Source organism: Lepidochelys kempii, chromosome 24, assembly GCF_965140265.1.
Source record: "Lepidochelys kempii isolate rLepKem1 chromosome 24, rLepKem1.hap2, whole genome shotgun sequence".
Taxonomy (NCBI): Eukaryota; Metazoa; Chordata; order Testudines; family Cheloniidae; genus Lepidochelys; species Lepidochelys kempii.
In genome coordinates this window covers 11047392-11191257 of record NC_133279.1, presented here as the reverse complement: position 1 = coordinate 11191257, position 143866 = coordinate 11047392, and the positions used below count along the sequence as shown (strand labels likewise).

Here is a 143866-nt window from a genome sequence, read left to right as displayed (position 1 = left end):
TTTTTAGAGTAATTTCTCAAGATGCTTGATCCAATGCCCATTGAAGTCAATAGGAGTCTCTGGTGAGGTCTACACTACACACACTGCGGTAACATGTTACTGAGGGGTGTGCCAAATTCATCCCCTGATCGATGTAGTTATAGCGAACCTAACCCCCCGGGTAGACAGAGCTATGTTGGTAGGAGGGCTTCTCTCTCCCATCGGCTTAAAGCATCCTCCCCAGACGTGCTACAGCAGTGCAGCCAGGGCTGGCCCTAGGGGTGGGTGGGCTAGGCCCCTGCCCAGGGTGGATAGCCAAGAGGGCACAGTGCTGGTAAATCCCACCCACTTGACCTGCCGATAGCAGGGCTTAGAGGCAGCCAGCCAGGCATGGCAGCGTCTGGAGAGGGTGGACGGACTGAGCTGCGGGGGGAGGGGGGAAGAAGGGGGGGCAGCTGGAGCAGCCAGGTAACTGCTCTGAAGTGGGGGTGCCCCTCCTCCCCGCTGCCCTGCTCCACTGAGTCTGCAGCAACCGCTGCTCCTGCCTCCCCCTCTGCCCCCACCCATGGAGCCGCCCTGGCCAAGCTCAGGACCTGGAGCGTGGCTCCTGTGTGCTGGAGAGGAGGCTTGCTGATGTCAGGCTGTCCCCCTCCCCCGAACCCGGGTACCCAGTCTCTGCTGAGCTGGGGTGGGGGTGAGGGGGAGCCTGTCTGTGCTGGTGCCTCCATATCTGGAGTGGGAGCTGGCGCTGCTGTTCAGGCTCCTAGTGGTCTTCTTAAACAGACAGCGCACTGACACACTCGGCACACACACACACTCCCCCAGCACACACACTGTCTCTCTCACACACACACTCCCCCAGCACACACACTGTCTCTCTCACACACACACTCCCCCAGCGCACACACTGTCTCTCTCTCACACACACTCCCCCAGCACACACACTGTCTCTCTCTCACACACACTCCCCCAGCACACACACTGTCTCTCTCACACACACACTCCCCCAGCGCACACACTGTCTCTCTCACACACACACTCCCCCAGTGCACACACTGTCTCTCTCACACACACACTCCCCCAGCGCGCACACTGTCTCTCTCACACACACACTCCCCCAGCACACACTGTCTCTCTCACACACACACTCCCCCAGCACACACACTGTCTCTCTCACACACACACTCCCCCAGCACACACACTGTCTCTCTCACACACACACTCCCCCAGCACACACTGTCTCTCTCTCACACACACTCCCCCAGCACACACACTGTCTCTCTCACACACACACTCCCCCAGCACACACACTGTCTCTCTCTCACACACACTCCCCCAGCACACACACTGTCTCTCTCACACACACACTCCCCCAGCGCACACACTGTCTCTCTCACACACACACTCCCCCAGCGCACACACTGTCTCTCTCACACACACACTCCCCCAGCGAGCACACTGTCTCTCTCACACACACAGACTCCCAACACACTAGGGTGACCACACATCCGAGCACCCCCGCCCACGTGTGGCTGGCCCGAGCCGCTCACCTGAGCCTCCGTCCCTGCGCCAGGTGCAGGCGGGATTCGGGTGAGCAGCAACACACATGGTGACCATATTTCCCAAAGGCTGGGAATGGCACTGCTGCTCACGCGAGTCCTGCCTCCCCCCTGCGCAGGGCTGGCATCGCCGCTCGCCCCCACTCACGCTCCTCTGCACCCCACCTTTTTTGACAAAAGGGGCATTTCTCCCGTTTGCTCTTTCCAACTGATCAAATTATCAAGAGCAAATGGGACAAATGACTTTTTCCAAAAAAGCACTGTCCTGGCCAAAATGAGACATATGGTCACCCTACAACATACAATACACCCCCCCCCCGCAACACTCCCCCGGCCCGCAAACGCTCAGAGAGGGATGCCTGGCCAGCACCAGCCGCCAGTGCTGAATTTGTGGGGGGGGGCTCAGCCCCAGCATCTCTTCCAATACAAATTAAGCACTGGGGGGAGGCAGTGGGGCCTGGAGGTGATGGGGGGGAACTGTGGGGATCAGGAGCGATGGGGGAGAGCTCTGAGGGTCAGGGACAATGGGGGGTGGTGTGCCTGCGGGGGTCAGGAGCGCCAAAATACAAGTGTGCCTTCGGCACCATTTTCATGAAGATCAGCCCTGGGCACAACTACATCAGTGCAGCTGCGCCGATGTAATTTTCAAGTGTGGACCTGCCCTTTGACGTCTAGCTTTTTCTAGGGGTGTTAGAAGAGGCCACAGAGCCCCACGATGTTGCTAAAGACACCTGTTGGTTCCACCTCTATTGATGCAGTTGAATTCAGCTTTCAGTTTGTTCCCCAAACTCCAGGCAAGCATGCGGGAGGGGAAGAAAAGGGAAAGCAACATCAACAAAACAAGATTTGTACAGCTCACTCCAAACTGAGATCTCCGTCTTGCACATAAGTTCCCCGTTTCTCACCCTTTGCATGAAGCAGATCTGCCTGCATTGCTTGCCACAGAGTTAATTGCATTTTTAATAAACACTTTGTATTTATTAACCATACTAAACTGAAATTAAATCCTCATATAGCGTGTCAAAATATGTCTTTCAGAAAGACTGGTAGCTCCGATTTTCTCTTTTCCTATGTCACCTTTTTAGAAAGAAATACGCTCTGTTCCCCCGAAATGGGAGGGCTAATGTCTTTTGCACACATCAAACAAACCCATTGCTAAAGGCTGTCCCCAGCCCCTCCACACCAGGTGCACCAAGATAGCAAGTGAGAGGGACAGAGTCTCACAGGAATGCAATCCAGGTGTGGGACAGGCAGTGTCCAAGCCTCAGCCTGGCAGTGTCCAAGGGTGGAGGGGATCAGTGTGGGGGAATGCAGGTGCGGGGTAAGAGGGTTCTGTGTGGGGCAATCTTGGTGTGAGTGGCTGTCACGGAGTGTGGAAGAGTCAGGACCCGGCACCCCCCACTTCCTAAGGTTCACTGAGACTCTCAGCCAGCCAGTAAAACAGAAGGTTTATTAGACAACAGGAACACACTCTAAAACAGAGCTTGTAGGTACAGAGAACAGGACCCCTTAGTCAGGTCCATCTTGGAGGGTAGGGAGCCCAGACCCCGGTTCTGGGCCTCTCTCCATTTCCCTGGCCAGCCAAACTGAAGCCCCCTCCAGTCCCTCCTCTGGCCTTTGTCTCTCCCCGGGCCAGGACACCACCTGATCTCTTTGTTCTCCAAAACCTTCAGTTGTTGGAGAACAAACAGGGGAGGGGCCCAGGCTATCAGTTGCTAGGAGACAGGGTGTCGGCCATTCTCTGTGCAGACAGCATCACACCTGCCTAGAGCTCTGCAACTATCACACATCCTTATCCCACCACCTTATACTTAAGATACTTAAGAAATGCATAGGAGAAACTGAGGCACCCACACAGTATTCAGAGAAAACATTAAGAACATTCCCACTTCGTCAAAGTGGCTCAGTGCGGGGTCCGGATGCAGGGGGAATTTGAATGCATAGAGGCTCATTGTGGGGTTCTGGGTGCAGAAGGAATGGGACTCTGCAGGGGGTGGGTCCAGGTGAAGGTGGGTGGGGCTCAGTGGGGGAGGGGTCTGGGTGCACAGGGGTTGGGCAGACGGGGCGGGGGGAGTGGGTCCCATACAGTGACCCCTCCCCACCGCAGCTGAGAAGTGATGGGGACAGGAAGTTGGGGAGAGGTGCAGAGCTTCCTGAAGCCGGGGGTGGTTCTGACTGGCCCCAGTGGCTCCCAGCAGGGGCAGTCCAGTCATCCTCTCCCCCACACCCCCAGCCGGGACTAACAACTGACAGCTCACCTGGGTTGGGAAGCAGCTTAGGCGCCTGGCTATCCTCGGTGAAAATAGCCACAGCCCAGTTGGGGAAAGTGACCAGCAGGCACAGAGCTTCCGGCATCACTGCTCCCCCCACCCGAAAGTTCCAGAGCTAAGGGAGAAAACTGGGCGCCCCTCCATGCATCACCTCTGCCTCCTATTCAATTTGGGGGGGCAAGGCCCTCCCATACCCCCCAATCTCCACCCATGCCCATAGGACTGAACCTCACTTTACTGCTTCCTTTGCCCCTCGTGCCTCCCACTGTCCTTGCCCCTCCCAGTAACACGGCCACTCCCTAGGCAGCCCAGCTCTCTGGCAGAGGCCAGTTCTCCTGGCGCCGTCTTGGGATTGAGTGACACGTGGGCTGGGCTGGTCAGACCTGGGCAAACCAGTTACAAAGCTGTCACTCACAAAGGGACTAAGCAGTGTTTAATTTGTGCTAGGGCTTGCCAAGGTTGAGCCCCGACACCTCTAAGCTTGACAGTTCACAGTCCCGGCACCTCTGGGCCTGGCAGTTCACAGCCCCGGCACCTCTGGGCTGGGCAGTTCACAGCCCCGGCACCTCTGGGCTTGGCAGTCCATAGCCCCAGCACCTCTGGGCCTGGCAGTTCACAGCCCCGGCACCTCTGGGCTTGCCACATCAGGCATGAAAGTAAAAATGTTGCTTGAGCCCTGGCACCTCTTTCCTTACACATTAAGCACTGAGACTGAGGCTCCTAAAGATGCAGACAGGCACCTAAGACTAGGTTCACAAAGGGGATTAGGCACCTACCTGCCACATTAAGTGCCTACGTCCAACGTTTAGGCACCTCTGACATCCTTAAGACCAGCACTCAGTAGCTACCTAACCCTGAAGGTGTCTAAGTCCCCCAGTGCCTAAGTTCCTGCTGGTTGGCATAGGCAAAGTTCTGATGCGGCCCCCTGTAAACAAGCAGTGCAGACCCCTTGCTCGTGCCTAAGACCCAGTGGGATTCTTAGGCCAGGCATTCCCCCGCCTAGCTCCCCTGCGCACAAGAGACAGCTGGGGTGACCAGGTCCAGCATTTTTCAGTCTTGGGTGTGCACGTGTGTGTCTCCAGAGAACCCAAAGGCCTGGGGGTTCGAGTGCTCATCAGAGTTGTGGCCGATACAGCTTCAAATCCCTGCACTACCTGAGTTGGAGCAGGGATTTAAACCTGGCTCTCCCACACCCCGGAGTGTCCTGACCTAGCAAGGAAAGTCCTTCTCTCTCTGGCCCAGTGAGCAGTGAACTGCGCACAAAGTGGAACTGCTCCAACAAGAGTGATGGAGAGTGTCAGTGACCAGGACCAGGGCAGTGGTTAGAGCAGGTGTCAGTAGCCAGGAGTCAGAGCCAAGGGTCAAAGCCAGAGTCTGAAGTCAGGAATCGGAGCCAAGGCTCAGAACCAGGCTACCTGGAGCGAGACAAGACAAGGGCAGGGTTGGGTCCAAGGCAGAAGCAGGGTTGGAACAAGGCTGGGAAACAAGCAGGCACAGAAGCTATCACAGCTGTGGGCAAGTGCTTTGAGCAGCCACTGAACTGCTGCTGCTGTTGGGCTTAGGAGCCAGTCTGCGGACCCTTCCAACCAATCAGACAGTATAGCCAGTTAGGTAGCTTGTTACAGGCCATCTGTGCTCAGTGGCCTGGCTCTGCTGCGGCCCTGATTCCTCCCCACCCCTTGAAGGTGCCTCTAGGGGCCTTGGGGCCTGATTTCTCAGGATACTTCCAATGGAACTTTTGCAATAGGTCTAGAGCGTGGATGTTGTCTACCAGTTCCCAAGACCACTCGTCTGTACTGTCGCCTTCCCAGTACATCAAGTATTGGAGCCTTCCCCTAACTTGCTGAAAGTCAAGAATTCAGTGGACTAAGTTCTCCTCCTCCAATAGAACCATAGAATATCAGGGTTGGAAGGGACCTCAGGAGGTCATCTAGTCCAACCCCCTGCTCAAAGCAGGACCAATCCCCAACTAAATCTTTGATCAACCCGCTGTTTGCAGGAAGAGCCAAGTCATCTCCTGTGCAGTAGGAACAGCATGGCACGAGACAAGTGCCCCTTCTTTGTTGGGAGGTCAACGACAACCAGGCTTGGCAAGTGTCCACAGGAGTATAGCTGTTCTACAATGAAGCCCTTTGAGATCATAGACCCAAGCTGTGGAGGTGTGGGCAGGGGCTGATTGTGAGTTCTTGGTACTGGTGCAGACGTCACAGGACCTTATAGAATCCTTGATGTAAACTAGTAGGCCTGGCCACCAGCAGCACCTGGAGATCAGATTCCTGTTCTTACAATGGCCCAGGAGTGGCCAATTGTGGGATGGTGTCAATACCTGAAGCCTACATTCTTCCTGCAGTAGCATCCCTATGGCTGCTCCACTTCAGGTGCATGCACCTCTCGAGCCCTTGATCAGAGACTTTCAGTTTGCAGCTTCCATTTGGCACATGCATGCATCCTCCTTGTGCTGGACACTCAGGCTATCTAGGGGTGCATGGGTGAATCGCCCTCAATTGTCTTGGCCTGAGATGGAGCCTTAGTGTGTCTGCCTTGAGCATGCCTCGGCTTTTAAACCGCTCTTAGAATACTTAGGGCTAGAGCACACATGGAAAAAAATTAGCTGGTGCTTAGCACCCACCAATAGTCAGCTCCCCTCACCCCCACAGCGCCTCTCATCTGCCTGCGGCCCCACTGATCAACCTCTCCCCCTCTCTCCCAGTGCCTCCCGCCTGTCGCAATCAGCTGTTCCGTGGCATGCAGGAGGCACTGGGAGGAGAGGCGGAAGGGAGGAGCAGGACAGGTCGTGCTCGGGGGGGGGGGGGCGGAACTGGGTGGGAAGAGACGGGGCAGAGGTGGGGGCTTGGGAGAATGGATGGGGTTGGGGTGGGGCCTGGGGCAGAGCTGGAATGGGAAGAGGTGGGGCAGGGGGGGCTTGGAGGAAGAGGGTGGGTGAGAGTGGGGCCTGAGACAGGGCAGGGGGTTGAGCACTCCTGGGGCCCAGAGGAAGTCAGGCCTGTGCAGAAGTTAGTTAGGTTGAGTGTTATTATGGTTAGTTAGTAGAGTGAAATAGGGAGAGGATAATTTTCTCTCCTCTTTCCCTTTTGGGGACTTGTTTTCTCCTGGCAGGGCATCCCTGGCTCTCCAAGCTTCAAACATTGCCTCACCTGCCAAAAGGCCATACTGGTGAGCAATGGCCACTCTAAGTGTGTCTGTTGCTTGCGGGGGGAGGGGGTCCCTCATCTCCCAGAAGCGCACGTCTCAGTTCAGGGCAAGGAAGACCATGGAGATTAAGCTCAGACCATTTAAGATGGAGTGCTCCATTTGACCAGTGTCTGAGCCGGATCAGGAGAGGCCATTGCCCCGCACACCACATCTATCCCTGGATAGATCCAGCGCCCCCTCTACTTTGGCGCAACCTTCCACTAAGAAAGGGGAGACTTTGGAAGCACCAAGGAAAGCTTTCAAAAAGAGGACTGTGGAGTCTCACCTTAAGGAGCCAGCTCTAAAAAAGACCGGGTCCCCAGAGAGATCTACAGTTTCCAAAGCTTTGTCTTCTCAGCTGGGTACTGTTGAGTCAAAGGACTCCTCTGTACTGGCAGGACCATGAAGTCCTGGGATGCCAAGGGGAAAGGACACGGCTCTGATAAGACCTTGGTACCATCTTCAAGCAAGGAGGGCAAACATAGACACTCAGGATGGGCACTGTCAAGTTTGGCCCTGCTGTCAGTACCTTTGCATTCTGCCCAGCTGTCAGTATCTATGCCTTGTGCTCAGCTGTCAGTATCTATGCCTTGTGCTCAGCTGTCAGTATCTATGCATTTGGCACTTTCATCATGGAGCAGGCAATGGCACCAGGCATCACTGGTGTTGTCTTTGGTATGCCCACCAACGGCACCATTGGTGGCAGCAACCATGGCCTCAGCTACCATGTCACGACCAATCCCTCACTTGTTCTCAAAGGTCCTGGCAGTAGTGGCTGCTTACCAGTAACAAGATGAGATCCTAGTCTTCCCTCAGTGACTGGCTACTCAAGGGCTGTTCTTATGAAGCAGCGCTATCTTCCCCCAGACGGCCCTTGCTCTATTCCAGACGTTGGGTCTGCAACTAAATGTAAAAAAAGTCCACATGAACCCCTGCGCAGAAGATTTAATTTATAGGGGCACATTTGGAATTGATGACAGCCAGAGCCTACCTTCTCTCAGACAGATTCATACCATTGTCCAGGCTGGTACGGGCAATTCAGGGAAGTCCTCAGACCATAATAAGAAACTGTCTTCAGCTCCTGGGGCATATGGCAGCTTGAAGCCTTGTGACTGATCATGCAAAGCTATGAATCCGCTGCTTCCAGGGTTGGCTCAGAATGACCTATTCTCTGGGCAGACAGGTGACGGTTCCTCTACAAGTAAGAAACTCCTTCAACTGGTTGAAGGCTCAGCCTAACATCTGTGCAGGTGTTCCTTCCTGTCACCCAGCTCCATTGGTGATGTTAAAAACAGATGCTTCACTATTGGGATGGTGAGCCCTCCCCAATGCCAGGACCCAAGGCAGATGGACAGCTCAAGAAACCAATCTCCACACAAAATTGTTGGAGATCAGGGCTGTCAAGAACACTTGCCTTCATTTCTTACCACTCATCGGGGGCAGATCAACCAGGGTCATGACAGACAATGTATCCTGCATGTTTTATATCAACAAGCAGGGAGGAGCAAGATCTCCCTTTTTGTGTGCCATAGCCATGAAGCTATGGAATTTGTGCATAGATCATCAGATCCAAATTTCAGCAGTCTACTCCCAGGTGTTCAGAACATCACAGATGATGTCCTCAGCAGACACGTCTCACAGAGTTAATCCCTTTCCCTTTCACGAATGAGAGCTAGATACCCAAGTTCTCCATAGCATATTCCAGGGAGGGGACTGCCAGTGGTGGATCTCTGTGCCACCTCCAGGAACAGAAAGTGCCTCTTTTCTGCTCAAGAGAGGGCCTGGGCCACCGCTCCTGGGAGATGCCTTTCTTCTATCTTGGAGGAGGGGTCTGTCCTATGCATTCCTTCCAACACAGCTGATAGTAAAGGTGATGAATAAGATCAGACAGGATAGAGCCAACCGGACCAAGACTAGCTTTATACCCTTACCAGCTTCACCTGCGTGTCCACTTGTGACATATTGGTGTGCAATCAAGACTAGTTGGGAGGCTGTGTCTCTGCAACCTTGCCCTGCAACCCTGGGTGCCTTACAATGCCTTTCTGAAGTAGCTCCCTCCTGGGCTGCTCACAAACAGCCTTCCAGCATGCGAGCCACACCCCGAGTGTTTGTGTGTAACTGCAGCCTGCCAGCCACACTTGGGTTACACTCTGGCTCTCACCAGCCTGGCTTACACTGCAGGGTGACCCCTCACACTCCCAGCCCCAGATTTTTCCCAGAAATGTATGTCCTGTATTGCCCAACCCTCTCCTGGACAGTATAAGTACATAACATCTGTTATTCCTTTAAGGGAATAATATACACCAGCTTACCACCTTAAATGGAGTTACCCAGACACTTTAACTTAAACACACTGGATTAAATAAAACAGTAAAACAAGTCAAGTTTATTAACTACAGAATGACAGCTTTTAAGTGAGTACAAGTAATGAGGCATAAAAGTCAGAAATGGTTACAAGAAAAATAAAGGTAAAAAACTTTCTATTGCCTAGCATAACAAACTATGTTAGATTCAAAGCAAAGTTTCTCACCACATGCTTCCAAGAGCATCACTGACCAAACTTTCAGGTCAGGACCCCTGCCCCAGAGGCCAATGGCTGTTTCTTTTGTCTTTTCAGGTGCAGAGAATAAGATGAGCAGGTGGAAGGTCTCTTGGGGTATTTGCCCCTCCTTTTTATAATTTCAGTCTCCCTTTGAAAAGCATTTCCAGCTGAGAACCAAGAGACTGGGGTCTGGTGGAGGAAGGAGACCGCATGCTGTTTGTTTGCTAAGGTGCAGGTCTCTTTGTTCCTGACCACATTTCTTGCCAAAGAATGGCCACTTTATAGGTGATGGCCCATCAGCTTTGTTGACACTTGGCTGAGGAATCATCTTGCCCTTTGTCTTTGAGAAACTGGTTTATTCAGTGCCCAGACTTATGTGGGAAACACACTTCAGTCATGATTTCAGCTTACGTTCATCATTTTACACATAATGTTGCAACATGCATTTTACCATGATATTACTGATGAGTAAGTTATGTTTTCAAGTGACACCTCAGAAGGCATGCCTTGTACGAAGATTAGTACAGAACTGTATAGGGTGTGTGAATACAGGGGTGCATAGCATCACACCAACCATCATTTAAACTCCTGACCATTACTCATCTCAGGTCACAGGATGCAGGTCATGTGCTTCATTCCAATCTAGCAGTTCTCTGCCTCAGGGCGTGGCTCCACAATGGTTCACAGGGTTAGAATCCCCCTGCTTTTTGGAAGTACAACAGGTGTTACTGAATGGTAGAAAGAGATCAACCCACACTAGTTACCTGCAGAAATGGAAGAGGCTCTTCCATAGGTGTTGTCATCGCTACCTCATGCCTGATTTTTGCCACTTTCAGTCTTCCTGGATTATCTGCTGGATCTAAAGCAGGGGTTCTCAAACTTCATTGCACCACGACCCCTTTCTGACAACAAAAATTGCTATACCACCTCAAGACAGGAACCTGAAGCCTGAGCCCTCCTGAGCCTTGTCGCCCCGGGCAGGGGGGCCAGGGCCAAAGCTAAAGCCAGAGCCCCACTGTTCTTGGCAGGGGGGCCAAATCCAAATCCCAAGGGCTTCAGCCTGTAACCTGAGTCCCCGCCAGCCCCCCACCTATGTTAGAGCAGGCAGTGGAGCTCGGGCTTTGGCCCTGGGCCCCAGCAAGGCTAATGCCAGCCTTTGGTGACCCCATTAAAATGGGGTCATGACCCACTTTGGAGTCCTGACCCACAGTTTGAAAACCACTGATCTAAAGAAATCAGAGTTATCAATTAGTTCAATTAAGGTCCATTTGGCCAAAATATCAGTCTTTCATCCTCTGGTGGAAGGATTTTCTATATTTGCCCATCAGCTGCCATCTAGGTTTATTAAAGGTTTGGGGAATCTCTATCCACAGATTAGGAACCCTACCCTGACCTGGGACCTCATCCTGGTACTCAATTAGTTTATGAGATCTTCAGTCAAACCTATGGCAACCTGTCCACTGTTGCATTTATCTATAAAATCAGCCTTTTTAGTAGCCGTCACATTGGCCTGTAGGGTTGAGGAGATTGGAACTTTGATGACAGACCTCCTGTTCATGGTGTTCTTTAAGGACAAGGTCTCTACACGTCCAAACCCTAAAATCTTACCTAAGGTTCTATCGGAGTTTCACCTCAGTCAATGCATTCATCTACCAGTATTTTTCCCAAAACCACATTGTTCCCTCTAGGAGTCCTGCTTACATACTCTGGCTGTTGGAAGGGTATTGGTCTTTCATTTAGATAGCAATTTAGAAGTCACCAAGACTCTTCATTTCCTTTGCGGATAGATCCAAGGGATCCTTCATCTCTACTCAAAGACTATCAAGGTGGATTTCTGGAGTGATAGCACATTCAACCAGATCACAGGCAACTTCTATGGCAAGCACATTCCTAAGAGATGGCAGAAGAACACATTGACCCCTCATAAGATAAGGAGTGAATGACAGGCTAATGGGTGACAATACTTTGTTCAAACTAGCAGGTACAAGAATAAGGATGGTAACTAACAACATCTGGAGTGTATACGTAACCTTGTTTGTAACAGTGTATAAAAGGAGAAGTCATAGGAGGGGTATCTTTATACTTGCTGAGGGGACAGCATTCTGGTGTGCTGACTGAGTTGGTACCATTGATATACAATGTTGTACCAATGTTGTTGTACCTGTAACCATTGAGCCAGCGGTCTAGTACTGTGCTTTGTTGACAATAAATCTGGCCGAGTACCTTTGCCACCAAACTGAGCCCGTGGTCTTTCTTTTACGAATAACTTGGACTCGAGGTCTGCTGAATTAACATGCTGCACTCTCTGCTCATGCAGCTGACATCAGAGTTCCAAGAACAGCAACAGTAACAGCAGTATAAATGCTGCAGCTTCAGCAACGGTCCACATTACTAACAACAACCAGTGTCCATTCAGCCTGTGGACACGCCCTATGCCTCCTTGCGAGAACACCAAGGCTATACAGGCGTGTGTGGCAAGCTGCCCTCAATTCCTTCTCCACCCAAACATCCGTTAAGGAGCAGTCTGAGCCCTGCTCTACACTAGGCTTTAGGTCGAATTTAGCAGCGTTAAATCGATGTAAACCTGCACCCGTCCACACGATGAAGCCCTTTTTTTCGACTTAAAGGGCTCTTAAAATCGATTTCCTTACTCCACCCCTGACAAGTGGATTAGCGCTTAAATCGGCCTTGCCGGGTCGAATTTGGGGTACTGTGGACACAATTCGACGGCACTGGCATCCCGGAGCTATCCCAGAGTGCTCCATTGTGACCGCTCGGGACAGCATTCTCAACGCAGATGCACTGGCCAGGTAGACAGGAAAAGGCCCGTGAACTTTTGAATCTCATTTCCTGTTTGGCCAGCGTGGCAAGCTGCAGGTGACCATGCAGAGCTCATCAGCAGAAGTGACCATGATGGAGTCCCAGAATCGCAAAAGAGCTCCAGCATGGACTGAACGGGAGGTACGGGATCTGATCGCTGTATGGGGAGAGGAATCCGTGCTATCAGAACTCCGTTCCAGTTTTTGAAATGCCAAAACCTTTGTCAAAATCTCCCAGGACATGAAGGACAGAGGCCATAACAGGGACCCGAAGCAGTGCCGCATGAAAGTTAAGGAGCGGAGGCAAGCCTACCAGAAAACCAGAGAGGCGAACGGCCGCTCTGGGTCAGAGCCCCAAACATGCAGCTTCTATGATGAGCTGCATGCCATTTTAGGGGGTTCAGTCACCACTACCCCAGCCATGTTGTTTGACTCCTTCAATGGAGATGGAGGCAACACGGAAGCAGGTTTTGGGGACGAAGAAGATGATGATGATGATGAGGTTGTAGATAGCTCACAGCAAGCAAGCGGAGAAACCAGTTTTCCCGACAGCCAGGAACTGTTTCTCACCCTGGACCTGGAGCCAGTACCCCCCAAACCCACCCAAGGCTGCCTCCTGGACCTGGCAGATGGAGAAGGGACCTCCAGTGAGTGTACCTTTTAAAATACTATACATGGTTTAAAAGCAAGCATGTGAAAGGATTAATTTGCCCTGGCATTCGCGGCTCTCCTGGATGTACTCCCAAAGCCTTTGCAAAAGGTTTCTGGGGAGGGCAGCCTTATTGCGTCCTCCATGGTAGGACACTTTACCACTCCAGGCCAGTAACACGTACTCGGGAATCATTGTACAACAAAGCATTGCAGTGTATGTTTGCTGGCGTTCAAACAACATCCGTTCTTTATCTCTCTGTGTTATCCTCAGGAGAGTGAGATATCATTCATGGTCACCTGGTTGAAATAGGGTTCTTTTCTTCAGGGGACACTCAGAGGAGCCCATTCCTGCTGGGCTGTTTGCATGTGGCTGAACAGAGATGTTCCCCACTGTTAGCCACGGGGAGGGGGGAGGGTTGAGGGGGTAGCTATGCGGTGGGGGAAGGCAAAATGCGACCTTGTAACGAAAGCACATGTGCTATGTATGTAATGTTAACAGCAAGGTTTACCCTGAAAGAGTGTAGCCACTGTTTTATAAAATGTGTCTTTTTAAATACCACTGTCCCTTTTTTTTCTCCACCAGCTGTATGTGTTTCAATGATCAGAGGATCTTCTCCTTCCCAGAGGCTAGTGAAGATTAGAAAGAAAAAAAAATGCACTCGTGATGAAATGTTCTCTGAGCTCATGCTGTCCTCCCACACTGACAGAGCACAGACGAATGCATGGAGGCAAATAATGTCAGAGTGCAGGAAAGCATAAAATGACCGGAAGGAGAGGTGGCGGGCTGAAGAGAGTTAGTGGCGGGCTGAAGAGAGTAAGTGGCGGGCTGAAGACAGGGCTGAAGCTCAAATGTGGCAGCAGCATGATGAGAAGTGGCAGGATTCAATGCTGAGGCTGCTGGAGGATCAAACCAGTATGCTCCAGTGTATGGTTGAGCTGCAGCAAAGGCAGCTGGAGCACAGACTGCCACTACAGCCCCTGTGTAACCAACCGCCCTCCTCCCCAAGCTCCATAGCCTCCACACCCAGATGCCCAAGAACGCGGTGGGGGGGCCTCTGGCCACCCATCCACTCCACCCCAGAGGATTGCCCAAAAAACAGAAGGCTGGCATTCAATAAATTTTAAAGTTGTAAACTTTTAAAATGCTGTGTGGCATTTTCCTTCCCTCCTCCACCACCCCTCCTGGGCTACCTTGGTAGTCATCCCCCTATTTGTGTGATGAATGAATAAAGAATGCATGAATGTGAAACAACAATGACTTTATTGCCTCTGGAAGCGGTGATTGAAGGGAGGAGGGGAGGGTGGATAGCTTACAGGGAAGTAGAGTGAACCAAGGGGCGGGGGGTTTCATCGAGGAGAAACAAAGAGAACTTTCACACCGTAGCCTGGCCAGTCATGAAACTGGTTTTCAAAGCTTCTCTGATGCGTACCGCGCCCTCCTGTGCTCTTCTAACCGCCCTGGTGTCTGGCTGCGCATAACCAGCAGCCAGGCGATTTGCCTCAACCTCCCACCCTGCCATAAATGTCTCCCCCTTACTCTCACAGATATTGTGGAGCGCACAGCAAGCAGTAATAACAGTGGGAATATTGGTTTCGCTGAGGTCTAAGCGAGTCAGTAAACTGCGCCAGCACGCCTTTAAACGTCCAAATGCACATTCTACCACCATTCTGCACTTGCTCAGCCTGTAGTTGAACAGCTCCTGACTACTGTCCAGGCTGACTGTGTACAGCTTCATGAGCCATGGCATTAAGGGGTAGGCTGGGTCCCCAAGGATAACTATAGGCATTTCAACATCCCCAACAGTTATTTTCTGGTCTGGGAATAAAGTCCCTTCCTGCAGCTTTTGAAACAGACCAGAGTTCCTGAAGATGCGAGCGTCATGTACCTTTCCCGGCCATCCCACATTGATGTTGGTGAAATGTCCCTTGTGATCTACCAGAGCTTGCAGCACCTTGCGGTTTATGTACTCGCCAGCTTGGTGCTCCGGTGCCAAGACAGGGAGCTGGGTTCCGTCTATGGCCCCACCACAGTTAGGGAATCCCATTGCAGCAAAGCCATCCACTATGACCTGCACATTTCCCAGGGTCACTACCCTTGATATCAGCAGATCTTTGATTGCGTGGGCTACTTGCATCACAGCAGCCCCCACAGTAGATTTGCCCACTCCAAATTGATTCCCAACTGACCGGTAGCTGTCTGGCGTTGCAAGCTTCCACAGGGCTATCGCCACTTGCTTCTCAACTCTGAGGGCTGCTCTCATCTTGGTATTCATGCGCTTCAGGACAGGGGAAAGCAAATCACAAAGTTCCATGAAAGTGCCCTTACGCATGCGAAAGTTTCACAGCCACTGGGAATCGTCCCAGACCTGCAACACTATGCGGTCCCACCAGTCTGTGCTTGTTTCCCGAGCCCAGAATTGGCGTTCCACAGCATGAACCTGCCCCATTAGCACCATGATGCATGCATTGGCAGGTCCCAGGCTTTGAGAGAAATCTGTGTCCATGTCCTGATCACTCACGTGACCGCGCTGACGTCGCCTCCTCGCCTGGTATCGTTTTGCCAGGTTCTGGTGCTGCATATACTGCTGGATAATGCGTGTGGTGTTTAATGTGCTCCTAATTGCCAAAGTGAGCTGAGCGGCCTCCATGCTTGCCTTGGTATGGTGTCCGCACAGAAAAAAGGCGCGGAACGATTGTCTGCCGTTGCTCTGACGGAGGGAGGGGCGACTGACGACATGGCTTACAGGGTTGGCTTACAGGGAATTAAAATCAACAAAGGAGGTGGCTTTACATCAATGAGTATTTCAGGCAGGACTTCACAGAGGGTTCCAATAAGAAATGGTGCACCTAAGTAATTGTTCTTATTGGAACAAGCAGGTTGGTCTGGCCTCTGATTGATACATGGCTAGATTTACCTCGCTGCACCTTCTCTGTGAGTGACTGCAGTGTGACCGAGAGGAATGAGTCCCCTAGATGGGGGAGGGGGGGAAGCAAATGAGTACAAAACAAATCTGGTCTATTTCTTGTTTTGATCCACTCCATCTATCTTTTACATCTTTGGCTGGCAGCAGATGGTGCAGAAGGACTGCAAGCCATCCACATCTCATGGCTGCTTGGCAGAAGATGGTGCAGTAGGACTGCTAGCCATCCTCATCTCTTGCCTGCCTGACAGAAGATGGTACAGTAGGACTGCTAGCAATCTGTATCGCCTGCCTGCTCACCATAAGACGGTTCAATAGGACTGACTGCAGGACTAAAGAGAATGACCTGGTCAAGTCACTTCTAATGTAGTCCCTGCACCCATGTCTGCCCAGGCGCTCCTGGCCGATGTGGCCAGGAGCACCTTGGACATGACGATGACGGCAACCAGTCCTACTGCACCGTCTGCTGCCACAAGGCAAGGGGTTGCTGCTGCTGTGTAGCAATGCAGTAGCGCGTCTGCCAGCACCCAGGAGACATACGGTGACGGTTACCTGAGCGGGCTCCATGCTTGCCGTGGTATGGCGTCTGCACAGGTAACTCAAGAAAAAAGGTGCGAAATGATTGTCTGCTGCTGCTTTCATGGAAGGAGGGAGGGAACGGGGGCCTGACGATATGTACCCAGAACCACCCGCGACAATGTTTTAGCCCCATCAGGCATTGGGATCTCAACCCAGAATTCCAATGGGCAGCGGAGACTGCGGGAACTGTGGGATAGCTACCCACAGTGCAACACTCTGGAAGTCGACGCTTGCCTCGGTACTGTGGAAGCGCTCCGCCGAGTTAATGCACTTAATGCACTTAGAGCATTTTCTGTGGGGACACACACACTCGAATATATAAAAACGATTTCTAAAAAAACGACTTCTATAAATTCGACCTAATTCCGTAGTGTGGACATACCCTGAGACAGAGAGGAAGGAGGGCAGGTAGTGGAGCACTCACAGGGACAAACGTCTTGAAGAACTGCAGTTACTGCACAAGGTGAGTCACCTCTTCTTCTTTGAGTAGTGTCCCTGTGGTTGCTTGAGAGATCTGTGTGTTTTTGTACTCTTGTCTCTGGTCAGGAATGTACTCACTTGGTTAGCTGAATCCTGGTGCGTTGCTATTTTGCCAAAGCCAGGCGTACTCTGGCTCACAGCCTACTGAAGAATGTACCAGTATCTGAAATATGTAGGGTGGCTACTTGGGCTTTAATGTGTATGTTTCTGAAATATTATGTCCTGATCCAAGCCATCAGATCTGATGCAGCCCGTGTTTCTGCAGTACTGACTTCAGTTCTGGACTCTATTCTGAAACTTCCTCCTCCATCTGGGGATACTGCTTGGAAGTCACTTGAAGTGAAACTTAGCTTAGGGCTCCAGCAAGGCCTACACCGCTAACTAAAAATCTCCGATGAAGGGCTTGAGAGGCGCATGTGCAACTGAGTTACCGCACAAAGTGAATAACCTTTTCTTGTCCCTGTGGAACATGAAGCCAATCCTTGTGATTCTGTACTTGGAACTCGAAGGCGAGTTGACTACCTGCATCATTCAGGATTTGGTGGATCTGGCTTGCAAACAGGTCATTGGGGAGCAAGGAACAGATGGAGGACATTGGACTGCTGTTGATCATCCCCTTCACACCCTTGAACATGAATCATAGAATCATAGAATATCAGGGTTGGAAGGGACCCCTGAAGGTCATCTAGTCCAACCCCCTGCTCGAAGCAGGACCAATTCCCAGTTAAATAATCCCAGCCAGGGCTTTGTCAAGCCTGACCTTAAAAACCTCTAAGGAAGGAGATTCTACCACCTCCCTAGGTAACGCACTCCAGTGTTTCACCACCCTCTTAGTGAAAAAGTTTTTCCTAATATCCAATCTAAACCTCCCCCACTGCAACTTGAGACCATTACTCCTCGTTCTGTCATCTGCTACCATTGAGAACAGTCTAGAGCCATCCTCTTTGGAACCCCCTTTCAGGTAGTTGAAAGCAGCTATCAAATCCCCCCTCATTCTTCTCTTCTGCACGCTAAACAATCCCAGCTCCCTCAGCCTCTCCTCATAAGTCATGTGTTCTAGACCCCTAATCATTTTTGTTGCCCTTCGCTGGACCCTCTCCAATTTATCCACATCCTTCTTGTAGTGTGGGGCCCAGAACTGGACACAGTACTCCAGATGAGGCCTCACCAATGTCGAATAGAGGGGGACGATCACGTCCCTCGATCTGCTCGCTATGCCCCTACTTATACATCCCAAAATGCCATTGGCCTTCTTGGCAACAAGGGCACACTGCTGACTCATATCCAGCTTCTCGTCCACTGTCACCCCTAGGTCCTTTTCCGCAGAACTGCTGCCTAGCCATTCGGTCCCTAGTCTGTAGCGGTGCATTGGATTCTTCCATCCTAAGTGCAGGACTCTGCACTTATCCTTATTGAACCTCATCAGATTTCTTTTGGCCCAATCCTCCAATTTGTCTAGGTCCTTCTGTATCCTATCCCTCCCCTCCAGCGTATCTACCACTCCTCCCAGTTTAGTATCATCCGCAAATTTGCTGAGAGTGCAATCCACACCATCCTCCAGATCATTTATGAAGATATTGAACAAAACCGGCCCCAGGACCGACCCTTGGGGCACTCCACTTGATACCGGCTGCCAACTAGACATGGAGCCATTGATCACTACCCGTTGAGCCCGACAATCTAGCCAGCTTTCTACCCACCTTATAGTGCATTCATCCAGCCCATACTTCCTTAACTTGCTGACAAGAATACTGTGGGAGACCGTGTCAAAAGCTTTGCTAAAGTCAAGAAACAATACATCCACTGCTTTCCCTTCATCCACAGAACCAGTAATCTCATCATAAAAGGCGATTAGATTAGTCAGGCATGACCTTCCCTTGGTGAATCCATGCTGGCTGTTCCTGATCACTTTCCTCTCATGCAAGTGCTTCAGGATTGATTCTTTGAGGACCTGCTCCATGATTTTTCCAGGGACTGAGGTGAGGCTGACTGGCCTGTAGTTCCCAGGATCTTCCTTCTTCCCTTTTTTAAAGATTGGCACTACATTAGCCTTTTTCCAGTCATCCGGGACTTCCCCGGTTCGCCACGAGTTTTCAAAGATAATGGCCAATGGCTCTGCAATCACAGCCGCCAATTCCTTCAGCACTCTCGGATGCAACTCGTCCAGCCCCATGGACTTGTGCACGTCCAGCTTTTCTAAATAGTCAGAGGGTGGCAGAGGGCCTTTCACCAGATTCAACATTTTGTTGGAGAGGGCTTCCACCTTCCAGTTTCCTGTCCCTGACTAATAGGTTACCAAAAATTCAAAGTGAGTGAAAAACTGATACCAGTGGATCTGACATTGGTTAAGGCCTCTAGCGATCTGTAGGTACTCCAGGTTCTTATGGTTTATTGGATTGGGAATTGGATTCCTTCTGCAAGATGGTTTCACCCCTCATAGTCCACCTTGATAACTGGTACCTCCTTGTTCTAAATATTGTAATTTTTCTCAGCAAGGGTTAGCTTCCAAGAAAGAAAGCACAGGAAAGGGGTGGGGTTGGTTGTGGAGGCCCACATGTTGCCATACTGCACCAATGGCAAAGTTCAAGGCACTGGCCTTGTTCCTAAATGGTTTAATGGGATCTGGGTCAATCAGGACAGGTGCCTAGGTGAATGCCCTCTATAGTCAATGAAAGGCCAAATGAACCTCCATAGACCAGGTGAACCAGGCCCCTTTTTGCAAGAATGCCACTATGGCTGCAACCATAGAGAATTCTTTAATAAACCACCTACAAAAATTGGCAAACCCCAGGAATTGCTAAACTATGCATACGTCCTTGGGTGATGCCCAGTTGATTATTGCTGCCACCTTACATAGGTCCATGGTAAATAACTTGGGAAAGACAATATATCCCAAGAATTCTACAGTAGCCTATCAAACTTGTATTTCTTGAGCTTTGCATAAATGTAATTTTGGCAGAATCTCTCCAAGACAGTGAGCACATGATAATTGTGGAGGGCCTGACTTTCAGGGAAAATGAGGATGTTTTTAAGAATAAATAATGAAAAATTGGTCTAGTATGTCCCTAAATATGTCATTTATGAAATACTGGAAAGTTGCTGGGGTGTTGCACAGCCCAAACAGCATGACCAAATGCTCAAAGCGACCATACCTGGTATGAAAGTCTCTCTTCCATTCGTCTCCTTTCTGGATCTTCACCAGGTTATAAGCTCCTTGGAGGTCCAACTTTATGAAGACCTTGGCAGAGCAGAGCTTTTGAACAGCTCATTAATCAGTGGTAAGGGGACGAGTTTCAGTTTGTAATCTTGTTCAGCACTCAGTAGTCCACAAAAGGCCAAAGCCTTCATCTCGATAAAGATTGTGGCCCCTCATGGGGATGTAGAGGGCAAATGAATCCCTTCTGCAAGTTTTTCTCTAGATAGGTCCAGAGTACTTGTAGTTTGGGTTCAGAGAAGGAGTAAATGCATCTGAAAGGAATCTCTGCTCCCAGATGGAGCTCATTGGGATGGGCATAGCCGTGATGAGGTGGTAAGGTGTTGGCTTTCTTTTTGTTGAACATGTCAGCATAAAGTTGATATTTAACTGGACTATCTCTGAATTCTTTGAAGGACCGAGTAAGCCATAAAGAGTTGCTGGTCCAAGGTCAGCTCTGGGAAACAGGATTGTCGGCAAGATGGGGAGTCAAAGCGTACTGTGCCTGACTGCCAGCAGACATGCGGGTCATGTGCAATGAGCCACAGGATGCCAGTGACAACATGCATGTGGTGCATGACTTAGCCCATACTGGAGGGTTTCTCAGTGGCCTCAAGGGGTAATTATCTCTAAGAAAGCTGTCTGGTGGTTGACCAATCCTATAGAAAGGCATGACCCATCTATGGACTTCACTAACTTGGAAGTCCTTGCACTGGGAGGAGATATTGTGTGCTTGGGCAAACTCCAGATCCATGAAATTGCCTGAGGCACCCAAGTCCACCAGCACCCTATAAGTTGGTGTTGGACATCACAGGGTGCTGGAGAGGGAGTTAAAGATGTGTTGGGTACTGACTGGCCATCACCAGGGCACTGGAGGATGAGTGTTGGTGTGGACTGTTGGGGAAAAGAGAAGGACACCAGCCCAGCTCAGACCTTCCTATTGCAGCTGGGGCTTGGTGTTTCCTGACCTGGGTGCAGATTGGACCTAGGCAGGGCAGCTTGACTTGGTGGCCTGCAGTATAGGCCCAATGTTCTGTGTCAATTCTTCTCCACATTGGAGAGGTGGGGCTGGACCTGATCGACTTGCATGTGTTTGGGAGATGGAGACAGGACGGGTGAGGGGGGTGGGGCAGAGCCATGAGGGCTGGCTGGAGCCAGGAGGACCATCTTTTTCCATGGCAGCATTTGGTCAGGTGGTCGTAAATCTTGATGCAAAGGTTGACTAAGGCATCCAGGCTGGATGCGGACTCCTCCTGTGCCAGTTCATCTTTAATACCATGGATGAGGCCGTGCCAGACATAATAATGCTGAGTGGCCTCATGCCACTCGATGTCCACTACCAAGTGCTTGGACTCTGGTGTCCCTGCCACAACCCCTGAAGAGTGACTTCCGCCATGTCCTCATGGCAGGGGTCATCAAAGATCGCTGCCTTAGCTCTGACAAAGTCCTCAAATTGTCCCAGACATGGGCTTGATTTTCCCAGGAGTGGAGGTGCCCAAGCCAGGGCCTCCATGGGAAGCAGGCTGACAATTAATCTCACCTGGGCTTGGTCAGTGGGATATGACTGTGGGCGTAGCAGAAACAGGAGCTGACACTGATTTAGATCATAGGGTTGCCAACCCTCCTGGTTTTCCCGGGAGTCTCCTGGAATTGGGCTCTATCGCCTGGAGGCTACTGAAGCCAAACCAGGAGAGTTTAGGCCGCTAAAAGTCTGTCGGCGCAACAGGACTAAAGTAGGCTCCCTGCCTGCCCTGGCCTCACACTGCTTCCAGAAGCAGCTGGAGTGTCCCTGCAGCCCCTAGGTGCAGGGGGGGCCTAGGGGTCTTCGTGCACTGCCCCCTCCCTGAGCGCCGACTCCACAGCTCCCATTGGCCAGGAACTGCAGCCAATGGGAGCTGCGGGGGCAGTACGTGCAGGCAGGGGCAGCACGCAGAGCTCCCTGTCCCCGCAGGGGCCGCAGAGATGTGCCAGCCACTTCCAGGAGCAGCACAGGGCCAGGGCAGACAGGGAGCTTGCCTTAGCCCCGCTGTGCCACCAACTGGGAGCCATCCGAGGTAAATACCTCCCAGCTGAAGCCTGCACCACTCACCCCCTCCCCCACCCCTACCCCCACCCCAGCCCTGAGCCCTCTCCCAGAGCCAGCACCCGAAACCCCCTCCAGCACCCCAACCCCCTGCCCAGCCCTGAGCTCCCTCCTGCACCCAAACTCCCTCCCAGAGCCTGTACCCTGCACCCACTCCCACACCCCAACCCCCTGCCCCAGCCTGCTGAAAGTGAGTGAGGGTGGGGTAGAGCGAGTGATGGAGGGGAGAGGGGATGGAGTGAGTGGGGCAGGACCTTGGGGAAGGGGCGGGGCAGGGGCGGGCAAGGGTGTTTGGGTTTATGTGATTAGATAGTTGGCAACCCTAACTTAGGAACCCACGAAATTTGTCACAATCACCATGAAGCTTGCCAGACAGAGGGAGCCGTTTGCAGGGGGCGGGGGAGGAGTTGATGGTGGCACAGCTGGAGCTTACAGGACATCATTCTGGGTCTGCAGGATGGCAGCTTGGGCCTGCAAAGTCTGTAGGGCTCCCACTCTGTCTGTCAGAGAGAGATTGGCCTTTGCAGGATCCATGCTCGCTGTTACAGCTCTAGTTCTCCTAGGGCTTGTGCTGGGGCTGAGCCAACTGTCAGTGACCAGGACATGGGCAGTCTGCCTAGTGCTCAGAGCAGGAGTCAGACCTAACAGCTGGAGCAGGCATCCGTAGCCAGGAATTGGAGCCCAGCTCAGAGCCAAAGTCAGAAATTGGAGCCGAGGGTCAGAACCAGGGCACCTGGAGTGAGACAGGGCAGGGGTAGGTCTGGGTCCAAGGCAGGGGCCTGCCTGGAACAACGCAGGAAACAAGCAGCTGCAGGAACTATCTCAGCTGTGGACAAATGCATTGAGCAGCCCATGAACCGCTACTGCTGCTGGGCAGAAGAGTCAGTCTGCCACTCTCCCCACCAATCAGGCAGGGTAGCCAACTAGGGAGCCCGCTACAGGCCAGCTGCGCTTGTTAGGTTGCCAGAGACTGGCTCTGCTGCAGGCCGTGTTTCCTGGCAGAGAGAGCCTCACCCTAGCATAGCCAATAGCCCAGTGGTTGGGGCCCTCAGCTGGGAGCAGGAGATGTGTTCATTCCTCACTCCAAATCAGGTAGAGCAGGTGTTTGAATGTGGCTCTCCCAGGTGAGTGTCCTAAATGCTAGGCTGTTGGCTACAACAGGCTGGGGTTTGTTTCCCTCTTTCATGAGAATGGGCGGACCTGGCTCAGGCACTTAACTCCTGCAGCGGGTTCACGGCTAAGACACCTGAGTAGAGAGAGGTGCCTCCATCCAGCCCATCAGCCAATGACCTAGGTCAATGGGAGTTAGGCGCCTACATCCCTTTGTGGATCTGGGCCCTAAATCCCATCCCTTCACACTTCGCTCCTGGCCAGCTTAGGGGGCTCCCTGCTCAGCTTGCGGGTGTCAGAGGATCCCCTCCTTTGGCGCCCAACTCTCCCCATGCATTGTACGGGCAGCCTGGGTGCACAGCTCAGCACTGAGGATCCCAATGTGCAGCAGGGTGCCGAGGAGTTCAGCATTGCAATGGCTAAGCCACTTTGTGGATCTAGTCCCTGGGGGGGGGGTCTTTACTCCTATGTGCCTAATTCCCATTGAAATCAATCAGGCTGAGGGGCCTAACTCACCCAGGTGCTTTTGCAAATGCCACTAGGTGCCTACCTGCATCATTAGGTGCCTAAATACTCCTGTGAATCTGGCCTGAGGACCGTGAGTTTCCTGGCACCCATCCTGTGGTGAGAATGTCCAGAGCTCCATTGCTATGTCCCTCCTTTCTGAGGGTTGTCTACACAGGGAAACTGACTGACAGCTATGGTGAAATCAGCTGCTCTGGAAGAGCTCCCTCTGTGGACTCTATTGTGTCCACAGGGGCAGCTATTCTGGTCCATTTCTCTGTGTAGACAAACATCAGGTGGTGTATGAGAATGAAACAGGTACCTGGAGACTGTCAGACTCGTCCAGGACATGCACAAGATGCTGTCACCACAGTCAGACGGCCATGTGGAGGAAGTGAACAGTTTGTAGTAAGAGTCGGAGCATATGTAGGCTTGGCACAAATCACCTTTGCGTTCGCGTCAGTGCTCCAGACACTAACAGAAAATGTCCTGAGAGTGGCACCCTGGAGCAGGAAAAATAGTGGGTGCTCAGCTCCCCGCTCCGTGCTTCCTGCCTGCCACTGATCAGCTGTTTGGCAGTGGATGAGAGGTGCTGGGGGGAGTGGGAGGAGCGAGGGAGGAAAGAGGTGGGGCAAGGGTGAGGCCTTGGGGGAAGGAACGGAGTGGGGGTAGGGCCTCAGGACTGAGCTGGGGTGGAGCACCCCCGGGGAAAACTAGCTGATCAGTCTGGGGGCCATTAGCTGAGGGCTGTAAAAGAAGACACAGGAAGGAAGGAAGGAAGGAAGGAAGGAAGGAAGGAAGGAAGGAGGGTGGGGAGTTTTGGGGACACTGGGGCATGGCCACTAGGTAACTTGAGGCGATGAAAGACCACGAGTGTCGATGAAGCCCCCTCGCACTAGGCCCAAGTGTCCTTGGCCCCCCACCCGCCTGGAGGCACTCACAGCAGTTATGCGCACTAGGCCCAAGTGTCCTTGGCCCCCCCGCCTGGAGGCACTCGCAGCAGTTATGCTGAGGATCTGCAACAATATCTTGCAGAGTCAGACTGTCTGAAACTAAACAAGGCCAAACAAGACAGATATGGAAGAACAATGCTGAATAAAGCAGCTTTATGTATGATTTAACAGCTGGTACAGAGAACAAGGGAACTAGCTGGTAACTGGATTGGCTGGCTATATGGATACTTAGGGCAGCTTGCTATTGGATAAGTATGCTGAAGAAAGGATGTATAAAAGCCTACGTAACTTCCTGCTCTATGTGCAGGATTTGAGATTCTATTCTCCCTGTACCTTCTTTGAAGCTTCAAATAAACTTTTCTGCTTCTCCACCCCATTGTGATTATTGGGTGATGCATTCCGGGCAGCGAACCCCCTGCTGTTGCTTGCCTCTGGCACTGGGTGCCGGCAACAGGAGGAAGAGGATTGGCTTAGCTAAGCCTAGTATGCTCTCAGATCCCACAGGAGGGAGAGCTCTGGTCCCCTCTGGTCCTGTGGGAAAGCACAAGAAACCACTGCTGCACAAGACTGTGTTGGGGTTGATGACGGGACTATAAAGAACTAAGGTGGAGGTGCCATCCACTGGAGCATCTGATTGGTTTCTGGGCAGCAGAGAGTGGGGATGGAGCAGGCCCCACTGCAGTGTCACCCAAAAGGACTGATTAGCTGTGGAGTTTCTGGGGAACTGCTCTGAGATCGACTGCAATGGAGAAGAAGGACTCAAAGAGCTGGCCCCACATAGATGGAACTACAGCTTGAAGAAGAAGACAAGCCCTGAGATGAAACAATCCTAGCCAAGGTCCCTCCTGCCTGCTTCCTTCAGTGTTCAAATCACACCTCAGCCTCTGAAACCAGCAGGCTCGGGGGGTGGGGGGAGGGGCTGCAGTCCTGCACCATCCCACATACAGGGATCGATGCGCCTGATAATGGGATATGGGCAGCCCTGGGGCATTTTCCCAATAACACTTCCCTCCCTCCTCATCCTCTCCAGTTGCTTCCCCGTGGTCTCAGTGCCCACCCCACAGGAGTCCCCCTTAATTCTAACATCAGCCCTACCAGCAAGGTGCCAGGTGCTGCCCAGGTGAGTCCTACCCACTTCCTGTCCATTAGTGGAGAGCTGGGCCTGTCCACACTGGTACCAGCAGGAATGGTTTGGATGGGATTGGGAAGGGAGACATGCAGCCTGGTTTGTATAGGCACCAGCAGAGCTGCTCAGCTGGGGCTCCCAGGGCCGCTCCAGCAGCCGGGGCTGAACAGACAAGATTCCCGGTCTCCTTTTGTTTCTCCAAGCGAAACTCCCCACAGTTCAGGAGGCCCAGCATGCGGCCAACACTGCTCATCCCACTGAAATCCAGATGGGCTCCGGCGTTTGTACTGGGGGGCATCCTCGGGGCAGGCTTCTCCCTAGAGGTAGCGAGTGGCTCTGCTTGAGTCCGGAGGTCAGGAGTGCGCCGGTCCCTATGGCCGGGCACAGAGGGACATGCAGCACTGTCAGCCCCAAATGGTACCAAATCAGGAGTCCAGGCCCAAAAGTTGTGAGATTGGTTTAAAATCATGAGATTATTTTAAAACTAGTGAATGTTGGGTTCTGTCTCTTTGTCCCCTGGTTTGGAGCTCAAGGGTCGCACTCAGTCCAAGTTTTTCTCTTCAGCCACAAGTGCTAGAAACTAACTTTCTATTCAAATAAAAGCCGAGGTCCTGCTGCTACATCACAATTCCAGAAGCCGAGGCATGAAGAACCTTGCAAATCTCAGGATGAAATCGCAAGAGCTGGCCGCATTGGCCACGGGCAGATTCTCACCTGGACAGAGCAGGCCGGAAAATTTCAAAAATAAGTTGGTGGGAAAAAGAGACAAATTCTTGTGCAAATGTCCCCATTTTCTGACCTGCTGGAAAATCCTGGGCCTTCACCAGCCCTGGGGGCCTCATGGGGGGCCTCAGGCAGATTTAATGACATAACTCCTCCATGGGGGGTTGCTCAGATCTCTTCAGCGGGAAAGACCATCAGCCAGCACCCTTCTCCCCAGGCATCCATACGCCTTCCTGTTCCTGATCGTCTCCCTCCACAGTGACAATAACAACAATGACAGGTTTCAGAGGAACAGCCGTGTTAGTCTGTATTCGCAAAAAGAAAAGGAGTACTTGTGGCACCTTAGAGACTAACCAATTTATTTGAGCATGAGCTTTCGTGAGCTACAGCTCACTTCATCAGATGTTTACCGTGGAAACTGCAGCAGACAACAATAACAATTGGCACCTGAATTCCATTGAAAGTGCTCTGGGAGGATGAGTTAGTTAATTACATGATAAGTGCACGCTGGGGAGATCCCCTCGGGCTGCTACTAGGCATATCTCCCTGGATTACCCCAGCTGGGCGGGTTCAGCTCCTGGCAGAGATTTTCAAGGAAGAGTAAGTGCAGGGAGTGAGGCAGGAGCACCACCCTCAGAGTCAGTGCTGACCCCAATGACCCTGTGCGGTGCTAGAGGATGCTGTATTGCAGGAAGCAGGGGGGGGGGCTCAGTAGGGGGTGCTCTCCCCTCGAAGTCAGTGGTGGCCCCAATGACAGTGTGGTCCTAAGGCGTGCCGTATTGCAGGGAGCGGGGTGGGGGCTCAGTAGGGGGCGCTCTCCTCTCCCAGTCAACACTGGCCCCAGTGCAGCACCTGCTGCTGAGGGGCGCTGTGCGGCAGGGAGCAGGGCAGGTGACTCCGTAGGGGTCGCTCCCCACTAGCAGTCAGTGCTAACTGGTGTGCCACACCCCAGCACATGTACATTGTGCCAGACATGCACACTATCCCTCTCACACCCGCACACAAACACTGTGGGTAAGATACAACCTGAGATGTGGTGCCCAGGCCCCCGGGGGGGACTCAGAGCACCTGGAGAAGCAACACGAGCATGAGAACATCTAGATTTGGGTTCACCCTGTCACACACTCAGTCACACATCCCATCACATGCTCACAGTCACACACACTGTCACACCCCATCTCACACACACTGTAACACACAGTCACACAAACCATCACACATGCAGTCACACACTGTCACATGCTCACAGTCACACACACACTGTCACACCTCATCTTACACACACTGTAACAGTCAACAAACCATCACACATGCGCAGTCACACACACACACTGTCACACCTCATCTCACACACACTGTCACACAAATCATCACATATGCACAGTCACACACTGTCACACGCTCACTTTCACACACATCTCATCACACCCCATCACATGCTCACAGTCACACGCACACCGTCACACCCCATCACACACTCAAAAGTCACATACAGTGTGTGTGAGATAGGGTGTGACAGTGTAACACACTCCCAGTTACACAAACCATCACACACAGTCACATCCTCACAGTCACATCCCATCACATGCTCAGTCACAAACCCTGTCACATCCCATCTCTCATACACACTGTAACACATAGTCCCACAAACCATCACATGCTCACATTCACACATACCCCATCACACCCTTTCACACCCCGTCACATGCCCACAGTCCCACACCCCGTGTCAAGGTTCCTTCCCCACTCTGAACTCTAGATGTGGGGACCTGCATGAAAACCTCCGAAGCTTACTTTTACCAGCTTAGGTTAAAACTTCCCCAAGGTACAAACTATTTTACCCTTGGACTTCCACTGCCACCACCAAACTTTATCTGGGTTCCTGAAAAAACGTAGTTTGGAAACGTCTTTCCCCCCAAAATCCTCCCAACCCTTGCACCCCACTTCCTGGGGAAGGTTTGGTAAAAATCCTCACCAATTTGCATAGGTGACCACAGACCCAAACCCTTGGATCTTAGAACAATGAAAAAGCATTCAGTTTTCTTACAAGAAGACTTTTAATAGAAGTAAAAAAGGAATCACCTCTGTAAAATCAGGATGGTAGATACCTTACAGGGTAATTAGATTCAAAACATAGAGAATCCCTCTAGCCAAAACCTTAAGTTACAAAAAAGACACCCAGACAGGAATATTCATTCTATTCAGCACAGCTATTTTCTCAGCCATTTAAAGAAATCATAATCTAACACATACCTAGCTAGATTACTTACTAAATTCTAAGCCTCCATTCCTGTTCTGTCTCCGGCAAAAGCATCACCCAGACAGACACAGACCCTTTGTTTTTCTCCCTCCTCCCAGCTTTTGAAAGTATCTTGTCTCCTCAGTGGTCATTTTGGTTAGGTGCCAGCGAGGTTACCTTTAGCTTCTTAACCCTTTACAGGTGAGAGGAATTTTCCTCTGGGCAGGAGGGATTTTAAAGGGGTTTACCCTTCCCTTTATATTTATGACACCCCGTCACATGCTCACAATTGCACATTCACACACAGTGTTACAGGCTCATTGTCACACACTGGTGCTCCCTATGTTGCACGCTCACATCCAAACTGGCCGCTCAGGTGGACTCATGTTTACTCTCCCTCCCTGGCTGTTTCTAATCCTCCTTTGGTTTTGCTCATTCTGCAGATGGTCCCTCTGCCCCCGGCACCAGAGACAGATGTGTTGCCGGCACAGGCAGCCTGCCCTGCCCCCTCCTCCACTGCCTGGCCAGACCTGGGATGTTCTCTCACTAGGGATGCCAATTTTGGTTGGACATATTTCTGAAGGTTTCATCACATGACATAATCTTTAATTAAAGATTAATCTTTAAATTTCTGGAGACTCCAGGGCAATCCTGGAGGGGTTGGCAACCCTATCTCTCCCTTGAGACTCTGTGTGACAAGCGGGCGCCTGGTATGGGCTTGCGGCTCTGTCCCACTGGCTATGGTGCAGGGGGAGGGGCCGGCAGCCTGGCAGCCACACACACCACACAGGGAGAATAGACATCTCCCTGCTACCAGGTCACTGGTGCCTGCCACTGCAGGTGGAAACTGTAGGTGTAAGCTCAGCGGATGGGTTGAGGCCCCATTAAAAGCTTTGAGGCCAGCTGTCGCTAACCTTCCTCCCAAGCCCTGAGCCTAGAGAGCCACCTGTCAGGCCTCCCTGTGCGAGAAGGATGCAGGGCAACAAGCCCGGCTAGCAGGAAAGCCCACGCCAGCCAAGCCAGTGTTAATTATCAGGTAGGCACAGGAGAGAGCGGGCGGCAGCTCACACTCACGGCTTGGAGCCGCTCACTCACCTCCTCACTCACCCCAAAGGCATTCTCCTTGGAGGGAGGAACACCCAGCCCCGGCAGATAAAAGCAGCCCCAAGACGCTCTGCTTCCCTGTCTCCGAGCTCCCCACTCAGGATCGTCTCTCTTCTCTGCTGCTCTGGATACGCTGGGAGAGGCTGCAGGACCATGGCTGGGCGAGGGACTGTCCAGCTCCTCCTCTTGTGTCTAACACCAGGTAGGCTTCTCCAAGGGACCCCTCAGGCCCTCCCCAGCCAGTGACAGGGAGCCGGAGAGGGTGGGAACGCTACTGAACTTGGCTCTAAACCCCCCTCCCTCCCCATGGCTCCCAGCCTGGCAATTTAGGGCTCATCTACATGGGGAAATTGCCCAGCATAGCTGTAGTGGAATAATGCCTGTGAGCTCCTTGGGGCAGGAACTGTCTCTTTGTTTTGCATTTGCACAGCCCCAAGCACCATGGGGCCTGGTCCCTGGCTGGGGCTGTTAGGTGCTACGATAATACACCTAATAAATAATGTACAGCTCCTAGCACCATGGGGCCTGGTCCCTGGCTGGGGCTGCTAGGAGCTACGGTAATACACCTAATAAATAATAACAATAATAGTTGTGCTGGAATAACTTCCTTGTGTGGACACTTGATTCGAGAATAACATGGAGTTCATTATGGAACAGGAGCAATTATACTGGAATACAGTCATTCTCGTTCCAGAGAAGCGTTCACACCGGGCAGTTTAGCAGGCAGAGCTAGAGCCGAATAGTTTCCCCTATAGCTGTCATTTTACACCTGTGTGTACTCAAGCCCTTAGTGCGCCACAAAACTGCTCCGGCTCCATAAATCTGGGCATTTCCCATATGGAGCAGCGCTGACAAAATGCAGCAAGAGAAAAACCTCTTACGGTACGTCTACACTGGAGCTGGCAGTGTAATTTCCAGCTCAGGTCGGTGTACACAGAGTAGTTTTGATTGAGCTAGTGCACTACATCTGTGGTTCTCAACCTTTCCAGGCCACTGTCCCTCTTTCAGGAGGCTGATTTGTCTTGTGTAACTCCAAGTTTCACCTCACTTAAAAACTACTTGCTTGTAAAATCAGACATAACAATACAAAAGTATCACAGCCACACTACTACTGAAAAACGGCTGACTTTCTCATTTTACGATGTATTTATAAAATAAATTGATTGACATATAAATATTGTACTTACAATATAAAAAGCAGTATAAACAAGTCATTGTATGGAATTTTAGTTTGTACTGATTTCGCTACATATAGCCTGTTGTAAAACTAGGCAAATATCTAGATGAGTTGATGTACCCCCTGAAAGATCTCTGTGTACCCGCAGCATTTCAGGGAGAACCACTGAGCTACACAGAACAGTGTAGCTGCCACGGCATGGGTGGTAGGACACTTGGGATAACTACCCCGAGTACAGTCCCGCCCAGGACTCCAGGTGCTTGCTCAGGTGGCTAGCCCATCCCACCGTCAGTGCTGCCAGAGCTGGACTGCTATTTTTACTGAGCTAGCAGCTCCATCAAAGCTAGAATATGTGTATCTACCTGAGCTGAAATCCCCTCAGCTGCTGCAGGAGTGACAATCAGCCAGCAGCACCCTTTTCCCAGGCATGTTACCTTCCTGTGCTGTCCTCCCATATAGTGACACTTTGCAAGCAAGAGTCCTTTGCACCTGGATTACACTGCACCTAGAAAGTGCTCTGCAAAGAGTCACCAATTAATTACACAACAATGAAACACTGGAGAGGTCCCCTCAGGCTGATAGCAGGCAGCTCTCCCAGAGTACCAAGGCTGGGTGTGTTCTGCAGACATACCTGGCTTAGACACATCAGCCCTGGCAGATCTAGCTCTGAGAACCTCCCCTGTGGACTCTTTTCCAGCTGCAGGCAGGGGGCATGGCTGGGCTTCCCGGGCCTGTGGATCCCTGGCTGCTGTTGGCAATTGGTGCAAGTTGGAGAAGCCTCTTAATGAAGCAGTGCAATAAATAACAACACCCCCGCCCCCTCATTCCCTGCAGGACCTTCGCTCACTTTCCCGAGGCTGAGTCAGGACCCAGCAGGTTGCTGAAACTGGCAACTTTAAAAATCAGTTGAGTGAAATTGTTCACTTCATCAGCGCGGGGGGGCTTTGTGCAGGATGCTGCCCTCTGCTGGCTGGAATGTGTTGGACTGGCACACTCGTGAGTGCATTATGTGCACACTTGTTCATTGCAGTGCCCCCTGCTGCACGGCATTTCAAATCGAGCCCCAGTATCAGCAGTGTGGCTCCCCCTAGGGGCTGTCTGAGCTCACTAGCCTGAGGTAAGTATTCACCAGAGATCACCCCAGGGGCACTGGCCTCAGATACAGGGCAAAACCCACCCTGCTTCGCTGTATTCTGACAGGGCCAAGTGGGATCCTTGCAGCAAGATGTCCACAGCTTGACAAATATTGGGCAATAGAGCCCAGCTCCGGGGAAGGGAGCCCATCTCTGCCCAGGGCACAGCCTGGTCCCTGCATGGATAATGCCCCCCTATGCAGCATCTTCTAAAAGTTGATGGGACATGCTTCCCCCAGAGCCCCTTCTCTGACAATCCCCTCACTCATTCCCACACTGGCAGGCCACAGGACTGGCTCCCTGCATAGCTGGCTCTGGGCACTGCAGGAAGGGCTCAGTCTCCGCAGAAGGTGCCCGGGGACTCCTCCCTCTCTTTGCAGCTGTTCTGCCCAGAACTAGCCTGTCTGTCCTGATGGGTGGCTCTGTCTGTCTGACCCTCAGCTCTGCTGGAGGCCGTGCGGATCAATGCAAAGAGCCAGCAGGTGCTGTACCTGGCTCAGGGGGACTCGGTGAGGCTGGGCTGCCCCTACATCCTGGAGCCTGAGGACAATGGACCCAACAACCTGGACATTATATGGACCATGGTGAACCCTGACCAGAGGCTGCCGGTGAGTCTGAGTCCTGCCCCTCATCCCACTTCCTTAGCAAGGCACATCAAACGCCTGGCTGGAATCTGTGCTGGGGTCTGTTTCCAGCTCTGCCCCTGGCTTGCTGGGACACCTTGGTCGAGTTCCTGCCCCTGCCTTTGCCTCATGGACTGCTACCCCCTGCCCAGCACTGGGTCCTTGCTCAGATTCCATCTCCCACGAATCCAGTCCAATTGCGGAGACCCCTGGGCACTGCCCCCTCTGCCAACCTGGCTGATGGCACCCGGCCACCCTTCCTCACCCTTGAGTGTGTGCATATTCTTGAGCCCCCTCATGGTGCCGGTCCCTCCCTCGGGCACAGCCCCAGCAGCAGGTCCGAGTCTCCCCCAGGGCCCATTGAATTGTCCTGTTCCAGCTGCCCCCTGCGACTTGCCCCAGCGAGAGGCCTCCCTCAAGAGGGGCTGTCACCCTCTGCTCCTGAGGCCTTAACCCCTTCCCCCTGGGCCCTGCGCTTCTGCCTTCCACAGAATCCCTTACATCCCCTTCCCCCCGCCACCCCATGCCTGGACTCTGAGCTCACCTGGCTTGGGCTCCACCAGCCTCTCCGCTCCCAGTTGGCCCCAGTCCCTGGGCAGGGCATTCCCTGCCCCACCACCCAGCACCATCAGTGTAGACTGGGGTTCTCGAACTTCATTGCACCGTAACCCCTTCTGACAACAAAAATTACTACACAACCCCAGCAGTGGGGACTGAAGCCTGAGCCTGCCCGAGCCCCTCCACCCTGGCCCTGGGGGCCAAAGCCAAAGCCCAAGCCCCACCATCCTGGGTGGGGAGTGGTTGGAGGGGGGCAAAACCCAAGCCCTACCGATCCAGGCTGGGGGAGGGGGCAAAGCCAAAGCCCGAGGGCTTCAGCCCCAGGTGCAGGGCCTGTAACCTGACCCGCAACACCCAGGGCAGAAGCCATGGGACTTTGGCCCTGGGCAGTGGGGCTCGGGTTTCAGTCCTCAGTGGTGGAGCTGGAGTTGGGGCTTGGACTTGGCCCCAGGCCCCAGAAACTCTAACACCAGCCCTGGTGACCCCATTAAAATCGGGTTGTGACCACTTTGGGGTCCCAACCCACAGTTTGAAAACCACTGGTGTAGAACATGCATCTCTAGCAGCTCCCTGTACAGGACGGTCCCCAAGGACCTGGATTCTCAGCCCCCAGTGCTGCTCCTGCCCTGGTTCTGCCCCTTGGCAGGTCTCCAGTCCCCCTTGCTCACCACTCACCATTGCTCACTGCTGCTCGGTTCCTCCCCATCAGTTCCTGATCTACCAGGACCAGAAGATCAGGTATGGCAGCGTCCCAGGCCTGCAGCGGAGGGTGGCATTTGTGGCCCAGGACCCAAGCCTGTATGATGCCTCCATCCACCTGGCAAACCTGCAGGTGTCGGACTCGGCCACCTACGAGTGCAGGGTGAAGAAAGCCACTGTCGACACCCACTTGATCACCATTACTGTGCTCGGTGAGTCCCGCCCCCAACTGCTGGCCCCTCACCCCCAGCAGTGGCAGATTAGCCACTGGGCCAACAGGGCCCATTCCCAGGGCCCCCAGCCAATTGGGGGTCCCCCAGAGAAATGGGTGCCCATGCCCCGACTTACTTGGCCACCCAGCTCTCCTTCTGGGGAGTGTGGGATTGCTCTGCAGGCAGAAGGGGCCTTCACTTGCTCTGACCCAGGGCCCCACAAACCTTTAATCTGCCTCTGACCCCGACCCATCCACTGCCCACTGACTCAACCCCATCCATTAACCCAACCCCACCCACTGACTCAGCCCCACTCACTGACCTAACACGAACCCTTGCCAACACCCTCCAGGTCACCCTCATCGTGCTAGGTGAGTCCCACCCCCCCGCTGATCCCCCCATGGTCCACTGACCCACATTCTACTCACTGACCCAACCCCACCCATTAACCCAACCCCACCTTCTGACCCAAATTCCACCCACTCACCCAACACCAACCCCTGCCAACACCGTCACTGTGCTAGGTGAGGCCCAGCAACCCTGCTGATCCCCCTGCACCTACTGACTCAACCCTCACCCATTAACCCACCCCCACCCACTGACCCACCCTCACCCACTGCCAACACCCACCAGGTCACCATCACTGTGCTAGGTGAGTTCCAATCCCCACCCACGGACCCAACCCACTAACCCAAACTCCCCCTACTGACCGAACCCCCACAACCTAAGCCCGGCCACAGATCTAAACTCCAACCGCTGACCCAACCATCACTGCCCCCGCCACCCCCAGACCTACCTCTGCCCACCACCCCCGCCTGCTATTCCCCGTGGACAGACACTGCCTACTGATCTGACCCTGCCTGCCAGTCCCCATATGCTGACTTCAGCCCACCGACCCTGCCCACCAATCTGCCTGTCCATCAGCAATCCCCATCCTCTGACTCCCCCTTTCAGGGGGCACTGCCACCCCATTCCTGCTGTACCCGAGCTCTGCCTGCCTGCCTGCCTGTCTCTGAGCATGGCCATGTCCACCTGTCCATCCCTGCTGCTCCTTACTAGCTCCCATTAACTGATGTGATTTGTGTCTCTCCCCAGAGAAGCCGGCCGCCCCTCGGTGCTGGATGGATGGGGAGCCGGCCAGGGGCAGGGACCTCATGCTCAGGTGCTGCTCTGATGGGGGTTCCCTTCCCCTCTCCTACCAGTGGTCCAAGATGGGAGGGGACTATGCCATGGGCTGGCTGCCCCCCAGGACAGTGCAGGGTAAGCAGTGGGGGCGGGGGATCCCTGGGAGGTGGGCTGCTCACTTTGCTGAGCTCATCATGGGGTGTGTGCCCCAGGATGGTGCAGGGGAGAGGTGGGGGCGCCCAGAGGGTGGGATGCTCTTGTGCTGAGCTGGGAGCATCCCCTTGGAAATGTCTGTGACATGAGTTTCCTGAGGTCTTGGCACTGGGGGGACCCTTTTCATGGATGGAGCAGCTGGGGTGTTTTTGGGGGTGGGCCCACACATGGCCCTGATGTGTTGCCAGGGGGCTCTGGCTGTCCTGCGCTGTCCCAGGGCCACCTAGGGGTGGAGGAGCTTCCGCCGCCCTGTCGGGGGTACTTTGTGGGGGCCCACTCAGGGCTGGGTCTCTCCTGAGCAGGGCAAGGCTCCGGAGACCTGATGATCCAGAGCCTGTCTCAGGAGCACGCCGGGACCTACTGCTGCCGCGTGACCAACAGGGTGGGTTACTCCCAGTGCATGGTGCACATCTCCATCCCTCGCACCGGCTACTCAGGTAGGATGGGGGGCACAAGGCCCGGACAGGGGGCAAGCACCCGAGTGCCCAGCGGGGCAGGACCCAAGCATCTGGCAGCAGCTTCTTGAAGCTGAGCCTGGACCCCAGGCTGGGCTGGGAGCGGGACCAGCCTGGCGTTGTGAGCACCCCGAGGAGAGGGGCATGTCCAAAAATATCAGTGTGAGGGGCAGCCTGAGGGGCCAGAGCCAGAACAGAGCTCAGCCCCCAGCAGCCCCCAGGGAGCACTGGAGACCCCCCCTTCCCTGTAGGTAACAATGGAGAGCCCCCTTCCCTATAGGGAACAATGGAGAACTTCCTTCTCCATAGGAAGAAAAGGAGGACTTGTGGCACCTTAGAGACTAACACTTTTATTTGAGCAGAAGCTTTCGTGATGCATCCGATGAAGTGAGCTGTAGCTCATGAAAGCTCATGCTCAAATAAATGTGTTAGTCTCTAAGGTGCCACAAGTCCTCCTTTTCTTTTTGCGGATACAGACCAACACGGCTGCGACTCTGAACTCTCCATAGGGTACAATGGAGACCCTCCTAGGGAACAATGGAGAACCCGCTTCCCCAAAGGGAACAATGGAGAACCCCCCCGCAATAGTGAACAATGGAGAACCCCCTTCCCCATAAGGAACAATGGAGAACCCCCCCAATAGAGAACAGTGGAGAACCCCCTTCCCCGTAGAGAACAATGGAGACTCGGCCCCTCCTGGGCTCTGTGGTTGGTGCCCCACAGCTAGGGCTCTGCTGGGCTGTGGTACTTTAGTGTAATCCCGGTTCTATGGGGTGCTGTGGGGGGAGGGCTGGTGAGCTGTGATGTGCAGGAGGGCAGACTGGATGATCTGATGGGTCCTGCTCGCCTTAAGCTCTCTGACTCTAATCCCCCTTGCCTCCTGCATTGGGAACAATGACCCATAGACAGCAAAGGCGACTCCCCCATCTCTGCCCCCATCGCTGGGGCTGACCAGGTGCCAGGGACGGCCAGGTTCTTGGGGCCAAGCTGCAGCTCCAGGCTAATGCACTGACCCCGCGTAGCAGGCACCTTCTCACAGGAGCTATTGCCCGTGCAGGGCCCCATGGATTACATGGGCCTGGCCAGGGCCTCATGGGCAGCCCAGCAGGGGACGCCCCTTGGGCCTGCAGAGCGAATATGGGAACAGTGCCCGGTGGGCAGGGGTGTCGATGGGGCTCAGCGGCCAGGGGTCCCTGTGGTGTTTTCTGGGTGTAGGTCCCAGCCCGGTACGGGGAGGGGAGAAGGTGACAGGTTTGCTCCCCTTCTGCAGGTACAAGGAACGTGGGGCTCATTGTGGGCTCTGTCCTGGGGGCCATTTTCCTCCTGGTCCTGCTGCTCTCGATCCTCTGGGCCCTGCTGTGGTACTGCCGACGGAGGCGCAGCCAGCCCGTGGCGCCTACTGAGATCAGGTGACGCCTCTGGGCTGGGGGGAGGGGGCGCCGTGGAAGGGAGGTGGGGAATAAGGGGGAAGGGGCAAGGAAAGAAAGGGGGTTAAGGAAAAAGAGGGGAAACAGGCAAAGCCTGGAAGAGGCTGGAACGATAGAGCGAGACCCGAGGCTCAGGGTGACAGTGTGACCCGAAGCGGCTGCGTTGGCACCCAGAGACCCTGCATGCGCCCCGAGGGCGAGCAGACTGTGGCAGGCCAGGTAGGCCTGGCACTGGCTCAAAATGAGCCAGCGGAGGGGGCTGGGTGCTAAAGGGGCAGGGAGGAGTGACCTGACGCTGCCTATCCCTGCCCACAGAGACTGTGCCCCTGCTGGCCCATACAGAGGTGGCCACCTGCACCCCAGCCACGGCTGCTCGCATCACATCAGCTACACGCCATGCCAGAAGTAACACCCCCAGGGGTGGGGAGGAGAGCACCCCCTGCAAGCAGCGGGACTCCCAGCTATGCTCCAGCTCCAAGCAACCCAAGAAGCAAGAACCTCCCCACTGTGTGCCCAGCCCCACGGCTCCATCCACCCTCTGCGCAGATCCAGGGAGCTCCGATGCTGCTCCTGCCCATGGGAAGCCCATGAACAATCCCAGCTGCTGCGGGGGCATCCCCATGATGGTGCTGACACTGGGCAGGGCTCTTGGGCTGAGACCCCAGGGCGGTAGCAACATTCAGGGACCTAGCGCTGACCTTTGTGCCTCTTTCACAGGGTTGCTGAGCCCCTGCCCCATGTCCACCAGTGGGGAGTGGGAGAACCCCCCACCCATGCCATACGCACCCCACGGTTAGGGAGACTCCTTACTGCACACAAACAAGACGTAGGGCTGGTAATACCCCCCGCACCCACCTTACACACACACACTTAGTGGGGTGAACTGTATCACGACATGTCAGGCCGTGTGTCGTGACATGATGCACCTGGCACTAGCCGGATACAAGTATGGAATGTGACGGGGGGAGGGCAGACAGCACCCAGCAGCCTGGGAACTGCCCCTCTACAGCTCAACACCTTGTTTCTCTAGGAGGCCCTGGGGTTTGCACAGCCTGTCTGGGCTCCAGCTGGAATGACAGACACACCTTACTCATGGGCCAGGGTGATGGGGACAGATGGGGAGGGGGCTCCCTGGGGCTGGGGTGATGGGGTAAAATGGGGAGGGGGCTCTCTGGGCCAGGGATGATGTGGGGGACTCCTTGGGGCTGGGGGTGATGGGGTCAGGGATGATGGGGGTCAGGTAGGGAGGGGGGCTCTCTGGGCCAGGGACAATGGGGTCAGATGGGGAGGGGGCTCTCTGGGCCAGGGATGAGGGGGGGACTCCTTGGGGCTGGGGGTGATGGGGTCAGGGATGATGGGGGTCAGGTAGGGAGGGGGGCTCTCTGGGCCAGGGACAATAGGGTCAGATGGGGAGGGGGCTCTCTGGGCCAATGGATGAGGGGGGGACTCCTTGGGACTGGGGATCATGGAGTCAGATGGGGAGGGTGCTCCCTGGGGTCAGGGATGATGGGGTCAGATGGGGAGGGGGTTCTCTAGGCCAGGAATGATGGGATCAAATGGGGAGGGAGCTGCCTGGGGCTGGGGTGATGGGGTCGGGGTGGAAGAGGTTCCTAGGGATGATGGGGACAGATATTGAGGGAGCTCTTTGGGACCAGGGGTGATGGGGTTGGGTGAGGAGGGGGGGTTCCTGGGACTGGGTTGATGGGGTCAGGGGGGGAAGAGGTTCCTAGGAATAATGGGGGCAGATATTGAGGGAGCAACTGGGGACCAGGGGTGATGGAATCAGGTGGGGGAAGGGCTTCCTAGGGGTGATGGGGACAGATGTTGAGGGGGGTCCCTGGGGTCAGGGTTGATGGGGTCTGATGGGGAGGGGGTTGGGGTGAGGTGGGGTAGAAGCTTCCACACCAACTTTGGTTATTGCATGGTTCAGTCATCATGCTCTAGTGTGGCAAGCAGGGAACCTGGACTCCTGGGTTCTGTTTCCATCTCTGCTACTGATGTGTCCCTGTGTGACCTGGGGCAGGTCCCTTTCCCAAGCTGTGCCTCAGTTTCTGCCTCCATAGACTGCGGCTGGTGATGCACACTTCGTCTGTGGAGAGTGGTGTAAGAGCCAAGTAGCGCTGCTCCCAAGGGAGAGGTATCAGCCTATAGATCGTGTGTGTCACACAGGGTCTACCAGGCTGGCCACAGGTAGTGGCATGTACAGAGCAGTTCCATTAAAGGAGTCAAACGGACTGAATCATTTATGGGACGTGTCCTCTAACACCATCAGAAGGCGAGACCCGCCCCTCCCCAAAGCAATGGATGGGGCTGAGACCTCTTCCCCTCCTGGCTACAGGGTGGGGAGAGCGTGAGGGCTGTGCCCCATTAGAGCCACTCATGGGTGCGTATACACACACACACGCAGCCCTCTCACTGCATGCTCACTCACATACACACACCCCCCTTTTCCGTGGCAGGCTCTGGGCCTGCATGGGCACATGGGTTCCTTTCAGACCCTGTCACCCCTTTGTTCCCATTCTCTTTCTCTTGGTCCCACATAGCCCCCAGGAGAGGGGAGCTCCCAGTCCCAGCTCCTCCTCTGAACTACTCTCCCTGCTGCCCGGGAGCCCTCACTGCCTGCCCAGCCTCCCTGGCCAGCTGGGACAGGGGCCGCGGGGCTCGGATTGACCCTTTGAATGACTGTAATTACCATTGGAGCAATTCACCAGGGGTTGTGATGGAATCTCCATCACTGACAGTTTTTAGCCCAAGCTGAGATGTTTCTCTAACAGCTCTGCTCTAGGAATCACCTGCGGTCAGCTCTCTGGCCTGGATTATCCAGGAGGTCAGACAAGATGAGCACAGTGGTCACTTCTGGCCTTGGAATCCATGAATCTTTTATACTCTTCTCTGGTTACTAAGGGCATCAGCCCCAGCCGCGTCCAATCAGGTGACAGAATGGAGGAAGGGGAGATGAAGGCAGCTGACTACTGGGCACAGCAGCCCCTAATGCTGGCCCATCCCCCACCCCCAAATGATCAATGCTCCAGCACACTATCCCCCCATAGCTCCAGTCTGCTCAGCCCAGCTCCCATCACCTCCCCCTGCCCTTGGCACATAGGCCTGGGCTAGTAGAGAGCATTCTGAACTGGGGTGCAGGAGCCCGAGTTCCTCTTCCCAGCTCTGCCACTGGCTTTGTGTCATAACCTTGAGCCAATCCCTTAGCCTCTCCTGTGCCTCAGCTCTCATCTGTACAATGGGGGTGGCCCTTCCCTGCCCATGGGGCCTGAGACTAAGGGTTTGTAGCACTTAGAGAAGACACTACCTATGCCAATGGGAGAAGCTCCCCTGTTGGCATTGATACTCACTTCCCCGCGAGGCGGTAGCTATGTTGATGGGAAAATCCCACCCACCGACACAGCGCTGTCTACACCAGAGGTTACACCTTTGAGCAATGCAGTGATACCGAGATAAGTTGGTAACGCAGATCAAGCCTAAAACCCATCGATGGCTGTGGCTCAGACGCCCTGCCGGCGAGGGGCAGAGTTGTCTCCATTCAGCATGGAGCATGGGAGCAGGAGCAGGGGAAGCGCCCTGAAAGTAGGGGGGGGCACAGAAGGGGGGGCCACAGGGCCCCTCCTGCACCACACCACACCCTCCGCCCCCCGAGATCCCACCCAGCATGGCCCCTTCTCCCCGAGGCCCCGATTCCCCCTGAGGCCCTGCCTTCACACCGCCCCTTCTCCCCGAGGCCCTGATTCCCTCCGATGCCCCACCCTCGCACTGCCTTTTCCCCCCAAGGCCCCGCCCCTCATTTGCTCCTCTTCACCCCCTCCTGCCATCACTTGCCCTTTCAGCTGGTAGAAAGTAGGGGGGCCATGGCCCCCTGGCTCCCTCCCCCCATTCCAGTGCCCCGATGGGCAGGGGTGATCTTCAGGAGCCCAGAGCACTCTGGGGCAGCTCAGAGCCATTAGAGATGCAGGCTGGGGACCCAGGAGGAATGGTGTCTCTGTTGCCACAGCAGGGAAAGAGCATCAGGGGAGAAGGTGAGACAAGCCCACCCCAGCTGGAAATACAGCCAAAGAAACAGGAGTGTAACCTGCCCCTGACTCAGTGCCTCTGGGAAACAGGCACCATGGCTGAATGCTCCAGCTGGGGAGCCAGAATAGGGGACGCCAGGGGCCCCATCACTTTTTCCCACCCGTAAGGGCAAGCGACAGGGGGAGTGGGCAGAGAAGAATGAGTTGGGGAGGGGCCTCAGGGGGAATGGGTGGCATGAGGGCGGGGCCTCAGGATGAAATAGGTGGCATGAGGGTGGGGCCTCCAGATGGAATGGGTGGCACGAGGGCAGGGCCTCAGGGGGAATGGGCAGTGTGAGGGCAGGGCCATGGTTTGGGCTCTGGTGGCCCCACAATTTTAGGGAGTTTTCCACTACTCCTGGCTCCAGCCCATGTACTTCATGCCCCTTTTACCTCTCCTGAGAGGATCTACTCCTTAGACCGCAACCACCCCTGTATCTTTGACTAACAGCCAGTCGCCTCCAGAAGATCGCCATAAAGACAGGTGTGGGCCAGGGGGAGAATACAGCAGAGAATGAAGTGACCCACAAGTGCATGGCATAAAATGCTCCCCATCTGAGACTCGGGCACCAGCCATACTCAATTCACACCATAAGCCACAGCGTTTCTCAGGCACAGTCAGGGAATCATCTGCCAGGCTTTGTAGCAATTCTCTGTGGTTGCTTGAAATTAAATACTAAGCACATAAACTACAGAGCGCTAAAGTCACAGTGTTGATGTGATATACTTCCACTTCTGTAAGGCGTTGGACTTGGTCCTGCACAATGTTTTGGTTAAAAAATGAGACCAATATAAAATTAACATGGCACATATTAGATGGATTAAAAACTGGCTAACTGACAGATCTCAAAATGCAATTGCAAATGGTGACTCACGTCACGGAGTAGGAGTGTTTCAAATGGGATCCCAGGTGGATGGGTTCTTGGCACTAGACTATTTAACATTTTTATTAATGACCTGGGAGAAAACAGAACCCTCACTGATAAAGGTTGTAGATCTGGGGTTCTCAACCCGTTTCTTTCTGAGCCCCCCCCTCCACTCCCCAAACATGCTATAAAAACTCCATGGCCCAGCTGTGCCACAATTGTTTTTCTGCATATAAGAGCCAGGACTTGCGTTAGGGGGTAGCAAGCAGGGCAATTGCCTGGGGCCTCATGCCACAGAGGGCTCCCACGAAGCTCAGGTGCTCAGGTTTCAGCTTCAGCCCCAGGTGGTGAGGCTCAGAGCCTTGGGCTTCAACCCCCTCATAGTCCAGCGTCAGCTTTCAGCCCTGGGGCCCAGCAAGTCTTTTGCCGGCCCTGCTTTATGGACCCCCTGAAAGCTGCTTGTGGTCCCCCAGGGACCCTCGGACCCCTAGTTGAGAACCACTGTTGTAGATGACACAAAGATTGGTGGAGGGGTAAACAATGAAGAGGGCACGTCACTGGTACAGAGCGACCAGGATCGCTTGTTATTCTGGTTGCAAGCATACAATATTTGTTTTAATGTGGCCAAAGGTAAAGTTACACATCTGAGAACAAAGAATGCAGGCTGTTCTTACAGGATGGGGGACTCTCCCCTGGGAAGCAGTGACGCTGAAAAAGACTTGCGGGTCGCGGTGGATTATCAGCTGAACACAAGGGCCCCTTGCAATGCTGAGGCCAATGGGCTGATGCAGTCCTAGGATGTATGAACAAGGGGATCTTGAGCAGGTGCAGAGAGGTTATTTCACCTCCGTATTTGGCAGTGGTGTGGCTGCTGCTAGAATACAGTGGCCAGTTTGGGTGTCCATGATTTGAGAAGGATGTTGACACATTGGAGAGGGTTCAGAGAAGAGCCAGAAGAATGACTAAAGGATTAGTGAACATGTCGATTAGTGCTTTAGAGTCAAGAAGCTGAAGCTACTTAGTTTAACAACAGAAGGTTAATGGAAGACTTGATCATAGTCTGCAAGTACCTATAAGGGGAACAGGGCTCTTAAATCTAACAGACAAATGTATAATAAGATCCAATGGCTGGAAGTTGAAGCTAGACATATTCAGTCTCGAGATTAGGTGCAAATTTTTAACAGTGATGGCAAGTAACCTTTGGAACAATTTACCAAGAGTTGTGGATTCTCCATCACTGACACTGCCCCATGCCCAGCTCTCCACTCCTGGCCCCACTCTGTGGGGGGGTGTCTCTGGGTGGAGGGTGCTGAGCATAGGAGTTTGGGGGGTACTGTGGTTCTCAACCTGCAGCCCAGGTAACACTTTGTGGGCTGCATATGCTGTTCTACACCAGCTTTCAGAGTCGCAGCCAGGTTAGTCTGTATCCGCAAAAAGAACAGGAGGACTTGTGGCACCTTAGAGACTAACACATTTATTTGAGCATAAGCTTTCGTAAGCTACAGCTCACTTCATCTGATGCATGCAGTTGAAAATACTGTGGGGGAATTTTATATACATAGAGAACATGAAACAATGAGTGTTACCATACACACCGTAACGAGAGTGATCAGGTAAGGTTCTAAACCATACACTCTAGTTCAAACAGGACTTCCTATGGCTTGTGTTATACAGGACTAAATGATCACAGTAATCTATGACTCTATTGTGTAGTGATTGAATAACTATCATAGTAGTTACTTACGAAATCAATTAGCTAAGAAAGACCAGACAAATTACAGAAGTAAGACAAACCCTGGTGTAGATTCCAGGGCACTAACAAAATGATAAGTACACCAGTTACGCAGCAAGCCAGCCAGATCATGGCTTGTCCTGCCCCTTGGAATCCACTGCACAGAATATCCCTCAGCCTCTTCTGCACAAAGAGAAACAAAGCTGAGCAGAAGCAGCCTGCTGGGAGCTCATTTCCTTCTGTGGTCTCAGCAATTTTGTTTAAAGGCTGCAAAAATTGTTATCTGAGTTGAGAAGAGGAACCAGAAGAAATATTTATATCTAACCTGGCTCTAGCTCCAAGAGAAGAAACCAGAGTCCGCATGGAGGAGATATCTGCCCCATCCATCCACTGTGACACTAGGGACACTAGCAGGCACACACGTAACAGGAGCCAAGGGCTAGAAGGTGCTGTTAGAACAATTCAAAACGGAAATATGACGCATTTTAATAGGGATGGGAGCTAGTCACTGAACAATGGTTCCCAGGATGGTGGATCCTTCATCACCTGGAGTCTTTACATCAGAGCTGGATGTCTTTAAAAGTCACCGGACCTCACAGTGTCACTTATGCAGTAGGGAAAAATGATTTCCTAATCCTGCAGTCCCTTGGTCAGGGTCTCTGGCCTGGGTTATGCAGGAGCTCAGACTGGAGGACTGAAATGGCCCCTTCTGGCCTCAACATCTGGGGGTGACATTTTCACTGACATTCATTTGTGTCTGTCAAACCCTACCCCCACTTTGAATCTATAGCAGCAGTTCTCATACTATAGCAACCCAAGCCCCCCATTATGATTTAAAAATTTTCATGGACCCCCAAGACCCCCACTCAGCCCCAGGCCCTGCCCCCACTCCACCCCTTTCCCCCAAGACCCCATCCCCACCCCACCTCTTCCCACCCTCGCTCCACCCCTGCTCCTCCTCTTCCCTGCCTCTTTCCACCCCCTCCCCTGAGCACCCCAGCCCCGCTCCTCCCCCTCCCTCCCAGTGCCTCCTGCATGCCGCTGAACAGCTGTTCAGCAGCATGCAGGAGGTGCTGGGAGGAAAGGGGAGGAGTTGATCAGTGGGGCCCGCGAATCCCCTGGACTACCCTTTTGGACCCCCAGGGGTCTGCAGATCCCAGTTTGAGAAACGCTGATCTATAGGTTAATTATAATTACTTAAAATTAGCCTAGAAATAATTTATAGTAAGATGGGGTAAATCACAGTATGGTCTAGTATTTAAACATTTAATAATTTTAGATATTATAGTTTCTTAGTAATTTAATTATTTACTTTTAACAGAAATGACTAAAGAAATCAATGTCTCAATATACAACACTGACCATTGCTGCAAATGGCTTCCGAAATAGCCACCTTCTCTAATGCAACTGGCAACGTTTAGGAGTTTACTCAAGGTGTGGAATGCAGCTGCTCTTTAAAAAATATAAAAGTAAGGAGTCAAACAAACAAAGGTAGTGTTACCCCTCAGGAGCCTTCTCCCACCTCCTTAACATACAGCTTCCTGTGCCTGGAGACTGTTGAAATGTAGGGCTTTGTGCTCAGCTGTCTGATTGAAGAGATAGTTTTGCTATGGACCTGCTATGGGTCGGATTGAAGAGATAGGATTGCTAGGCAGAGACGGGCTCCACCTAACAAAGAGAGGGAAGAGCATCTTCGCAAGCAGGCTGGCTAACCTAGTGAGGAGGGCTTTAAACGAGGTTCACCAGGGGAAGGAGACCAAAGCCCTGAGGTAAGTGGGATACCAGGAGGAAGCACAAGGAGGAGAGCAAAAGAATGGAGGACTCCTACCTCATACTGAGAAAGCAGGACAATCAGTGAGTTATCTTAAGTGCCTATACACAAATGCAAGAAGCCTGGGAAACAAGCAGGGAGAACTGGAAGTTCTGGCACAGTCAAGGAATTATGATGTGATTGGAATAACAGAGACTTTGTGGGATAACTCACATCACTGGAGTACTGTCATGGATGGATATAAACTGTTCAGGAAGGACAGGCAGGGCAGAAAAGGTGGGGGAGTTGCATTCTATGTAAGAGAGCAGTATGACTGCTCAGAGCTCAAGTATGAAACTGCAGGAAAAACCTGAGAGTCTCTGGATTAAGTTTAGAAGCGTGAGCAACAAGGGTGATGTCGTGGTGGGAGTCTGCTATAGACCACCGGACCAGGGGGATGAGGTGGACGAGGCTTTCTTCAGGCAACTAACAAAAGTTACTAGATCTCAGGCTCTGGTTCTCATGGGGGGGGGCTTCAATCACCCCGATATCTGCTGAGAGAGCAATACAGCGGTGCACAGACAATCCAGGAAGTTTTTGGAAAGTGTAGGGGACAATTTCCTGGTGCAAGTGCTGGAGGAACCAACTAGGGGCAGGGCTCTTCTTGACCAGCTGTTCACAAACCGGGAAGAATTAGTAGGGGAAGCAAAAGTGGATGGGAACCTGGGAGGCAGTGACCATGAGATGGTCGAGTTCAGGATCCTGACACAAGGAAGAAAGGAGAGCAACAGAGTACAGACCCTGGTCTTCAGAAAAGCAGACTTTGACTCCCTCAGGGAACCGATGGGCAGGATCCCCTGGGATGCTAATATGAGGGGGAAAGGAATCCAGGAAAGCTGGCTGTATTTTAAAGAAGACTTTTTGAGGGTGCAGCAACAAACCATCCCAGTGGGCAGAAAGAATAGCAAATATGTCAGGCGACCAGCTTGGCTTTACAGACAAATCTTTGGTGAGCTTAAACACAAAAAGGAAGCTTACAAGAAGTGGAAACTTGGACAGATGACAAGGGAGGAGTATAAAAGTATTGCTCGAGCATGCAGGGGTGTAATCAGGAAGGCCAAAGCACAACTGGAGTTGCAGATAGCAAAGGATATGAAGGGTAACAAGAAGGGTTTCTCCAGGTATGTTAGCAACAAGAAGGTCAGGGAAAGTGTGGGATCCTTACTGAATTGGGGAGGCAACCTAGTAACAGATAATGTGGAGAAAGCTGAAGTACTCAATGTTTTTTTGCCTCCATCTTCACAGACGAGATCAGCTCCCAAACTGCTGAACTGGGCATCCCAGTATGGGGAGGAGGTGAGCAGCCCTCAGTAGTGAAAGAACAGGTTAAGGACTATTTAGAGAAGCTGGACATGCACAAGTCCGTGGGTCCAGATCTAATGCATCCAAGAGTGCTGAGGGAGTTGGCTGATGTGATTGCAGAGTCATTGGCCATTATCTTTGAAAACTTGTGGCGATCGGATTGTCCCGGACAATAGGAAAAAGGCAAATATAGTGCCCATCTTTAAAAAAGGGAAGAATGAGAATCCAGGGAACTACAGACTGGTCAGCCTCACCTCAGTCCCTGGAAAAATCATGGAGCAGGTCCTCAAGAAATCCATTTTGAAGCACTTGGAGGAGAGGAAGGTGATCAGGAACAGTCAACATGGATTCACCAAGGGCAAGTCATGCCTGACCAACCTGATTGCCTTCTATGATGAGATAACTGGCTCTGTGGATATGGGGAAAGCACTGGACGTGATATACCTTGACTTTAGCAAAGCTTTTGATTCATTTTCCACAGTATTCTTGCCAGCAAGTTAAAAAAGTATGGTCTGGATGAATGGACTATAAGGTGGATAGAAAGCTGGCTAGATTGTCGAGCTCAATGGGTAGTGATCAATGGCTCCATGTCTAATTGGCAGCCAGTATCAAGCAGAGTGCCCCAGGGGTCAGTCCTTGGGCCAGTTTTATTCAATATCTTCATTAATGATCTGGATGATGGGATGGATTGCACCCTCAGCAAGTTTGCGGATGACAATAAGCTGGGGGAGAGGAAGATAAGCTGGAGGGTAAGGATAGGGTCCAGAGTAACCCAGACAAATTAGAGGATCAGGACAAAAGAAATATGATGGGGTTCAACAAGGACAAGTGCAGAGTCCTGCACTTAGGACGGAAGAATCCCATGCACCGCTACAGACTAGGGACCGACTGGCTAAGCGGCAGTTCTGCAGAAAAGGACCTGGGGATTACGGTGGACGAGAAGCTGGATATGAGTCAACAGTGTGCCCTTGTTGCCAAGAAGGCTAATGGCATATTGGCTGCATTAGTAGGAGCATTGACAGCAGATCGAGGGAAGTGATTATTCCCATCTATTCAGCACTGGTGAGGCCACAACTGGAGTATTGCATTCAGTTTTGGGGCCTCCACTATAGAAAAGATGTGGAAAAATTGGAGAGAGTCCAGCGGAGGGCAACGAAAATTATTAGGGGGCTGGGGCACATGACTTATGTGGAAAGGCTGGGGGAACTGGGCTTATTTAATCTGCCGAAAAGAAGAGTGAGGGGGGACTTGATAGCAGCTTTCAGCTACCTGAAGGGGGATTCCAAAGAGGATGGAGCTCAGCTGTTTTCAGTGGTGGCAGATGACAGAAGAAGGAGCAATGGTCTCAAGTTGCAGTGGGAGAGTGTGATGGGTTGGATCACAGAAACCCCCTTGGGGCTGTCAACTGATGTGCCAAGACTACTTCTGCCCCTGCTTTCCCTACCCTCCCAGATTGGAACCCTGCCTGGCTTGAGCCAGACCCGCTAGCCTGCTGCAAACCCAGATCCAGGTCTGAACCATGTCCCCTAACAGCTGTAGGCTTAAACTGAAAGCAGCTTAAGAAGTGTTCCTGTCTTTAACACTCAGACGCCCAACTCCCAATGGGGTCCAAACTCCAAATAAATCCGTTTTACCCTGTATACAGCTTATACAGGGTAAACTCATAAATTGTTTGCCCTCCATAACACTGATAGAGAGGTATGCACAGCTGTTTGCCCCCCCACCTGCCCTGGTATTAATACATACTCTGGGTTAATTAATAAGTAAAAAGTGATTTTATTAAATACAGAAAGTAGGATTTAAGTGGTTCCAAGTAGTAACAGACAGAACAAAGTGAATTACCAAGCAAAATAAAATAGAACATGCAAGTCTATGTCTATTTCTAAGAGAACAGGTAAAACCTCACCCTCAGAGGAGTTCCAGTAAGCTTCCTTTTACAGGCTAGTCTCCTTCTAGTCTGGGTCTAGCAATAACTCACACCCCCTGTAGTTACTGTCCTTTGTTCCAGTTTCTTTCAGGTATCCTTGGGGGTGGAGAGGCTATCTCTTTAGCCAGCTGAAGACCAAATGGAGGGGTCTCCCACAGGCTTAAACAGACTTTCTCTTGTAGGTGGAGACCCGCTCCTCTCTCCTATGCAAAGTCCAGCTCCAAGATGGAGTTTTGGAGTCACATGGGCAAGTCACATGTCCATGCATGACTCAGTTTTTACAGGCAGCAGCCATTGCTTACATGCTACCTTGAACGTCCTCAGGTAGACTTCTTATGTGGATTGGAGCCTTCCAAGATCCATTGTGCATTAAGTGCTTCTTGATTGGGCACTTAACTTGCAAATTCCCTTCTAAAGAAGCTGACCAAATGCTTTACTTAGGTTATTTAAAATCAAACAAGTATACAGCCAGTATTCATAACTTCAAATACAACAATGGCACATGCATACAAATAGGATGAATATATTCAGTAGATCATAACCTTTACATAGATATGTTACATGCCATATGTAGCATGAAACATATTCCAGATACATCATATATATATTCATAAGCATATTTTCATAAAGCTTTATGGGGGGGTCTGTCATAGAGAGGTCTAGGTTGGATATTAGGAAACACTATTTCACTAGGAGGGTGGTGAAGCACTGGAATGGTTACCTAGGGAGGTGGTGGAATCTCCTTCCTTAGAGGTTTTTAAGGTCAGGCTTGACAAAGCCCAGGCTGGGATGATTTAGTTGGGGTTGGTCCTGCTTTGAGCAGGGTGTTGGACTAGATGACCTCCTGAGGTCTCTAGCAACCCTAATCTTCTATGATTCTATGATTCTAAAGTCAGCTCCTGAAGTCCTCTTCCTCAGCCCATCACTAGATGTCATGGGAGAGCTCATTCAGATCCTGATTACACCCACATTACTCTGAAGCAATCTGGTGTAAATCAGGAGGAGCTGCACTGGAATCAATAAGATTTGTGGAATTGGTAAAGGTCGAGCAGGGGAAATACATGACACAATGCAGCTTCCATGAGTCGTGCTTTCTCCCACCTCCAGCTGGCAAGCCCACTCATGCCTTCCTGGCAGACAATCACCTGGCCTCAGTTATTCACACCTTCATCACCACTCATCTGATGACAGCAGTGTGATAGACCTGGGCATGAAGCCTTCAGCCCTTAGAAAACTCCAACTAATACAGAACGCCACAGTGCATTTCCTCAAGAACACAGACTACCATGAGCCCATGAGACCCTGCACAGACTCCCCTTAGAAATGTCACAACTGGGGCTTGGGCAGTCAGACCTAGTGGTCACAGCCAAGAGGCAGGAACAGGTCAGGAAAGCAGGATCTGGGTACAAGTCAGCAGAGCAGGGCTCAGGAGCCAGTCAAAAAGGCAGGGTCCGACAAAGCAGCCAGCCAGGAACTAATCCATTTGCACAAACAACTTTCTGTGCCTCCTTCTGGCTTAAATAGTGCAGCTGGACCAATCGGTGTGGCCGGGTGCTTCTCCAATCAGGACACATGTGGGTGGTGCCTCTCGTGGGCCAGGGTTCCATTAGCCACTCAGCCCACAAGTTGCTAACAAGCCATGGGGCGGCAGCTGGGGGCAAAGGTTGTTTGGGGACCTATGCACCCTGGTTCAGGACCTGTAGTGCCTCACCAGAACAGGTGCAAGGTCACAGCCCTGTTTTTTGGGACGCTCAGTGGTGTAAAGGAAAATGAATTAGCAGGTCTCTAACCAATCTAGGTGTTAGATTCGACTCTAGGATCCCACAAACTTCTAAACTCTGAGTCCAATTTATACAAGCATCCTTTATTAGTCAACAGAAATACAGCTCGAGCTGGGTGCCTCAGGAGAGGGACTCCGCCCCTCAGAAATTGCAAGCATTTATACCCTTTTCAGTTGGTAACACCGCCCTTGCCCATGTTCAAAGTCCAATCCCCTAATTTGAGTAGGGGTCTCTGTCCTTTCCTATTGGACAGTTTTGTTGCTGAGTGGACTGTCCGTTGCCGGGTACCAGATGTACTCCTGAAGACAATTAGTTCTTCTTTTTGCATTTCTCCCTTATCTCCAGTGATAACGGGCAGTCTCAACTGGTTTTGCAGCTGCTTCTTCAGCATTTCTCTCAGGTCAGCCTGACCTTGGCCTAAGGCTTCAACTACTTTAATCGCTGATGCTAAGTTAGTAACTTATGCTAAGTTATAAGAACAAACTTATTCAACATTTATATAAAATAGCATATAAGCACTTTTCTATAACAGTGGCCTGGGCCAAGGCACCTAAAAGAGCCTAAAGCTCCAGCCGGGGGGCTGTGATTGACAGCTCTGCTTCTCAGGTCCATAGAACCATAGGGTTAGAAGGGACCACAAGGGTCATCTAGTCAAGATGCAGGATTTGTTGTGTTTAAACCATCCCAGACAGATGGCTCCAGCCTCCTTTTGAAAACCTCCAGTGGAGGAGATTCCACAACCTCCCGAGGCATCTGTTCCATTGTCCTACTGTTCTTACTGTCCAATGGAGTTCTCCGCCAGCAGGGAAAGCTCATCTGTGCTGGAGACAGGGCTTCCTCAGGGGCCACTCCCAGACTGTGGAGCAAACTCCCCCAGGAATTATGGACTCACCACTTCCTGCTCCCAGTGCCAGCAGTATGGCTCTGCCTGGTCTGCTCTGAAAGAAACAGGACCTTTAAAAACAGCCCCTCCCCTGAAATCTCTCCCAAAGCACCCCCTCCCTGGCATGCAGAGTTCTCCCTCTAGGAAGCCAGGATCATGTTACTTAATGCCCGGCTGGAAGGCGCCCAGATATTTGGGTCATGGAAGAACCATTCAATAGGACAGAGTTCACCAAGGTCCTAGGTCTGCCATGGTGCTTTGGTCTCATCACTAGCAGTGTGAATCGTGCACTCATGGGCCACTGGCGTCTTCTCTGGAAACATTTTGGCCTGTACTGTGCTCCTCCCCAGCCAATGCAGCCTCCATGTGGCCTGGTACCTGCAAGGCACAGTCTGGCCCTATCCTGCCTCCTCTGAGGGGCCAGCTACTGCTCTGGTGTTGCATGAGACCAGAATCTCCAGCCTCTGTCTTGGGCCCATTAACTGCTCCTGAGAAGTACAGGCTGAGCACAGCCTCTCACTTCTGCTTTGAGTTGCGGGTTTGAGTGATGACAGAGAAGAGGGGATTTCCTGTGGGAAAATCAGGCAATCCCATTGCCAGACATCAACAAGAGCTTTCATTTTCTCCAGAAAAAGCACCCTAGCAGGCTCTGGATTAGCGAGATGGTGGCTTGGCTGGTGCTGGCTCTGTTCCTGCACAAAGGTAAGAGTTCTCACCCCTCCTCACCCTGCTGTTACTTACTGCGGTCTCTGCAGGCTGACCTTTAACCAGTGAGTGGATGGAGAGCTGACTCTCAGCCAGTCCCTGATGCTAACTCAGCCACAGGGCTCACCGCAGATATGAGCATCACTGGAACACGTCAGACCTGTGTGTTTATCAGGGAGTGAGAGGAGCAGCTCCTTTCACCCATGGGAGCAGCCAGCAGTGTCTCAGGGCAGCTGGGTGAGCCACATGAACACATATGCCAGTGCAGATTCACTTGGATCTCCATGGGTTGCTACAGATTCAGGGCTAGTTGTAATTTTTATTGTGTATTATTTGTATTACCATAGTGCTTAGCAGCCCCAGCCAACGACCAGAACTCTGGTGCTAGGCACTGTGCACAGAACAAAAGGACAGTCCCTGCCCCAAGAAGCTGACAAAATATATTAGAGAGACAAGGGGATGAGGTAATCTCTTTTATTAAACCAATTTCTGTGGTGAGAGAGACAAACTTTCTACTTTACACAAAGCTCTTCTTCAGATCTAGGAACTGTACTCAGAGTGTCACAGCTAAACACAACCTGGAACAGATTGTTTAGCATAAGTAGTTAGCACATTTCAAGAGACCATTCAAGGTGAAGTGGCCCATTAACACCTCTCCAGTCATAGGGGGAGAAGGAAAAAAAAAGCTGGGGAGGGGGCTAGTGAGTTACAGATTGTTGTAATGAGTCACAAATCCAGTATCTCTGTTGAGTTCATGATTTTCAGTGTCTAGCAAAGTTATGAATTGAAGTTCCCAGGCTTGTCTTTTGAAGGTGTTTTGCAGGCTTCCTTTGAGGCTGAGGACTGAGAGATCAGATATGCAGTGATCACTTTGTGAAGTATTTTTGCCTTCTATCATTTTTCTGGGTGAGTTCATTGGAGAGTGTAGTGATTGTCTTGTTTCACCCACATAGTAGTTACTGAGGCATTTAGTGCACTGGATTAGGTACACCATTTGTTTTAAGTATCAGAAGGGTAGCTGTATTAGTCTGTATCCACAAAAACAACGAGGAGTCTGGTGGCCCCTTAAAGTCTAACATGTTTATTTGGGCATAAGCTTTCATGGGTAAAAAACCCACTTCTTCAGATGCATGGAGTGAAAATTACAGATACAGGCATAAATATATATTGGCACATGAAGAGAAGGGAGTTACCTTACAAGTGGAGAACCAGTGTTGAAGGCCAATTCAGTTAGGGGGGATGTGGTCCACCCCCAATAATTGATGAGGAGGTGTCAATACCAAGAGAGGGAAAATTGCTTTTCTAGTGAGCCAGCCACTCCCAGTCCCTATTCAAGCCCAGATTGATGGTGTTAAGTTTGAAAATGAATTGTAGCTCAGCAGTTTCTCTTTTAAGTCTGTTTTTGAAGCTTTTTGTTGAAGTATGGCTACTTTTAAATCTGTTATTGAGTGGCCAGGGAGATTGAAGTGTTCTCCTACTATCATTTGTTTTGATAGTCATGTGTAGGGACCCATGGAAGGGGTCTTTAAAGGTGTGTTGTGGGGGGTGTTGATCATTGTAGCAGTGGAGCAATGTCTGCAGGTTTTGCATCTGTTGTTCTGGCAGGGTCTGGTGTCACTCTGAGTTGGTGGGTCCTGGTCTGTGGGGAGCTTGTTTCTGATGATGAGCTTGGTAAGGCTGTGGGGGGGTGGGGTGGGGTGGGGTGGGGGGAGGTGCTTCAAGGCCCAAAGAGGGGGCTCAGGAAAAATTTCTTTCAGGATGGGACACCCGTTGAGTATGGGTCGTACTAGTTTGATGATCCCCCATATGGGTTCCCATGTGGTGTGATAGGTGACAACTAGAGGTGTGTGGTTGGAGGGGGTTTTATTTCTGTATTGAAGCAGGTTCTCTTGGGGTATTTGGGTGGCCCATTCCATAATAGATCTACTTCTCTGGTGGAGTGTCCTTTTTTGTTGAAGGAAGTTTTAAGTGTGTTAAGGTGTGTATCCTGGATTTTCTCCTTGGAGCATATCCTGTGGTATCTGAGGGCTTGGCTATAGAGAACAGATTTCTTGGTGTATTTGGGGTAGTTATTGGATCTGTGAAGGTAGGTGCGGTGATCCATGGGTGTCTTGTATACAGTTGTCTGTAGGGTTCCACTGTTGAAGCTGATTGTGGTGGCCAGGAAGCTGATGCTGGTGAGGAAGTGTTCTGGAGAGAGTTTATCCTTGTGGAAATGTCAAATTCTGTTTGTGTGGGGGCCTGGATCTTCTTTTTATTGGGAGTCTCAATCTGCAGCATTTAACTTTAGAAGGATATGTCAGTTAAATATCTGACTTCAGCATAATTCCTTGTTGCTACATCACAGGCTGCATCTAGAGCAAGCCAGGGGCTGCTCTGTTGGTTCCTGTCTCACCATAGTAACGGCCACGCTGCTTCCAACTGCTGGAACATTCGCTCTTAACTGGCAACCTGCACAGGATTTTTTAAATGGGGCTTGTGCTCTTTTTAGATTCTTTGTGATGGAGAAAGAGCAGAGAGGTGTGGGACAGGTGGACGGTTTAGAGGCAGGGATGGGGGAGGGTGATTCAAAGTTTGTTGTTTGATGGTTCCTTTTTGCCTTAGGAAAGTCTGGTCTTGTTTTTGCCTGGAGGCCCCTGGGCATCTGTGAGCTTCCCAGTGGGTGCCTGCCAGGAGAAAGGCCCTAGGACTCCTGTGACATGGATGCCTTTGGTCCTGGCAGCCTCACCTTCCCAGGGCACTGCAGATGGGAAGCCTGTAGGCAGGGGAAGAGGGAGCTTGGGAAGGTGACACCAGAGGCAGGGATGGGAGAGGCTGTGGGGACTCTGCACTGGCCACCATGTCAGACTCAGCCATGGAGATGCCAAAGATGCCCAGGGGAGCAAGGAGAAGGCTGCCCTGGGTGTCGGGAGAGGAGAACCACTGTGGCCTCAGATATGCTGCTTCTATCCCAGCTCCTCCCATGACCCTAACATGAAGGCATCTGCCTGTTGCCTCGTTCCAGCCCCACCGGCCACAGCCCGTGCCACCGTGAAGGTGACAGGAGTGGTGGGGAGAGCAGTGTTGCTGGGAGCCGACATCCCCCTGGGGTTCCAAGTCAGGGATGCCATCTGGAGGTACCTAGCGCCGGCAGAAGAGCTAGTGGCCACCTACTTCAGGGGCTCAGCGGAGACCCTGTACCAATCCCGTTTCTATGGGCGGAGCTGGCTCCACAGTAACCTCACCCTGGAGATCAGTCAGGTGGAACTGGGAGATAGCGGCACCTTCTCAGCCCTGCTGGTGAACACACGAGGACAGACGGAGACGCGCATGCTGCACCTGGCAGTCTACGGTACGCCGGGTTGGGCTCCTGTTTCCTTGCCACTTAAGCGCAGGAGGGTGATGTGTTTGGAGCTAGGCCAAATTCTCCATGGACGAACACTCTGTGCAGTTTTCAGAGTAACAGCCGTGTTAGTCTGTATCCGCAAAAAGAAAAGAAGGACTTGTGACACCTTAGAGACTAACAGTCTCACCTGAACCAGCAGGGAACAACCCGCTGCCTGGCGCCAGCCCTGTCCCCGCAGGCTGCCAGGCCCAGCAGCTGACTCTGACAGAGGCCCCCTGAGGGAGCTGGGGCAGCTGTGCTGAGCTTCCAGGCAGGCAGTCCCGGGACAGGGCACCCACCCTACCCAGACTCCTTGGGTATTTTATGTTCTAATACGAAGCTCTGGGGGCAAATGTCCTGCTGGCCTGGCGAAGGGGATTAGCCTGTGGTGTGAGGCCTGGTCCAGCCTCTGCTGCAGAGGGTATAACTCGGCGACTCCCCAGGTTACAAGGCCAGAAGGGATCGTCTAGTCCGCCCTCCACTCCCTGCATTACTATGGAAGGCGAGCGCCGTTGCCATCACGGGGCACGTCAGCTGGGCATCCAGAGCCAGCCTGCCCTGGGAGGTGACTGCGTGTCCCATCGCCCTCATTCTGGGCACCCAATGGACATGTCCCAGAGGGCAGGGACAGGGGAGCACTGCCCTTTTGCTAACCAGGAAATGCTGTCACAGGCACAAGGCAGCATGTAGGGAACTTGGGGCTGTGACTTCCCCCTTGCCTTTATTTCTGCTCTTACAAAGCAACTACCAGGCTGGCACCACAGCCCTTTGGCTCTGGATGACGAGGGACCCTGTGAGATCGGCAATAGATGAAGTTGGCCACACAGGCTGTCACAGCCTCCTACACCCCCCCTCCCCCCCCACACACATACACTTGGGGCTACTAGGACTGAAGTTTGAAAGCCCTGCCCAGTGGGAGAGCAGCACCAAACCCCCAGACAGAGCCCGATATTTCTAGGGGTAGATCTGGTGAGTGAGTGCAAATGGATGTATTCATACACTAATACCAGGTGTGCTGGTGCAGCGGGTGGTCCCGCAGGGAGGTGGGGTTTGAGTATCCAGCCAGGGGGAGATTACTGGCTTTGACCCCTCTGCTGTCCTGTCTGCTCTGTGTCCAGAAGTGGTTTCCCAGCTGACACTGCAGGTGTTCACATCAGAGAGCAGCCGCAGTGGCTCTGCGAGGGTCTGCGAGGTGTTCCTGACCTGTGTGGCGGCCACTGGCACCAACGTAACCTACAGCTGGGGCAGGACGGATGGCAAGGTGCTGAGCATGGACAATCACTCTCTCTTTGAGGCTGGCCTGGTCCTATGGGCTAAGCTGGGCCCCTCGGATAGGCAGGTATCCTATACCTGTACTGCAGCCAATGCTGTCAGTTGGGAATCAGCTACCATCGCACCCTGGGAACACTGCCAGAGGGAAACAGGTATGTCATGTTTCACCCATCTCCCATGCCCAGCCCAGTGCCTAGCCACTTGGCATGAGCCAATGGCCCAGCTGTCTGCAGCCACAAGACAGTGCCTGGGAGATGGATTTTGTGGGAGGGCATTTACTTTTGATAGCAGATTTGCTACCATGTGAAGGTGGATGAGGTGGAGAGGGAGTCACGGTCCCTGGTGAATCTTCACTGAGGATTATCACCCAGAGAGTCTAAAACTACAGGCATATCCAGGGTGTTCTGAATGATCCAAGCCCTGGTCAGACCCCCACATGGGTTCAAGCTGTGGAAGCATCTGCAGCACTGGAGGAGGGCTCTCGGTTACCTGCACAATGGCTGAGTTTAAAGGTTGGGAGTTGGCAGCCCAGGTCACTCAGCCCCTCAGTGCCACAGCTGATACAAGGGAATGCACGAGTAATGGCCACACTGTGCTCTCATTTACATGGTTGTCAATCCAGAGTCACTCCAATTCAGTCATTGGCCTCACTCTGCATTTTCACCAGTGTAGCTGAGAGTAGACTTTGGCCTGGACTGTTGCAAACACAGGACAAGAAGATCCATGGAAGGGCGAGGAAATTCCACAAATCTAAAGAAGCTGCAAGAAATCCTCCCCGCTCTGGATTGCAGAGGAACTTCAGCTTCCCCCGCATTTCCTGCTGCCTCAGCTCACTCTTGGCACCGTCGGGAGGTGGAGGGCAGCGGGGGTGTTTGGAGAATGCTTTTCCTCTGGCTTTTCCTGCAGCTGCTTTTAGCCGGGTTCTGTGACTTTCCTGGCAGAACAGCAGGAAGGCTGTGGATCCGGGGGGGGGGGGGGGGGGCTGGGAATGCAGGCTAAAGAGTAGACAGGCTAAAGTTCTGGGCAGTCTGAATTTCCCTGTGACTCTCCTCCCCCACTCTGTCATGGTCTGTTGGCTCATGGAGTGTGAGAAGCTTTCATGGTGCAGCAGGTGGCTGGAATTCCTCTTCCCAATGCCTGGCGCCAGCACAGCTACAGAGCCTGTGCGTACTTGGCTGGAGTTCCCTGCCCAGAAGAGCCCACGGCACTCATGACATCTTCCTCTTCCCTGCTCAGGTGCGGAAGATGCCGTGCACGACTATAGAAACATCCTGCTCATTGCTCTGCCCCTCTCTGTCCTGGTCCTGGCAGTGGTTGTCTTCGGGCTCCTTCTCTCTCGGAAGCGCTCAGGTAGGAGCTGTCTATCACAAGAATCACTGTTCACTGGCTTTGCTCTGCCAAGTACTGAAGAGCCCTCTTGTGAGCTGTATACACCTGCAGGAGAGGGACGCAATGCCAGGAGAATGCAGGGGGATGGGCACTCTGATACCACAGGGATGGGCATGGTGCAAATCCCCAGGCAGATGGATAGGAAGGGAGGGAGGTGCAGGGTGTCACAGTGTTGCTCTGTCCTTGTCTCCCACATAGAAACCAGCTGCTGCCAGTGGGGGCAGGTTTCCAGAGACAACATGAAAGCTCGGCGCTCAGTCCCCATTAGCCTTCGGTGCATTTGGAAATCTCCCCCTTAGGAAATAAAAGTGGGAACTTCCCACCCCCACCCTCCAGCAGCTCAGGGGTTGTGACACAAACAGGGAATCTGATTTTCATAGTTCTGTGCACAGGGAGCTTCCCCTCTTCGCTCAGGTGGAGTCTGATGCCACAAAGCCAGCATGAAGGGCCTTCTACCACCAGACTGGATTGTGGCCTCCACAGCCTTCCCAGCCTGTCCGGCCAGGTGCCAAGCCATGGCCCCAAACCTCCTCCCCATAAGGTGCTGGCATTAGACTGCCAGGCCAGTCCCACCCAGTGGCTCCACTGGAAGGCAGGGACTGGCTGCACCATAGTCCCTGTGAGAGAGCTGCAGGAGTGGCTTCCAGCCGCCTTCAGACAACGACCTGTAGCTGTGGTGGAATGGCCATTTGGAGACATTCCTGCTGGTTCCCCATGACAACTCAACTCGCGGCTGGAACAAAGCTACAAGGGCTGTTTGTCTGCTGGGGCTGCTGACTTCCTTGCTGAAGCCAAAAGGGAGCACAGAGAGAATGCCAGTGCTGTCTGATTGAATCTCCATTAGCTCAGTTGTGAGCCCCGCAGGGTCAGCTCAGCCAGTTAGGTAATTGAGCCAAGTCCCATGATGGTTGGGTCTTTTGCCTGTGACCTTAAAACCTGTCCTATCTGCATAGACATTGTGCGTCCCATGACTCTGCTATTGTTGGAGTTTTCCCTGTGATCTTGACGCTCTGCTGCGCTGGGTGTCTGCTGCCTCCCAGCTCCCCAGACACTGCCACATGTCACCAGCAGTGCACGTCTTTAGCCTGTGAGGCTTGGTGAGGTGCTACAGAAATGCAAAGGTGTGCTTGCCCCTCGGGTGTGTGTGTGTGTGTGTGTGTGTGAATAGTCACTGGGCAGAGAACAAATATATTTAATACACACCCCTTCCCGAAAGCTCTGCAACTTCTGGGAATGACATTTGTTCCCCCCTTCCTTAGGGAAGCAAAGAACGAAATTGCTGTTGGATGCCTCGGAGCCTGCCGCGGCCCCTGTCTAGGAATTGACACTGTGTACAGAGCAGAGGCATGTCCTTTTGGGAGAGCAGCCCTCCTTTCTCTTCGTCGCTGGCATGGAAGAAAGCTCACAGGGTTTGCTTGACCCACATTCTCTTTTCTTCTGGAGAATTTCTCAGGGGGCTGGCAGCTTCCATTGCCCCGGGGACAGCTGGGTGACTGTGAAAGTCACTGTGGGTCAGGATCCCAGCACAGACTTGCTTTCGGCCACAGAAGCATTAATCAGCCCTCAGAGCAGTCGCTCACCCTTTGCACCGTGTTTCTCTCCCAGTTCCCCAGACCCCCACATTAAAAACCATGCAGACATTTTTACTGAATTTGCTTGTTTCTGTCTATAATTTTCATCAACATTGCTGAATAGTCCTGACTAGTAGTCCTCTGCTAGTTAACATTTTATCGGTGACCTCACAGAAAACAGAAAATCATTACTGATGAAGTTTGCAGTTGACGGCGGAGGGGTAAATAATGAAGAGGACTGGTCACTGGAGGGTAATATTATAAATGCCAGTCAACATGGTTTATGATAAATAAATCCTGATACCAAAAGGGTTTTGATGTGCTGCCCCTAAACGATTGGCTAAGACAATGACCAGGGTATGAATAAGGATGTGCCATTGAAAAGGCCTGCTGAGTAAAGATGGAGCTGCTGAAAAGACCCTTCAATCTTTCCTTGTCACCACTCTGTAGACAAGTGGCTCACGAAGAGATGTTACATGGGCAAGGTTGTGAAAACCCAATACACAACTATATGGTTGTTGCAACCGATGTCTGAGACCCCAGAACCATGTAATGAGAACCACACAACCATGGTAATGGGTAATGAATGTGATCATGAGGACAGCTCTTGGACTCAGCTGTTGTTTGAGATGCCAAAACCTAATCAGGAGACTCCGAATAATTCCAATGTCAGGGTGCATAGGGCCAAATCACAGCTAAGTTGCAAGTAGAAATATTTAAGGGTAAACAAGAGGTGCCGATGATAGAAACTGGTCACAATCACGCAAATGGCTAGGGAATGTGGCACCCAGTCAAAACTTTGGGGGCTCAAGAGCATCAGCTAAGGAGGCCTCTTGACACACAAGGCAAAGGTTTTAAGCACATAAGAAAGGAAAAATGGTGCCTTATCTGAGTTTCTTCATTAAATCTGTCAGCAGTTGGGCGATGACTCTTCAGAGGTCTTGGAAACTTTGCTCACCGTCCCAGTGAGTACGCCCCTTTAACAAGCACCGTGTATTTGTTTGTGTTTGTGTAAGGGGTGTGCTGATAGGGACCCAAAATTCCCTCAGTGCTGTAGGCGTAGGGCTGTGCTTTGATATGATTTGCAAGAGGTGGAGTCAAGTAGATCTGCGCTGGCCTGGTCATATGCCACCATGCCCCATAATGGGGCGTTCCATAAAAACACACTTCTCACAGTTATTTCCAATTGACATTTTATTTGCAGTTTCTCAGCTGCTGAGAGATTTATAATAAGAAATTCAGGTAAGGCACCATTTTAGTTTTTATAACATGCTTCAAACCTTTACTTTTTGTGTCAAAAGGACACATTAGCTCATTTAGGCCCATTGAAATCAGTGGAAGTTAGGAGCCTAAATACCTTTCTTAGGTTTGCAACCCTCCTGCTTTTGCTGGGAGTCTCCCAAAATTGGGCTTTATCTCCCAGAGACTACTAAAGCCAATCCGGGAGATTTTAGGCTGCTAGAAATCCGGCAGCGCAGCAGGGCTAAGGCAGGCTCCCTACCTGCCCTGGCCCCATGCTGCTCCCGAAAGTGGCCAGCATGTCCCTGCAGCCCCCGCGAGGGGCAGGGGTCTCCGCGTGCTGCCCGTGCCCCAAGTGCCCCCTCCGCAACTCCCATTGGCCAGGAACCTTAGGGGTCCACCAGTATAATCAAGAGAGTCCACGAACATGCCTGCAACCAGAAGTGATGTGGGGTAGGGAGGGGGGATGCGGGATCACATACCCTCCCCAAATTTCTGCTTTCCATTTAGCACTAGCCCCCCTAGTACCTAACAAGTACCCTAAAATAGTTGCAAACAGGACTTGATTGTCAAACTCAACAACTGTAATGAAGAAAGAAGAACATCTAGTGTGAAATGCATCACCTTTGAACCAGTGATTCATTGTAGACCTTCTTGAAACCCTGGAAATATATCCTCTCAAATGTACTTTGCATTCTTTCTGTCTCTTCCTGTGTACTTCTCTTCTTTTTCACATTAAAGTCATTCTGCATCATAATACCAGCGTCCTGGTTTTCCTTTCTGCTCCATGTCTTATTTACAAACTGTGGCCCAGATCCTCAGAATTCCTTAGGCACCTAACTTCTATTGCAGTCACTGTGAGTATGACACCTAAGGCCATGTCTATGCTACAAAGTTAATTTGATTTAAGTTATGTTGATGTACAATCACCACTGTAATTATATCACTGTTTCATGTCCACACTATGTTCCTTGTGTCAGTGGAGCACATCCACAGGAGCAGCTCTTGCATCAACACAGAGAACAGCGCACAGTGGGTAGTTATCCCACTGTGCAACCTGCTACAGGGTGTTTGGGGAAGGGTTTGCAGTGCCTCCTCAGGGCAGGTTCAGTGTCACATGATGCAAGTTTCTCAATCCCATCATTCCATGGGCATCCTACTCGGTTTCCAGCTGCTTTTCAACTGCCCTGTGCAAAATGCTGCTGATACTGTCAAACTAAATCTTAATTCCAGCCTCGTTTCACTCCAAACATTTGTCCATTGTCACAGAGTGTGGGGGACTCCAGGCCCTGCATCCCTCTTCCTGGAATTCACTGAGACCCTCAGCCAGCCAGTAAAACAGAATGTTTATTGGACAACAGGAACACAGTCCAAAACAGAGCTTGTGGGTACAACCAGGATCCCTCAGTCAAGTCCTTCTGGGGGAGCAGAGAGCTTAGACCCCAGCCCTAGGGTTCCCTGCATTCCTCCACCCAGCACCAAACTGAAAACTAAACCCCCCCAGCAGGCTCTCTCCTGCAGCCTCTGTTCACATTCCCGGGCAGAGGTGTCACATCTCCCTCCCCCTCCTGGCTCAGGTGACAGGCTCTCAGATCTCCCATCCCCAGGGCACATTCCCAGGTCAACACTCCCCTCTCCCTGCTGCGTCACATCGTTACATCTCTCCCCCCTTCGAGACTGAACTGACCAGTGACCAGTGACCTGGGGAAGTTCCTGGCCCCCTCTCCGGGACAGCGCATCCGCTATCATGTTGGCACTTCCCTTCACGTGGACCACATCCATGTCATAATCCTGCAGGAGCAGGCTCCACCTCAGGAGTTTGGTGTTGGCTCCTTTCATCTGGTGCAGCCAGGTCAGGGGAGAGTGGTCGGTGTACACGGTGAAGTGTCGCCCAAAGAGATAGGGCTCTAGTTTCTTGAGGGCCCACACCATGGCCAGGTACTCCTTCTCGATGGCTGCATAGTGTTGCTCCGGGGTAGCAACTTCTTCCTCAGGTACACGATGGGGTGTCTCTCCCCCTTTTCATCCTCCTGCATTAACACCGTCCCCAGTCCCGTGTCTGAGGCGTTGGTGAACACCACAAAGGGCTTGTCAAAGTCTGGGTTTGCCAGAACTGGGTCACTGACCAGAGCCTCCTTCAGCGCCCGGAAAGCCTCCTGGCACTGCTTGGTCCAGACCACCTTGTCTGGCTTCCCCTTCTTGCATAGCTCAGTGATGGGGGTGGCTATGGTGCTAAAGTGGGGCACAAATCTTCGGTAGTATCCTGCCATCCCAATAAAGGCTTGGACCTGCTTTTTGGTGTGGGGAGCGGGCCAGTCTCTGATCACCTCCACCTTGGCTGGTTCCAGCTTTAGGCGGCCGCTTCCCACCCGATGGCCCAGGTAAGATACTTCAGCCATCCCCACCTTGCACTTCTCTGCTTTTACAGTCAGCCCAGCCCCCTGAGTCGGTCCAGCAAACCTGGGACACATGATCCTCCCAGGTCTGGCTAAAGACACAGATGTCATCAATATACGCCACGGCAAAACTCTCCATCCCCCTCAGTAGCTTGTCCACCAGGCGCTGGAAGGTGGCCGGCGCTCCCTTGAGGCCAAAAGGCAGGGTCAGGAACTAAAAGAGCCCCAGAGGGGTGATAAAGGCCGATTTCAGCCGGGCATCTGCATCCAGCGGCACTTGCCAGTAGCCCTGTGTAAGGTCCATGGTGGTAAGGTACCGAGCTCCTCCCAACTTGTCTAGGAGCTCGTCAGGCCTGGGCATGGGGTAGGTATCAGATATAGTGATGGCACTGAGCTTCTGATAGTCCACACAGAACTGGACCGACCCGTCCTTTTGGGGGACCAGCACCACTGGCGAGGCCCAAGGGCTGGCAGATGCCTGGATCACCCCCAAAGCCAGCATGTCCCGGACCTCTCTTTCCAGGTCCTGAGCAGTTTTCCCTGTGACTTGGAAGGGGGAGCATCTTATCGGCGGGTGCGACCCTGTCTGCACCTGGTGGACAGCCAGATTAGTGCGTCCAGGCTGGTTGGAAAACAGCTGTCGGTACTGATGCAGCACCCCCCTGACCTCAGCTTGCTGGGCAGGGGTTAGCTGATCCGAGAGGGGAATTGTTTCCAGGGGGGAACCTGCTCTGGTCCCAGGGAATAGATCTACTAAAGGGTCATCTCCCTGCTCTTCCCACTGTCCACACACGGCCAACACCACATTCCCCCTGGTATAATATGGCTTCATCATATTCACATGGTACACCCGGTGGTGGTGCGCCCGGTTAGACAGCTCCACCACATAGTTTACCTTATTGAGCTGCTTGACAACCTTGAAAGGGCCTTCCCAGGCAGCCTGTAGTTTGTTCTTTCTCACAGGGATGAGAGCCATCACCCGATCCCCGGTGGCGTAGGCACGGGCCTGCGCCGTACGGTCATACCAGACCTTCTGCTTCTTCTGGGCTCTGGCCAGATTCTCCCTGGCCAGATTCGTCCTTCTCCTGACATTCCCTCTCCTTCTCCTGATGTTCCCGCTCCTTCTCCTGACATTCCCGCTCCTTCTCCTCCTGCTCATGTTGACGTTGTTTTTCATGATCCTCCAGCTCCCTCATTTTCATCTCCCTCTCCCATTCCAGCCGCATTCACTCCAGGGATGGGGAGCTCCGCTGGGAGGATCCCCTGCTGGCTGCCGGGGTCAGGGTGCCCTCGGTATTCGCTGGGCTTCCCCCAAGCCCTCCCCCAGGAATAGGTAGGAAGGGTCTCGGGATGTCCTCGGCAGCAGTCTGACCCCTCCCAGCCCGGTCAGGCCCCAGGGCCCATGCTGCGTTCGCCGGGCGGCTTCCCTCAGGGACAGGGATCGGGTCATCCAAGTGATCCCTCTCCTCCAACTGGGCAATCAGCTGTTCCTTGGTGGACCTCCCAACGCGCAGCCCCCTCTGCCTGCACAGCTCCACCAGGTCTTTCTTAAGGCGTTTAGCGTACATCTCCCTGCTGGCCACTCGCAGGCCTGGGCAGCTTTCTACGGTTTCCAAGAAAAACCCCTCATGTGCCAGTCCTTCTTGAGGTCACCACCTCTTTGCCAGGGTCAAGCTGCAGACTCCTCCGCCCCTGGGACCGCTCGCTGCAATCCCCCGGGGGACCCTGTTACTGCAAAAGTCCTTCTCTCTGGTCACACACTCCCAGGGGTTAACCGCCCCCTGAAACTGTCTCTCTCTGAATCTTCAGCACGCCTGGTCCCCGTCAATCCCCCTTCGTTTTACTGTTCCCCAGTCACTTACTGCAGGAAGCGCCGTTCACGGGGTGCAGTACATCCCACCGCTGCCACCAGTTGTCACGGAGTGTGGGAGAGTCCAGGCCCTGCACCCCTCTTTCTGGGACTCTCAGCCAGCCAGTAAAACAGAAGGTTTATTGGACAACAGGAACACAGTCCAAAACAGAGCTTGTGGGTACAACCAGGATCCCTCAGTCAAGTCCTTCTGGGGGAGCAGGGAGCTTAGACCCCAGCCCTGGGGTTCCCTGCGTTCCTCCACCCAGCACCAAACTGAAAACTAACCCCCCCCCCAGCAGGCTCCCTCCTGCAGCCTCTGTTCACATTCCTGGGCAGAGGTGTCACCTCCCCCTCCCCCTCCTGGCTCAGGTGACAGGCTCTCAGGTCTCCCATCCCCAGGGCATATTCCCAGGTCAACACTCCCCCCTCCCTGCTGCGTCACATAGTCACATCCACCTCCTCCAGCAACGTGGACCCTTCACCTGTTAAGCACACATTTGCTGAGTGTGCGGTGAAGGTTTCTTGTATGGCACACATTATGATGAATTTTGCCAGTGCAGTGTGTGTGTTACTCTTTCTTTCTTTCGATGGAAACACTTTCTATGGTCATTCTCAGCATCTCACTGATAATTACTAATATCAGTAGTGTGTAACAAGGTTACGGGTTGGTCTTTCTCCTTATCGCTTAGAGGTGATGGGCCAGGGGGGACGACGGGACATGTGGGCTCAAGTACTCCCCCAGATTGGCCTGCTGGGGGCAGGGAGGGAGACTCTCTGGTGGTGGTGGTGAGGGGGGACAGGACATGCCAGCTGGTCCTGGTCTCTCTGGTGGGAGGGGAGGAGGAGATGTCCCAGCTGGTTCCAGTCTCTCTGGTGGGAAGGAAGGGGAGAGACGTCCTGGGTGGTCCCGGTCTCTCTAATGGGAGGGAAGGGGAGAGATGTCGTGGGTGGTCCCAGTCTTCTGGTGGGAGGGAAGGAGGATATGGTCTGGCCAAGGCCTGGTCTGTCTGGTGGGAGGGAAGGGAGGCTTGGCTGCTGGAAGCTCGTCCGTCTGCAGTTGAGGAACATGAGAGAGGAGAGCTCTGGGCTCGGGTTTCCCCACCTCCCCCAGGATGGACTTTGCTGAATGTTCCTAATTTCTGTGCTAACTAGCTCTGCCCTATGCTGTGTTCCCAATAATAACTCGTCTGTGTTACCTGCTGGCTGGGTTCACTGCTGATTGTGGGGGTGGGGTGCATTGCCCCTTTGTGGAGAGGGTTCCCCAGGTGTTCCATCCAGGGGGACTCCCTGGGGGAGCTCATGGCATGGAGCAGGGCACTGAGCGCTCCAAGGTCAGAGCCAGGAGGCTGCCCTAGGCAGAATGAGCCCTGAGGGGTGTCACACTGCAAGAGGGTCCTGCCTGAACCTCATTCAGAGCAGCTCCAGACCACTGAGCCTGTGCTCTGTGACAGAGAGGAGAGGGGGAGAGGTCCTGGCCAGTGTCTGTCACCTGGAGATGAGGAAGAAGCAGCAATTGAAGCCGCCAGAGACCAGCACAACAGAAATGAGAGCAGCGATTCTTCCTGGGGCTTTGGCCCCTAGGAGCTCCCAGATACGGCTCCCCTCTTCCCAGAATCCTGGGCCACCATCTCCTCATGCTGCCTCCTCTGGCCCTGCTGCAGCCGGCCCCACTCTGGGAGGAGAGGCAGTGGCTTGGCGAGGGCATACTTGCATAAAGCAGGAGTCCGCTGAGGAGGAAATTGGGAACGTAGTGTGTGCAACCTGGGCCTTGTCCCCAGGAAAATTCTGGGTGAGCCCCAGCCTCGTTCTGCGTCCTGTGCCAGGAACATTCCTAGGTACACACGCTGCCCATGACGCGTCTCCATGTACAGACCACATGGCATGGAGCACAGAGGGCACCGTTCCCTGGAGCTGAACTTTCCAGGCCCGGGACTCCTCGGAGGGGCTGGCGAATGCACGCTGGAAGTGGGGGTGCTGGAGGCTAACGGTCCCCTGCACGGGAGGCAGCGCTGGTGTCACCAGATTGCTCTGCGGGGGCTGAGCCCAGGGAGGTCTCAGCACTATGCAGGGATGGGGTGGTTCTTTCTTTGTGGGGGTGACTCAGCACGGGCTGCCCTTACCCAGGAGCCAGCATGGTGCTGGGGGAGCTGTGCTCCTGGGAATGCCACCCTTGGGATGAAACCCTGAGCGCCTAGGCCTGGTAGCTCACTTGGCATGATGCAGGAGCCAGAAGCGCCAGCACTATCCAGGGGCAGGGGTGGGGTGGGTTCTGCACATTGTGGAGACAAACTAGGCCAGGGGTTCTCACAAAAAAAAATTTGGTGGCCCTAGAGTGCAGCCACCAACTCTGACAGTTTTTCCTAAAATACCTAATTAACTTTTGCAGACTGAATAATACCAATAATGCAGAGTTGTCTCTATTCTTTCCTGGACCTACACAAAACAGAAACACAAATAAGGTGCATTGCACGTTTTTGTCTTGTTTGTTGTTGCTTTTTTGGTTGCTTTTTTCTTTTTTTCTTTTTTTTTGACTTGCTGGCTAGTAAGTCTGCTGTGAAAAGTGATATTAACATACAAGTACCTCTTTTCACAGCAGCAGACTTACTCAACCCCGGCAAGCCCAGGGACAAATTAAGCCTTGGATGGGAAGGTGGGTAGGGAGACAGTGGGGGCCAGGAGCAATAGGAGGGCTGGAGGCTGGGGATGGCACTCACCACTGCACAGCCAAGGCCTGAGCCCAAAGCCCCACAGCCAGATTCCAGGGCCCAAGCCTGAAGCCCTACGGCTGGGGGAAGGACCCTGCCACTACTCAGCCAAAGCCTGGAGCCAGAGGCAACGGTGGCAGGGGGGTGGGGAGGTAAGCCCAAGGCCAGAGCCCGCTGCTGCATGGCCAGGGAACTGAGCCGAAAGCCCCATGCCCGGGGGATGGGGCCCAGGGATGGAGCCTGGAGATGGAGCCTGAAACCCCATAGCCAGAGCCAGAGGCCCTGTGTCATGGAATCACAGGGCAATGCTCTGGAACTACTCCATATGAAGCCAGCCAGGACTCTGGGGCAGCCTCTTCTTTCTGAGCATACTGTCGCCAGGGCAAGAAGCTCACACAGCTTCAACCTTCCTGGATCTGACCTCGGCGCATTCAGCATCCCCTTCCACACTGTGCACTTCCCACAGTGAGTCCGCCCAGGTGAGGCTCCTGGGGAAGCCAGAGGGCCCTGCACCCCAACTCCGCAGTCAGGAGTGACTCTCAGCCAGCCGGTAAAACAGAAGGTTTATTATTAGACAGGAACACAGTATAGAACAGAACTTGTTAGCACAGAAATCAGTGACTTTCAGTCAAGTCCATCTTGGGGAGTCCTGGGCCAGAAGCCCTGGACTCCCCCTCTTCCAGTCCCCACAAGCAGACTTCCAGCTTCCAGTGACCCAATCTCAGACACCATCATTGCTCCTCCCCCTTCTCTTTGTCTCGCTTCCTGTGCAAAGAGTCACCTGGTCGCATCCCCCTCCTGGGTCTCAGGTTAGGAAGGGCACCAGCCATAGCATATGTGCAGGCAGCTGGAGCAGACTCATCTGCCCCTGAGGTCTCAGCCAAAGTCACACACCCCTATTCCCACCACCGAGTTATTGGTGCAGCACACAGGGAAACTGAGGCACACACAGCATTCATGCAAAACAGTAAAATTCACATAGGCTCAACAGTAAGACTCACATACACCATAACAAGGGAAAATCCCCACTTCGTCACACCCTGTCACCCCAGCGCAGAAGCCCAACTCCACTGCCCCCGGGAAGGTGGGGAACTCACTGGCTCTCGACTTCTCCAGCGTTGGTGTCTCCAGAGGGAGCAGGACCCAACCCCTGCTGGCAGCCCTGGGGGAAGGGCCGCTGCTTCCCCCTTCTCATCACTGCCCAAGAGGCTGTGCCCAGTGGTGAGCTGGAGCCAGTTCGCACTGGTTCGCTAGAACCGGTTGTTAAATTTAGAAGCCTTTTTAGAACCGGTTGTTCTGCGAGGGACAACCGGTTCTAAAAGGGCTTCTAAATTTAATTGGACAAAAGTGGCGCCTTAGGCACCGACTCTACAGTGCTTCAGCCCTGGAGCACCCAAAGGGAAAATTTGGTGGGTGCAGAGCACCCACCGGCAGCTCCCTGCCCCACCCCCGGCCCCAGCTCACCTCTGCTCCGCCTCCTCCCCTGAACGCGCTACCCCGCTCTGCTTCTCCGCCCCCCGGCTTCCCGAGAATCAGCTGTTCGTGCGGGAAGCCGGGGCGGGCTGAGAAGCCGGTGGTGGCTTCGCACTCAGGCCCAGGGAGGCAGAGCGGAGGTGAGCTCGGGCAGGGGCGTGGGGTGTCTCGAGGAGGGCCGCAGCAGGTAACCCAGGGAGGGGGGGTGCGCAGGGGAACCGCTCCTTGCCCCAGCTCACCTCCGCCACCCTCGGCCTGAGCGGGAAGCCGCGGCCTGCTTCTCAGCCCTCCCCGGCTTCCTGCTGAACAGCTGATTCGCTGGAAGCCGGGACAGGGGGTGGAGAAGCAGAGTGGCGTGGTGCGTTCAGGGGCGGAGGTGGAGCGGAGGTGAGCTGGGGCAGGGTGCAGGGCGGGGAGCTGCCGATGGGGGCTCTGCACCCACCAATTTTCCCTGTGGGTGCTCCAGCCCCGGAGCACCCAGGGAGTCGGCACCTAAGGCGACACTTTTGATGTGATCAGTGGGGGGAGCGGCTGCTTCCCCTGCTCCCTCCCAGCTACGCTCCCCCGCCCCTAGGAGCCAGAGGGACCTGCCGGATGCTTCCTGGGAGCTGCCCCAGGTAAGCACTGTGAGGACTCCCCACCTTGCCCCCCGGCAGGTGCCTCTGGCTCTTAGGGGTGGGGTGGGCACCCACTACAGTGGCCCACGAGACCCTCCTGCACGGTTCTGGGGGCAGTCAGGGGACAGGGGAAGAGGGGTGGATGGGGAGGGTCCCAGGGGGTGGGGTGGGCAACGACCCCCTCGTGGGGTGAGGAGGGAACCCGTTGTTAAGATTTTGGCAGCTCATCACTGGCTGTGCCCACAAGAAACACCTGTCCCCACCTGAGAAACGCTGAACTAGGCGATCACGAACTTCATTGCATCTGTCGGCCAAGCTCATTGCCTGCACCAGGTACGTCTTGCAACCCTCCACCCCTTTCCAGGCTCCCTGGGGACTGCTCTGTCATCCGCTCTATTTCAGGGACCTCCTGCAACTTCCCCGTCTCCCCCAAATCAGGCATCTGCGCCCCCATCCGTGCCATGGCTCCCCCATTGCCCTGCTTACCAGTGGCTCTTGTGGCTCTCCTTTTTCTCCCCCATCCACAGTAGCTTTCTTACCCTGCCTCTGCTGGGAAGGGAGGGGCCAACGGCTGGCACCCCCTCTAGCTCTCACTCCCCCATGGCACAGGCTTTGGGGAGAGAGCACACTGGGAGGGAGGAATTAACCCTCCTTTGCTCTCTCCTCCCACTGTCTCTCCCCCCACCCCGCCCTCCCAGCCCCTGGCTGAGCCTCTGCCCCACGGCTGTCAGGAGGAGCTCAGCAGGGAGAACAGGGAGCAGCAGTTTAAGGCTCTTCTGGTTTTCCAGTTTTCACCAAAATTACTCAAGTTCTGCCTGTTGATGCCTAAAACTTTTACCAGAATGGTGGACTGGATTGGCTGGGGTGTGGCTGTCCCGGATCCCCAGCATCTGGGCCACGCCCTAGCTGTCAAACAGTCCCTTGGAGGAGTCTGTCAGTGTGCCAGCCCCTCACGTGGCCCCACTGTTCCTTAGGGGCAGACCCCATAGTCTCAGCGTCTCTGAGATTGAACCTTCGGGCTCCAGCCTGTTCCAGCTCCTGGAAACCTTCAGCAAGAGGGAGACTGAGCCCAGGCTGCTGTTAGACCCTGGGTGGGGGCAGCGGGGACATGGCACCACCTTGAGGAATTTAACGAGTGTGGTGTCATCTTGGGCAGAAGAGCAGATGGTTTCTTGTTCATCGGCTTTTACTTGCTCTTGGCCTTCTGACTCTCGGTTTTCTTGGGCAGCAACATGGCCTGTGTGTTGGGCAGGACACACCCTTGAGCGATGGTAACTTTCCCCAGGAGCTTGTTAAGCTCCTCATCGTTACGAATGGAGAGCTGCAGGTGTCGGGAGATGATCCTGGTTTTCTTGTTACCCCGCGCCGCGTTGCCAGCCAGCTCCAGAATTTCAGCGGGCAGATACTCCAGCACCGTGGCCATGTAGAGCAGGGTGCCAGCCGCACCTGCTCTGTGTAATTGCCTTTGCTGAGCAGCCGGTGCACACGGCCCACCAGGAACTGCAGCCCAGCCCGCGAGGAGCGAGACTTCGCCTTAGCCCACACCTGACCTCCCTGCTTTCCTTGGCCCGACATGATTCATGTTCGCTTCAAACGGCATTCACGCTAACAAAAGTAAATTAGAAATAAGGAGCAGATGGTGCCGTCACCGCCCCGGTGAAGCCAGGCGTTGTTCCCACTGGGTGCGCCCAGCCCAGCTCCTGCTGGATAGGGTCCCCATCTCAAAAGCGTCAACCTCACCTGTGCTAACTACCCATCCTTGGCAGCCTCAGCAGAGCGGCACAGTCAAGCCTTCCCCTCTCTGCCTGGAGCGGGTCCCCCAGGGCAGGCTGGTGAGGGGCATTGGCAGAGGGTGAGGTGGGAGAAGTTTGATCTGCAATCAGTTCCATTCACTGGCAGTGCATCTGTCCACAGGGCTGGTCCAGTCAAGCACCTCCTCTCCCCCCCCCCATCGCCTCTCCCTAGACTGCTGTCCCAGGTACTTTGAGCCTGCAGAGTCCGAACTGTGCTCAGACACTTCGGTCCCTGGATACAGGCTCGGGGCGCACAGCCTCTATTGAGCACGCCATCCTGAGAGCTCTGACCATGCAGCTCCCTGCCCAGCCCCTGGAACAGTGGTTCCCAAACTTTTGAGGGTCACACTCCCCCTGTCCCCATGGTCATTCCCCCCCCCAAGCCCTGCACGAGCCAGTGCCAGACAGGTGTAAGGGGGCTGAGTCTAGGGCTCCAGCTGGGGGTGGGTCTGGGTCTGGAGCCACAATGAAACAATGTGAACAATGAGAAACAATGTGGCATTATGTTTGGGAAACACCACCAACAGGATTCATAACACAACCCATGAGCAAAAAAAACCCACCCCAGGCAAATTGGGGCATGCCCTTTTCCCTTTGGTTCTTGAGTCCAGCAACCCCAAATCACCCAAAGTCCCAAAAGTCCAATGCCCCAAAAGTCTCTGTCCCTGGTCAGGGCAGCCCCAGAGTTCAAAAGTTTATCTGTGGAGCTTTACCTCCCAACCTGGGTGGAAATGGGATGGGGGTAAGAGGCACCTTACATGATCTGAAGCTGACCGCCCCATAGCTCCATAGCAGCACTCCGCTCCACCAGCCGCCCCACGAACTCCTTCGCTCCGCCAGCCGCCCCACGAACTCCTTCGCTTAGCTCCACAAGCAGCTCCTGCCATCCACAAACTGCTCCACCAGCCGGTCCGCAAGGCACTCCAGCCAGCCCGCCAACCGCTCCACAATATAGCTTCAGGCTCCCCCACTACTTAACACAACACTCAGTGATTTCAGCTCTTAGGTGAATTCAGCTTGTAGTAGGGGAGCCCCAGTGCTGGTGCACTGTCAGCCCAAAGTGAGCTCAGCAGCCTATGACTAGACTTCTAATGAAATCAAAATTAGCTCTGATATTCTACAGTGGAGAGAGGAGGAAGTGCAATTAGCATGTAAGGCCCTCACCAAGGGGCCCATGCCACCAAGTATTAATACTTGTCCCCAGTCTCTCTTCATTCACACAGTTTTGGAACCCATGACCCTTGCCTAGCGAGTGCTACTTAGTGGATGGTGAATCCCTCCATCATAACAAAAGGCCACGTACAGTTCCAAGCACAGTTCCCATAATCAGGGTAATAACAATTTATTCTTCCTGCCCCAATAACAGAGACACTGGGGATCCCACAGCAGCCAAAGTGACCATTTGGGCAGCTATGGTCTCATTCTAGGCGTGGTGGGTGTGCCTATGCAAATGAGATCGGCCCCTGAAGTTCTTTTCCACAACTTGCCACACCTCACCACCAGATGTCAGGGTGGAGCTCATCCTGACACTGCTTACATACATTTTTAAATATATTGTTTTCAATTACAACATGGAATACAAAGTGTATAGTGCTCACTTTATATTTATTTTTTATTACAAATATTTACACTGTAAAAAACAAAAGAAATAGTATTTTTCAATTCACCTAATACAAGTACTGTAGTGCAATCTCTTTGTCATGAAAGTTGAACTTACAAATGTAGAATTATGTAGAAAAACTAACTGCACTCAAAAATAAAACAATGTACAACTTTAGAGCCTACAAATCCACTCAGTCCTACTTCTTGTTCAGCCAATCGCTCAGAGAAACAAGTTCATTTACATTTGCAGGAGATAATGCTGCCCTCTTCTTGTTTATAATGTCACCTGAAATTGAGAATAGGAGTTCGCGTGGCACTGTTGTACCCGGTGTCGCAAGATATTTACATGCCAGATGCCCTAAAGATACATATGTCCCTTCATGCTTCAACCACCATTCCAGAGGACATACTGATGATGGGTTCTGGTTGATAATGATCCAAAGCAGTGCGGACCTACGCATGTTCATTTTTATCATCTGAGTCAGACGCCACCAGCAGAAGGTTGATTTTCTTTTTTGGTGGTTCGGGTTCTGTAGTTTCCATATCTGGGTGTTTCTCTTTTAAGACTTCTGAAAGCATGCTCCATACCTCATCCCTCTCAGATTTTGGAAGGCACTTCAGATTCTTAAACCTTGGGTCGAGTGCTGTATCTATCCTTTGAAATCTCACATTGGTACCTTCCTTGCGTTTTGTCAAATCTGCAGTGAAAGTGTTATTAAAATGAACAACGTGCTGGGACATCATCCGAGACTGTTATAACATGAAATATATGGCAGAATACAGGTAAAACAGAGCAGGAGACACACTATTCTCCCCCAAGGAGTTCAGTCACAAATTTAATTAATGTATTATTTTTTTAACGAGCATCATCAGCGTGGAAGCATTTCCTCTGGAATGGTGGCCAAAGCATGAAGGGGCATACAAATGTTTAGCATGTCTGGCATGTAAATACCTTGCAATGCTGGCTACAAAAGTGCCATGCGAACACCTGTTCTCACTTTCAGGTGACATTGTAAATAAGAAGAGGGCAGCAGTATCTCCCTGCAAATGAGTGATTTTGGTGAAAACTGGAAAACCATAAAAGCCTTAAACTGCTGCTCCCTGTTCTCCCTGCTTAGCTCCCCCTGACAGCTGTGGGGCAGAGGCTCAGCCGGCTGGAGCGGGGGCAGTGGGAGAAGAGAGCAAAGGAGGTTTCATTCCTCCCTCCCTCTCAGTGCCGTGGGGGAGTGAGAGATAGAGGGGGTGCCAGCTTATGGGCAGAGGCTTTCCGAAATGGAGATCGCCCTTGACTCCCATGGGAGCTGTGCATGCTCAGTATCTCAGTAAATCTGCCCCATATCTCTATTTCCCAGATTACACTTGTTGACTGTTTCCTCTACTGTCTTCCATACTCTCTGCTTCTTCTAGAACAATCTATCTGGGCGGGAATCCCTGTTCCCAGTGGCATAGCTAGGGGGCGAGCAGGAGAGCAGCCGCTCCCCCACTGAGCACAAGTGGCGCCTTCTCAATGTCTTGGCGCCTTTCAAATTTTCCCCTGCTGAGGGAACAGGGGGAGCAATCCAAAAGCGGCGCTTTTACTCACCCGCCGGTGCTCCGGGTCTTCAGCGGCACCTCGGCGGCGGGACCTTCACTCGCTCCGGATCTTTGGCGGCACCTCGGCGGCGGGACCTTCACTCGCTCCGGGACTTTGGCGGCACCTCAGTGGCGGGAACTTCACTCGCTCCGGGTCTTCGGCGGCACCTCGGCAGCGGGACCTTCACTCGCTCCGGGACTTTGGCGGCACCTCGGTGGCGGGACCTTCACTCGCTCCGGGACTTTGGCGGCACCTCGGTGGCGGGAACTTCACTTGCTCCGGGACTTTGGCGGCACCTCGGTGGTGGGACCTTCACTCGCTCCGGGACTTTGGCGGCACCTCGGTGGTGGGACCTTCACTCGCTCCGGGACTTTGGCGGCACCTCGGTGGTGGGATCTTCACTCGCTCCGGGACTTCAGCGGCACCTCGGCGGTGGGACCATCAGTGTCGAAGACACCCAGAGCAAGTGAGGGCGGCCGCCGGAGCACTGCTGGGTGAGTAAAAGCGCCGCAGTGGGTGGCACCTTTTTTTTGGATCGCTCCCCCTGTTCCCTCCACCTGGCTCCACGGCTGCCGGTTCCATGAAGGCCCCTTGAGGCCGCTCTGACACAGTAAATGAAGCAGGGGCCTTATGGGTGAGTCAAAGACATTTATAGTCGTTGTAAGACTCCTTAAAGAGCCATGTAAAGGTGTCTTTGTGTCAATGAGACTCAAACCCTACATGTTCTAGCCCTTTCATGAATATGTACCATTTGTTTCTGCTTTCAACAGTGCTCTAGAAGCAGTATACTGGAGAAGCAGCTTAGTCCTTGTCTTAAATTGTACTTTGTCTCATTTGATTCTGGAACAAGTACCTTAAAGTGGTTTCAAACAGAACTTGATTGTCAGACTCTACATGTGTGATGAAGCATAAAGAGCCTCTGGGAATACATCACCTTGAAGCAAGGGATTGGTCGTGCCACAGAGATATTATTTTTCTTTCTTTTGTCTTTCTGTCTCTTTCTGTGTATTCTGCTTCGTATCCACATTAAAACGATTCTGAATTATACTATCATCCTTCTGGTTTTCCTTTCTGCTCCATTCCTCGTTTATCAACCACTCTGGTCCAGACTCACCCAGCTACTTTGGTGCCTAACTCCCATGGAAAACAATGTGAGTTAGGTGCTTAAATACATTTGTGAATTTGGACCCATAAGTAAAAAGTCACTTCTGTGCATGGAGCAGTGCTTGTGCACTACTTTAGTGCCACTCGAGACCCCTGGCCTGAAGATAATCAAGGCTGGTAAGAGTCTGTAAATCATAAGAGAGGTATCACCCCGGTGGCTCCCCTCTTTCTACTGACTAACCTAGATAGGATGTTGTGTATTCTCTCTTATTCAGGGCACCTAGACCTTTTCTATCACTGTTCACTGCCTAACAGTAGGTGCTTGGTATGTCCCAGATGGGCAATGCCAGTACTTAACCTCCCAAACTGCTGAGGTAAAAGAGCAGCCTGGTGTCTCCCCACAAATTATTCCAACCTCCCAATGTTGTTTAACAGAAAGTGTTTCGGATCAAGGTTTCTGACATTTTAACCATCATTGGTCTGGGGCCCTGTGGAGAGAGGTGGTCACCTGAAGAACCCTGTTTTGACTAGATGTGAGACTGTAGTTGAGCCCTACCTTATCTTCCCCTAACTGGGGTTCAACCAAGACACGTACAGAGGTCAGGGTAATAAAAAGGCAAAACAAACGAGTCCAAAGAAGTATGTCTCCCTTAATGATGCCCCAGGGCAAGAGCACATGTAACAACAAGCCAAAGTCTCTTAGCTACAGATCCAGGTTTGGATCCTGCAAAATAAAGTCCGAGCAAAGTTTCTGTGCCTGTTCAGGCTAACCTTCCAAAGCTGGAAGGAGATCACCCCTTCATGAGCTTCTAGTCTCTTCCCCTTGCTATATTCTGATTCCTGTTTGAATAGTCCCTACGGTCCTGTTCATTGCACCCAGGCTGTTTTATTTGGGAGCTCCAGGCTGACCCCTTAGAGGGGTAGTGCACTCCTTCTCATACCTTCCGGTTCGAGTGGTCCTGTTGGGGCACTCATTGAATGTTCACATGTATTCATCTCTTTTACCTGGAACTGGATAGGCTGTAATGTTAAATACTACTCGGTCAGGCAGGCATTTCAGTCCTGCATTGTCTGAAGCCAGCTTTGGGCTGCATAATTGGGGACAGGACAAATGGTGTCCCACACAGGGAGTACCTCAGTGTATGGGCAAACATTCTTTTTTGAGGGCCGTGGGCAAGGTCTCCATCTCCAGGAACTGTCTATTGGTAGACAGGATGGAACTTGTGCAGGCAGAACTATGACTGTGGCTTGTTGTGTGATGAGTGGGTCTGAAAAATCAGGGCTGAGAAAAATGGGCTTAGTACAAAGAATTCATTTAATTCTACAAATGCTCAGTGATGCTGGGATGACCATGCTGTCTGCAGTGAGGAAGCCATTTGAACCAGGTCCCTGAGGATGTCATGTCACCAGTGAGGGGAAAACTGGCACAACCCATCTGTAATATGCTGCTAGGCCCAGGAAGGAGCATTCCTGTGTTTCGGTTCTTGGGCTGTGGCTCTGGGCTGCTATTCTGGTCCCTTTGCTCAGCTGTGGGCTGCTGCCTTATGCTGCCCTGGAAGCCCCAGGTCATGCAGAGGATGGACTCTTGACTCCCTCATTGACCTGCCTGCACAGTTGACGCATGTGGCGGGGCGGAGGTGGCTCAGTGGGGTCACATCTTCCCCCTGCCCCCCAATTTCTGCCAGGGTGGGAGTTGGGCTGAAGGGACATTCCTGGGAAAGACACCAGTGGGAAGCACTCCCACTGAGCCCCACATGGTGGCGCCGAGAGCAGAGGAGCGAGACCGGGCTGGCAGCACAGCTCTCTGCTAGAGGGGGCGCAGGAAAGCCTGCTGAGTCTGTCCCTCTTCTCCGGCAGCCACATAGCCCCAGGGAGAATAACTCCTCTTCACTGCAGACACCGGCATGGTGACATGAGTGTTAAACCAGAAAGGAAAGTACACCTGCTTGTGTACGTGTCTGGACTAGCCTGCCAGGGGTGGGCAGAAGGGAGCTCAGGGAGTTGGGGCGGTGGGGGAGGAGTCAGTGGGGCTCAGGGGTGCTAGGTGTGGGATACGGGTCTGGGGGAGGCAGCATGGAAAGAGGTGACAGGTGAGGGGGTGGGAGAGGCAGCAGGGGCCAGGGCGCCAAAATACAAGTTCCCCCACAGTGCCATTTTCCCTAAAGATGAGTCTGGCAGGGCTGGTCTTAAGGGTGGGTGAGGTGGGCGACAATCCCAGGTGCCCTGGTCAGGGGGGGCGCTCTGATCAAGAAAGTGATGCTGGAGGGTGCCTTTGCAGTCACCGGGAAGCTGACCATGGCTATGGTTGTGGTGGGAGCAGGGCTGCCATTGTCTCCCCAACCATCTGCAGTTACCAGTCACCTATGCTTGCCTATGTGTGAATAAGGCAAACTAGGAGTGCCAGCTTCTCCCCATTGACCCTGGGGACCCATCAATCTCAGGATCCTGACTCCTCTTCAGCCCTTCCCCTTCCACCTGGTGTTCAGAGAGCACCCACCAACCCCCCACTAAGTGTCAGTATGGGACCAATAGCCCCTGGACATTAGTACATGCTCTCCTTCCCTGGGGCTTCACTAAGGGAGAGACACTTCTTTGGACTAGTTTGTTTAGTCTTTGCATTGCCCTGAGCTGTGCAAGTGGATTGGCTGACACCCAACTGGGGGAAGATGAGGGAGGGGCTTCCCCACAGTGGTAAATCTGGCCACAAGGTGGGGGGTTAGGGTGGCCCACCACTTTACACAGGCCATAGCCCAATCCTGCTTGAAATGTCTGATACTTAAATCTAAAACACTATGAATTAAACCACCTTGTGATCATTCCCTCTATTCGACATTGGTGAGGCCTCATCTGTGTCCAGTTTTGGGCCCCACACTACAAGAAGGATGTAAAAAAATTGGAAAGAGTCGGGCGGAGGGCAACAAAAATGATTAGGGGGCTGGAGCACATGACTTATGAGGAGAAGCTGAGGGAACTGGGATTGTTTAGTCTTCAGAAGAGAAGAATGAAGGGGGATTTGATAGCTGCTTTCAACTACCTGAAGGGGGGTTCCAAAGAGGATGGCTCTAGACTGTTCTCAGTGGTAGCAGATGACAGAACAAGGTGCAGTGGTCTCAAGGTGCAGTGAGGGAGGTTTAGGTTGGCTATTAGGAAAAACTTTTTCACTAGGAGGGCGGTGAAGCAATGGAATGGGTTATCTAGAGAGGTGGTGGAATCTCCTTCCTTAGAAGTTTTTAAGGTCAGGCTTGACAAAGCCCTGGCTGGGATGATTTAGTTGGGCTGCTTTGAGCAGGGGGTTGGACTAGATGACCTCCTGAGGTCCCTTCCAACCCTGATATTCTATGATTCTACCTAACTATGGAGGTGTACACACTGCAATGCTCCTCTCGCAGCTTTAACTCACCTGCAATGCCGATATAATAAAACCATCTTGACAAGAGGTGTAGATTTTAGGGTGATATTATTAGACTGTTTGTTACATCATCCTAAGTGGCCTCCAGGAGGTATCCCACAATGCCCACCATGACTGCCCTGATCACGATTTTGAACTCTGCTGTCCTGCAGCCGGGTTCACAGGCGTGTGCCTCTTCCCTGTTAAAGTCCCGGGAAGTTTTGAACTTGCTCTTCCCGTTTGTTCACTGTGGAGACCACACATAGCTACTGCCTAGCTGAGCATGGGGACTCCATGCAGCAAATATGTTCCCGCCTGTAGTACACGGGAGGTGGTGGATCTCCTGGCTGTGTGGGGAGAGGAGGTCCCTTCCAACCCTGATATACTATGATTCTTTGACTCTGGCTGGGGGTGCAGACTCTGGGGTGGGGTCGGGGATGAGTGGTTTGTGGTGCAGGAGTGGGCTCCAGGCTGGGGCCAAGGGGTTCAGAGTGCAGGATGGGGTGCGGGCTCAGGCTGGGAGTGTGGGCTCTGGTGTGGGACCAGGAATGAGGGGTTTGGGGGCAGGTGGGGGCTCTGAGCTGGATGTGGGAGGGGGTTCAGGGTGCAGGGTCCCGGCGGTGCTCACCACAGTTCCCAGGAAGTGGCCGCCTGCAGTTCTTAGGCATATGGGCAGCCAGGGAAGCTCTGTGTGCTCCCCTTGCACCAGAAGGCACTGCCCCACACCTCCCATTGGTTGTGGTTCCCAGCCAATGGGAACTGCGGGGCAGGCACTTCAGCGGGGGCAGCATGCGGAGCCTACAGGGCCACCCATGCTTGTAGGGGCTGCAGGGACCTGAAGGCTGCTTCCAGGAGCCACGTGTAGCTAGAGCAGGCAGGGAGCCTCCTTAGTTCCGGGCCCACCTCTGTGCCACCAACTGGACTCTTAATGGCTCAGTCAGCAGTGCCAAACAGAGCCACCAGGCTCCCTTTCCGGCTGGGGATTCCAGTCAAAAACTGGATGCCTGGAAACCCTATACGGATGTGACCCAAGCCCACCTCTCCCTCTGTGTGGAGCTGGCCCGAGCTGCCCTCCCCCGCCCAGAGCTTGCCCAAGCCTTCAATGGACTTGGCCTGAACTGATTGCATTAGCCCCCATCTTCCCCATTTGGGGCTGTCCCAAGCCCCACCACTCACCCTCCGCAACCCCACTGCTATCCTCCTTGAGCCCCTTTTTAGCAAAACTGGGTGGGGAATCAGGGTGCCTGAGAGCAGCCAAGAGCCCATGTCCCTGTCCTCCGAGCAGTGTGGACCGGGCTCTCTGAGCAGCTTTTACCATGGACCAGTGCCGGCTTCCAGCCTGGCCAAGGGGCAGAGCTTTGGGGGGAAGGGGAGGGGCAGAGGGCAGGGCCCCATGGCATAAGGGCCTATGAGGGCCCAAATATTCTTTGCGCCTGGGGCCCCAATAAATCTTAATCTGCCTTTGCCACAGATATGCCCCTTCTACAAGGTGGAGGGTGGGGTCAGGTACCATTCAACTCCTCTTATAACCTTATGTTCATAACACACAGCACCATATTGATGAGTGGTGCAGGATCCATGCTTTCTGACACAGATGGATGGCTCGCAGGTTAACAGGGCAGTTGAAAAGCAGCTAGAAACCTAATAGGATGCCCATGGAATGATGGGATTGAGAAACGTGCATCATAACTCTGCACCTGCCCAATTGAGTCATTGTAAACCCTTCCCAAAACACCCTGTGCCCGGTGCATAAGACAATAAGAATGGCCATACTTGGTCAGAACAAAGGCCATCTGGCCCAGCATCCTGTCTTCCAACAGCGGCCAATGCCAGGTGCATCAAAGGGAATGAACAGAACAGGTAATCATCAAGTGATCCATCCCGTCATCCGTTTCCAGCTTCTGGCAAACACAGGCTAGGGACACCATCCCTGCCCATCCTGGCTAATAGTTCTCTGTGTCGATGCAAGAGCTGCTGCAGTGGATATGCTCTGCTGACACAAGAAGCATAGTGCGGACATGAAACAGTGGTATAATTACAGCGGTGGCTGTAGGTGGACGTAACCTAAGTTCACTTGACTTTGTAGCATAGACATAGCTCACAGAGGACTTAGGCGCCTAAGGAGCTCTGTGAATTCGGGCCATAGTGATTGGCAAATAAGGAATGGAGCAGAAAGGAAAACCAAAAGGCTGGTATTATGGAGCAGAATGAACTGAATGTGAAAAAGAAGAGCAGTACACAGCAAGTGACAGAAAGAATGCAAAGCAGAGAGGATATTTTTCAAGGGTTTCAAGAAGTCCTACAATGAATCACTGGCTCCAAGGAGATGCACTTTACACCAGATGTTCTTCGCTCTTCAACACAGCCATAGAATTTGATAATTAAGTCTGGTTTGCAACTTTTTTATGGTACTTGTTTCATCACAGTCAGCATCAAACAAGACAAAGCACAGTTTAAGCCAAAAAGTAATGCTTCTCCAGAATACAGCATTTATAGCACTGTTGAACCCAGAAAGAAAAGGTACATATTAATGAAAAGACTAGAGCCCATCGGGCTTGATTCTCACTTACACAAAGTCCGTGGCACTGCTATGGGTACCCGCATGGCCCCACAGTATGCCAACATTTTTATGGCTGACTTAGAACAACGCTTCCTCAGCTCTCATCCCCTAATATCCCTACTCTACTTGCACTACACTGATGACATCTTCATCATCTGGACCCATGGAAAAGAAGCCCTTGAGGAATTCCACCATGATTTCAACAATTTCCATCCCACCATCAACCTCAGCCTGTACCAGTCCACACAAGAGATCCACTTCCTGGACACTACAGTGCTAATAAGTGATGGTCACCTAAACACCACCCTATACTGGAAACCTACTGACCACTATACTTACCTACATGCCTCTAGCTTTCATCCAGACCACACCACACGATCCATTATCTACAGCCAAGCTCTAAGATACAACTGCATTTGTGCCAACCCCTCAGACAGAGACAAACACCTACAAGATTTCTATCAAGCATTCTTACAACTACGATACCCACCTGCTGAAGTGAAGAAACAGATTGACAAAAGTCACCTACTCCAGGACAGGCCCAACAAAGAAAGTAACAGAACGCCACTAGCCGTCACCTTCAGCTCCCAACTAAAACCTCTCGAGTGCATCATCAAGGATCTACAACCTATCCTGAAGGACGATCCCTCACTCTCACAGATCTTGGGAGACAGGCCAGCCCTCGCTTACAGACAGCCCCCCAACCTGAAGCAAATACTCATTGGCAACCACACACAACACAACAAAAACACTAACCCAGGAACCTATCTTTGCAACAAAGCCCATTGCCAACTGTATCTGTTGTGGTTCAAATGCAAGACAAACAAAGCTTTTAGCAAGCAAGCGGGAAGGTCTGCCTTGTCAGCTTTCCACCTGCTCTTTTATTCTCCGCCTCCCCCTGCGCATTACATACTCCAACAGATAAAAGGAATACACTGGCTTTGTTTAATATTCTTATTTACCAATTTCTATCGACCGCATTCCTTGCTCTCCGGCCTTGAGCCCAGTCCTGGGAGGCTTCCCACGGTTCATGTCCTCTGGGTAAGTTTCCAAGGTTCATGCCCTTGAGAGGAGCCGTGTGTGCACTGCTCCTACACAACACTCAGGGTGTGCCCTGAATGTTGCCAAGTGCATGAACCCTGCATGAATCCTTTATCCTCTCCTTTTTTGTTTATTTGTGCTCGGCCATCTCATGGTAGCCATCAATTTGCTTTTGCAAGCCATTAACTCCCAGACAGACAAGGTCATAACTCATGGAGCCTGCCAGGACGGGTCTCGACAAAGCCTTAACAAAAAGCAAATACATTGCACACAGCAACAGCAAAAAATAAGCCCAAGAAGGTAAAGTGTAGTTGGACGGGCCCCAATTAGCCATGCTAGAGTACTGGGAAGAGAGGTTCGTGTAAGCAGCGAGCATCGTCTCATTCCCTATTTCCTCAGGGTGATGACATACTGGAATAAGGCATGTACCTAACAGTTCTCCGGCTGCTACAGAATCAGATAAACAAAAGTGAGTAACATTTGCTATTGAAGCCAATCTTTCCCATAGGTTATATGTCATTTGGGCCCGTAACAGAGGAAGCGCTCAAGAGCCAACCCCTACAGGAAATAGCAGGCACAAAAGGCACACAATCAATACAGAATTAGCAGTGATTTGGGCGAGAATTGCCACAAACAGAGTTTCAGGAGTTTCTGGCTGTTGGTTTGCTGCCAGTCTTCGTTGAGCCGCGGCGACCAATGCTTTCACTGCTCCCCATGTCACGGGCTGGCTTGGGACGCTACGCCTCCTCCGTTTCCGTCCCGCCATTGTCGACCCGGGAGGCACCGCGTTCTCCTCCAAGGTCAGCTGAAACTCCGGTATGGGGTTCGATAGCCCCTGGTGCCACGCTATGCTGTTTCAGTGCTGGTCGCACACACCGGGCCGGAACCCACAACAGTCCTGCAGGGAGTGACACAGTGGCATATCCCCGACCCCAAGTGATTAAAGGCACTGGGCCCAGCCATTGCGGATCGGGCAGCTGACGGTAATAGACACGCGGTCTTTCCAGTACCTCGGATTTGTGAAAATGCCGATCCGCAGGGGTCTGCTGATCTGCATTCAGCGTTAAATTATTTAAAGTAAACAAAAGGATATGCAATTGTTGCTGAATGTCTCCTAAGGTTTGGAGATGCAGCTCCCCTTGTTTTAATTGTTTGTCGAGCAAGGTTTTTAGTGTGCGATTTGCACGTTCAACAATGGCTTGGCCCGTGGAATTATAAGGGATCCCGTGTTTTAGACGAACGTCCCATTGGGCACAAAAGGTGGATAGGGCTGTGGAGCAATAGGCTGGGGCATTATCCATTTTTATCTGGCTCGGTCGACCCATAACAGCAAAACAGGCTAGCAAATGGTGGATAACTTTGGGATAACGCTGTGGGGTCGCCCAGAGAAATCCAGAATAGGTATCAATGGAGACATGTAAAAACGAATAGGGGTGGAATTGTGGCACGTGAGTGACATCCATTTGCCACAGCTGATTCGTTGTGGTACCTCTGGGGTCAACGGCATAAGAAAAGGTAGGGGCGGCAGCGGCACAGTGGGGGCAGGAACGAACAATAGAACGTGCATGATCAGCAGGAATGTGAAATTGTCGGGCCAAAACAGAGGCAGACTGATGAAAAAAAGAATGGCTTTCAATGGGGTCAGAAAAGAGGGAATTGCCCTCAGTGAGTAGCCCAGGCAGAGGGGTATGACTGCGAATGTGAGCAACAAAATAAGGGAAATTACGAGTGGTGAGGAGATTCTGTAAGGACAAAAACAGGCAAAGAAGGTCCGCATTGACCTGAGGGGTAATGAGGGCAAGGGGTAAATGATCAATTACCTGATAAACATAATGGGTGTCCACAATTAAATTAAAAGGACAATCAGCAAAAAGTTGAAAGGCCAAAATAACAGCAGCCAGTTCTGAGCGCTGCGCGGAACGCTGAGGCAGCGTAAAACGAGAATGCCAACGAGGGGGGTCACCTAATTGATAGGTGACAACACCGTGATGTGGAGAGCCATCAGTAAAAAGAGTGATAGCTGAAACAATAGGTCGAGAGCGGCTAAGACAATGTACGATTAGTGGCACCTTTTGTGTGATCACCAACCGAGGATCTTTTGGGGGATTATAAGAAATCTCTCCCACATAATCACAAAGAGCAACCTGCCAGGCCAAGGAGGTGTGGTACAAGGAATCAAATTCACTACGTGATAAGGGGAAAACAATGGCAACTAAATCAGTGCCCGTGAGTTGCACTGCACGGTGGTGGGCTTTACGAACAAGGTCGGCGAGGGCATCTAAATAAGGATAAATGTTCCGAGGAGGAGTGGAAGACAAATATATCCACTCTATGATAGAGACGGCTGTGTCTGTACGAGGGACCAACAGAGCTGCAGTAGGCGTATGAGGGGTGGCAAGGAGAACTAACCGCAGGGGACGAACCTCAGTGAGTCTATCCACAAACTGCTGACTCAACACTGCATTGATCTGTCGAATGCAGGCAATGTGCTCCTCAGTGATGGCAATAACTGCGCTCGGTGCCCAAGCTCCACGTAGGAGCTCGAACAACGGCCGCAGCATCGATGTGGGGAGATGGAAGTAGGGTCGAATCCAATTTAAATGACCCAAAATTTGTTGTAATTTAACGAGGGTTAGGGGTTGGGGTAGGACCACTTCCGGGCGAACAGGGGCAGCATAGGTTTGTAAAACCTTATGCCCAAGATATAGGTGGGGATAAGAGCATTGGATTTTTTCTGGTGCCACTAACAGGCTATTTTGGCCAAGAATCTGAGACAAATATTCAACCTGGGGACCGCTAAGCAAAATATCATCCATATAATGGTAGACCTTTAGTGTGGGGTATCGGGCACGAAAAGGGGAGAGGGCCCGATCCACAAAAAGTTAACACAAGGTTGGACTATTTTGTATTCCCTGGGGCAAGACCTTCCACTGATACCTTTGAGAGGGTCACTGATTATTATATTCTGGCACCATAAACGTGAATTTTTCGCGATCTTGTGGGCAAAGGGGGATTGTGGAAAAACAATCTTTTAAATCTAACACACAAAGCTGATCGGTTTGAGGAATTAAATTCGGGTTTGGCAACCCAAACTGCAAGGGGCCCATGGGTTGGATGCGTTTATTTATTTCCCTTAAATCGTGTAACAGCCGCCATGCACCAGATTTTTTCTTAATAACGAACACCGGGGTGTTCCAACGACTGGTGGAGCATTCCAAGCGCTGTGCATGCAAATGTTGTCGCACAAGTGAATGAAGCGCTTTCAGCTTTTCTAGGGGGAGGGGCCACTGGTCAATCCACACGGGCTCTAAGGATTGCCATACCAATGGTAATGCGGAGGGCAAGGTGGGTGGGGGAGGGTTTTGGGCCATTATATATTAATATCGAGGGTGGTGTCCACCTTTACAAGTAAGTCACGGCCCCAAATATTGAGGTGGACAGGGAGCACAAAAGGGCGGATCGTAGGAAGGGCACGGCCTCCTGGTTTAGAGACCGTGACCCAAGATAAACTTTGGCGCCCGGGTTTTCTACCCCCGATCCCCCACAACTCTTTAGAAGGAACTGTTGGCCAACTGACCAGCCAGTCCTGATCACGAATCACCGTAACGTCAGCTCCAGTGTCCACCAGCCCTGTAAAAGGAACATTATTTAAAAGAAGTGTTAACTGAGGTTTAGAGGGGCGGAGCGACATTGTTAGAGCAACAAGTGGAGAGGACATGTTGTGAGACGGCAACTGAGACAGCGTCGATCCAAAGCCGTTCCCGCCCTGGGCCCGTTCCTCTGCAGCTGGCACCTGATAGGGGACTAAAATCAACTGTGCAATTGATCGTCCATGCGAGAGTGACTGCGGAAAATGGGTCCACACCTGAACCTTAATAACGCCGGTGTAATCGGCGTCAATGACCCCTGGGATGACAAAAAAACCCTGTTTCTCAGCGTGTGAGTGAGGGAGAACCAGACCCACAAATCCGGCAGGGAGAGGTCCCATCACCTGTGTAGGTATGGTGCAAACCTCCCCTGGCAACTGAAAATCAGCGTCCTCCTGCATAATCAAATCAAGCCCTGCACTTCTGGCAGTCGCCGCCCTCATGGAGTCTATGGATTTTAAGGCAGAGGAACAGTTGTCTGAGTGGGAAACACCCCCGTTTGGCCCTGGGTTCGGGGGGGACCCGTTGTGTGGTTTCCCGACCCGCTATGACACTGATTAGCCCAGTGATAGCCCTTCCGACACTTGGGGCACTTCTTTGAGGGGCGAGCGGCCGCCGTCGATGAGCGGCACTCCCGCTGAAAGTGACCCTCCTTACCACAGCGATAACAACGCTTCCCCTCCTTCCCGCTTTTCCGCAGGGTGGCGGCCAGAACCCCAGCTTTATGTGCTTGTGTGCCGATGTTTTGGCACGCCCGCAGCATGTCCGACAGCTCTAGAACGCCAGCAGCGTGTGCCGCCTGGAGAGCACGGTGGCAATCCTCGTTCGCATTTTCAACCGCTATTTTTAACAGAATCTCCTGAGCTGCCGCAGGGTTATCCACCTGTTGGAGGATACCCTCCTGCAATCTGTTGGTAAAATCCATAAAGGACTCTGATGCACCCTGACGGGTATTGGCAAAGCTTTTGGTAGGCTTGCCTGAATCCGGGACCTTCCGGAAAGCATGCTGGGCGCAGGCAGAAATAATGGGGAAGACGGCCTGCTCGAGTTGAGACTGCATCTGAACGGTAGCAAACTGGCCTTCTCCTGCCAACTGCTCATAAATGACACCTTGCTCTCTATATACCTGGGCTTGGTGTTCCTCCATCTGCCGATACTCACTAAGCCAAATAACATACTGACTGGGCATCAGCATCATGCGCAACAGCGCTTTCCAGTCTTCCGGGACCAGGGTGTACCCAGTACCTAGCCCTTCAATGAGACCACGTACATACATGCTAGTCAGGCCGAACTCGCGAATCGCTTTCTTTACCTCTCAGATCACCGAGTAAGGCAAACTGACCCAGTTTGCAAGCTGGTTGCCCTGGCCATCATCCTGCCAGGTCACCGGACAAACTGAGACCAGATCAGCTAGCTCCTCTGCTGTAATATCTGAGCGAGTCTTCGCTGTGTGAACCATTTGTTGCACCAGCGAAAGCCCCTGAGCAGACGCGGATGACCCCCCCGGGGGACCCTGGAGCATGGGGCCCCACGGGGGGATGGTGACCACTCACTGGCTCCAGAGGGGAAGACAAAGGAGGCGGCAGTAATTGAGGCACTGGGGGCGAAGCAGGGGGAGGGATGGCTGCAGGAGCGGATGGGGGTGGCGAGATCAGCAGCCCCTCTATTGGCGCGGGAGAGGGTCTTTCCGAGGCGACACGCTGTGTCGCATTGCCAGGAGGGGGGATGGCTGCAGGAGCGGACGGGAGTGGTGAGATCACCAGCCTCTCTATTGGTGCGAGGGAGGGCCTTTCCGAGGCGACACGCTGTATCGCGTCGCGGCAGAGGTGCCAGGCATGTAAAGCCTGCATGGGCGCCCGAGGCTCTTTGTGCAATGTCTGGCCCAACCGCTCCCAGTCCGCTAGCTTAAGGGTTCTGGCTTCAGGGTACCATGGGCATTGGGCACTCACCTCCTGTAGCAGGAGAGTGAGTTCTCGAGTGGGGCAACCATGCTGAGCCTTACGCAGCAAATACTGTAGCTCATTGCGGTGTTGCATTTGCAAAGCAGAGAGGGAACTTCCCATACTTACCACGACGAAGAAGTACTCACCGGGATCCGCAAAGCGGATGAGTGACGCATCTGGAACCCTTGCCGGGCGAGGTGAGTGCTGTGGGCCCCACGTTGGGCGCCAGTTGTTGTGGTTCAAATGCAAGACAAACAAAGCTTTTAGCGAGCAAGCGGGAAGGTCTGCCTTGTCAGCTTTCCACCCTCTCTTTTATTCTCCCCCTCTCCCTGCGCATTACATACTCCAACAGATAAAAGGAATACACTGGCTTTGTTTAATATTCTTATTTACCAATTTCTATCGACCGCATTCCTTGCTCTCCGGCCTTGAGCCCAGTCCTGGGAGGCTTCCCACGGTTCATGTCCTCTGGGCGAGTTTCCAAGGTTCATGCCCTTGAGAGGAGCCGTGTGTGCACTGCTCCTACACAACACTCAGGGTGTGCCCTGAATGTTGCCAAGTGCATGAACCCTGCATGAATCCTTCACTGTGTCCACATATCTTTTCAAGGGACACCATCATAGGACCTAACCACATCAGCCACAATATCAGAGGCTCATTCACCTGCACATGTAGTAATGTGATATATGCCACCATGTGCCAGCAATGCCCCTCTGCCATGTACATTGGCCAAATCGGACAGTCTCTACGCAAAAGAATGAATGGACACAAATCAGAAGTCAAGAATTATAACATTCAAAAACCAGTCGGAGAACACTTCAACCTCCCTGGACACTCAATTACAGACCTAAAAGTGGCAATTCTTCAACAAAAAACCTTCAAAAACAGACTCCAATGAGAAACTGCAGAACTGGAATTAATTTGCAAACTGGACACCTTTAAATTAGGCTTGAATAAAGACGGGGAGTGGATGAGTCATTACACAAAGTAAAAACTATTTCCCCATGATAATTTTCCCCCTACTGTTTCTCACACCTTCTTGTCAACTGTTTGAAATGGGCCATCCTGATTATCACTACAAAAGTTTTTTTTTCTCCTGCTCATAATAGCCCACCTTAATCGATTACTCTCATTAGAGTTGGTTTGGCAAGCCCCATTTTTTCATGTTCTCTGGACATATATATCTTCCTACTGTATTTTCCACTGCATGCATCTGATGATGTGGGCTTTAGCCCACAAAAACTTATGCTCAAATAAATCTGTTAGCCCTGGTCTACACTACGAGTTTAGGTCGAATTTAGCAATGTTAGATCGATGTAACCCTGCACACACATCAAAGCCATTTTTTTCGACTTAAAGGGCTCTTAAAATCGATTTCTGTACTCCTCCCTGATGAGGGGATTACCGCTGAAATCAACATTTCTGGGTCTAATTTGGGGTAGTGTGGATGCAATTCGACAGTATTGGCCTCCAGGAGCTATCTAAGAGTGCTCCATTGTGATCACTCTGGAGAGCACTTTCAACTCAGATGCACTAGCCAGGAACACAGGAAAAAGCACCGGGAACTTTTTAATTTCATTTCCTCTTTGGCCAGCATGGCGAGCTCATCAGCAGAGGTGACCATGCAGAGCTCATCTGCACAGGTCACCATGCAGTCCCAGAATTGCAGAAGAGCTCCAGCATGGACCAAACGGGAGGTACTGGATCTGATTGCTGTATGGGGAGACGAATCCATGCTATCAGAACTCCATTCCAAAAGATGAAATGCCAATATATTTGAAAAAATCTCCAAGGGCATGATGGACAGAGGCTACAGCAGGGACCCGCAGCAGTGCTGTGTGAAGATTAAGGAGCTCAGGAAAGCCTACCAAAAAAACAAAGAGTCAAACGGCCACTCCAGGTCAGAGCCCCAGACATGCTGCTTCTATGATGAGCTGCATGCAATTCTAGGGGGTGTCCCTACTACTACCCCACCCCTGTCCGTGGACATCTGCAAGTGGGGAGTCTCAAGCAACAGAGATGAGGATTTTGGGGATGAGGAAGATGATGATAATGATGAGGAGGAGGATAATGCACAACAGGCAAGCGGAGAAACCGTTCTCCCCAACAGCCAGGAACTGTTTATCACCCTGGAGCAAATACCCTCCCAACCCTCCCACGGCGGGCTCCCAGACCATGAAGCCAGAGTGTACCTTTGTAAATATAATACATGGTTTAAAAGCAAACGTATTTAATGATTAATTTGCCCTGAAGACTTGGGATGCATTCGCGGCCAGTACAGCTACTGGAAAAGTCTGTTAACGTGTCTGGGGATGGAGCAGAAATCCTCCAGGGACATTATTAAGGGGACATTCAGAGGTGGCCATTCCTGCTGGGCTGTTTGCAAAAGAAATCATCCCCGCTTTTAGCCATGTGGTGGCGGGGGGGCCCGTTCACACTGAGCTGTTCGCATTTGGCTGGCAGAGATCTTCCCTGATACTAGTCATGCGGTGGGAGGATGGGTGAAGCGATCATCCCAGAGAATTGGGTGGGGGGGTGTAAGTTGGGTTTTTGCTTCACGTTAACCCGAAAACCACAGCCCCTACTTTTAAATGGCCAACGCAATGGGTGCTTGGTATGGGAAAGGAGGGTGCTGCTGTTTGAAACCATTCCCACATGTTATGAAGGTTGAAGAAGCCAAAAGACTTTGGCTTACCATGGCTGCCTGCAAGCCGAATTCTGTTGCCCGTCCCTGCGTGTGTGATCTCTCACATCAAACCAGCAGGCCCTCAATATAAGAGGCAAAATGCGACCTTGTACCGAAAGTACATGTGCTATGTAATGTTAACAGCTTGGTTCACCGTGAAAGAGTCTACCCATTGTTCTCTCAAATGTGTCTTTTTAAATACTACTCTCCCTTTCTTTCCTCCCACAGCTGCAAATGTTTCAACACTCCCCCTATCATCTCCATCCCAGAGGCTAGCGCAGATAAGAAGGTGAAAAAAATGCACTCGCGATGAAATGTTCTCTGAGCTCATGCAGTCTTCTCACACTGAAAGAGCTCAGCAGAATGTGTGGAGGCAAACAATGGCAGAGTCCAGGAAAGCAGAAAATGAACGTGAGGACAGGAGGGACAAGCAAGATGAGAGGTTGCGGGAGCAAGAGGAGAGGTAGCAGCAGCGTGATGAGAGGAGGCGGGATGCAATGCTGAGGCTACTGGGAGATCCAACCACTCCACCCCAAAGGACTGGCCAAGCAACAGAAGGCTGGCATTCAATAAGTTTTGAAGTGCAGTGTGGCCTTGTCCTTCCCTCCTCCCCTCATCCACCACTTCACTGGGTGCTTCCCTCCTCCCGCACCCCTCCCAGGCTACCTTGGCAGTTATCCCCCTGTTTGTGTGATGAATTAATAAAGAATGAATGATTTTGAAACAACAATGACTTTATTGCCTCTGCAAGTGGTGATCAGATGGGGGAGGGCAGTTGGCTTACAGGGAAGTAACGTGAACGAAGGGGGTGGGTTTTCATCAAGGGGAAACAAACAGATCTGTCACACTGTAGCCTGGCCAGTCATGAAACTGGTTTTCAAAGCTTCTCTGAAGTGCAGCACGCCCTGCTCTGATCTTCTAATTGCCCTTGTGTATGGCTGTGCGTAATCAGCAGCCAGGCAATTTGTCTCAACCTCCCACCCTGCCATAAAAGTCTCCCCCTTACTCTCACAGATATTGTGGAAAATACAGCAAGCCAGCAATAACAATGAGAATATTGGTTTTGCTGAGGTCTAACTGAGTCAGTAAACTGCGCCATCTGGCTTTTAAACGCCCAAATGCACATTCTATCACCATTCTGGACTTGCTCAGCCTATAGTTGAACAGTTCCTGACTATTGTCCAGAGTGCCTGTGTCTTCATGAGCCATGACATTAAGGGATAGGCTGGGTCAAGGATAACTATAGGCATTTCAACATCCCCAACAGTTACTTTCTGGTCTGGGAAGTAAGTCCCTTCCTGCAGCTGTTCAAACAGATCAAAGTTCCTGAAGATGCGAGCGTCATGTACTTTCCCGGCCATCCCACGTTGATGTTTATGAAACGTCCCTTGTGATCCACCAGTGCTTGCAGCACCATTGAAAAGTAGCCCTTGTGGTTTACGTATTGGCTGCCAAGGTGGTCCGGTCCCAAGATAGGGATATGCGTTCCATCTATTGCCCCACCACAGTTAGGGAATCCCATTGCAGCAAAGCCATCCACTATGACCTGCACATTTCCCAGAGTCACTACCCTTGATAGCTGCAGCTCAGTGATTGCATTAACTACTTGGATCACAGCAGCCTGCACCGTAGATTTGCCCACTCCAAATTGATTCCCAACTGATCAGTAGCTATCCGGCATTGCAAGCTTCCAGAGGGCTATCACTTGTGAACTGTGAGGGCTGCTCTCATCTTGGTATTCTTGCACTTCAGGGCAGGGGAAAGCAAGTCACAAAGTTCCATGAAAGTGCCCTTATGCATGCGAAAGTTTCGGAGCCACTGGGAATCATCCCAGACCTGCAACACTATGTGGTCCCACCAGTCTGTGCTTGTTTCCTGGGCCCAGAATCGGCGTTCCACAGCATGAGCCTGCCCCATTGCCACGAGGATGTCCAACTTGCCAGGGCCAGTACTTTGAGAGAAGTCTGTGTCCATGTCTTTATCACTCTCGTCCCTGGCTTCCGTTGCCTCCTCACCTGCTTTTGCAGGTTCTGGTTCTGCACACACTGCAGGATAATGTGCGAGGTGTTTGCAATGCTCATAACTGTTGCGGTAATCTGAGCAAGCTCCATGCTTGCCGTGGTATGGCATCTGCAGGAGAGCAGAGTTGCAGCGGAAGCGGTGGATGATGACAGTTAGCAGTCCTACTGCACCGACTGCTGAAAGCAGTATGGCGTCCGCACAGAAAAAAGGCGCGAAATGATTGTCTGCCGTTGCTTTCATGGAGGGAGGGGCGACTGATGACATGTACCCAAAACGACCCGCGACAATGTTTTTGCCCCATCAGGCATTGGGAGCTTAACCGAGAATTCCAAAGGGGGGTGGAGACTGCGGGATCTGTGGGATAGCTACCCACAGTGCACTGCTCCATAAGTCAATGCTAGCCACGGTAGTGAGGATGCACTCCGCCAACTTAATGCGCTTAGTGTGGACATACACAATCGACTGTATAAAATTGATTTCTAAAAATTGACTTCTATAATATCAACCTAACTTCGTAGTGTACACATACCCTTAGTCTTTAAGGTGCCACAAGTACTCCTCGTTCTTATGATTGGAATGGTTACACAGACTAAGTCAATTTATAATTCAGATATTATATATTAAGTGATAGGACACTTGCGTTTATTCGTGTGCAAAATCCTTTTGTTACTGTCAAGCAAAAACTTAACTCCAGTCTCATTTTCCTCCAAACATTTTTCTACCTCCTCCAGCTACGTGGAACCTTCACTAGTTCTATGTACATTTGCTGAGTGAGCAGTTAAGGTTTTCTTGTATGGCACGTGTTATGATAAATTTTGCTGGTGCAGTGTGTTTGTTACTCTTTCTTTATCTTTGTGTAAGAAGAAGGAAAAGTGGATCAAAACATTATCCAATAGGTCATTCTTTCTGCTTAAGTCAGAAGATGATTCCTCCACAGTTCACTCAACAAAAAACAAGAAAATAATCATGATTGAGTCTCCCTATGAATTACTCTCTACCTAGACAAGTTGGGTGTGGTAATAATTTTTATTGGTTTATAAATTCTCATAATGCATCATGAATCCAATGAACTCACACAGAAAAATGGGAAAAGACAAAAAAATCATATCACTTGTGTATGAATAATTTTCACAAAGCAATCACTACATAGTTGACCTCTCAGTCCTCATCTTCAAAGGAAATCTGCAGATTAAGGTAAGCCTCAGAGCTTAAATTCATATCTCTGCTAGACACTCAGAATCATGGCCTGAATACAGACACTGGATTTATGGCTTATTGCAAAAATCTATAACCCAGTAATGGCACTAAACACCAAATTTCTTCTCCTCTCCTTTTGTCCCTGTGATTCGGAAGCTGTTAACTGGCCATTTCACTTTGAATGATTCCTTGAAATAAATATTAACTATTTATGGTAAATAGTTCCACGTTCCACGTTCCACGTGGTAAATAGTTCCACGTTCTATTTAGCTGTGACACTCCGAGTACATTTCTCAGACTTGAAGAACTCTGTGTAAACTTGAAACGGTGTCTCCCTCCCCAGCAGGGGAGAAGGTTAGCTCAGTGGTTTGAGCATTGGTCTGCTAAACCTATGGTTGTGAGTTCAATCCTCAAGGGGGTCGTTTAGGGATCTAGGCCAAAAATTGGGGATTGGTCCTGTTTTGAGCAGGGGGTTAGACTAGATGAGGTTCCTTCCAAGCCTGATATTCTATGACTAATGCCAATTGATCTCCTGCCCTGAAATTTTGCGGGGAGGGATAGCTCAGTGGTTTGAGCATTGGCCTGCTATACTCAGGGTTGTGAGTTCAATCCTTGAGGGGGCCATTTAGGGATCTGGGGCAAAAATTGGGGATTGGTCCTGCTTTGAGCAGGGGGTGGTTGGACTAGATGACCTCCTGAGGTCTCTTCCAACTGTGATATTCTATGAACAGCAGCTGGTCCCATTAATGATACACTGCCTCACCCATCTTACCTCTCTAATATCCTGGCACCAACACAGCTAGAATAATATTACTTCCTAGTGACCTATTTGGAAGCCAAGAATGTGAAGGGAAAGCTTGTTCACCATGATGTAGAAACATGTTGAAAGTTTAATGTCACTCCAAAGACTTTTTCCTGTCACCAGGCAGGGGGGAAGAAATTGATTTTGATTGAGAAGCACTGAACGTCTTTGGATTCTATTGAGCTGGGCAGACTTATGCTGGTTGATCTCCTGCCCTGAAACTTGAAAAAGGAATTTGTATAATAAAAGGAAACACAAATCTTCTTTTTAATGGAAATCAAATAGTCCCAAATTCTGAGCTATAAATCATGGCCAGATTAAGGGAATTACATGAGTCACCTGGACATGCATTTTTTGTGAGTCTATTGCTCAGTGGAAGGGCGTCTTCCAGTATCAAACTATTAATATCTTAGGTTTCAGAGTAACAGCCGTGTTAGTCTGTATTCGCAAAAAGAAAAGGAGGACTTGTGGCACCTTAGAGACTAACCAATTTATTAGAGCATAAGCTTTCGTGAGCTACAGCTCACTTCTTCAGATGCATATCGTGGAAACTGCAGCAGGCTTTATATATATATATAAATATATATATATAAAGCCTGCTGCAGTTTCCACGATATGCATCTGAAGAAGTGAGCTGTAGCTCACGAAAGCTTATGCTCTAATAAATTGGTTAGTCTCTAAGGTGCCACAAGTCCTCCTTTTCTTTTTATTAATATCTTAATAATCTACTGCTTTGGATATGGGCATCTTCCAGTATCAAACTATTAATATCATAATAATCTACTGCTTTGGATATGAACAACCTTAATGAGTGTTTGTGATACGCTTTGATACCCAGTGCCCTGCGGAAGTAGAACACCCTCCAGATGTGATGATCCCTGTTTTTTATGCAGCGAACCAGAGGGCACACTTTGTTGAAGGTCAGACAGGGGACAAGTTGCAGAGTCACAAATAAAACCCAGTTGTCTTGACAATATGTATCCCATATTTAGCATTGATCCTAAACCCTCTTGCACTCTTCACATTTTTGGCTTCCAAACAGCTCACTAGGAAGAGATGTTATTGTAGCCATGTTGGTCCCAGGATTTTTGAGAGAAAAGGAGGGTGGGACCAACTTCTGCTGGGGAGAGAGACAAGGTTTTGAGCTTACACAGAGCTCTTCTTCCAGTCTGAGAAATGTACTTGGAGTGTCACAGCTAAATAGAACGTGGAACAGATTGTTTACCATAAATAGTTAACATCCATTTCAAGGAATCATTCAAAGTGAAGTCACCAGTAAACAGCTCTCCAATCATAGGGAGAAAAGGCGAGGGGAAGAAATCTGGTGTTTAGTGCCATTACTGGGTTATAGATTTTTGCAATAATCCATAAATCTAGTGTCTATATTTAGGCCATGATTTTGAGTGTCTAGCAGAGATATGAATTTAAGCTCCCAGACTAATCTTTTGAAGTAATTTTGCAGATTTTCTTTGAGATAAGGACTGAGAGGTCAACTATGGAGTGATCTCTTTGTGAAAATTGTTCACACCCAAACTATATGATGTTTTTGTCTTTTTCCATTTTTCTCTGTCAGTTAATTGGATTGATGATGCATTACGCGAATTTATAACCCAATAAAAGATATTACCACACCCAACTTGTCTGACTATGTAGAGAGTAATTCGTAGGGAGACTCAGTCATGATTATTTTCTTGTGTTTTGTTGGGTGAGCATCTGGAGGAATCATCTTCCAATTTAAGCAGAAAGAATGGCCTATTGGATAATGTTTTGATCCACTTTGCCTTCTTCATATATGAAGATAAAGACAGAGTAACACACGCACTGCATTGGCAAAATTCATCATAAATAAAGCGTGCCATACAAGAAACCTTAACTGCACACTCAGTAAATGTATGTGAAACTTGTGAAGGTTCCACATAACTGGAGGAGGTGGAAAAATGTTTGGAGGAAAATGAGACTGGAGTTAAGATTTTGCTTGACAGAAACAAAAGGATTTTGCACAGGAATAAACACAAGTGTCTTATCACTTAGTATTTAATATTAGAATTAGTAATTGAAGTTTATGATCCTAAACCACCAATGAACAGCTATGTAATTTACATACTGATTATTCCTTTGGAAAATTCGTAACTGCATGTATAAAGAAGGCAAAGTTAAAGTGGATCAACACAGTAGTTACTTAGTCTTTTTTTATGCTTAGATCAGAAGAGAATTCATGAAGAAGCTCGCCAAACAAAACAAGATGAATGAGTATGTGTAAGCATTACAGTCATGTAAACAGTGCTTAATTGTGCCTGGACTTGCCAGGGCTTCTCCCCGGCACCTCTAGGCTTGGCTGTTCATAGTCCCGACACCTCTGGGCTTGCAGCATCAGGTTTGAAAGCAGAAAAATTGCTTAAGCCTGGCACTTATTTAATTACAAATTAAACACTGCTTGTAACTTGCGCATACGGAAGCTAAAAACACTAAATGTTTTTAACAAAACACTTGACTAATGTTGTCTTTTAATGCAGGCTAATAAAGTTCAACCCAGTAAGTAACCTGTGGCATGATAAATCTGACAACATGGTTTTATTTCTGTCTCTGCAACTGACTGCTCATGTGACCTTCTGCACAATGTGCCTCTGTTTACTTGCATAGAAAATAAGGATATGAACACTTTTGTCGGACGTTAAGTGGTATCCCTAGAACTCAGGATACCAAAGCACTTCACAAACAGTTCATTAAAGACTTCACCCAGATCAGATGGCCAGCGTAAAAACCCATGTCAACTTAAGTCTCTGGGAAGAGCTATTTCTGAGTTCTTAAGTGGGTCTTAAGAGATTTATAGGCCTTGTAATTGCTCTCCGCCAAGACTGAATGCCAAATCATATGGCCTTATGAACAACTCACTGAAGTTAATGGAGAAACTCCACTTCATTTCAGTGTGCATTGGGTCAGATGCATTACACTGGATGTGCAGAGCATGAAGAATACAGGCTCCCTGAAATTGCAATGATTAATGCCAGAAATAATACAAACAAAAAATACCATGGATTTGAAAGACCAGACTGGATTCTTGTACATGCCACTGATGTTCAGATCCTGCTTGAATTTCCTTCAGATTCATTATCTTTGTAACTCCAATGAAACCAGTGTAGTAGAAAGAGAGCCTAAAATATAAGCCCTTGTATTAGAGGCCTAGTGTGAGGCCTGAGCTAAAGTAGCGGGCAGGCTTTGCCGATATAAACCAAAGTTAGCAAAAGTCGGGCTGTGAGCAAACGTGAGGCTCTGCCTGCCTGCAAGTTCACTGAATCGGGCAAGCACAGGGCCGATATTGCAGAAACGCACATTCCTAAGGTGTGCTAGTCACAGAGCACTCACCCAAACACATCCCGATATCAAGTGGTACCAGAACATCCCGATATCAAGTATGGTACAAAAACAGTCCCCAAGGATAACAAGAACACACTGACCCCTCCTAAAAGATAAGGTCAGGATCACAGTACGTAATAGAGATGTTTAAATCAAACCAACATGTACAAGGTAATGGGTAATAACTAGCTACATCAGCGGGAAGTAACTATGTCAGGGGGAAGAACTAACTTGTTTGTATCGGGATATAAAGATGTATCTCAGAGGAAGTAACTTTGTCTGGCTTAGGGAAGAATGGAAAGTCCTGCCATTCACTGAGCTGGTTCATTGTTACAGGCATACGTGTATTAATGGTCCGGTAGAGTCTGCAGGATACTAGTACCAGTGCTTTGTCAACAATAAACCTGGCTGGGTGCCTTCGTCCCTTAACAAATCTTGTGGTCACTGGGCAGTTTGCTTGATGTCTGCCGTGCTATCTGTCTGTGCAGGGCTGGGGTGGTACAAAAAGGGAAGATACACATGCAGCTAAACAGCTATCAACATCTTACCACAACCAGGAGAATGATACCAGGAATGTACAGTGCCCATGAAAATTTTCATATGAAAGAAACCTGGAGGGGGTAGTTTGTATGTGACGTTGAGATTAGACTAATGAACATAAACAGTGAGGAAACAATTACCTCAATGGAAAGAGTCACAGCAAAGAGTCCAACAAAATATGTTTTGTAACTAATAAAGACCTCATGCACAAATGGTGTCTCTGATCCTTCAGGAAGTTTGAGAAACTGTATACAAGTTCCTGCCGCTCAGTGCTCTTCTAACCACTTCTCTTCACTTACTCTCTTCGGTGACCTGAGTAAGTCTGATTTCAATCAATCTCTCGATAACTATTAAGGTGTCACATTACTAATGTTTCCAATTCAGGCCTGAATCTTGTATGTTGACAATGTGATTCTCAGCAATTGTGGGGAGTTTTTCCATAACTTTGTGTAGTTGTTAAGTTGCAGGCATTAACAGATTCAAGGTTTAGAAGCTAAGGGTGGGATTTACAGAGCCATGTATGTGTTTCCAACACCAAGATTCAATTATTCCTAACCGGAGATAGGAAATTTAAACCTTTGGTAGATGTGAATAAACTCATAGCACAGCTTTCATTGAGGCATTTGGGAATAAACTCTTCCACTTTCTTCTGTAAAGGGCCATTTCAATGCTCTACTTCATTCAGAAGCGGCTGGTACTCGTTACTGTGTGAGACACGATAATGGATTTAGTGGACCACTGGTCTGACCTAGTCTGACAATTCCTATGTTTATTGCGCAAATAGAAACTTTAAGATGCAGATCTTAAACAAGGGTATGTTATCATAGCTCCATTGTAGCCAGTATAACTGAGCCAATTTAACCCAGCTCACAAACTGGTCCTTTGTATTTTGTTCTGAAAAAAGAATATTCATTTATCATTCATTCATTTGCAAGTATTGCTGTCTCACAAGTTAGACAAATGAAAACACCACAAAGAGAAGTCGTCAGACTGCTCAGGCAAAATCTGCACAAGGAAACTGACATTATAAAGTTTGTCCCTGGCATACATTGTATAAACATTTTGTAAAAGGGAATAAATATCTCATTCATGCAAGGTAGAAATGATCTATACCATATGTTTAATCTACAGACAGTATTTTTCACAGAAAGGGATTGAGAAGAAATCAAAGAGGTTGATTGAGAGGGAGATTAAGAAGAAGTGGAAGAAGAGGATTAGGACGAGGAAATGGGAGGCAACATATAGCCAGGAACTGAGGATCTACATCAGCATTTCCCTGCTCTCTCACGCTCTCTCTCTCTCTCTCCATGGCTTCCAATACCATAGTAACTGAGCTTTCACCCATTTGTTCCACTGATCCCCATGCATTCTATTGACTCTTTTCCCTGCTGTGTGCTTCAGGTTTACCTCTGACACAGAAAGATGACTTTTGATGAAAACTTTAGTGATGAATTGTATTATAAGCCCTACCCTTACTCAGACAGGGGCTGAGCAAGCAGGAGCCCCCACTGCCCCCAGCATGTTTCTGGCTCACTCATCCCCTGTGCCCGGGGTCAGGGGTCAAGTGATCTGGAGCCTTCCTCCCTGCTCCCTGGCAGCCAAGCCCAGGCAGGGAACAGGCCACCACTGCCTCCCCGCCAGGCTCTCACAGGCAGAAGTGGCTCCGTCACCCTTCTCTGCCAGGGAGAGCGGCTGAACGTGCCGAGGTGGGGAAGCGCAGGGAGAGGATGACAGAACCCCTCTCACACATGTCACCTCTCGTAGTTCTGCATTTCCATCTTACCTACAAATAAACAGTTCCTGGGGAAGGAGACATAGCTCATGGCCTTCAAAAAAGAATCTTTGTCCATACACTGGGCCGTGATGGACTCCCTGTTTGCAACACCATTTGTCCTGCTCACCGATAATGCAGCTCTGCGCTGGCTCCAGACAATGCAGGACTGAAATGCCTTCCTCACCCACTGGTACTTGGCATTACAGCCGGTCCGGTTCCCGGAGGAACAGATGAAGATGTGAACATTCAATGAGTGCACTGATAGGTCCACTCAAAGAGAGAGGTATGAGAAGGAGTGTACGACCGCTCTAGGGGGTCAGCCTAGAGATCCCAAATAGAACAGCCTGGGTGCAATGAAGAGGTCCAGCCTAGTGACCATTCAAACAGCAAGAGGAAACTGAGCAGGGGGGGAGGAGACTAGAAGAGGAACAGCCTGTAGGAAAGGGGGATCTCCCGCCAGCTCTGGAAGGTTAGCCTGAGCTGGCGCAGGAACTTTGTGTCCCCTTTGTTTTGCAGGATCCAAACCTGGATCTGGAGATGGCCTTAGGATTGTTCCATGGGCACCTGCCCTGGGGCTTCATTCAGGGAAACACACTTCTTTAGACTAGTTAGTTTCCAGCTGATGAAAGACTAAGACAGCAAGCATGCTCTTATTTAAAATTAATATTTATTAGATTTAAGCACATACAGATATGAGCAATAGCTTTAGAACATCCCAAATAATTACCTAAAATCTGAGAAGGTATTGAGTAATTAGCAGCAGGTCAGCAATGGCTGGACATGTCCCCACCAGGGGGTAAGGTGTCAGGAAAAGTCTCTCAGGATAGCTATAGCTCACAGTGACCCCAAACGGATAATCACTTCTCCTAACTTCAATCAACTGCCTATTAACACAACTTTCCTAACAACAAGAAAAGGAGTACTAGTGGCACCTTAGAGACTAACCAATTTATTATTTATTATTTAGTCTCTAAGGTGCCACTAGTACTCCTTTTCTTTTTGCGAATGTAGGCTAACACGGCTGCTACTCTGAAACCTTTCCTAACAACCTTAGCCATAATAAGCTTCTATCTTAAAGTCACTCAAACTCAAGGTCTCCATCCACTTATTTTCTTTCAGTCTCAATTTGTTGATTCTTTTCTCCCCACTTCCTATTCTGGTTGTCAGAAACTGCAAATGTGAAGCCCATATTCAACCTCACCTCCAAAAGCCCTTCTTCTCCAAACTAGCCCTTAACTACATGATGTTCTATTTGAGTAATTCATGGTGGTGGAATGCATACAATACGACTGCAATTAGCTTGATGAAATTCTGGGGTAACACACCCTCAATTCCGGAGTAACATTAGGCACCAAATTAGCTGTGTGAATCTGGGCCAAAGTGGCTGGTCAATAAGGAATGGAGCAGAAAAGAAACCCAGAAAGATGATATTATGATTCAGAATAATTTTAATGTAAATAGGAAGAGAAGTACACAGACTGCGACAGAAATAATTCAGGTTTCAGAGAAGCAGCCGTGTTAGTCTGTATCCACAAAAAGAACAGGAGGACTTGTGGCACCTTAGAGACTAACAAATTTATTTGAACATAAGCTTTCGTGAGCTACAGCTCACTTCATCGGATGCATGCAGTGGAAAATACAGTGGGGAGATTTATATACACAGAGAACATGAAACAATGGGTGTTACCATACACACTGTAACAAGAGTGATCAGATAAGGTGAGCTATTACCAGCAGGAGAGCGGGAGAGATGTGGGGGACCTTTTGTAGTGATAATCAAGGTGGGCCATTTCCAGCAGTTGACAAGAACATGTGAGGAACAGTGTGTGTGTGTGTGAGGGGGGGAATAAGCATGAAGAAATAGTCTTACTTTGTGTAATGACACATCCACTCCCAGTCTTTATTCAAGCCTAAGTTAATTGTATCCAGTTTGCAAATTAATTTCAATTCAGTGGTCTCTCGTTGGAATCTGGTTTTGAAGTTTTTTTGTTGAAGAATTGCCACTTTTAGGTCTGTAATCGAATGACCAAAGAGATTGAAGTGTTCTCCGACTGGTTTTTGAATGTTATAATTCTTGATGTCTGGTTTGTGTCCATTTATTCTTTTACGTAGAGACTGTCCAGTTTGGCTAATGTACATGACAGAGGGGCATTGCTGGCACATGATGGCATATATCACATTGGTAGATGTGCAGGTGAACGAGCCTCTGATAGTGTGGCTGATGCGATTAGGCCCTATGATGGTGTCCCCTGAATAGATATGTGGACACAGTTGGCAACGGGGTTTGTTGCAAGGATAGGTTCTTGGGTTAGTATTTTTGTTGTGTGGTGTATGGTTGCTGGTGAGTATTTGCTTCAGGTTGGGGGGCTGTCTGTAGGCAAGGACTGGCCTGTCTCCCAAGATCTGTGAGAGTGAGGGATCGTCCTTCAGGATAGGTTGTAGATCCTTGATGATGTCCACTTCCTGGACACTATGGTGCTAATAAGCAATGGTCACATAAACACCACTCTATACCGGAAACCCACTGACTGCTTTGCCTACCTACATGCCTCCAGCTTTCATCCAGACCACACCACATAATCCATTGCTACAGCCAAGCTCTACAATACAACCTCATTTGCTCCAACCCCTCAGACAGAGACAAACACCTACAAGATCTCTATCAAGCGTTCTTACAACTACAATACCCACCTGCTGAAGTGAAGAAACAGATTGACAGAGGCAGAAGAGTACCCAGAAGTTACCTACTACAGGACAGGGCCAACAAAGAAAATAACAGAACACCACTAGCCATCACCTTCAGCCCCCAACTAAAACCTCTCCAACGCATCATCAATGATCTACAAGCCATATCCCCAGCCCCAATGGCAAGGATAAGGGTACCAATAACCTTTGGGATAGCCCCAACAACAGTTGTAAGGCCTTTGGTGGCACCATGGCCTACAGTAGCCGTAACCTCTGGAACCACCCCAGTCCCCATAATAGTAGGGCTTATAATATAATTCATCACTATAGTTTTTGTCAAACATCATCGTTCTGTGTTGGAGGTAAACCTGAAGCACACTGCAGGGAAAAGAGTCAACATAATGCACTATTGGAGTAAAAGGTTCAGTGCTCAGTTACTACTGTTTTGAAGGTCATAGAGTGAGAGAGAGAGAGAGAGAGAGAGAGAGAGAGAGAGAGAAATGGAACAGGGATATATGTTCCCTCCTATTTCCTCCTCCTAGTCTCCTTTTTCCACTCACTCTTAACCTCCCTCCTAACCAGCCCCTTTGATTCCCTCGCAATCCCTTTCTCTGAAAAATACTGACAGCAAAGTAAATATCTACTATAGACTATTTCTATCATGCACACGTGGGATATTTATTCCCTTTTACAAATGGTTTGTACAAAGGATGATGGGGCAAGTTTGCTAATCTTAATTTCCTTGAGAAGATGTAACCTCATCATGCAAATGACAGAGTGGCAGTTTGGCTTCTAAAGCTTCTGAGCCAGCAATACTTGCTAATAAATGAGTGGAAAATCATGCTCTTAAGTATCCCTAGCTTCTGTTTGCCAGATGCTAGAAATGGGTGACAGGATGGATCACTTCAGAATTACCTGTTCTGTTCGCTCCCTCTGAAGCACCTGGCATTGGTCACTGTTGGAAGACAGAACACTGGGCTAGATGGACCATTGATCTGACTCAGTATGGCCATTCTTATGTTCTAAAATCCTTTTTTCAAAATAAAATATTAAGAGCCAGATCCTGAGCAGGTAGATATGGGCACTGTTCAACTGAGTTCAAGGGTCTAGGCTAACTTACCCTAACTGTGGATCTGCATCTAACATTGTTACTAGTGCAGGTAGGAACATAGAAATGTCCATACTGGATCAGACCAGAGCTCCTTCTCATTGATTATTCTGTCTGAAATCTTGCTGAGTACCTTCTGCTACAGAATAAAGAAGAACACAGAAGTGACCTATTAATAAGTTTCATCCTAACTCCCCTATCTTGAAAGCTGAATATGAAATTGTTCAAAGCTACCTATGGGATTTGAACACCTACTTCTTAATGAAAGTAAACTTGAACTTCTGTCCCAAATGCCTAGACACCTCTGAAAATTGCAACTTTACTTCTAAACCACGAATGCATCAGTGCCCGTAATTTAACAACTATGGTTTTATTCGCAAAACCCCTTTACCGTGCCAATAATCACAAAGTCATGTGCAAGATTCAGTCCTAAATTAAACTGCCACTAACATGATATTGCAATAGGTCCCGAGAGACTGAAACTACCCCAGTCGCTGAATAGGATAAGTCAAGAGAAGTTGTTAAAGAACTCAGAGTTGCGAGCGCTTTTATACAATTTCTTAGACTGCCTGAGGAATACGAGACACCCTTTTGCTTGAGGTCCTAATTAGTTAGAAAACATATTATCCTATGCAAGTCACTCCTTCAATTGATATAGTTTGTTTTCAGGATTATTACCATGTGTTTTCAACCTCACATGATCTGACATGCATGAGACAGCCTATAGGTTTCCTTCCTCTCAAAAGTTTTATGGGACACGTTCTTTCCTGGTATAATTCTAGTCACTCTGCAGGAGTTACAATGGGAATGAATGTAAAAGATTGTCAGAGCTGTAACAGTTGCAAATTCTGCCATTAGATAGAGGACTCCACTTTGGTCCTGGTAAGCCATGTTGACAGGTGTTGGTGGCATTGAACAGTTCTTCCTGCAATTTGTAGGAGCGTAGGAGCATTTTGCAGAGGCTGAACCCATAAGTTTTCTGATCTAATGCCCATTGAAGTTAATGGGAGTCATTACTCTGAGTGAGTTTTTTCTCAAGCCTATGACTTGGTGCTCTGCTCAGTGGTGAATTTACCCTTATGGTGATTGGAAATTCAGCTCCTAATCCACTTTCTTTATGTCACCAATGCTGTGAGATCAAGGTGATTATCATAGCAGAAATTCACTGTGCTGCCTGGGGCAGAGCTGGTCTTTGGTTGAGGTGAGGGATGGTGATGGGTGAAAACAAGCTGGACCGTCACAGACAAAGGCTTTGAGATAAACCCTGGAACATTTGCAGCATTGCCAGTGCATCTCCATCCAACAACAGCCAAGACTACTGTGGTTTTACAAGAAAATACAATTAATAAAGCGCAGATGAAATACAGGAAAGAGAGAGATCTGACTTTCTTGGTCAAGGCTATGGGAAAAACTGAGATTAATTGAAAATCTGACCAGATTTAGGGCATGCTGCAAAACCATTAAGTTGCAGGAAACTTGTCTACCATGATAAGAAAGATGTTGAAAACACCATCCTAGCCACTATGGATGTAGAAGCTCTCTACACGAACATTCCACACAAAGATGGACTACAAGCCATCAGGAATAGCATCCCCGATACCATCATGGCAAACCTGGTGGCTGAACTTTGTGACTTTGTCCTCACCCATGACTATTTCAGATTTGGAGACAATTTACACCTTCAAGTCAGAGGGACTGCTATGGGTACCCGCATGGCCCCACAGTATGCCAACTTTTTTATTGCTTACTTAGAACAACGCTTCCTCAGCTCTCGTCCCCTTATACCCCTACTCTACCTGTGCTACACTGAAGACATCTTCATCATCTGGACCAATGGGAAGGAGGCCCTTGAGGAATTCCACCAAGATTTCAACAATTTCTACATCCCTGCCCCCACATCAACCTCAGCCTGGACCAGTCCACACAAGAGGTCCACTTCCTAGACACTACTGTGCTAATAAGCGATGGTCACATAAACACCACCCTATACCGGAAATCTTACCCACATGCCTCCAGCTTTCATCCAGACCACGTGACATGATACTTTGTCTACAGCCAAGCTCTAAGATACAACCACATTTGCTGCAATCCCTCAGACAGAGACAAACACCTACAGGATCTCTATCAAGCATTCTTAAAACTACAATACCCATCTGGTAAAGTGAAGAAACAGATTGACAGAGCCAAAAGGGTACCCAGAAGTCACCTACTACAAGACAGGCCCAACAAAGAAAGTAACTGAACACCACTAACCATCACCTATAGCCCCCAACTAAAACCTCTCCAGCGTATCATCAAGGATCTACAACCTATCCTGAAGGACGATCCCTCACTCTCACAGATCTTGGGAGACAGGCCAGTCCTTGCCTACAGACAGCCCCCCAACCTGAAGCAAATGCTCACCAGCAACCATACACTACACAACAAAAACACTAACCCAAGAACCTATCCTTGCAACAAACCCCGTTGCCAACTGTGTCCACATATCTATTCAGGGGACACCATCATAGGACCTAACCACATCAGCCACACCATGAGGGGCTCATTCACCTGCACGTCTACCAATGTGATATATGTCATCATATATGCCAGCAATGCCCCTCTGCCATGTACACTGGCCAAACCGTACAGTCTCTATGCAAAAGAATAAGTGGACACAAATCTGACATCAGGAATCATAACATTCAAAAACCAGTCAGAGAACACTTCAATCTCTCTGGTCACTCAATAACAGACCTAAACGTGGCAATTCTTCAACAAAAATCCTTCAAAACCAGACTCCAACGTGAAACTACAGAACTGGAATTAATTTGCAAACTGAACACCATCAGATTAGGCCTGAATAAAGACTTGGAGTGGTTGGGTCATTACAAAACCTAAACCTAATTTCCCCAATACTAAGTTCCCCCTACCATTACTCACACCTTCTTGTCAACTGTCTGAAATAGGCCACTCTCATTACCACTTCAAAAGTTATTTTTCCTCCCTTGGTATCCTGCTGTCAATTGAATTGTCTTGTTAGACTGACCTCACACTTGATAAGGCAACTCCCATTTTTTCATGTATTTATACCTGCTCCTGTATTTTCCACTCCATGCATCTGATGAAGTGGGTTCTAGCCCATGAAAGCTTATGCCCAAATAAATTTGTTAGTCTCTAAGGTGCCACAAGGACTCCTTGTTGTTTTTACTTCATAGAATGTTTCCTCTCACCAGGCAAGGGGGAAGGACCTGTTGTTGACTGAGAAGCACTGAACATCTTTGAATTCTATAGAGCTGTGCTGATTTACACTGGTTGATCTCCTGCCCTTAAACTTGAAAAAGGAATTTGTATAAAGAAAAGAAATGCAAAGCTTGGAAAATTCTGAGCTACATATCATGATCTGATTAAGGGAATTACACAGGTCACCTTGACATGCATTTTTTTAATGTGAGTCTATTACTCAATAGAAGGGCGTCTTCCAGTATCAAAATCATAGTAATCTACTGCTTTGGATATAAGAAACCTTAATGTTTGTGATGCGCTTTGATACCCAGTGTCCTGAGGAAGTACAACATCTTCCAGATGTGATGACCCCTGTTTTTTATGCAGTGAACCAGAGGGCACACTTTCTTGAAGGTCAGACAGGGGCAAGTTGGAGAGTCACAAATAAAACCCAGTTGTCTTGACAATATGTATCCCATATTTAGCATTGATCCTGAACCCTCTTGGACCCTTCACATTCTTGGCTTCCAAACTGCTCACTAGGAAGAGATGTTATTGTAGCTGTGGTCCCAGAATTTTAGCGAGATAAGGCAAGTGAAGCAATATATCGTTGATGGGACCAACTTCCTCTGGGGAGTGAGACAAGGTTTTGAGCTTACAGAGAGCTGTTCAAGTCTGAGAAATGAACTCGGAGTGTCACAGCTAAATAGAAGGGAATCATTCAAAGCCCACCTGTGGGCTTCCCAGGTCAGGTATGAAAATTGAAACATTGCTTGAGTCCTAGCACCTCTTTCATTACAAATTACACACTGCATATAAGTTGCACATAAAGAAGCTAAAAATACTAACAAGGTACTTAACTAATGTTGTCTTTTAATGCAGTCTAATAATGTTCAACCCAGTAAGTAGCATGTGGCATGATAAATCTGACCACATGGTTTTATTTCTGTCTCTGCAACTGACTCCTTCTGTGACCTTCTGCACAATGTGTCTCTGTTTATTTTCATATAAAATAAGGAAACAAAAGCTTGTGTCAGATGTTAAGTGGTATCCTTAGAACTAAGAATACCAAAATACTTCACACACAGTCATTAAACTTCTATATATTCAAATGAACTCCCCCCCCAGGATCTTAAGAGGTTAATAGGCCTTGTATTGCCAGAGTGAATGCCAAACCATCGGGCCTCAAGAACAATTCATTGAAGTTAATGGAGAAATACCGTTCATTTCAGTGTGGATTGGATCAGATGCTTTATGGTAGATGTGCAGAGCATGCAGAATACAGGCTTCCTGAAATTGCAGTGGTTAATGCCAGAATATCCCAAACAAAGACCAGCATGGGTCTGAAAGCCCAGACTGGATACTTGTACATGCTAATGATGCTCATTCCCAGCTCTGAATTTACTAAGATTCATTCCCGTTGTAACTCCAAAGAAGCCACGAGAATGATACCAGGAATGTAGTCTGCCCATGAAAATATTCATATAAAAGAAACCTGCACATTGTACTTTGCCTGAGAGGTTGAGATTACACTAATGAACATAAACACTGAGGAAACAATTAAATAAATTGAAAGAGTCACAACAAAGAGTCCAACAAACTGTGTTTTGTAACTAATAAGGACCTCCTGCACAAATGGTGTCTTCGATCTTCCAGGCAGTTTGAGAAACTGTATAAAAGCTCCTGCCACACCGGGATCTTCTAACCTCTTCTCTTCACTTACTCTCCTTGGTGACCTGGGTAAATCTGATTTCAATCAATCTCCGGATAAATATTGAGGTTTCACATTAGTAATCTTTTCAGTTCAGGCCTGAATCTTCTATGTTGTCTCTGTGATTTTCAGTACTTCTGAGGAGTTTTTCCAAAACTTTTTATAGTTGTTAAATTGCAGGCATTAGCAGATTCATGCTTTAGAAGTTAAAGGTGGGATTTGCAGAGCCACATATGTGTTTCTGACACTCACCACTCCCAACTGAAGATAGGAAATTGGAATCCGTTTGGTATCCCTGAATAATCTTAGAGCGCAGCTTTCATTGAGGCATTTGGGGAAGAAACTCCTCCACTTTCTTTCCACAAAGGGCCATGCAGTGTTCTCCTTCATTCGGAAGTGGCTGGTACTCACTATTGTTTGAGACTGGACTAGGGATTCAGTGGACCACTGGTCTGATCTACTATGACAATTCCTATGTTCTTATGTACGCAAGTAGCAATTTCAGATCAGTGATCCACTGGTCCTTAGGTCTTGAAGTAGGAAGTAGGAGACAACACGTAACCAGGAACTGAGGGTCTAGGTCATCATTTCCCTGCTCTCTCTCTCTCTCTCTCTCTCTCCATGGCCTCCAACATATCAAAAACTGTGTTCGACTCTTTTATTCCACCAGCCCCTGTGCATTGTGTTGACTCTTTCCCTTGTTGTGTGTTTCAGGTTTACCTCCAACACAGAAAGATGACTTTCGATGAAAATTATAGTATTATAATTGTATTGTATTATAATTGAATTGTATTATAAGCCCTACCATTATGGGGGCTGGGGTGGTTCCAGAGGTTATGGCTACTGGAAGCCATGGTGCTACCAAAGGTCACACAAGTGTTGTTGGGGCTATCCCAAAGGTTGTTGGTACCCTTACCCTTGCCATTGGGGCTGGGGGTATGGCTTTGGAAAGGGCTGGCCATGTTTCGCCCAGGAGGAATAGACCCGGAACATGGAATGACCAGGAAACCTAAAGCAAGATACAGATTCATGTCTGAGTTTATGGGCTATGGTTTTCATAAATGCAGAGCGCCCTCAACTCCCATGGGAGCTGTGAGTACTCAGTATCTAAGTAAATCTGCCCCATATTATATTTCCTATTTTACAGTTCTTGACTGTTTCTTCTCATGCCTTTCATACTCTCTAGTTCTAGAATAATCTGTTTATGCATGACTCTCAATTCCATGAAAGCCCTTTTAGGGAACTCTGACACAGTAAATGAAGCTGGAGCTTAATGGGTGTGTCAAAAACATTTACACTCATTTTAAGGTTCATCAAAGAGCCAAGTAAAATCTTAAGGATGTTTAAAGATCCATTTAAAGAGCTCTTTGTGTAAGTGAGAATCAAGACCGATGGGCTCTAGCCTTTTAATGAATATGTACCATTTCTTTCTGAGTTCAACAGTGCTATAAATGTTGTATTCTGGAGAAGTATTACTTTTTGGCAAAAGCTGTGCTTTGTTTTATTAAATGCTGTAGGCCTTCGTGAAACCCTTGAAATATATCCTCTCTGCTTTGCATTCTTTCTGTCACTTGCTGTGTACTGCTCTTCTTTTTCACATTCAATTCATTCTGCTCCATAATACCAGCCTTCTTTGTTTTTCTTTCTGCTCCATTCCTTATTTACCAATCACTATGGCCTGAATTCACAGAGCTCCTTAGGCGCCTAAGTCCTCTTAGCTATGTCTATGCTATGTCTAGAGCTGTGTCTATGCTACAAAGTTAAGTGGACTTAGGTTACGTCCACATACAGCCACCGCTGTAATTATACCGCTGTTTCATGTCCACACTGTGCTGCTTGTGTCAGCAGAGCATATCCACTGCAGCAGCTCTTACATTGACACAGAGAACAGTGCTGTTAGCCAGGATGGGTAGGGATGGTGTCCCTAGCCTCCGTTTGCCAGAAGCTGGGAATGGGTGACAGGAGATGGATCACTTGATGATTACCTGTTCTGTTCATTCTTTCTGGGCACCTGGCATTGGCCGTTGTTGGAAGACAGGATACTGGGCTAGATGGACATTTGGTCTGACCCAGTATGGCTATTCTTATGTTCTTAACATAGAAGATTAGGGTTGGAAGAGACCTCAGGAGGTCACCTAGTCCAATCCCAAGCCGCCAGTGAAATAATGATTCCTAATATCCAACCTAGACCTCCCCCACTGCAACTTGAAATTATTGCTTCATGTTCAGTCATTTGCCACCACTGAGAACAGCTGAGCTCCATCCTCTTTGGACCCCCCTTCAAGTAGTTGAAGTCTGCTATCAAATCCCCCCTCACTCTTCTCTTTTACAGACTAAATAACCCCAGCTCCCTCAGCCTCTCTTCATAAGTCATGTACCCCAGCCCCCTAATCATTTTTGTTGCCCTCCGCTGGACTCTCCCCAATTTGCCCACAACCCTTCTGTAGTGGGAGGACCAAAACTGGATGTAATACTCCAGGTGTGGCCTCACCAGTGTTGCAGGAGGTCAGACATGTACCCAGAAGCCTCCTGCTGCAAGACAAGCCCAAGAAAGAAACCAACAGAACTCCACTGGCCATCACATACAGTCCTCAGCTAAAACCTCTCCAACACATCATCAGTGATCTACGACTCATCCTGGACAGCAATCCCTCACTTTCACAGGCCTTGGGAGGCAGGCCAGTCCTCGCCCACGGACAACCCCCCAACCTGAAGCATATTCTCACCAGCAACTACACACCGCACCATAGTAACTCTAACTCAGGAACCAATCCATGCAACAAACCTTGATGCCAACTCTGCCCACATATCTACACCAGCCACACCATCAAAGGACCTAACCAGATCAGCCACACCATCACCGGTCCATTCACCTGCATGTCCACCAATGTAATATATCCCATCATGTGCCAGCAATGCCCCTCTGCTATGTACATCGGCCAAACCGGACAGTCCCTACGTAAAAGGATAAATGGACACAATCAGACATTAGGAATGGCAATATACAAAAACCTGTAGGAGAACACTTCAACCTCACTGGACACTCAATAGCAGATGTAAAGGTAGCCATCCTGCAGCAAACAAACGTCAGGACCAGACTTCAAAGAGAAACTGCTGAGCTTCAGTTCATTTGCAGATTGGACACCATCAGCTCAGGATTAAACGCAGTTTCTCTTCCCTTGGTGTTCACACGTCATCTGCTAGAAGAGGGCCTCATCCTCCCTGATTGAACTAACCTCATTATCCCTAGCCTGATTCTGGCTTGCATATTTATACCTGCCTCTGGAAATTTCCACTACATGCTCCAATACGTCTGTTAGTCTATAAGGTGCCACAGGACTCTTTGCCACTAGTCCAAAGAAGTGTCTCTCCCTTACTGAAGCCCCAGGGAAGGAGAGCATGCACTAATGTCCGGGGGCTGTTGGCAACCCATTGACACTTAGTGGGGGGTTGGAAGGTGGAAGGGGAAGGGTCAAAGAGGAGCCGAGTCGGTATCTTGAGACTGACAGGTCCCCAGAGTGAATGGGGAGAAGTTGGCACTCCAAGTCTGCCAAATTCACATGCAGGCTCCCATAGGCAACTGGTAACTGCAGATAGTGGGGCGGGGGGCACACTGGCAGGCCCTCCCCCCACCACCACAGCTACGTTTGACTTCCCGGTGACTGCAAAGGCACCCTCCAGCATCAGCCTCTTGAGCATTGCTCCCAGTAACCATGTTGCCCACGCTTAAGGCCGGACCTCACAGAATCATCAATAGGGAATATGGCACCCTGGGTGAACTTGTATTTTGGCATCCTTACCCCTGCGGCTCCCTCAGCCCCCCACCCCCGACATCGCCCCTGGCTACCGCTCCCTCCCCTGGTCCCCCAATCATCACTCCCGGCCCCCGCTGAAACCCCCAGTCCCCCATCCCCCTCATGATGCCTGGCTCCCATTGCCTCCCCCACACCCTCCCCCACCCCCAGCACCACCAGTCCCCAGTGCCTCCCCCCACCACCGCCCCGACTCCCTGAGCTCCCGTTTGCCCACCCCTGGCAGGCTAGTCTAGACACGTACACAAACAGGAAAATAACTTTCCTTTCTGGTTTAACACTCATGTCACCATGCCGGTGTCTGCAGTGAAGAGGAGTTATTCTCCCTGGGGCCATGTGGCTGCTGGCGGAGACGGACAGACTCAGCAGGCTTTCCCGCGCCCCCTCTGGCAGAGAGCTGTGCTGCCAGCCCGGTCTCGCTCCTCTGCTCTGGGCGCCACCTCGTGGGGTACAGCAGGAGTGCCTCCGGCTGGTGCCTTTCCCAGGCACGTCCCCTCAGCCCAACTCCCACCCTGGCAGAAATCTGGGGGGTCATATGACCTACATGTCACCCCTTAGACAACTGGTGCCCCCCTAAATTGCGGGGGTATAATCTAAAGGGGAGGACACATGACCACACCACGTGTCTCCACTTCCCAGTCCCCGCCCCCCAGCCCTGAATCCAGCCCAGGGCCACTGCACTTTCCCCACCACAGGATATGTATGGGGTGGGGGCTCTGTCCTTCTCTCCCTGCGCCTCCCCCCCTCGGCATGTTCAGCCGCTCTCCCTGGCAACTGCTCATGCCTCAGAGAGAGCCTGTGTGGGGGGTGACAGCAAACCACTCCCTGCCTGGGCTCGGTTGCTGGGTGGGGAGGGTGCTCTGGCTCACTCGGCCCCTGTCCCCGTAGCAGGTCCAGGACAGAGGGAGGACCACTCCTGTCCCAGCTGCCGGAGACAGGGGCTGAACAAGCAGGAGCCCCCACTGCCCCCAGCATGTTTCTGGCTCACTTGTCCCCTGTGCCCCGCAGCTGGGGCAACAGCGAGAAGCCCCTGCCCAAGCCCTGCTGCGGGGTCAGGGGCCAAGTGATCCGGAGCCTGCCCTCCCTGTCCCCCGACAGCCGCGCCCAGGGATCCACCATGGCCTCCCAGCCAGGCTCTCACAGAGAGAAGCGGCTTCGTCGCCCTTCCTGCGTGGCTGCCAGGGAAAGCGGCTGAACATGGCATGGGAGCAGGGGAGGGGGGAACAGGGAGAGAAGGACAGAGCCCCTCTCCCTCCGTGCCCACACCAGGCCAATCTGGGAGGGACTTGACCCCCTCATTTTCCTCCCCCATACGTCATCTCCGGTCATACTTCTACCCCACTGATTCCATCTTGTCTACCAGTAAACAGCTCCTGGAGATTACCTTCCATCCTGATTTTGCAGGTGTGATTCTTTCACTTTTTTCTTTTAAAATAAAGGTCTTCTTTTAAGAACCTGATTGATTTCAGTGTCCTGAAGACAAAGGGTCTGGTCTGTGCTCACATTGCTAAGGCAAACTACTGGTTGGTAGTTGATTCTCAAGCCTCCCCAGGAAAGGGGCTGAAGGGGCTTGGGGGGATATTTTGGGGGCTAGGGGTTCTAAGTCACCCTTCCCTGAATATTTTGTGTAAATCCCTTGGTGACGGCAGCAATATCAGTCGAAGGAATTAGTGGCATAGAGAAGTTTTAACCTAAGCGGGTAAAATATAAGCTTAGGGGGTCTTTCATGCGGGTCCCCACATCTGTACCCCAGAGTTCAGAGTAGGGAGGGAACCCTGACAGCCCTCAAAAAAGAATGTTTGCCCTGACACTCGGCCGTGATGGACTCCCTGTTTGCGACACCAATTGTCCTGCTCACCGATAATGCAGCTCTGAACTGGCTCCAGACAATGTTGGACTGAAATGCCTTCCTCACCCACTGGTACGGCCGGTCCGGTTCTGGGTAGAACAGGTGAAGACGTGAACATTCAATGAGTGCACTGATAGGTCCACTCAAAGAGTAGGTACGAGAAGGTATGAGAAGGAGTGTACGACCCCTCTAAGGGCTTCATTCAGGGAAACACACTTCTTTAGACTAGATAGTTCCTGGATGATACAGCAAGCGTGCTCTTATCTAAAACTAATATTTTTTAGATTTAAGCACACACGCACGTAAGCAATAGCTTTAGAACATCCCAAATAATTACCTAAAATCTGAGATGGTATCTAGTAATTAGCAGCAGGTCAGCAATGGCTAGACACTTCCCCACTGGGGAGTATGCTGTCTCTCAGGATAACTTCAGAGAACTGCTCCAAAGTACACTCTATTATCGCTTCTTTTTAGAACTAATTTTTACAAAACCTGTAGTTCATAGTGACCTCTACTGGGTCATCACTTCTCCTAACTTCAATCAATTGCCTATCAACAAAACTTTCCTAACAACCTTAGCCATAATAAGCTTCTATCTCAGTCACCCAAACTCAAGGTCTCCATTCACTTATTTTCTTTCAGTCTCAATTTGTTGATTCTTTTCTCCCCACTTCCCATTCTGGTTAGCAGAAACTACAAACGTGCAGCCAGTATTCAACCTCGCCTCCAAAAGCCCTTGTCCAAACTAACCCTAAACTACATGATGTTCTATTTGAGCAATTCATGGTGGCGGAATGCATACAATAGGACCACAATTAGCTTGATGAAATTCTGGGGTTACACACCCCTCAATTCCAGAGTAACCTTAGGCACCAAATTACCTGTGTGAATCTGGGCCAGTCTGGCTGGTCAATAAGGAAGGGAGCAGAAAGGAAACTCAGAAGGATGATATTATGATTCAGAAGCATTTTAATGTGAATCGGAATACAAGTACACAGAAAGCGACACAAAGAATTCAGAATTAAAATAATATCTCCAAGGTATCAAGAAGGGCTACAATGAGTCACTGGCTCCAAGGTGATGCATTTCAAACCAGATGTTCTGCATTCTTCATCACAGCTGTAGATTTTACAGTCAAGTTCTCTTTGCAACCATTTTAAGGTATTAGTTTCATCACAGTCAGAATCAAATGAGACAAAGCACAACTGAAACCAAGGATGAAACTACCTCTCCAGTAAACAACATATAAAGCAAAGTTGAAAGCAGAAACAAATGGCACAAATGCATAAAAGGACTAGAACACGTAGGGCTTGATTCTCATTGACACTAAGACCCCTTTGCAGGACTTTGTAAGGAGCCTGCTTCATTTACTGTGTCAGCGTGACCAAAAGGGGCCTTCATGGAATTAAGATTCACACCCAAACACATTATTCTAGAAGAAGCAGAGAGTCTGGAAGGCAGTAGAGGAAACAGTCAACCAGTGTAACCGAGGAAATAGAGATATGGGGCAGATTTACTGAGATGCTGAGCACTCACAGCACCCATGGGAGTTGAGGGCACTCTGCATTTCTCAAACCTATTGCCCACAAACTCATCTGTGAATCTTGCTTAATGTTTCCTGGTTTTTCCACGTTCCGGGTCTATTCCTCCTCGGCGAAACATGGCCAGCCCTTTCCAAAGCCGTGCCCCCAGCCCCAATGGCAAGGGTAAGGGTACCAACAACCTTTGGGATAGCCCCAACAACACTTGTACGGCCTTCGGCAATACCATGGCCTACAGTAGCCGTAACCTCTGGAACCACCCCAGCCCCCATAGTGGTAGGGCTTGTAATACAATTCATCACTAAAGTTTTCGTCAAAAGTCATCTTTCTGTGTCGGAGGTAAACCTGAAACACACAACAGGGAAAAGAGTCAACATAATGCACTAGGGTCATAGAGTAAAAGGTTCAATGCTCAGGGAAATGATGACCCAGACCCTCAGTTCCTGGATACATGTTGCCTCTTAGTTCCTCCTCCTAGCCGCCTTCTTCCACTCACTCTTCTGAATAACAGACTGGCAGTTTGGCTTCTAAAGTTTCTGAGCCAACAATACTTGCTAATAAAGGAAGGGAAAACCGTGCTCTGAAATGTCCCTAGTCTCTGTTTGCCATATGCTGGAAACGGGTGACGGGATGGATCACTTCAGGATTACATGTTCTGTTCATTCCCTCTCAAGCACCTGGCATTGGATACTGTTGGAAGGCAGGATACTGGGCTAGTTGGATCATTGATCTCACCCAGTATGGCCGTTCTTATGTTCTAAAATACTTTTTTCAAAACAAAACATTAAGAGCCAAGTCCTGAGCGGGTAGATAAGGACACTGTTCAGCTGAGTTCAAGGGTCTAGACTAATTTACCTAGCTTTGGATCTGCATCTAACATTGCTACTAGAGCAGGTAGGAACATAGAAATTTCCATGCTGGATCAGACCACAGCTCCTTCTCATTGATTATTCTGTCTGAAATCTGGCCGAGTACTTTCTGCTACAGAATAAGGAACAACACAGTGACCTATTCTGAAAAAAACTGGGGAAGTTTCATCCTAACTCCCCTAACTTTAAAGCTGAATATGGAATTATTGAAAGCTACTGATGGGATTCCAACACCTAATTCCTAGTGATAGTAAACATGAACTCCTCTCCCAAATGCCTAGGCACCTCTGAAAATTGAAGCATTTACTTCTAAACCACGAATGCATCAGTGCCTGCAACTTAACATCTACTGTGTTATTGGCAAACCCCCTTTACCGTGCCAATAATCACAAAGTCATGCGCAAGATGCAGTCCTAAATTAAACCGTGACTAACGGGACATCGCAATAGCTCTCGAGAGAATGAAACAAATGGGACTTACCCCGGTCGCTGAAGAGGATAAGTCAAGAGAAGTTGTTAAGGAGCCTGGAGTTGCGAGCGCTTTTATACAATTTCTTAGACTGCCTGGAGAATACGAGACACCCTTTTGCTCAAGGTCTTAATTAGTTAGAAAACATATTATGCTGTGCGAGTCACTCCTTCAATTGATATAATTTGTTTTCAGGATTATTACCATGTGTTTTCAACCTCACATGATCTGACATGCACCAGACAGCCTATAGGTTTCTTTCATCTGAAAAATTTTATGGGACACATTCATTCCTCCGCAGGTGTTACAATGGGAATGGATGTAAAAGATTGTCAGAGCTGTAACAGGTGCAAAGTCTGCCATTAGATGGAGGTCTCCACTTTCGTCCTGGTAAGCCATGTGGGCTGGTGTTGGTGGCATTGCACAGTTCTCCCTGCAATTCGTAGGAGGGAGAGAGCATTTTGCAGAGGCTGAACCCGTAAGTTTTTTGATCTAATGCCCGCTGAAGTTAATGAGAGTCATTACTCTGGGTGGGTTTTTTCTCCAGCCCTGTGACCTGAAATTTGCCCCTGGAAGAAGGACGTATAAGGCCTCTGAGCCATTTAAGTCCCACTAAAGCTTTCAAAAGAGGTGTTAACAGGGACCTGAGGGATGAATAAGCCTTTGTGCTGGCGCTCTGCTCAGGGGTGAATTTCCCCTGATGGCGATTAGAAATTCAGTTCCTAATCCACCTCCTTTATGACACCAGTGCTGTGAGATCGGGGTGATCATCACGGCAGACGTTCACTGTGCTGCCTCTGACAGGGTTACTCTTTGCTTGAGGTGAGGAATGGTGGTGGGTGAAAACAAGCCGGTCCGTTGTAGACAAAGGCTTTGAGATAAACCCTGGAACATTTGCGGCATCACCAGTGTGTCTCCGTCCAACAACAGCCAAGACTATTGTGGTTTTACAAGAAAATACAACTGATAAAGCCGCAGATGAAATACAGGAAAGAGAGAGATCTGGCTTTCTTGGCAAAGGCTGTGGGATAAACTCAGATAAATTGAAAATCTGACCAGATGTAGGGCACGCTGCAAGACCAAGAGCTTGCAGAAATCTTGTCTACCATGATGAGAATAATGTAGAAAGTTTAACATCACTTCATAGAATGTTTCCCCTCACCAGGCAAGGGGGAAGAACCTGATGTTGATTGAGAAGCACTGAACATCTTTGAATTCTACAGAGCTGTGCTGACTTATGCTGGTTGATCTCCTGCCCTTAAATTTGAAAAAGGAATTTGTATCATAAAAAGGAACGCAAAGCTTCTTTTTAATGGAAATCAAAGAGTCCCAAATTCTGAGCTACAAATCATGATCTGATTAAGAGAATTACACAGTCAGCTTGACATGCTTTTTTCTAAAGTGAGTCTATTACTCAATAGAAGAGCGTCTTCCAGTATCAAACCATTAATACCAGAACAATCCACTGCTTTGGATATGAAAAACCTTAATGAGTGTTTGTGACACGCTTTGATACCTGGAGCCCTGAGGAAGTAGAGCATTCTCCACGTGCTATGATCCCTGTTTTTTAGGCAGTGAACCAGAGGGCACATTAACGTGAAATTCAGACAGGGGGCAAGTTGCAGAGTCCCAAATAAAACCCAGTTGTCTTGAGAACACGTGCTAAGTATTTACCATTGGTCCTGAACCTTCCTTGACCCTTCACATTTTTGGCTTCCAAATAGGTCACTAAGAAGAGATGTTATTGTAGGCATGTTGGTCCCAGCATATGAGAGAGACAAAGTGGGTAAAGCAATATATCATTTATGGGACCAGCTTCTTATGGGGAGAGAGAAAAGCTTTCGAGCTTCTACGGCACTCTACTTCAAGTCTGGGAAATGTACTCAGAGTGTCACAGCTAAATGGAAGGTGAAAGAGATTGTTTACAATCATAGTTAGCATCTATTTCAAGGAACTTTTCAAAGTCAAGTGGCCAGATAACAGCTCTCCAGTCATAGAGAGGAGAGGAAAGGGGAAAAAGCTGGGAGGGGGTGCCGTTACTGGGTTATATATTGTTGTAATAAGTCATAAATCCAATATCTCTATTCAGGCCATGATTTTGAGTGTTCACTTTAGGTTATCACTTTAGGCTCAGAGGCTCGTCTTTTCAAGGTGTTGTGCAGATTTCCTTTGAAGACGACGACTGAGAGGTCACATACAGGTTTTTCGCTTTGTGAAAACTGTTCACATACAAATGTTATGGGGTTTTTTTTGTCAGATAATGTTCTGATCCACTTTGCCTTCTTCATACATGAAGATAATAATTGTCCGAGAAAACAGAGAGTGTGCAATTTTTAAGATTCTCCATGGGTAGTGTACAATTGCAATTCTCAAGATATATTTAAGAGATGTACCATGAAATTTTTTCTTTTCAGGTTGCTGTTGTGTAAATCCCCACTACTGACCCAACATCAAAAAAGAGTGATTCTGTCTATACCTACATTCTGCATGTCCATAAAAGTGTCAGCCCTCTTTTCTTTGCTTGGTCTGTGTCCCCTGGAAACCTAAGGCACCCCACTTTCCTATAGGTTGTGTAAATTCCCTTCGTTCTCATTAACATTGATGCACAATCTGTATCCCGTGGTTTAAGACACATATCTGAGACATGCTAAACTCTTACAGGCCTCATCCTATGGGTTCTTGTGTTTCAACTTCTCTTCCTCATGTCTAATATTTGGTTCCTCTAACTACTGATCAGTCGTATACTTTTATAATCCGAGAGATTAACTCTAATTAACCTACAATGAATATATGTAATATAACATATTGATTAATCATAACATCACACAATAAATGGATAATAAACTAAAATCATTGGCTACACTATAGAAACAGAGAGTAACACACTGCACTGGTGAAATTCATCATAATGCCTATCAGATAAGAAACCGTAAGGCCATACTAAGGAAATGTCTGTAGAACAGGTGAAGGGCCCACAATTCTGTAGTAGGTAGAGAAATGTCTGGAGGAAAACGAGGCTGGAGTTAAGATTTTGCTTGACAGCAACAGCAGGTTTTTTCACAGGAATAAACATAAGTTTCTTTTCACTCAGGATTTAATATTTGAATGATAAATTGAAGTTCATGATCCTAAACCACCAATTTAGTTGTGATTTGTTTATGCTTAGATCAAAAGAGAATTCATCAAGAAGCTCGTCAAACAAAACAAGAAGACGACTGAGTCTCTGTAATCATTACTCGTGTAAGCAGTGCTTAACTTGTGCCAGGGCTTGCCAGGGCTGAGCCTCGGCACCTCTGGGCTGGGCAGTTCATAGCCCAGCACCTCGAGGCTTGCTGTGTCCGTCGCAAAAGTAAAAATTTGCTTGAGACATGGCATCTAATTGCTTGAGCCCCAGCACCCTCCTTCATTACAAACTAAGCACTTCATGTAAGTTGTATATGAGGAAGCCAAAGACACTACATGATAATAACAAAACTCTTGAGTAATGTTGTCTTGTAAGACAGTCTAAGAACATTCAAGCCAGAGAGTAGCATGTGGCATGAGAAACGGGATTACGTGGTTTTAGTTCTATCTTTGTAATTGACTCCTTGTGTTACCTTCAGCAGAATACACCTCTGTTTATTTGCATAGCAAATAAGGATAATAACACTTTAGTTGGATGCTAAGTGGTGTCCTTAGAACTCTGGATACCAAAGCACTTCACAAACAGCCATTAAAGTTCTAGATATGCAAATGTTTTATGCTTACAATAATAACAGCTTATTCGTAGAAGATGTCCATGTTTTGAGTAATAGGGTCATTTAAAATATGTATTTCAATTTCTCTCATTTCTCGGCCTTAATCGGGTCGTGATTTCTAGTTGCTTTTTGATTTTTATTAAATAGCAGCTACGAGGTTCCCTTTCGTATAAAACTCCAATGTATAGATTCTGGGACAGAGGAAGCTCTGTTTGGAGTGGATGTAACAATTTTAGTATTGTAGCTACAACACTTTCTGCAAGAGAAGGATCAGGAAACATGACCACCAGCTGGTGAGATTCTGCCTTAACCTAAACTCATTCCACAGATGTCTCGTGTTTGGTCAACGATGCCTTTTCTTCATCTCTCCTGTGCTTGACTTGGGCTCTCTTAGACGCACTGTCCCACAAGCTCTCACTACTCTTAGCTGCTCATGGATGGAGATGTGGTTGCTGAGGCAATATAGGTTCAAGGTTGTAACTCCAAGACTTTATAAAACACTGTGCCACCGACCCTAACCACAAACAGTGAGCAGCCTTTCCATAAATAGCCCTGTGTGCTTCTGCCATGATGATCACCCTAATCTTACATCATGAGGACATAACTACAGCTGTATTTCTAATCCCTGTATGGTGAACTTCATCCCAGTGCATAAGGCCACTGCAAAAGCCTATGTCAACTTAAGTCTCTGGGAAGAGCTCTTTTTGAATGCTGAAGTGAGTCTTAAGTGGTTTTTAGGCCTTGTATTGCCTTTGCCAGGAATGAATGACAAATTACAGGGTCTCATGAATAAGGCTACGCTTTAGTCACGGGTATTTTTAGTAAAAGTTATGGACAGATCACAGGCCGTAAACAAAAATTCACGGCCCGTGACCTGTCCATGACTTTTCCTATATACCCCTAACTAAAACTTGGGCCAGGGGGGCCACCGGTGCTCTGGGCGGGTGGTCCGGAAGCACCATGGGTGCTGTGGAGGGCTGGCTCAGGATCGCTGCTGGTGCTGGGCGTGCACCAGGGGAGTGGGGCACAGCTCAGGACCCCCCTGGTGCTGGGAGGAGGGGGCGGCAGTACACAGCCTGGGACCACTACTAGTACTTGCGGGGGAGGGTTGGAAGGCCTGGCAGACTCCCTATCCAGCTCCAAATGTCATGACCCTGCAGCTTCTAGCGGGAGGGGTGGCACTGGGGCTCCGCACGCTGCTCCCTCCACAAGCGACGGTTCCACAGCTCCCATTGGTCATGAACCATTGGCCGGGACTCACTGAAGTCAAAGGAGAAACTACCATTTATATCAGTGTGCATTGGATTTAGGTTCATTATAGCAGGGTGTGCAGAGCATACAGAATACAGGCTCCCTGAAATTCCAGTGGTTAATGCCAGAATATCCCAAACCAAGACCAGCATGGATGTGAAGGACCAGACTGGACACTTGTACATGCACCTGATGCTCAGATCCAACTATGAATTTCCTTCATATTTATTCCAACTATAACTCCAGTGAAGTCGGGCGAATGATACCTGGAACGTAGCCTGCCCATGAAAATTTTCATATGAAAGAAACCAGCAGGTTGAGATTAGACTAATGAACATAAACACTGTGGAAACATCAGTTGAAAGAGTCACAACAAAGAGTCCAACAAAATGTCTTTTGTAATGAATAAAGACCTCATGGACAAATAGGGTCTCTGATCCTCCAGGCAGTTTCAGAAACTGTATTAAAAGCTCCTGGCACCCAGGGCTCTTCTAACCTCTTCTCTTCACGTACTCTCCTTGGTGACCTGGGGAAGTCTGATTTCAATCCATCTCTCATTAACTGTTGAAGTGTCACATTAGTAATGTTTTCAGTTCAGGCCTGAATCTTGTATGTTGACTGTGTGATTCTCAGCAATTGTGAGGAGCTTTTCCATAATTTGTGTAGTTGTTAAGTTGCAGGTATTAGTGGATTCAAGTTGTAGAAGTTATGGGTGGGATTTACAGAGCCACATATGTGTTTGTGACACAGAGTTCCTATGATTCCTAATTGGAAAGAGGAGATTTAGTCTTTTGATAGATGTGAATAATCTCATAGTGCCTCTTTCATTGAGGTGTTTTGGGAAGAAACCCCTCCACTTTCCTCTGTAAAGGGCTATTTCAGTGCTCTACTTCGTTTGGAAGTGACCGGTACTTGTTACTTTGTGAGACACGATAATGGATTCAGTGGACGACTGGTCTGATGGAGTATGACAGTTCTTATTGTGCAGGTCGCTATTTTAAATGCAGATCTTAAACTAGGGTAAGTTATCCTAGCTCCACTGAAATCAGTATAACTGAGCCAATTTCACCCAGCTCATAATCTAGTCCTTAGTATTTTGTACAGAAAAAAGAATATTCATTTGCCATTCATTCAGTCGCAAATATTGCTGTCTCACAAGTTAGACAAACAGAAAGCACCACAATCTGCTTACGGAGAGAAGTGGTCAGACTAGGGAGGCAATATCCACACACGGAAACTAACATTATGAATTTTGTCTCTGCCATGCTTTATGTAAACATTTTGTAAAAGGGACTAAATATCTCATTCATGCAAGGTAGAAATGGTCTATACCATATGTGTAATCTACTGTCAGCATATTTCAGGGAAAGGGAGCGAGAGGGAATCAGAGGGATAGATTGAGGGGGAGATTAAGAGTAAGTGGAAGAAAAGGATTAGGAGGAGGAAATGGGAGGCAATACATCGCCAGGAACTGAAACTCCACATCATCATTTCCCTGCTCTCTCTCCAGAACCTCCAATACCATAGTTATTGAGCTTTGACCCATTTGTTCCACTGACTCCCGGGCACTATATTGATTCTATTCCCTGCTGTGTTTTTCAGGTTTACCTCCGACACAGAAAGATGACTTTCGACGAAAACTTTAGTGATGAATTGTATTATAAGCCCTACCACTATGGGGGCTGGGGTGGTTCCAGAGGTTACGGCTACTGTAGGCCATGGTGTTACCAAAGTCCATACAAGTGTTGTTGGGGTTATCCCAAAGGTTGCTGGTACCCTTACCCTTGCCATTGGGGCTGGGGGCACGGCTATGGAAAGGGCTGGCCATGTTTCGCCCAGGAGGAATAGACCTGGAAAATGGAAAGACCAGGAAACATTAAGCAAGATTCACAGATGAGTTTGTGGGCAATAGGTTTGAGAAATGCAGAGTGCCCGCAACTCCCATGGGAGCTGTGAGTGCTCAGCAGCTCAGTAAATCTGCCCCATATCTCTATTTCCTAGTATACACTCGATGACTGTTTCCTCTGCTGCCTTCCATACTCTCTGCTTCTTCTAGAATAACCTGTTTGGGCAGGAATCTCAATTCCAAGAAGGCCCCTTTAGGTCACACTGACACAGTAAATGAAGCAGAGGCCTTATGTTTGGGTGAAAAGCCATTTACACTCACTTGAAGGCTCCTTAAAGAGCCATGTAAAGAGGTCTTTGTGACAATGAGAATCAAGCCCTACGTGTTCTAGTCCTTTCATGAATATGTGCCATTTGTTTCTGGTTTCAACAGTGCTATAAAAGTTGTATAAGCAGATTACTTCTTTCCTTAAATTGTGCTTTGTCTTGTTTGATTCTGACTGGGATGAAACAAATACCTTAAAATAGTTACAAACAGGCCTTGATTGTCAAACTCTACAGCTGCATTGAAGAACGAGGAACTTCTCCTGTGAAATGCATCACCTTGGAGCCAGTGATTCATTGCAGACCTTCTTGAAACCCTTGAAATATATCCTCTTTCTGTCTCGTGCTGTGTACTGCTCTTCTTACTCACATTAAAGTCATTCTGCATCATAATACCAGCCTTCTGCTTTTCCTTTTTATTCACCAACCATTGTGGCCCAAGTTCACACAGCTCCTTCGGTGCCTAACGCCTCCTGAAATCACTGTGAGCGTGGCACCTAAGGCTATGTCTGCATTACAAAGCTAAGTCAACTTAAGTTACGTTGACAAACAGCCACTGCTGTAAATATACTGCTCTTGCATTTCCACACTATGCTCCTTGCGTTGGCAGAGCACATCCACAGTACCAGGTCTTGCAACAGCGTAGAGAACAACAAACAGTGGGTAGCTATCCCACTGTGCAACTGGGCACAGGGTGTTTTGGGAAGGGTTTGCAATGCCTCAGCTGGGTAGTCTCGGTGTCACATGATGCAGGTTTCTCAATCGCGTCATTCCATGGGCATGCTACTAGGTTTCCAGCCGCTTTTCAACTTCCCTGGGAACCTGCGAGCCATCCATCCGTGTCAGAAATTATGGGTCTTGCGCTGCTGTTCAGTATTGTGCTTTACGTTATGAACACAGGGCTCTAAGATGAGCTCAATGGAGGGGCTATTCACCACCACCCTGACCCCACACCCCATCTTGTAAGGCAGCAGATCTGTGGAGCTGCTCCAGAAGCAGCTATTGGCCTCCCGGGCTGTCTGCTGAGCCTGCTGCAGCTGTTTTATTTTTACTCTGCACTGCTGCGTTTCGCCGTCACGGCCCTTCTCCTCCACGCCCGGAGTCACTTTCTGTGGCTGGAGCAGAGCTGTGCCTGCTCCGCCTCCTCTCCCCACACACTCAGGGGATACACCACCTCCCGTGTACGCCAGGCGGGAACGTGTTTGCTGCGTGGAGCCCCCATGCTCAGCTGGGCAGTAGTGATGTGAGCTCTCCACACCGAGCAAAGGGCAAGAGCAAGTTCAAAATTTCCTGGCACTTTAACAGGGGAGGGGCACAGCCCTGTGTACCCGGCTTCAGGATAGCAGAGTTCAAAATGGTGACCAAAGCGGTCATGGTGGGCATTGTGGGATACCTGCTGGAGGCCACTTAGGGTGATATAAGCAATGCAGTGTCTACCACATACCACACAACAGAACCACTAACCCAGGAACCTGTCCTTGCAACAAAGCCCGTTGCCAACTGTGCCCACATATCTATTCAGGGGACACCATCACAGGGCCTAATCACATCAGCCACACTATCAAAGGCTCGTTCACCTGCACATCCACCAATGTGATATATGCCATCATGTGCCAGCAATGCCCCTCTGCCATGTACATTGGGCATACTGGACAGTCTCTACGTACAAGAATAAATAGACACAGTCAGATGTCAAGAATTATAACATTCAAAAACCAGTTGGAGAACACTTCAATCTCTCTGGTCACTCGATTTCTGATCTCAAAGTTACTATCCTTCAACAAAAAAAATTCGAGAACAGACTCCAACGAGAGACTGCTGACTTGGAATTAATTTGCAAATTGGAGACAATTAATTTAGGCTTGAATAGAGACTGGGAATGGTTGAGTCATTATAAAAAGTAACCTATTTCCCCTTGCTTATTCCTTTCCCCCCCGCCCACTGTTCTTCAGACGTTCTTGTTAAACCCTGGATTTGTGCTGGAAATGGCCCACCTTGATTATCATACACATTATAAGGAGAGTGATCACTTTAGAGAAGCTATTACCAGCAGGAGAGTAGGGGGTCGGGGGGAGAGAAAACCTTTTGTAGTGATAAACACCCATTTTTTTCATGGTTTGTGTGTATAAAAACATCCTCTGTATTTTCCACAGTATGCATCCGATGAAGTGAGCTGTAGCTCACAAAAGCTTATGCTCAAATAAATTGGTTAGTCTCTAAGGTGCCACAAGTACTCCTTTTCTTTTTGCGAATACAGACTAACACGGCTGTTACTCTGAAACAGATACTGTGTTGCTCTAACTACATCACCCTAAGTTCTAAGCCTCTCATTGAGGTGGATTTATTATCTCGGTGTAGCAGGCAAGCTAAAGCAGCGGGAGGAGCATTGCAGTGTGTACACCTCCATAATTAGGTCAAAGTAGCTTCCCTTCTTTGTACAACCTCAACCAAATAGGGTGTTGGCTCTTCTTCTTCTTCAGAACTTTTAGATCTTTTCAGTCATTGTTCAGTGCCTACCAACAGGCGCTTAGTATGTTCCACATGGGCAAGGTCACTACTTCAACTGTTCCTCTTAGTCCTTCCCATACTCCTGAGCTTAGAGAGCAGTCCGGTGTCTCCACACAAGTTTTTCCTAACTCCAAAAGTTGTTTAATTCATTGTGACAGGTTTCAGAGTAGCAGCCGTGTTAGTCTGTATTCGCAAAAAGAAAAGGAGGACTTATGGCACCTTAGAGGCTAACAAATTTATTTGAGCATAAGCTTTCATGAGCTACAGCTCTGATGAAGTGAGTTGTAGCTCACGAAAGCTTATGCTCAGATAAATTTGTTCGTCTCTAAGGTGCCACAAGTCCTCCTTTTCTTTTTGTTAATTCATAGTGTTTCAGATTTAAGTATCAGACATTTCGAGCCTGGGCTGTGGCCCTGTGTTCAGTGGTGGATCACCCTAAACACCTTCTTCTGGCCAGATGAACTGCTATGGGGAAGCCCCTCTCTCATCTTCCCCCAATTGGGTGTCAGCCAATCCACTTGCACAGAGCAGGTCAATGCAAAGACAAAACAAACTACAGGAACTCCTCTCTTAAAGTTGTCCCGGTTAACGTTGTTTCATTGTTACGTTGCTGATCTATTAGGGAACATGCTCATTTAAAGTTGCACAATGCTCCCTTATAATGTCGTTTGGCAGCCTCCTGCTTTCTCCACTGCTTGCAGGAAGAGCAGCCCATTGCAGCTAGCTGGTGGGGGCTTGAAACCAGGGTGGACCAGCAGCCCCCCATCACCTCCCCGCTGCCCTAAGTCCCCTGGGCAGCAGCCACCCAGCAAGCTATAAATTGCCAGCAGTTCAGCTGTCCCTCCCGCCTCTGCCATGTGCTGCTCCTGCCCTCTGCCTTGGAGCTGCTCTCCAGAGCCTCCTGCTTGCTGGGGAGGGGCGGGGGTGGTGGGGAGGAGAAGGGGGCTAATGTCAGGGTGTCCCCTCCCCCCTGCTCCTGCATCCCATTTACCCCATCTCCATCGAGCAGTAGGGGGGGACACACAACAGGGCTCAGGATGGAGGGAGCTTCCTGGCAACAGCTGCAGTCTCAGCTTGCTGATTAACTTAACAAGGCAGTGTACTTAAAAGTGGGGTCAGCGTACTTAAAGGGGAAATGCACATCTCTCTCTCTCTCTCCCTCTCTCTCTCACACGCACACACACGCACACACACACGGTGTAGGTCTCTGTCTCTGTCTGTCATGCTGTCTCCCCTCCCTTCATTCCTGCTGCCTGCAGAGTGGGAGGCTACATTAACAACAATGAGTTAACCCTTGAGGGCTCAGCCAATACCTAGTTCATCATTTAGCAGGAAGGCATCCACTAGGAAATATCCCACCCTCTGATTTCACCACCTCAACCAAGCTTCACAATCTCCATTGCTGTGTACACTATTAAATTTTTTGTTTGAAACTTATACTGTGTGTATATATAATATAGACTTTTGTCTGGCAAAAAAAAAAATTTCCCTGGAACCTAACCTCTCCCCACTTAGAATCATAGAATCATAGAATATCAGGGTTGGAAGGGACCCCAGAAGGTCATCTAGTCCAACCCCCTGCTCAAAGCAGGACCAATTCCCAGTTAAATCATCCCAGCCAGGGCTTTGTCAAGCCTGACCTTAAAAACCTCTAAGGAAGGAGATTCTACCACCTCCCTAGGTAACGCATTCCAGTGTTTCACCACCCTCTTAGTGAAAAAGTTTTTCCTAATTTCCAATCTAAACCTCCCACACTGCAACTTGAGACCTAAATTTGGAGTGACTTGACCAGGTCATTCTCTTTAGTCCTGCAGTCAGTCCTATTGAACCGTCTTATGGTGAGCGGGCAGGCGATACGGACTGCTAGCAGTCGTACTGTACCATCTTCTGCCGAGCAGCCATGAGATGTGGATGGCATGCAGTCCTTCTGCACCGTCTGCTGCCAGCCAAAGATGTAAAAGATAGATGGAGTGTATCAAAACAAGAAATAGACCATATTTGTTTTGTACTCATTTGCTTCCCCCCCTCCCCTGTCTAGGGGACTCATTCTTCTAGATCACACTGCAGTCACTCACAGAGAAGGTGCAGCGAGGTAAATCTAGCCATGTATCAATCAGAGGCCAGGCTAACCTTCTTGTTCCAATAAGGACAATAACTTAGGTGCACCATTTCTTATTGGAACCCTCTGTGAAGTCCTGCCTGAAATACTCATTGATGTAAAGCCACCCCCTTTGTTGATTTTAGCTCCCTGAAGCCAACCCTGTAAGCCGTGTCGTCAGTCGCCCCTCCCTCCGTCAGAGCAACGGCAGACAATCGTTCCGCGCCTTTTTTCTGTGCAGACGCCATACCAAAGCAAGCATGGAGGTCGCTCAGCTCACTTTGGCAATTAGGAGCACATTAAACACCACACGCATTATCCAGCAGTATATGCAGCACCAGAACCTGGCAAAGCGATACCGGGCGAGGAGGCGACGTCAGCGCGGTCACGTGAGTGATCAGGACATGGACACAGATTTCTCTGAAAGCATGGGACCTGCCAATGCATGCATCATGGTGCTAATGGGGCAGGTTCATGCTGTGGAACGCCGATTCTGGGCTCGGGAAACAAGCACAGACTGGTGGGATCGCATAGTGTTGCAGGTCTGGGACGATTCCCAGTGGCTGCGAAACTTTCGCATGCGTAAGGGCACTTTCATGGAACTTTGTGACTTGCTTTCCCCTGCCCTGAAGCGCATGAATACCAAGATGAGAGCAGCCCTCAAGTTGAGAAGTGAGTGGCGATAGCCCTGTGGAAGCTTGCAACGCCAGACAGCTACCGGTCAGTTGGGAATCAATTTGGAGTGGGCAAATCTACTGTGGGGGCTGCTGTGATGCAAGTAGCCCACGCAATCAAAGATCTGCTGATATCAAGGGTAGTGACCCTGGGAAATGTGCAGGTCATAGTGGATGGCTTTGCTGCAATGGGATTCCCTAACTGTGGTGGGGCCATAGACGGAACCCATATCCCTATCTTGGCACCAGAGCACCAAGCCGCCGAGTACATAAACCGCAAGGGGTACTTTTCGATAGTGCTGCAAGCTCTGGTGGATCACAAGGGACGTTTCAGCAACATCAACGTGGGATGGCCGGGAAAGGTGCATGATGCTCGCATCTTCAGGAACTCTGGTCTGTTTCAAAAGCTGCAGGAAGGGACTTTATTCCCAGACCAGAAAATAACTGTTGGGGATGTTGAAAAGCCTATATGTACCCTTGGGGACCCAGCCTACCCCTTAGTGCCATGGCTCATGAAGCCGTACACAGTCAGCCTGGACAGTAGTCAGGAGCTGTTCAACTACAGGCTGAGCAAGTGCAGAATGGTGGTAGAATGTGCATTTGGACGTTTAAAGGCGCGCTGGCGCAGTTTATTGACTCGCTTAGACCTCAGCGAAACCAATATTCCCACTGTTATTACTGCTTGCTGTGTGCTCCACAATATCTGTGAGAGTAAGGGGGAGACGTTTATGGTGGGGTGGGAGGTTGAGGCAAATCGCCTGGCTGCTGGTTATGCGCAGCCAGACACCAGGGCGGTTAGAAGAGCACAGGAGGGCGCGGTACGCATCAGAGAAGCTTTGAAAACCAGTTTCATGACTGGCCAGGCTACGGTGTGAAAGTTCTGTTTGTTTCTCCTTGATGAAACCCCCCACCCCTTGGTTCATTCTACTTCCCTGTAAGCTAACCACCCGCCCCTCCTCCCTTCAATCACCGCTTGCAGAGGCAATAAAGTCATTGTTGCTTCACATTCATGCATTCTTTATTCATTCATCACACAAATAGGGGGATGACTACCAAGGTAGCCCAGGAGGGGTGGTGGAGGAGGGAAGGAAAATGCCACACAGCACTTTAAGCACAGCACTTTAAAAGTTTACAACTTTAAAATTTATTGAATGACAGCCTTCTTTTTTTTGGGCAATCCTCTGTGGTGGAGTGGCTGGTTGGCCGGAGGCCCCCCCACCGCGTTCTTGTGCGTCTGGGTGTGGAGGCTATGGAACTTGGGGAGGAGGGCGGTTGGTTACAGAGGGGCTGCAGTGGCAGTCTGTGCTCCAGCTGCCTTTGCTGCAGCTCAGCCATACACTGGAGCATACTGGTTTGGTCCTGCAGCAGCCTCAGCATTGAATCCTGCCTCCTCTCATCACGCTGCCGCCACATTTGAGCTTCAGCCCTGTCTTCAGCCCGCCACTTACTCTATTCAGCCCGCCACTTACTCTCTTCAGCCCGCCACCTCTCCACCCGGTCATTTTGTGCTTTCCTGCACTCTGACATTATTTGCCTCCACGCATTCGTCTGTGCTCTGTCAGTGTGGGAGGACAGCATGAGCTCGGAGAACATTTCATCGTGAGTGCGGTTTTTTTTCTTTCTAAGCTTCACTAGCCTCTGGGAAGGAGAAGATCCTGTGATCATTGAAACACATGCAGCTGGTGGAGAAAAAAAAAGGGACAGCAGTATTTAAAAAGACACATTTTATAAAACAGTGGCTACACTCTTTCAGGGTAAACCTTGCTGTTAACATTACATACATAGCACATGTGCTTTCGTTACAAGGTCGCATTTTGCCTCCTCCCACCGCATGACTACCCCCTCAACCTTCCCCCCTCCCTGTGGCTAACAGCGGGGAACATTTCTGTTTAGCCACAGGCAAACAGCCCAGCAGGAATGGGCTCCTCTGAGTGTCCCCTGAAGAAAAGCACTCTATTTCAACCAGGTGACCATGAATTATATCTCACTCTCCTGAGGATAACACAGAGAGATAAAGAACGGATGTTGTTTGAATGCCAGCAAACATACACTGCAATGCTTTGTTCTAAAATGATTCCCGAGTACGTGTTACTGGCCTGGAGTGGTAAAGTGTCCTACCATGAAGGACGCAATAAGGCTGCCCTCCCCAGAAACCTTTTGCAAAGGCTTTAGGACTACATCTAGGAGAACCGCAAATGCCAGGGCAAAGTAATCCTTTCACATGCTTGCTTTTAAACCATGTATAGTATTTTAAAAGGTATACTCACCAGAGGTCCCTTCTCCGCCTGCTGGGTCCAGGAGGCAGCCTTGGGTGGGTTCGGGGGGTACTGGCTCCAGGTCTAGGGTGAGAAACAGTTCCTGGCTGTCGGGAAAACCGGTTTCTCTGCTTGCTTGCTGTGAGCTATCTACAACCTCCTCCTCATCATCATCTTCTTCGTCCCCAAAACCTGCCTCCGTTTTGCCTCCATCTCCATTGAAGGAGTCAAACAACATGGCTGGGGTATTGGTGGCTGAACCCCCTAAAATGGCATGCAGCTCATCATAGAAGGGGCATGTTTGGGGCTCTGACCCAGAGCGGCTGTTCGCCTCTCTGGTTTTCTGGTAGGCTTGCCTCAGCTCCTTCAGTTTCATGCGGCACTGCTTCGGGTCCCTGTTATGGCCTCTGTCCTTCATGCCCTGGGAGATTTTGACAAAGGTTTTGGCATTTCGAAAACTGGAACGGAGTTCTGATAGCATGGATTCCTCTCCCCAAACAGCGATCAGATCCCGTACCTCCCGTTCGGTCCATGCTGGAGCTCTTTTGCGATTCTGGGACTCCATCATGGTCACCTGTGCTGATGAGCTCTGCATGGTCACCTGCAGCTTGCCACGCTGGCCAAACAGGAAATGAGATTCAAAAGTTCGCGGTTCTTTTCCTGTCTACCTGGCCAGTGCATCTGAGTTGAGAGTGCTGTCCAGAGCGGTCATAATGGAGCACTCTGGGATAGCTCCCGGAGGCCAATACCACCAAATTGTGTCCACAGTACCCCAAATTCGAGCCGGCAACGTCGATTTAAGCGCTAATCCACTTGTCAGGGGTGGATTAAGGAAATCAATTTTAAGAGCCCTTTAAGTCGAAATAAAGGGCTTCATTGTGTGGACGGGTGCAGGTTTACATCGATTTAACGCTGCTAAATTCGACCTAAAGTCCTAGTGTAGACCAGGGCTCAAAGTCGCATTTTTCAGGAAGATAACTACAACGTTAAGCGAGGAGTTACTGTAGTCCAAATAAGTGTCTCTCCTAGTGGTGCAAGTACAGCGGTAAGTCCGGTATTCCGTACCAGTCAGATATTTATTCTAGCCAGTACGCTGTACTGCAAAGACACAGAACAGCCCCATGTTGGCAGCTTCTCCAGAGTGGCTGTACCGCCCCAAGCCCCTTCCACACACCTGAGTCTCCTGTCTGGGGTCTGTACAGCAGCCCGGCCAGAGGACAGGGCTGGGGGTGGGGCTGGGGTCGGTAAAGCCACTCCAGAACGGCTGGCATGGGGCCACCAAGCGGCCCCACATTCTGCTCCTTCCGCCACTGCGGTTCTGGAGAGCCCTGCTCTTCAGAAGTTTCCAGCACAGTGGGAGTAGGACAGAGGTCCCCCCCTCAGGTAACCTCTCCCATGCCCAGTGCTGCACCCCTGCACCCAGCCCAGGGCCACTGCACTCTCCCCATCCCAGGATACCTATGGAATGGGTAAAGGGGGGTTCTCTCCTTCTCTCCATATGTGTCTCCCCCCACCCCCAGCACATTGCACCGCTCTCCCTGGCAGCTGCAAGGGGAGAGGGACAGAGCTGCTTCTGCCTGAGAGAGCCTGGCTGGGAAGCAGCTGCGGTCCACACCCTGCCTGGACACAGGTGCAGGAAGGGGAGGGGAGCTCCTCCTCCCTCGGCCCTTTTCCCAGGGCCCAGGCATGGAGAGGACCACTGCTGTCCCAACTGCCAGAGGCAGGGGCCGAAAGAGCAGGAGCCCCCTCTCCCCTCCGACATGTTTCTCGCTCACTCATCCCCTGTGCCCTGCAGCTGGGATGGCAGCAGGTAGCCCCTGCCCGCGCTCTGCTGTGGGGACAGGGGCCAAGAGCCTCCCTCCTGCCCAGGGAGGGAACCAGCCACCACTGCCTCCCAACCAGGCTCTCACAGGCTACAGCAGCTCCATCGCTCTTCCCACCTGGCTGCCAGGGAGAGCAGCTGAATGTGCCGAGTGGGGGAAGTGCAGGGAGAGAAGGACAGAGCCCCTCTCCCTCCCTGCCCCGCCAGGCCAATCTGGGGGGCACTTGGCCCCCTCATCCCTCCTCCCACACATCGTCTCTGGTCATAGTTTCGCCCCACTGATTCCATCTTACCTACCAATACACAGTTCCTGGAGAAGGAGACATAATTCATGGCCCTCAAAAAAGAATCTTTGCCCAGACACTGGCAAGTGATGGACTCCCTGTTTGCAACACCATTTGTCCTGCTCACCGATAATGCAGCTCTGCGCTGGATCCAGACAATGCAGGACTGAAATGCCTGCCTCACCCACTGGTACTTAGCATTACAGCCGGTTCGCTTCCCTGGAGAACAGATGAAGTTGTGAACATTCAATGAGTGCACTGATAGGGCCACTCAAAGTTGGAGGTATGAGAAGGAGTGTACAACCCCTCTAAGGGGTAAACCTGGAGATCCCAAATAGAACAGCCTGGGTGCAATGAAGAGGACTCCCTGCTCCAGCCTAGTGACCATTCAAACAACAAGAGGAAACTGAGGAGGGGGAGGTGACTACAAGCAGAACAGCCTGTCCTAGGGGGTGATCTCCCTCCAGCTCTGGAAGGTTAGCCTGGGCAGGCACAGGAACTTTGCACTTTATTTTGCAGGAGCCAAAGTTGGATCTGGAGTTAATGACCTTAGGTTTCTTGTTACATGTGCTCCTGCCCTGGGGCTTCATTAAGAGAAACACACTTCTTTGAAACAACGAGGAGTCCTTGTGGCACCTTTGAGACGAACAAATTTATTTGGGCATAAGCTGTCGTGGGCTAAAACCCACTTCATCAGATGCATGGAGTGAGAAACACAGTAAGCAGTATATATTTGAAAAAATGGGAGTTGCCTTACCAAGTGGGGGGTCAGTGCTAACGAGGCCAATTCAATTAAGGTGGAAGTGGCCTATTCTCAACAGTTGATTACTTTTGTAGTGCTCACGAGGCCAATGCAATGAAGGTGGACGTCGTCCATTTCCAACCATTGACAAGAAGGTGTGAGTATCAGCAGAGGGAAAATTACTTTTTCTAGTGACCCATCCACTTCCAGTCTTTATTCAGGCCTAATTTGATGGTGTCCAGTTTGCAAATTAATTCCAGTTCTGCAGTTTCTTGTTGAAGTCTGTTTCTGAAGTTTTTTTGTTGAAGAATTGCCACTTTTAAGTCTGTTACTGAGTGTCCAGAGAGACTGACGTGCTCTCCTACCAGTTTTTGAATGTTACTATTCATGATGTCTGATTTGTGTCCATTTATTCTTTTGCATAGAGACTGTCCGGTTTCACCAATGTACATGGAAGAGGGGCATTGCTGATGGCATGATGGCATATGTGACATTGGTATATATATCACAGTGGAATAGGCCACTTCCATCTTTATTGAATTGGCCTCGTTAGCACTGACCCCCACTTGGCAAGGCAACTCCCATCTTTTCATATATGTATTGCTTTCCATGGTGGCTAGGTGTTACCCAGGGTTGTCAGAACCCAAAGCAGTGGTAACTTAACTGTTTCACTCCAGGCAGTGACAGGAATAAATCAATGGGAACACAGCACTTCCAGCTGATGAAAACTTGATGCTAGTAAGCGTGCTCTTCTCTAAAATTAACATTTATTAGATTTAAGCACACACAGACAAAAGCAATAGGTTTAGAACATCCCATATAATTACCTCAAATCTGAGACGGTATCGAGTACTGGACACTTCTCCACTGGGGAATATGACATCAGGGAAAAAGTCTTGCAGGATAGCTTCACAGAACAGTTCCAAAGTACACTCTATTATCTAGTCTTTTTATAACCAATTTTTACAAAACCTATAGCTCCTAGTGACCCCTACTGGGTCATCACTTCTCCTAACTTCAATCCATTGCCTATCACCAAAACTTTCCTAACATTCTTAGCCATAATAAGCGTCCACCTAAATGTCACCCAAACTCAAGCTCTCCATCCACTTATTTTCTTTTAGTCTCAGTTGGCTGATCAGTGAGGAATGGAGCAGAAAGCAAAACCAGAAGGATGATATTATGATATGACAGAATCATTTCAATGCATCTCAGAAGCCAAGTACACAGAAAGTAACAGAAAGAATTCAGAATTAAAATACTATTTCCAAGGTTTCAAGAAGGTCTACAATCACTGGCTCCAAGGTGATGCATTTCGTACCAGATGTTCTTTGCTCTTCATTACAGCTGTAAAGTTTGACAATCAAGTCCTCTTTGCAATCATTTTAAGGTATTAGGTTTCAGAGTAACAGCCGTGTTAGTCTGTATTGGCAAAAAGAAAAGGAGTACTTGTGGCACCTTAGAGACTAACCAATTTATTTGAGCATAAGCTTTCGTGGGCTACAGCCCACTTCATCGGATGCATAGAATGGAATATACAGTAAGAAGATATATATGTACATACAAACAGTGGTGCACTGGAGCCAGTTCTCATGGGTTTGCGTGAACCAGTTTTAGAACGGGTTGTTAAAAATTGTGACGGCTTCCTGAGTTCCCGTCCGGGAAGCCTCCCCCAGCCCCTGCCCCGCCATCCCCCCTCTCACAGAGCCTCAGAATTAAAATGATATTTCCAAGGTTTCAAGAAGGTCTACAATGAATCACTGGCTCCAAGGTGATGCATTCCACACCTGATGTTATTTGTTCTTCATTACAGCTGTAAAGTTTGACAATCAAGTCCTCTTTGCAACCATTTTAAGGTATTAGGTGGATCCCAGTCAGAATCAAATGAGGCAAAGCACAACTTATGCCACGGAAGACACTACGTCTCCAGTAAACAATTTATACAGCAAATTTGAAAACAAAAGCAAATGGCAGACATGCAGGAAAGGACTAGAACACGTAGAGCTTGATTCTCCTTGACACCTTTGCACAGCTTTGTCAGGAGCCTTCAAGTGAGTTCAAATGTTTTTTCACCCAAACTTAAGGCCTCTGTTTAATTGTTTGTGTCAGAGTGACGTAAAGGAGTTTTCATGGAATTTAGATTCATGCCCTAACAGGTTATTCTAGACGAAGCAGAGAGTACAGAAGAGAGGGAGGAAACAGTCAGCAAGTGTAAGTTGGGAAATAGAGATATGGGGCAGATTTACTGAGGTGCTGAGCACTCACAACTCCCATGGGAGCTGAGGTCGCTCTTCATTTCTGAAAGCCATTGCCCATCAGATCAACCGTGAATCTGTATCTTGTTTTCCATTTCCTGGTCTTTCCATGTTCCAGGTCTATTCCTCATGGGCGAAACATGGCCAACCCTTTCCGTAGCCGTATCCCCACCCCCATGGCAAGGGGAAGGGTAGCAACAAACTTTGGGAACGTAAAGGACATAAATCCACACGTGTAGAGATCAAACATAGGAGTTTATTACGTACAGAGCTGACGGAGTGTCACCTCGCTTATTAGGCTCAGAGACACTGTCAATCAATTGATTACAATGGAATATATGGATTTTCCATGGGCGGGGAAAATGACGGGGTAGGCAGTCCCACAGGGGTAAAATGGATTTTTATGGATTTTATGGAGGGTAAAATGGATTTATTTGGGGTTGGACCCCTTGGGAGCTGCGCATCTGAGTGTTAGAAACGGGAATACTTCTTAGGCCGTTTTCAGTTAAGCCTGCAGTTGTTAGGGGACGTAGTTCAGACCTGGGTCCGGGTTGGCAGCAGGCTAGCATCTCTGGCTCAAACCAGGCAGGGCGCTGAAGTCCCAAGCTGCCAGGGGTAACAGGCTCGGAGTAGTCTCAGCATATCAGTTGGCAGTTCCCAAGGGGTTTGCTGTGGTCCAACCCGTCTTGACTAATGTTGTCTTGTAATTCAGTCTAAGAATGTTCAACTGAGAGAGTAGCATGTGTCATGAGAAATTGGACTATGTGGTTTGAGCTCTATCTCTGCCCTTGACTCCTTGTGTAACCTTCAGCACAATGGACCTCTGTTTATTTGCATAGAAAATAAAGAGACTAACACTCTTGTCTGATGTTAAGTGGTATCCTTAGAACTCAGGATACCAGAGCACTTCACAAACAGTCATTAAAGTTCTATATATGCAAATGTCATATGATTACAATAGTAATAGCTTGTTCACAGAAGATGTCTATGTTTTAAGTAATAGGGTCACTTTAAATATATATTTCAATTTCTCTCATTTGTAGGTCATAATCAGGTCCTGATATCTAGCCTCAGAATTTGTCGCTTTTTGATTTTTATTAAATAGCTGGTCTGTGGTTCGCTTGTGTATAAAATTCCATTTTATAGATTATGGGCCAGATCCTGAGCTGCTGTAAATTACTACTGCACTGTTGACTACAAGGATATCTGAAAATCTAAGAAATGCTCTTCCCTTTCCATGGTTAGAGGAAGCTCTGTCTGGAGTGGATGGAACAATTTAGTCTTGTAGCTAGAACACTTAATTAAGGGTGCAATTTTCAGAGCAACATTTGTGTTTCCGACACTGAGATCCTATGATTCCTAACTGAAGACAGGAAATTTAATCCTTTGAAAGATGTGAATAATTTCATAGCGCCACTTTCATTGAGGCATTTTGGGAAGAAACTCCTCCACTTTCTTCTGAAAAGGGCCGTTTCAGTGCTCTACTTCATTCGGAAGTGGCTGGTACTCGTTACTGTGTGAAACACAATAATGGATTCAATAGACCTAGTCTGACCTAGTCTGAGAGTTCCTCTCTTCTTATTCTGCAAGTAGCAATTTTAGAAGCAGATCTGAAATTGGGGTAAGTTATCATAGCTCCACTGAAGTCAGTATAACTGAGCCAATTTAACCCAGCTCACAACTGGTCCTTAGTATTTTGTCCTGAAAAAAATAATATTTATTTGCCATTCATTCATTACCAAGTATTGCTGCCTCACAAGTTTGACAAACAAAAATTCCATGAAGGCCCCTTAAGGTCCCTCTGACACAGTAAATTAAACAGAGCCCTTAAATGAGGGTGAATAAAACATTGACACTCACTTGAAGTCTTCTTACAAAGCAGTTTGAAAGGGTCGTAGTGACAATGAGAATGAAGCCCTCTGTGTTCTAGACCTTTCATGCATAGATACCATTCTTTTGTTTTCAACTTTGCTATATCAGTTGTATAGCGGAGAAGTAGTTTCATCTGTGGCATAAGTTGTACTTTGCCTCATTTGATTCTGACTGGGATGAACCTAGCACCTTAAAATGGTTGCAAATAGGACTTGATGGTCAAACTTTACAGCTGTAATGAAGAACCAAAAACATCTGGTGTGAAATGCATCACCTTGGAGCCCGTGATGGATTGCAGACCTTCTTGAAACTCTTGAAATATATCCTCTCTACTTTGCATTCTTTTTGTCTCATGCTGTGTACTCCTCTTCTTACTCATATTAAAGTCATTCTGAATCATAATACCAGCCTTCTGCTTTTCCTTTCTGCTCCGTACCTTATTTACCAAGCACTGTGGCCCAACTTCACAGAGCTCCTTAGATGCCTAACTCCTCCTGAAATCACTGTGAGCGTGGCACCTAAGGCCATGTCTGCACTACAAAGTTACAAAGTTAAGTCGACACACGACCACCGCTATGAATATACTGCTGTTGCATTTCCACACTCTGCTCCTTGGGTCAGCAGAGCATAGATACAGTAGCAGATCTTGCATTGGCACAGACAGCAGCGCACTGTGGGTGGCTATCCCACAGTGCAACCGGCCCCAGGGTGTTTCGGGAAGGGCTTGCAATGCCTCATTTAGGTCGGCTCAGTGTCACATGATGCAGGTTTCTCAATCGCATCATTCCATAGGCATCCTACTAGTTTCCAGATGCTTTTCAACTGCCCTGGTAACCTTTGAGCCATCCATCCATGTCAGAAAGCATGGGTCCTGCACGGCTCTGCAATATCGTCCTGTGGGTAATGAACACAATGGTATGAGAGGAGCAGAATGCGAGGGGGTGGGGGGCTAGACACCACATCCCTGAACTCATCTCCCACCTGATAGAAGCAGCATTCTGTGGAGCTGCACCAAAACCAACTCTTGGCCTCCTGCTCTGCCTGCTGTGCCTGCCACAGCTGTTTTATTTTTACTCTGCTCTGCTGCGTTTCGCTGTCACGGCCCTTCTCCTCTACGCCCGGAGTAACTTTCTGTGGCTGGAGCGGAGCTGTGCCTGCTCCGCCTCCTCTCCCCACACACCCAGGAGACCCACCATCTCCCGTGTACGCCAGGCGGGAACGTGTTTGCTGCGTGGAGCCCCCATGCTCAGCTGGGCAGTAGCTATGTGAGCTCTCCACACCGAGCAAACAGGAAGAGCAAGTTCAAAATTTCCCGGGACCTTAACAGGGGAGGGGCACACGCCTGTGAACCTGGCTGCAGGAGAGCAGAGTTCAAAATGGTGTCCAGAGTGGTCATGGTGGGCATTGTGGGATACCTCCTGGAGGTATCTAATAGTAATTAGCAGCAGGTGAGCAATAGCTGGACACTTCCCCAATGGGGAGTATGTTCTCAGGAAAAGGTGTCCCAGGATAGCTTCAGAGAACTGCTCCAAAGTACACTCTACAATCCATGGTGACCGGGTTCAGCAGGGGAGCCGTTTTAGTCTGTATCAGAAAAAAAAAAGAGGAGTCCTTGTGGCACCTTCGAGACTATTTACCATTGAACCTGAACCCTCTTGGACGCTTCACATTCTTGGCTTCCAAACAGCTCACTAGGAAAAGATGTTATTGTAACAGTGTTGGTCCCAGGATTTTAGAGAGAAAAGATGGGTGAGGCAATATATTGTTGATGGGACCAGCTTCTGATGGGGAGAGAGACAAGGTTTTCAGCTTACAGAGAGCTCTTCTTCAAGTCTGAGAAATGTATTCAAATGTCACAGCTAAATAGAAGGTGGAACAGATTGTTTACCATAAATAATTAACATCCATTTTAAGGAATCATTCAAAGCCCACCTGTCGGCCTGACAGGTCAGGTATGGCACCTCTTTCATTACAAATTGCACCCTGCATATAAGTTGCGTATAAAGAAGCTAAAAAAACTCACAAGACACTTAACTAATGTTGTCTGTGCTCTGCATGCTCTGCACATCTACCATAAAGCATCTGATTCAATTCACGCTGTAAATTGGCTCAGTTATGCTGATTTCAATGGAGCTATGATAACTTACCTCAATTTCAGTGTTCTAGCTACAAGACTAAAATTGTTCCATCCACTCCAAACAGAGCTTCCTCTAACCATGGAAAGGGAAGAGCATTTCTTCGATTTTCAGATGTCCTTGTAGTCAACAGAGCAGTAACAATTTACAGCAGCTCAGGATCTGGCCCATAATCTATAAAATGGAATTTTATACACAAGCGAACCACGGACCAGCTATTTAATAAAAATCAAAAAGCGACAAACTCTGAGGCTAGATATCAGGACCTGATTATGAGCTACAAATGAGAGAAATTGAAATATATATTTAAAGTGACCCTATTACTTAAAACATAGACATCTTCTGTGAACAAACTATTACTATTGTAATCATATGACATTTGCATATATAGAACTTTAATGACTGTTTGTGAAGTGCTTTGGTATCCTGAGTTCTAAGGATACCACTTAACATCAGACAAGAGTGTTAGTCTCTTTATTTTCTATGCAAATAAACAGAGGTCCATTGTGCTGAAGGTTACACAAGGAGTCAAGGGCAGAGATAGAGCTCAAACCACATAGTCCAATTTCTCATGACACATGCTACTCTCTCAGTTGAACATTCTTAGACTGAATTACAAGACAACATTAGTCAAGACGGGTTGGACCACAGCAAACCCCTTGGGAACTGCCAACTGATATGCTGAGACTACTCCGAGCCTGTTACCCCTGGCAGCTTGGGACTTCAGCGCCCTGCTGTTAGCCGACGGCCAAGGATGTTTGGTGAGGTGCCAGCTATGCCCATTTATACCATCCGTGACTTTAACCGCAAGGACGCACTGTCCCTTCACGGCGGGCAGCCCGGGCTAGGCTGACGGATGCCCCAAGGTCCTAACCACCCGTGACTTTAACTGCTAGAGCTCAGAGCTCCTTCGCAGCGGGCAGTCAATACTGACTGACAGGTGCCCCAATGGCAGGACTAAGAGCCTCTCCACACCCGTGACTTTAACTGCTAGAGCTCAGAGCTCCTTCGCAGCGGGCAGCCAGGATTGACTGACAGGTGCCCCAAGAGTTTGCCCCGTGGAGGCGGCACAACTCAACGCTAGGCTCTTAGTACTCTCACCTAATGGCCAGGCTTTAGAGCCAAAACGGCTGAGGTTCTTTAATTGTGTTGGCTGCTTTACAGTAAACCAGAGAAAACAAGTCAGGCTTATGCATA

At 49.9% G+C, this 143866-nt stretch overlaps 2 protein-coding genes and 1 pseudogene across 2 annotated transcripts; 2 read left to right on the top strand and 1 right to left on the bottom strand.

Moving 5' to 3' along the window:
* Nucleotides 1-30180: 30180 nt before the first annotated feature.
* On the top strand, nt 30181-37635 carry VSIG8 (V-set and immunoglobulin domain containing 8). Its single transcript, XM_073323503.1, has 6 exons — nt 30181-30229; nt 32779-32981; nt 34228-34429; nt 35525-35689; nt 36070-36204; nt 37493-37635. Exons 1-6 carry the CDS (start codon nt 30181-30183, stop codon nt 37633-37635), a joined length of 897 nt encoding a protein of 298 aa, XP_073179604.1.
* A 15013-nt stretch (nt 37636-52648) lies between these two features.
* SLAMF8 (SLAM family member 8) lies at nt 52649-60374 on the top strand. The gene is made up of 5 exons (XM_073323081.1): nt 52649-52713; nt 55721-56047; nt 57199-57504; nt 58589-58702; nt 60001-60374. Exons 1-5 carry the CDS (start codon nt 52674-52676, stop codon nt 60057-60059), a joined length of 846 nt encoding a protein of 281 aa, XP_073179182.1. The 5' UTR covers nt 52649-52673; the 3' UTR covers nt 60060-60374.
* An 11406-nt stretch (nt 60375-71780) lies between these two features.
* LOC140902503 (histone H2A.J-like) lies at nt 71781-72169 on the bottom strand (annotated as a pseudogene).
* Between the last annotated feature and the right edge of the window lie 71697 nt (nt 72170-143866).

What these genes read in the sequence shown, in the direction of transcription:
- VSIG8 (XM_073323503.1), top strand. Translation starts at nt 30,181, where the DNA reads ATGGCTGGGCGAGGGACTGTCCAGCTCCTCCTCTTGTGTCTAACACCA. An exon ending in GATCACCATTACTGTGCTCG is followed by an intron (nt 34,430 to 35,524) that starts GTGAGTCCCGCC and finishes GTCTCTCCCCAG; the next exon opens with AGAAGCCGGCCGCCCCTCGG. An exon ending in GCCCCCCAGGACAGTGCAGG is followed by an intron (nt 35,690 to 36,069) that starts GTAAGCAGTGGG and finishes TCTCCTGAGCAG; the next exon opens with GGCAAGGCTCCGGAGACCTG.
- SLAMF8 (XM_073323081.1), top strand. Translation starts at nt 52,674, where the DNA reads ATGGTGGCTTGGCTGGTGCTGGCTCTGTTCCTGCACAAAG. An exon ending in GGCTCTGTTCCTGCACAAAG is followed by an intron (nt 52,714 to 55,720) that starts GTAAGAGTTCTC and finishes GCCTCGTTCCAG; the next exon opens with CCCCACCGGCCACAGCCCGT. An exon ending in ACACTGCCAGAGGGAAACAG is followed by an intron (nt 57,505 to 58,588) that starts GTATGTCATGTT and finishes TTCCCTGCTCAG; the next exon opens with GTGCGGAAGATGCCGTGCAC.